The sequence below is a fragment of the Nannobrachium achirus genome (genome assembly GCF_963921795.1).
Source record: "Nannobrachium achirus genome assembly, chromosome: 9".
Taxonomy (NCBI): Eukaryota; Metazoa; Chordata; class Actinopteri; order Myctophiformes; family Myctophidae; genus Nannobrachium; species Nannobrachium achirus.
The window spans coordinates 68,377,734-68,521,912 of record NC_137818.1 but is presented as its reverse complement, the minus strand read 5'-3'; the positions used below and the strand labels follow the sequence as shown (position 1 = coordinate 68,521,912).

Genomic DNA, 144,179 nt, shown 5'->3' with positions numbered 1-144,179 from the left:
AGAGTTTGATGAACATGTCTCATAAAGGAGGTAAAATGAGTCAAGAGGCCGCACTGCATCCACACATCGAGCTACACAGAGCAGGTTGGTTCAAGCTACCTATTCCTAAACTATAGTATATCACCTTAGAATAGCCTCAAATTGCAACACTAAATTTTGTTTTAAATCTGATGGTGTTGCAATACCTCCCAGCTCCCATAGGGATTCAATGCATCAAAACGGTTTGTTGCTATCTGATTGTTTTAAACAATGTAAAACTCACCAATTGTGGCTCTATGGAAAGCTTGAATTATCCTCTTTCTATCTGCAAAAAAAAAAAAAGATCCACCGTAGACATGTCGCATTCAGTTTAGGGGATACATTTTTCTAAGTATTGGAGTTTGGAAGCGCTCGTGGGAAATCACTCAGTCAGCGACTCAGCGGTCCTGTCTCCTGTGTACCAGCTGGTTCTAAATGTCACAATACAGGAGGCAGCAGGACATGGCTTTATAGAAGACGAGCGCTAACGAAGTTCAACACTTAGAAAATAAATCATGTTGACAGAAAGTAACTCATAGAATCATAACATGTCTATGGTGAATGTTTCTGAAACAAACACTTTGCAGATGAGGATTATTCAAGCTTTCCATAGAGCCGCATTATTAGTGAGTTTGACGTCGTTTAATACAATCAGATAGCAAAAAATAAAATAAAAATGTTTTGATACATTGAATCCCTATGGGAGGTATTGCAACCCTAGATTCATCAGATAAAAAAAAAATCTAGTGTTGCAATTTGCGGCTAGCCTTAGAACGTCAGTGAAAATACATATTTCAAATATCCCAAATACCCAGCCATAGAGACACACGGGCGCCTACAAATTCACACCCCCTATTGTGACAGCGGCCCCACTTCGGGTAAGGAAGAACGGTGCACTGCAGCTGCCAATGCAATCCCAATGAGAGGCATAGTGAAATATCATAATTTCAGTGGTTGACTAATGAGGCCATAGCGATTTGTTTTGTGTTCTAATAAAGTGTCCCATGAGTTTAATTTTGCCTTTTTAAAGTGGCATATCTGTCATCTTGATACACTACCTACAATATACTTTAATATACTTCATCTGTGAGTCAAAAGTGCTAGCATTGGAAATCTTAAGTTTAGGTGGTCGCATGGTACACACGTCATGGACGCATCCCTTGAGGTTTTCAATACCCAGATACGCTTGTCTCTCATGTATAATTAGGCTGTTTATTTTTGGAAAATGATCGCATCTCAAAAAACTGGATCTTCAAAGTCAGCGCTCATAAACGCACAGCAGTAAAGACATGATGTCACTGAAAAGCGACAGGTTCTGTGTCTGCCGTTTCCCCTCTTCTCTGTTAACATTATGGGTAACCCATTCAAGTGGCAAATTAAACGTGACATACATCATGTATTTAGCAAACAAGAAGAGATGTTGTCAGGGTCAGGCCTAGGGCTGACCCCAAAAAATCGAATATTAGAAGCTTCGTTCGAAGGCACGGTATTCGAATTTGAAAAAGAAATTCGAATAATCGGCTGCGGACGTTTGTCCTTTGGGGGGGCCGCGTGCTTTAGCTTTGCGCCTCGCTCCACTCCAGCGTGATAGCGTCACGTCCTTCTCACACACGTGTTAACATTAATAACAAGCCAACAACGACAACAAGAGCAAGCATGAAGCCATCAGAATGGTCGCCGATGAAGAAAAGAAAAGAATAGATAGCGCGCTGTCACATCTATACACCGACATTCGCTTGGCACCGAAATGTGTGACACCAATGTCTGAGTAACATCACCCAATGCAACTATGCGATGCAGTCACACATTTCTGTTCCAATGTCGGTGTAACATCCATAAGTTCCACACGCACGCTGACTGCAAGCTTGTTCTTCAACAGGGAACAAATAGCGAAAATGGATTTTACAAAACGGACCCCGTCAGCGGCGATCCCGTTTTAAAGAGGAAAAAAAGAGCTTGAAACCAACTTGCTAGGGTTACGTCGTCGTGGTGTTGATGAAGACAAGTTTATATCGGATCTGCGAGCTCAAAAGTAGTCGCGCCCGCATAGTTGTCTGAGTTGTATGAGTGGAACGTTAAATCAGACACACTGCAGTGCAATTATTTACTATAAAATCTACTATTACATGTGCGTGTACAGTACACATTGGGACTTGGGAGTTAATCTGTTATATAGGGATCTTGAGTTGCGCTGCTGCTGTTGCAGCCGCGATGTGTTACATTACAGACATGATGTGATTATGTCAATCCTACTGTACTGCAAAAAACACTTTCTTTAATATAGAAAACATTTGTATCATAGCCTATTCTTCTTCCTCGTTGTATTGTTGTTTTTAATGTAATGAAAATAGGGAGCTTTATTATGAGAAAAAAAACTGGTGTGTTTTCCCTTTTAAAATTGGGTAAAATCGCGCTTTCAAACACATTTCCTTAACGGTTATCACCCGATAAACCTTTGCTCCCGACAACACAACAGGTCTTACATCTGCATCAGGTCATACAATAATCATAAGGCCATGGAATGATTCGACCATACACCGGATATCTATAATAAACCCATGGCATGCCATGTACTAAGCCACACAAACCTGAAATTGATACATTTTGTATTTAAGGCATACATAGTCTACAACAATAGTTCCCAAACACTGGGTCGGGACCCATTTGTGAGTCACAGAATTCATGATACATGATGATGTTTTCATGATTTAGTAGTTTTATGAATAACTAAAATAAAAATCTAAGTTCCATAAATTCGAAAACAAATATTTAAGAAGTAGTGAAAATAGCCGATCTATAAAATAAGCTCACAATGATGCACACAGTGACACATTGTGAGCTTGTAGATCTGCTATTTTTACCAGTTTGGGTCCTGGGCGAATGTCTAATTTCTCTTTTAGGTCTTGGGCTAAAATGTTTTTGAACCACTGGTCTTCCATGTACTGCTACAGAGAAGAGGGGGAAGCAATTAATCTGCAGCTGGGAGCTCTTCAAACTTCAAGAACCCATAATATAGCATTTTGCCTCACACAGCTCACCTGCAGCAGATGAGACTAATTTATTTCAGAATATCCCACAGTTCTGGGGCCAAACAAGCTTTGGCTGTTAGCATTTCTTTACAGTATTAGAATCATTAAACATGCACTGTTCAGCGTGTTAGTGCAGTCCATGCTTTTGAAGCTCAGTCCATGTTCAACTAACTATGATATAGGCTACTAACGAACCTCACACGCAGGCACTTATTTTCGGTAGATAAATGTTAGTTGCAACTTTGTTTTGTGTTGCCCGCGCCGGCTCCCATAACAACACTGCAGTGTTCATTTCCACAGACACAACCTGCCCCTGTTTTCCTTGTGAAGCTTGTGGAAAAGTGGAGATATTACTAGACATTTTTTTTCCTTACAGAAATTTCAAATAGATATGAAACTAGAGAACAATATCTTAATAATTACTGCGACTCCAAGTCGCAGCAATTAATTATTGAATGACACTCGAGTACTTGGTGTATTCTCTGAGTTTCACAGACAACTTTGGATGCATTTGCACAGTGACAACGACATCCACCAGCATGTCTTTCTTGGTTAACTGCATATTCCTTCAGGTTCTGTCGAATGGTAGCTTTAAGAGTTTTGGCCTCAACCACTAATATTTGGTTTTCATCCGGGGTTTTCTTCAGCATCTCCATCCTTGCCCAATCCATTTGGTCCATTCAGTGATTATAGAGTCCTGCAAAGCCAAAGCAGATCGAGTTGTTCAATTTGTGGATCTTCCTCCTGTTTCCTGCTATATCTTTGCCCTCATCTGTCCTCACGCGTGTATCTGAAACAATGATAACACTATCGCCCAAAGACACACACAGCGCCATAACTTGATTAAATGAATCTGCTATCCGGGGGATCTATGGCTGTGTATCAGAAATACCTGAAACGAATGCAATATCTCACAACCATTCAAGGGGCTACTAAGCTACTGGCTGAACTACACTTTGATTTTTGGTGCTAATGCTGCCTCTTCTGTCTGCGTGTAAAGATGCTTCCCCTGAACATAAGAAGGAGAGGAGCCCCGGTCTGGTCCAGGAGGAACCACAACATCCACGGATCAAACAGGAACAAGAAGAGGAAGCTGATGTATCGACATGGGCATTACTACAGAGTAAGACCAGATGCAACACTCTCTCAGGTAAAAGCACAAAATAATAATAACTTTATAAGTATTAATCTAGCAATCTGGTTATTGTATAATTGGTTGATTACTAATCATATTGTATATAATTATTATATACATGGGTCTTCAACAGGGGGTCCAGAGTTATTACACAGGGCTGCCAAATATTTGTGTGATGGGAACCTTTTTTACTGACATTAACCACTTGAACCCTAGCATCCTATTGTCGGCAGGTATAATAAAACAAATAAATAATAATAAATAAATAAAAGGCTGACCAAGTACAGATCCAAAGGTCAATTTGACTAAGTATGAGGGTTAAAAAGATTAAATATGATTCATGGATTAATGTTACTATCATGAATCCAACATAAATTATTAATAGAAAAGATAATGGGCGGGTTTCCCAAAGCGATCGTTGAGCCTTTGTAGCTAGGGGTGGGGCGGTATTAGGGTTGGCAACTCCGAGAGTTTCAAATACGGGACACCTCATTATATTTCTGAGGAAAGGTGCGGCGGCGCCGAAAAATCGGATATTTTCGGTTATAAAGTTGGCTAAAACGGGCATTTTCCTATATTAAATCATATTTTTCCTTTCACAATATAATTTCGGGTGTCTTTGGGCCATGTCCTATTACCTTAAAATCATGTAGTGTATTTTTTATTTTATTTTTTATTCCAAAACAGGTCTACCTGGTTCTCATGTGCCCACTCTTTGGTTACCCAACAATAGTTTAATCATATTGGCATACAGTAATAACCATTAGGTTTTAAAAACAAAATCAACGCATGCTTATGTTATTTCACATACCAGCCAGTCTGGGGTCGCTTTAGTAGTTGGCAGACAAGAAATACTGTAGTGCTCCCAGGAGGAATACCAATATATCCATGGCTTATTTTCTGCTTGCTTTTTCACTTTGTTGTTTAGGCTATCACCTATCATGGATTCATGTCTAATCTGTTTGTACACAATCTTCTGTCACGCGTTTTCTTTTTTAAAGACATTCAACTCGGTATCGCTCGCACTTTCGCGCAGGCAACTGTGGATTGTACCTACAGCCCATGGGAACGGATTGTGTAGGCAGCGGAGCGGCGGAGCCTGTGTCTTAGCAACACTGTGTTAATAAGCCAATGGGCTGCTTACAAACAGCGCAGCGCCTCACTCAGCAATGGGATGCAGCACTTGACTCAGAGGAGAGCAGAGTGGAAGCTCACTGACAGGCAGAATCGCTGTCATTTCTCAATTAAATCATCCCGTCATTCATATTTATCCCCCAACCTTCAAATACGGGACAAAGAGCGTCCCGTTTCAGTTCAATACGGGACACGTCTTTTAGTTTCCAAAAAAGGGACGATCCCGTATTTTACGGGACGGTTGGTAACCCTAGGCGGTATCGACATTTTATTACCGCGATTACCGTCTTCCCATTTACCGCCCGTATTGCGGTAATTACCGCACCCCCTTATCTATTAATTAAGGTTCGGCGATAAGCCAAAATATTGCAATCATCTTCCCAAAAGTCGCCTCTCCACAGCCTGACTGCCCGAGTTATACTTCTCCGTACAGCACAGCGGGTCTGGCTTTGAAAGGAGCAGATCTACAAGCTCACAACACATCGCATCCGTGACGCGTTCTGAGCTTTTATATCTATGCACTGTCGGGTTACCATAGTAACGTAGGCTAGCTACTTGGGCTTTTCAGACACAAACAGCTGTGTGTGAACAAACCAGAAGAGGACGGGTTGTCAGATCGTGTACAGTGATTCTGTAAACTCACTTCACGTCTCAACTCTCAAATTGCAGTGATTGACTGCTGCTATATACAGGTTTTAGTTACAAGACTTGACAGAAAAGGTTATAAAATCGCCGACGCGCCGCCGGACAGGGCACAACGCGCGACGCGGTGGAAAAAGTAAAATAGTTTCATTTTCGGTTTTAGTCCACGCTCCGCCAGTAATCCGTATGAATAAAAAATAAACTGCCACAACACAAGGTATGTATTAACATCCTTGTGTCGTGTGGATTACAGAGAAAGTTTACGCTGCTCTGTACTCCTCTACGAGGCTGCTGCCTGCCCAGGCTTTGCAGGTCTGTGTCTCCGAGTGACGTATGTGGCTTCCAAACATGTGGTACACGGCCCAGAACAGAGCGGCATGGAGCGCATGCGGTCCTAGCTTCTCCCCTGTTTTAAAACTCGCTTGTTTTCCAATAAAAAATAGACTTTTTTTGGTCTTTTTTTACCGCGGTAAGCACACTGACACTGCGGTAGACCTCGGTATACCGCGGTACGGCGGTTACCGTCCCCAACCCTATTTGTAGCTCACGCATGGTCGTAGAGACCCACCGTAGCAGTAAAACTATGAAGGCTCCTGTCAATCTAGAGCAGGGGTGGGCAACTTTGATGGAGAGGGCCACTATATTTTCACACTCACTCCAGAGGGCCGCAATGCATACACACTGAATTGGAATCCTGAATTCTTTTTTTGGCTATTTTTGAATTGGAATCCTGAAAAGTAACATTTTTATTTATTTTCCAATGCATTTATACTGTATGTTCTTATGTCAACTTTATGAACTTAAATACAAATGAAAAGACTAGCGCTAAGTCATAAGCTACACTATAGACTGAAGTAATTAAAGTGGGTCATGTCTGCATGTTTGGAATTGTAACAGCTGAAATCAATATTATCTCAGTATTCAGATATTAACCTGCGGGCCGCATTAAGTGAAGGTGAGTGCCGCATGTGGCCCCCGTGCCGCCAGTTGCCCATGTATGATCTAGACTCTAGATCAGGGGTCGGCAATTAGATTTGGCCTCGGGCCAATTTTCTTCGGGCCAATTAGATGGCGGGCCAGAACATTAAATGAAAAAATTAAAGGCTATTTTAATAAAGTCATAGTTAAACAATACTGGAACTCCAAGACTGCCTTACAAGACATAGGCATCTGTGATTAAAAAAGAAAAATATATAGACCTATATGTGGAAAAACAAGCTGTTTTCCCCTCTTTCTTTTTGCAAACAGGACTGATTAGTGGAGCCTATAATAATTTTAATGATTACATACTTTTATTTCAGCTGCAAGCCTACTTGTGCAGAAAGACAGACAGCTAGACAACGCAAAACATTCAGCCTTATCTGCTTCTAGGTGGCAAGAGAACACATCCAAAGGCATGAAGAAAGAGGAGTAAACAGTGAAAAGGGGCGTTTAAAGAGGAATATGGACAGCAAACTTTGTGTTTATCCTACCTACCTGGTCTCATCTACGCAAAGCCATTTGAGAAGCACCACGGCTTTGCCGTGACAGTTTTGGCTGCTTGCAAGGATTTTAGACACAGCACCAAAGATGAAGCATGGATATGGCACCAGTTAGTTTCCACCCAAGACAGAAGCAGTTTGACCACAGGTAGCCTACAACGGTACAAGCTCACAGCAGCAGCAGCACTCCACTGCTGCATGGTGTGACTCTGCGGACTGTGTGTGTGTGTGTGTGTGTGTGTGTGTGTGTGTGTGTGTGTGTGTGTGTGTGTGTGTGTGTGTGTGTGTGAGAGAGAGAGAGTGAGTGAGTGAGAGAGAGAGACGGTCCAGAGCAGCGACACGTTCGTTCGCTCGTAGTGCTACCAATCTAGTGGGACTGTCAGTATTGTTTAAATAAAAAGTAAAATAAAATGAATAAATCTCAAAATAATAGCCTGCAGGTGCAAACTGCTTTGGTGACTGCAAGGTGACAGGGTCGGGAGGTGGGGAAGTTAGAACAGGTCTGCTAGCCTGTCTGGCCCGGATGCCAGCTTGGTGGATTGTTGCTCGGGGGTTGAGTATGTAATATAATGTAACACATTATTACAAATTATTGAAAAATCCATTATTAGGTTATGCGCTATTTTTTTTATTACATTATGAGCTGCTACACACGCTCTATGTCCAGGAAGCATGAGTTTGTTGCTCTCTATTAAAAGATGAAAAATAGAACACTAAATGAAGAAAAGGAAAACGTATAGTTGAAATATGTCATGTTTGTTTTCCTAGGCTCCCTTCATCTCCCTGTCTATAACGAGGTTTCCCCTGAAGAGGAGAGGAGCCCCAGTCTGGACCAGGAGGAACCAGAGCCTCCACACATTAAAGAGGAGCTACTTCAGAGACCAGAAGAGGTTGATAGACCAATGCTGACATTGACAGTGAAACGTGAAGATGATGATGGTGAAAACAGAGACACAGAACCCGTAGCCAGCACCTCAACTGAACACATGAAAACACAAGCTGATGTAGAGGACTGTGGAACATCACAACCAATTAGTGATGACCAGCTCCTCTCTTCTGAATCTGACATCACTGAAGACAGTGATGAGTGGGAGCCCAGTGTAGAGCAGTCACCTTTAAAAACACTGAAGTCACACAAGACACAGCATGTGGAAGAACAGAGATTGTCTTTGAGCAACAACTTGTCCCAGGACCTGAAATCATCGAAAGTAACTCACTCCATGCCGAGTCACACAGGGAGAAAAAGTTTGAGTTGTACAGTTTGTTGCAAAATATTTTATTTTAAGGGACATCTGACAAAGCACATGCGAACGCATACAGGGGAAAAGCCCTTTATTTGTGAAATTTGTGGAAAAGGCTTTTGTGACAACGGTGATTTAAAAAGACACATCAGGACTCATACAGGGGAAAAGCCATTCTCTTGTACAGTTTGTGACAGAGGATTTTGTAACAGCGGTGATCTAAAGAAACACATGGGGACTCATGGAGGGGAAAAGGGGTTTATACAGTTTAAGAAACTGAGGACTCATACAAAGGAAAAGCCATTTACCTGTAAAGTTTGTGGGCACAGCTTTGCTCAACCAAATAGTCTAACAATACATATGAGAACTCATACAGGGGAACAGCCATTTGCTTGTAAAGTTTGTTGCAAAATCTTCAGTATCAGAAGTAGTCTACAAATACACATGAGGACGCATACAGGGGAAAAGCCATTTGCTTGTAAAATTTGTGGCAAAAACTTTAGTCACAGAAGTAGTCTAGAAATCCACTTGAGGACTCATACAGGGGAGAAGTCCTTTATTTGTACGGTTTGTAGGAAAGGCCATGGAAACCAAGCTAATCTAAGACGACACATGAAGACTCACACAGGAGAAAAGCCCTACACCTGTACAGTTTGTAGCAAAGGCTTTGGTGAGAAATGTAGTCTGGAACAGCACATGGGTGATCATACAGGAGAATGGCCCTTTAAATGTTCAGTCTGTAGCAAAGGCTTTGTTAACGAAAGTCGTCTAAAAAGACATATGCGGACTCATACGGGGGAAAAGCCATTTACTTGTCCAGTTTGCGGCAAGAACGTTGAAGGTCATCTAAAAAGACATATGATAACTCATACAGAAAAGCCATTTACTTGTTCAGTTTGTAGCAAAGTATTTCATCTAAAGAGAGAGCTGAAGAAGCACGTGTGCAGTTTGTAGTAAAGGCTTTGGTTAAGTGCATGTTCTGATAAATCATAGAGGGGGGAAACCCTTTAGTTGCAGTTGCTTAGATGCTTTGATCCAAATGCACAATTAACAAACTGATAGGTGACAATTCTCTGGGCATATAGACTCTTGTTAACAACAGTAGGGCCTACACTAAAGCAGTTGTTCTCAACCTTTTCAGGCCATGACCCCCAAAATAATCATATTTTAACCCTGACCCACATGTTGAGAACCACTGCACTAAAGACTCTTGCTGGAACTCATCAAGAGTTTGCAGCTCTTGGTTCCCTAACACCTCAACATCACTCAAAACTTCAGTCCTCCCACTAACTTCAGACCTCCCACTAACTTAAGGCCTCCCACTAACTTCAGACATTGTGAGCCTGCTGATCTGCTATTTTCAAATGTAAATATAAAGTCGTAAAACTGAGCCTAGTTGCTTCTGTTGGGCTAAATTCTTTGGCAAAATCTGGCAACAGACAATTCCCTGTCACTTCCTCACTTGGGAGGAAGTGACAAGATGTTTTTGAAGCAGCACACAGAGAAAAACTCTCTAGCGCCCTCTGGAAAAGGCAATGGCAGCCTCCATAGAGAGGGCCAGGAATAAGGTGAATAGGCCACACACTATTGTTCTAGGTCAGAGAATTTGTTTTCCTGGCTTAAGTGAACCTGCTTTTTGGTTAACGTTTTGACTGAAGTTATCTGGGTTGAAAGTTGTTAAAGACAGGGTGCTGTGATTCCCCCTGCCCATAAATGGTTAGCAGGTATTATGTTAATATTAGGAATACTTTCTTTATTATTTTTTTTAATTATTATTTTTTTAAAGTGTACAGAAAGTGTTAAAATTGTTTGTATGTGGCCACACCCATCTGTTCATTAAGATAAAACAGATTAAAAATACGTTTTTCACACTTTAGTAACCTCGCCTACCAGTCTTTCTGGGGAGAAAGCCTGGTGTTCGTTCACAATGGACCGTTTGGTTTCCGCCTAAAGCGCGGAAACCACTAGAAGAAGCGGCGTCGCTTTGGTTCCCCTCGTTTGTTTCCCCAATCCCTATTAAAATGCTCGAGTAGCCTAGTGTAGTCTTGCCAGTCGCTACGAGTTGGACTAAAAGCTGCACATACCAAACGAATTTTTCGAAAGCAAAACTATGCCGCATCAAGGTGTTTATTAGGTAGGCCCTAAAACTATGTCCTTGGGTGCAGGGGAATATTTTGGGTTAAAACTGAATCCGGTTGATAGTTCCGGCCAAAGTGTAGTCCGTCTAGGACTACAACATGACGTAAAGTGGTTTCCGTTCCCGACCGGATCAAACCCCGTAAAGTGAAGTGAACCCAGACTACACTTTAGTTTAGACCTTATCAGTGGTAATCACATGGGCATTCCTAACACTAGATGCCGATAAAAGTGAAGAAAACGTGTGTATGTGTGTGTGTGTGTGTGTGTCTGTGTGTGTGTGTGTGTGTGTGCATTTCTTTTTTTATTTAAATGTTTTTTTATCCCACGGTTTTTGCAACCCATTTTTCTCACCCGGTGACTACCTAACCTGTAGTCCTGGTTTCCGCTCTCCCCCTGCCATGCCAGGGATGTGTGTGCATTTTAATATCATAAGTACATCCCTAATTGATCCTATCAAACTAAAATGTGTGATGATGCGCGTCGATTATACTTTAATACTTGAGGACAGAATGATTGACAGGTGTCAATTAACTTCAACTACTTCAACTGAATGACAACCCTAACCGCAGTAAAACTATGCCTAAACCTAACCCTGTAGGACAGGGGTGGGCAACTTTGATGATGGAGAGGGCCACTATATTTCCAATTTCACTCTAGAGGGCCACATTCCATATTGCTACGTCCAACTTTGTCAATCTAGTTCACTTTGCTAGTCTGGGATGGCTCAGGGTAAAAGACAGGGTTAATCTAGCTCAAAACGCATCGCGCTGCGATGCGTTTTGAGCTTGTAGATCGGCTATTTATTAATTGGAATCCTGAATAATCTTTTGTTATTTTTGAATTGGAGTCCTGACACATTTAGTTATATACTCATGTTAACTTTATGAACTTAAATACAAATAAATACATTGGACAAAACAACAAAAAAAAGGAATTAAAGCAGGTCATGTTTGGAATTGTAACAGCTGAAATCAATAATATATCGGTATTCCAGTATCAACCTGCGGGCCCTCTTAAGTGAAGGTGGGGGCCGCATGTGGCCCCCGGGCCGCCAGTTGCCCATGTATGCTGTAGGACTAACGAGATGTCAGACTTATGGGCGCTTGGTCCACCTCGTGCCCCCAAAACTGTTTATGACCAGAAAATGCATATTTAACCACAACATATCACTACATGTTATTAGAGCCTTTAATGAACAATGTTCTATCACTACATGTTATTAGAGCCTTTAATGAACCACAACATATCACTACATGTTATTAGAGCCTTTAATGAACCACAACATATCACTACATGTTATTAGAGCCTTTAATGAACCACAACATATCACTACATGTTATTAGAGCCTTTAACACACGGGTGACTAACCGGTCCTTTAGGCCGATTTTGAGATTTCAAAGTGCAATAACTCTCCCTGTGAAGGTCTCAGAAATTTCCCCTTCCATGACTTTTCCTAAATACTCAAGATATATGTTCTCGTTTTTTTTCCCCTTCTGAAACGTTTCCTAATTATGAAATAAAATACAATTATACCACTCTGACGGTAATTATCGGCAGAATAGACCGCTCTCCCCCATTCTCCCCCTCCTAAGAGAATTCACACGTTTAGCGCTCCCGTTGTGCGCCTTTGTTCAAGGTAATGGATCATTTGCATTTCACTGTCAGCTTAGCAAAGACATTAAAACCACTACCTGGAAATGTTTTATTTCATAAATAGTATCAATATAATATTAATTATGAGAATCGCTATGGTGTATATAATGTAGGCCTATTATTATTTTAGCCGTGCAGGAGCAATCATTTGCGGGGAGATGATGCTCTTGCTGACCGGGAGAAGTGCGACGCTGCTGCCACTGCACAGCGTGTTTCTAAAAGCTAAGCATCATTTCAGCTAATAATACATATAAAGAACAACTGGGTGATCTATAAGTTATCGGCCAAAATGAATATCTTGTATAGATATGCTTACACGGCACACGCTGCGCACACGCTGCGCCTGTTCTGTCCGAGTGGAGACGGCTTTTAGACGGCACGCATGTCACGGTGACATGGGTGCGATCAAACAGTATAGGCACCCGACACTTGTGTCCTGCACGTTTAATTTCTAATGGATAATCATTTGCTTTTTATTGTTACATGCCTAAGCAAAAAACACTACGTGAACATTTTACAGAGTGAAGAGAATGTGAATTATCTCTCTCTCTCTCTCTCTTTCTCTCTATATAGGCCTATAGATCGCATCACGCTGCAACGCTTTGTGCCGCGTTGTGCAGAGTTGAACAGCGCGATGGATATAAATAAGTGTCAAAGACTCAAAGTGAACTTTTATATTACTCCAAAGGTGCAGAGATTGTTGACAAAATGTTACATAACGTCCATCATATTGAAGTGGTTTGTTTCTCAACTCAAGTGAAAACTAAGAGATGCACGCAGGCTGACACAGCACAAACCAGGCGCCGTCAGCGCAACAATAGAGTTGCGCATAAAAGCCGTGAATAAAATACATTTCTACCTTTAAAGTTTTCGGGGTCCGAGAAGAGTAGTCCTATGAACTTGTGTCTAATCCCTGAGTAGTGAGTAGGCTACAGTAAAGCAGAGAAAGACATAAGACAACAACTCCAGGTATGAGGAGTCCTTGTACAGGAGTGGGACAGGACGGGATTTATTTATTTATTTATTTTTAAGATGTGTTGAGTTTTTGTTGAGTTCTGAACGCTTCGGAAAGGTTCTGTTTGGCTAAGTTATTGTATTTTTCGTTTCCTCTTATTTAGCTTATTATTTTCGTTGCTTTATAAGTTGTGTTTAGACCATTCTTTATTTGTTATTTCCCTTGTTTATGTAATTTCTTTGTTAACTTTGTGTTGGGCCACGGCTTCGCTCGCCACGGCTTCGCTCTAGTGAGCCTACTGATCAACGTTCTCTTTATAATTAACTAACTTATATCAATTTCTAGTAATAATAATAATAAAGTCGGGACATATATGAAAGCTTTGCCAAACAAATGTTTAATTATATAAGCTCACAAACTGTGTGGCTTTGGTGAGCTTGTTGTCCCGTCGTATTTTGAGAGGTCAATTGAAATGCTAATTCACATTTGGAAGACAATAGAACCCCCGCCGGCAGCAGGGGGAGGAGGTGTTGCGCAGCTCGGCCAAAAGGGAGAAAATCTAACGGTCTAAATGAACGGTAAATGCAGGCGGAGGGGTAGTTTTTTCAGTTCAGTCACCCAAGTGTTAATGAACCACAACATATCACTACATGTTATTAGAGCCTTTAATGAACCACAACATATCACTACATGTTATTAGAGCCTTTAATGAACCACAACATATCACTACATGTTATTAGAGCCTTTAATGAACCACAACATATCACTACATGTTATTAGAGCCTTTAATGAACCACAACATATCACTACATGTTATTAGAGCCTTTAATGAACCACAACATATCACTACATGTTATTAGAGCCTTTAAAACTAACCACAACATATCACTACATGTTATTAGAGCCTTTAAAACTAACCACAACATATCACTACATGTTATTAGAGCCTTTAAAACTAACCACAACATATCACTACATGTTATTAGAGCCTTTAATGAACAATGTTCTACCAGACAGAAGGCAAGTGAGCTTTTTACATTTGGAAAATAACATTGAAGAAACGGTTAACTGTTGTGTATAGTGTACTGTCACATTAAAACGTAATTTTGTTTACCCGGGCAGCACTGGTTGGCAGGTATCAATACACTTTAGACAGACATGTTGTGCCAGCGTGGGTGATAAGATTTAGGCTATTGTTTGATTGCATCTTGTCTTGATTGTTTAAACATGACGTCATGGGTGCTCGCTGGGGTCTCCACACTGCAGGTGAGCTAGTAGAATATGTGGTAGCCAGTGCGAAACCATAACCAGATATTGACATAAATGTGTTCAGATGCTCAGATATCATGAGCCGCATGCCGTAGCCTGGGGCTAATAATAGGTGCAATAATACATGCCTAAACAGCACCAAGTGTTAACTCTTGTAAAGACAGGACGGGAACGGGGGGCAGGTAAGGGTCCCGGGGACTGGGGAACACTGTGAGACAGTAGGGGTCACAGCGGGAGGGCGCCGTAAAGAAAAGAACCCAGAGAACTGATAACATGGTCTTTGTTTTAACAGCAGTCACGGGCACTCACTACTCAAGATAAGAATCTAAACCCCCACCCCACCTGGTGATAACAGCAGCGATGGCTTTTGGGTGTGGTGCCTTGGTGTCTGCTACAGAGAGACAGTGAGACACAATTAGATATTACTACAAAACCAATCATTCACAGGGGAATTATTATTGGGACTGTATGTTTTGGTGGTATCAGCATCATTCACTAAACAAGGCCTGTTAGTGAATGATGTGATCACGGAAAGAATACAGTTCCAAGAAGGAGTTAAACAGTGGAACGGGGTTAAGGGATATGACCTTATATGGTAAACCAGTGACATGGCCAGTTGGGTGAACTGGAATGATATGTGTTTAAATGACAGAATCAGTTTTGCTTATCCGTTTGATTTGAATGTGGTTTTGAAATGCATTACTGTTTGGAAGATAAACGAAAATACTAATGTTGTAAAAATATGGCGAATAAAATATAGGCTTACAGAAAACAGAATTTAAGATAGTCTGCAGACACACTGGGTGACACAAATGGTGTCAGCAGAACGGCCCCGCCTCCCGTACAAGCGGACAGCACGGCGGTTGGCTGACGGGCATGGGATCACTCAAGTCCGCCTCCAGCGCGGGGCTTTGGAACGGCGGTACTTAAGATGATGTTATACAAAGAAAGGGTTACTACTTGCGACTGAAAATGTTGTGTAGTCATATTAAAGCTGCTGTCCTACTGTATGCATGGTGAGACCTTTATTCGACTAAACTGAATAAAAAGATGCTATCCACCTCAGCTCTTGTCTACCTGTACCCGTCTGTTTTCCCGACCTGCGTGAAGGCTAGAGACGACAAATACAACAGCAGTTACAAGTTAACACAGAAATGTATGTAGGGAGGAATGAATTGGAATTACGACTTGAAAAAAGTAATCACAAATAGATTTGCTCTTTTGTCAACAAGAGTGCACTAAAGACTCATTCAATGATACATTAGATTATGCTTGCACCTCTGTTCTCCAACACCACAATGTCCCTAAAACAATAATGTATGTATGTGGTATGTGTTGTTTTTAAGGCTGGGACTTTTAACTGATTAATTGCGATTAATTAATTACAGACAATTAACGTGATTAAAAAAAATTACACATTTTAATCGCACTGAGTCGAACCTTCAGTTTCGGGCAAACCGACCATAGCGATGCACCAACCAAGAAGACCTAACAAACGCAAAGGGAGAAGTAGCCGATCAGAGCGCTTTGCTTGGCCCAGTGGATGCAAAACTGTGATTTAAAAAACTCACTCGTTGATTCACTCGTACAACAAAATGTGTTTTACTTGAATAAAAATGCTTCTCAGTCAAATATCGATGTGCGATTAATATGCGATTAATTGTGATTAATTAATCATAGAGCCTGTAATTAATTAGGTTTTTTTGTCTTCATGTGGGGACTACGTATGAAATTTAGCATTCTTGGCTATGCCAGGCTAGTACTGTACCTGTCCAACTACTTCTCCAGATACCCACAGGCACAACAGCAGAGGTGTTGATCCGATAACCCCCCACATTTAGAACAAACATGGGCACATCATTTATTTCATGATATTGTGGCATGGCTTGACATCCATTCACTGCTGCCCATTTTACCTTTCTCCCTTCTGTCGTCCTCTGTAAATATAGCTATTTGTATTGATGTAGATGGCATGTACTGGTATGTATGTGTTAATACTGTATGCACAGCATACAGTATTATTTTGGGGGGTCCCGTCCCCAGATGATTAGCTTAATGTGCAACATTGTTTTCCTTACTCAACAGTAAACAGACCAACAAAGCTTAAATGTAGACAGAGGGTATCTGGGTCAGGGGGTTAAAGTATAATCCAATTTTCAGTCGGAATTGAATTTAAAAAAATCATTTTTCCTTCAATTGCCTGATTTTCTAGCTCCCTACAACAATCAAATATTGGTGTCATTATTTGATTTGGAACCGACAAAGGAAAAACATCTTGAAAAAGGTATTTCTTAATTTCTTACCCCATTACGAAAATCAAAAAATGGGACCATTTTTCCAAAATGCTTAAATTTTTGAGTGTGTGATTCATATTTTGGCATTATTTGATTTAGAACCAACAAACTAAAAATAGGCCCATTATTCAATTTTCAAGTCCAGGAAAGAAATCGTCATCATGAATGTCACGTGACCACGTGTCAAGTCACATGGTACACAACTTCAAAATAAAAGCTGTAGGCTAGTCTAACATCCAAGTATTAGGATCAACAGGCAGGCAGGCAGGGGTCCATGAGGGGTTTACAAGGGTGTCCATGGCTGGTTCCCAAAGTGTGGTTTGGGGACCCCCAGGGTTTCTATGGCTGGTTCACAACAGCCTGGTACAGCCATGGCCGGTTCCCAAAGTGTGGTTCGGGGACCTCTGGAGGTCCATGACGGATTTCCAAGGGGGTCCATGGCTGGTTCTCAAAGTGTGGTTCGGGGACCTCTGGGGGTCCCTGAGGGGTTTCCAAGGGGTCCATGGCTGGTTCCCAAAGTGTGGTTCGGGGACCTCTGGGGGTCCCTGAGGGGTTTCCAAGGAGGTCCATGGCTGGTTAGCAATAAGTGTAATAGTGTAATAGGTGAAATAGTGTAATAGTGCATTACGTGTAATATTGAAATAGCATAAATGTTATAGTGTAATAGCACAATAAGGGTAATAGTGTAATATTGTAATAAGTGTAATAATATAATAGTGTAATTGCGACCGCCAGGTCGCAGTTACTATCAAAACCTCCACCAGCTGTCAGTCTGTCAGTCAGTCTGTCAGTCAGACTTTCAGTCACACTTTTGCCCTTCTCATAGTGGTTTTGGCTGTCAAACCACTACCCCCATTTCTCCCTCTTCTAGCGCCACCATGAGTCCGCTTCTTGCAAAACACATTTTTGGACACTGCTCCTACAAATTTTGCCCTAAAATCACGCAAAATCACGCAAAGCGGTATGTCTACAATCATGTCATCAACATGGATCTGTCCGAGATAGCGCCACCATCAGGGCGATTTTTTCAAACACATTTTTGGACTCTGCTTCTAAGACATGAGTGTGTGCACATGGGCACGTGCACATGGATGCTTTTGCGTGTAGCCTATACCTTTCTGTTAGCTGGTTGAGTCATCACTGTGATGTCAGAACAGCTTAGCTATATCCATATGCATATATGGAGTCCGTGAGGTCAGATGTAGTGGAATGACCTGCTCCATATATGGAGATCTAAGTGATGATCCAGGCGTCAAAAATGGGCATTCGGAGATATGCACTTTATCTGTTCTGCTGCTGTTGACGACGCTCACCGTCATTGAAAGGGTTAATACCATGGCGCCGTTGACGGTGAGGACTGTCAATCTTACTGTATATACAGTAAAGATATTATTACTTAAGGCCCATTCCCACTGGGCCAGATAACAGATATCTGGAGATATTTCTCCAGATATGTTTCCATGCAAAGTGGATGGTAGATACAGATAAAAAAAAATCTACCACAGATATTTGCCACAGATACTTTTATCTGTGGCAAATATTTATTTTATCTGTATCTACCATCCACTTTGCATTGAAAAATATCTGGAGAAATATCTCCAGATATCTGTTATCTGGCCCAGTGGGAATGGGCCTTAACTGAACGTCGCTCCGGTCCCGCCCGCATCGGTAATGTCCGTGATTTGTTTACAACGCACGTCGGGCGTGCACGCGAAGTGAAGCTCCTCCATAGTAAATCCATTGAGAGGCCCATAAAGATACTTCAATAACTCATAAAAGACATTTGTATACAAAGAGGGGTCTCCACTCTGCACACTCTAGACTCGGGATGGGCGCAGCCATGTTTCCCTTCTGGACCCACACTGTCATGTGACTAGATGACGTAATCGTTGCCGTCAAGTGATAATCCAAAAAAACAAAAACAACCCCCTTCCAGCCCTTCAAAATAATAGCGGGGGCCTATGGAGGAAACGGCGTGGCACCGAGGCACCAAGCAAACCTTCAGATTAAGAGGCAGTAGTTGTGTTATTGAGGCAGGGATCTCAATATATGGGCATAAAAGGGACAGAATTAATTTGGAAGTGACTTTTGTTGCGTCAACCATACTGGTTAGACTGACACAATATGTCCATATATGGGCATTCTGGGAAAGGGATTCATTAGTGTGGTTGGCCTAACAGGGCATCATCTGGGAATCAGATGTAGAGGTCAGCTCCATATAGAGATCTACAGTAGGTAATGATCCAGTCGTTTCCATGTATGGATATCCAGGGTTTGATGAGGTCACTGTCGTAGTCTTCATATACTGTATGGATATCCAGGTGATTATAGTCAGCAGTCTTGATTTGCAAATTAATTCTGTCTTGGCCACATGGAGCGTCCATATATGGGCATTGCCAATTCAATGGGCTTAAAGGTCAAATGACATTCTGTTTTTACCAATCATAAAAGTCTTTGCCCTGGTCCTAAAAACATGTTTTAAAATGTTTAAACTTGAAAATCCACTCCATGGAGCCATGGTCTCTCTCTCTGTTTAGGTGTCATGAAAAACGGTCTGTCACCTGAAATACTCTATAATCACCAACAGGGGAGCCTCTCTCTCCCACTCATTCTAACAAATATTAGTATAGCTTGAGTACAATTTTGAATATTTGTACTTTACTTGAATATTTCCAATTTTCAATTCTTATACTTCTACTCCACTACATCTCAGAGGCAAATGCACTTTATCTCTCCACTACAATCATTTGGATTTTGATTATTAATACAAATCACTCACTTCAGCCCTTATAGGCCAGCAGTTCTCAAACTATGGTACCCAAAGTGGCCAATGGCCACACAGACGCACGCTCACACACACGACACACACACACACACACACACACACACACACACACACACACACACACACACACACACACACACACACACACACACACACACACACACACACACACACACACACACACACACACACACACACACACACAGAGGTCCGCCCCGGCTCCAACACTGACCGAGAGATGCATGCTCGCAGACGCGATGCATGTGTTTCGCTGCTTTGCTTTGGTACAAGACACACTGTGACACACACACACACACACACACACACACACACACACACACACACACACACACACACACACACACACACACACACACACACACACACACACACACACACACACACACACACACACACACACACACACACACACACACACACACACACACTGACACACAGAGGCTGAGCTGAGCCCTGACGAGGCACACACAAACAGCATCGAGAGTCGTGAGTGTTTTTTTCTTACCCCAGGACCGAGGTTACCGGATCTCTGTGGTTACATCTGTACCCCCGCGGAGTTCAATTTAGACCGTACGCGGTAACGTTTCAATAGCTCCCCTCCGCGCTGCAGAAAAACTTCACGGTCCTTCTGTAGTTATTATAGTAACATATTTTGGCTAAAAATGCCTCCGTTTAGAGAACCACCTATTGCTTGTGTTATCATAGCGTTTTACTGTCTGCTCTCCGAGTCGCCGTGCCCGTGTGTGTGGGGGGGGGGAGGACAGGGCAGCGTTTAGTTATAGTCGGCTGCTCCACAGAGCTCTGCCCCGGGAGCAGTGCGCTGTCCTCGGACTTGGTAATGAGGAGGGAGGCGCTGTCCACGGACCCAGCCAGGGCGGAAAATACATAGCGATACATAGCGATTTTCATTATTTCACAAAAGCATAAACTGACTACTTGATATGAAGGATATTGATGTAAATAAGATATCCGAATGGGTAAATATATTTTATAGGCCCGTATTTGTTATTAAAGGACAATTTATGTAGAGGTTCCTCATATAATCTTGGGCTGCGGTGAGAGGGTGGAGGAGAGAGAGAGAGAGAGACAGCAGGAGACTGTCCATGACGTAACAGCCCGAGGGCAGTGGATCCACGCGTCAGAGCCGATCAGAGCCTAATTATGCAGAAAATACAAGACCACAAAGAAACGACTGCATGTTGAAATCTCCGTTTTTCTTTTGGTGTAATTGAGGCCAGATAAGATAAAAAAAAACATAAAACATAGAAAAAGGATTTTTTCATGTCATATCCACTTTAATATTGATGACAGGGATCTCCATACATGATTGCCAGAACAGGCTGTCTTGGCCATTGAGTCAACAATGTGATGTCACAACAGGTCAGATATAGACATTGAGGCGTTACCCTCCCGACGGACGGACAGACAGGATCTGCCGGGTTTCATAGTAATAAATTGCTGCTTGTTATGCGTGTAAGCCAAGAACTGTTCCTTCTGCATTGTGACAATCATGTCAGCTGTAAATGTCACAGTGGTGCCAAGCTTCCGCTTTGACCGTCTTTGGTATGTCATGACCTTTATGTAACTACTTTTATATCCATCAAACACCACTACAGCTTTGCCAAATTTCTTCCGTACATACTGGTACTCTGTGTACTGGCGCCATATGTCTTCATAAGTTGATCCACCACGAGACCATGGGATGCATTGAAGAACTGCTCCCTCATTCAAGACATCCTGTACATTATCTACTGGAACATGAGGCCCGATAAGACCCTGCATGACATCGGCAAGGGCTGGCTTCTTTGCTTCTTGAAGCAGTATGGCAGAATCAAATAGAGCTGGGGGATAGCTATAGTACATAGCTCATATTTGAGGAGTAACTCAAGTTCATTGCATTTTTGTGCAACTAGGACCAGTCTCTGAAAGAGAAGGTATGGACCAACTTGAATTTGATCTCCATCAATTCTTACAGAAGACTTCAAGCTAAGAGTGACAGCTTGATCCTTCCGCTTGAAGGTGTACTCAGCAGGTGTTAGTCCATCCATAGACTCAAGTATCAAGGTGCCAACTGACTGAGCTGTATCAACGTTGACAGTGAAAAGAGCATGCTCCCCAGTAGAAATATTCTGCAAACTAGGGTCATTGCTGAATGGATTTAGCTCCCGTAGGTAACTGCTGTGTCTTAAGAACCGCTCATCCAAACAAGTTCAAACTTTATACAGCATGTCTCTGGGTCTCCAGTAACACACCTGCCAAATGTCGACTTCACACAATGTTCGGGTTTTCAATATATATATATATATATATATATATACACATATATATATATATATATACACATATATATATATATATATATACACATATATATATATATATATATATATATATATATATATATATATATATATATATATTCAGCTGAAACCAATAATATATCAGTATTCCAGTATTAACCTGCGGGCCGCATTAAGTGGAGGTGGGGGCCGCATGTGGCCCCCGGGCCGCCAGTTGCCCATGTATGCTCTAGAGCAGTGTTCCCCAATAGGTGACCCGCGGGGGGCTACTGTCTGGCCCCCACCAACCCCAGTAATAATGGTGGTTTAAGAGCAGCAACAACACTAGTATATCGTCGTTGTCGGGTGGAAAAAATTGTATCTCCAAATTTGTACGTTCTTTCGCAACTCATACAAGGCCGTTGCACAAAAGTAGTGAAAACAGCAGATCTACAAGCACAGCAGATCTACAAGCACACAATGCCTCGCACCGCAAGGTGTTGTGTGCTTGTAGATCGGCTGTTTTCACTAGTTTAAATCATTTTTAAAATGATAAATTCAAAACGAACGGTTTTGGACATACAAGATTTTCACCCGACAACGACGAAAAATGTCGCTGGAGTAGTGGGAACGCCATCGTTGCCCCCTGCAATGTTGTGGCCCTCGGCTTGGTACCCTAGACATAATTCGGCCCTTGGGGAAAACTAATTGGGGAACCCTGCTCTAGAGAGTGAACACATAGCATATGGACCAGTAAGGGTCCATTTGAACACTCAAGAGTTACAAGCCTGTTATGGTCATTCAGGGCTACTCTTTGTGTCTGGTAATATTGTCCACTCATTTTGGCAAAAGTGGAATGTCCGTCAAAAGCCAGCATGGCGATGACCCCTGACTTGGTTGCATGCTGAAAAAAAGCAGACCTACAGACGGACGTGTTGTGGGCTTGTACATCTGCTATTTTCAGAACACAACCAAAAATAAAACCACTTGTCTTAGTTCTTACCAGATCTCTTCTCCAATAGTCCCTCCCTAACATTTTTAGGCATCATAGCTTAGATTTTATTTAGTTTTCGTCAGTGAAAAAAGGTAGGCGACCAACAATTTTTGTCATAGTTTTAGTCGACCAGTAAGATGCCTAAGGGTGAAAAGCGACCTCGCCCTAAATATATGGATTCTGTTGTGTGGTTCTCCTAACAGGGCATCATCTGGGATACAATCCCTTTTATGCCCATACTGTATATGGAGATCCCTAACAGAATCCCTTTTATGCCCCCGTTAGATATGGGCTTAACATTGATGACATCAGGGATCTCCATGTATGGACATAAAAGGGATTCTGTTAGTGGTTCCCATGACATCACAACATACAATCCCTTTTATGCCCATGCATGGAGATCCCTGTCTGAACCAGCCACACCACTGTGATGTCCCCTGTTATGCCCATATGTGGAGATCCCTGCTCTGAGTATCTGACATCACTGTGATGTCACCTGTGATGTGTCAGGGGAACCACAGTGTCAGGTGTTACACGTATACGGACAAGATGTGCCTTTCTGACAGTAAACTGCAACCTACTGTATGGTCGCAATTAAATGAACACTGATGAACCAGTCGAGTACAATAGGAACGACATTGAGTGAATGAAGGCTCCAGCTTGAGTCCTCACTGCACTCTTGTTGAGAGAAGAGATTCAGAACAGAAATATTCTGTGGTTGACTTTCATAAATCACCTCGCCATGGTTTTCCAACGGAAAGTTTGTTATCAAGACTATACTGTACAACCCACTACAGCGATTCTTTACCTCTGTGATAATGGATTCAGTTGTTCTCAACCTGTGGGTCCCCAAATTATTTGAGGGGTCATCAAATGATTAACTTGATGTGCAACATTGTTTTCTCACTCAACAGTAAACAAACCAACCAAAAGTTTAAGTGTATAGAGGGTTTCTGCATATTTCTAAATTGACAATTTAAAGGAGTAGTTCACCCCCATATATATATATATATATATATATGTTACAGTCATTTTGGGTAACTCAGTGAGACTGTGGTAAGAGCGCTCGTTTTGTAGTTCACCACACACCAATCACCACCAGATGGCGACAACAGCCAGTCAGCCATTCACTAGTGCAGGCGCTGACGTCACTCGCTTGCGACTCTCTTTCGTTTATTTACTAGCCCAGCTCGGCTGTGTTTAGCCATTAGCTTACTATGCCTTACTCTAACCCTAACCTCAGTAAAACTATGCCTAACCCTAACCCTAACCCTAACCTCCGTGGGGTGCGCGCTATCATTCCTGCCGTCGCGACGTTGTTGTGGGTCAAAGCGACCGCTTGTTCCGCCCCGCGACGCACGACAAGCGCTCCGTTTCTCTATCTCACCGTTTCTCTATCTAACCGTGACATATATATATCTCAACTCTTAGTGCTCGTGGAGGGTCCCCAGTGAAAATATGATTATTTTTGGGATCACAGCCTGAAAAGGTTGAGAACCACTGCAGTACGAGACTCCAAGGATTGAACCAACTCACACTTGTGCTTTAAATCACAAACTTCTACGCTTTTATTTTGTAACAAAAAGATGTGGCAAAAAAAAAAAAAGAAGAAAACATGTATATCATGAAAGGAAATGAGAAAAGTCCCAATAGAAATAGTCCTTCCACTCAATGTCAAACAGAATGTTATTTAAACACACAGTACATGTAATGCAGCGTCACATACCAGCTCTACTCACTACAGCAGGGGTCTTCAACAGGGGTACCTTTTTTTTTCCTTTTTTTATTTTTTTACATTAACCATTTCAACCCTATTCACGATATTCCTGGCCCCGCCCCCGGCTTCCTGTTCATATCCTGAAAGAAAATAAAAAACATCATTTGGTTTCCTGTGTCCTTGCATTAAAGTGTCAGTAGAGGCGCTCTGGGCTCTTGGCTCTGAATGAACCGGTGTTGCCATGTCTGCTTATAATAAGCAATTGGTGTCGTTGTTTATTGGGCTTACTTTCTAATATTTTTTAAACCAGTGGTTCCCAAATCTTTTCATATCAAGGACCTCAGATTAACAGATTTGTCCACAGTCGCAGACCCCCATCTGAAAATATGTGGTGCCAGGGACCGCCACACAGATTTGTGTTGTTAAAATGTTTCAAAAATATTCAAATTATTTTTGTTTTTTCTTTCCTCTATATTTTTTAAATAGCAAATATACAAGCTCACAATGTGTCACAATGTGACACATTGTGAGCTTGCTGATCTGCTATTTTCAAATGTAAATGTAAAATAGTAAAACTGAACCTAGTTAATTCTATTGGGCTTATTATTCATAGACCTGGCCGCTTGTCTCTGGCAATATCTGGCAACAGACAATTCCCTGTCACTTCCTTGGGATCTCTTGTTCTTCGACTTGGGAGGAAGTGAAAAGATGTTTAAAAATGCTCCAGCGCCCTCTGTAAAAGGAAAATGGCAGCCTCCATAGAATGGCCAGGAATATCGTGAATAGCATCCTAGCCCCTTTCCTTCCTGAATTTACCTTTTTTTATATTTTGATGGTAAATACAGTCACTTGCTTGTCGGTTGGGTCTCTTGGTTACGCAATGCTACCACTGTCTGGTCTCGGACTAATACAGCGTCGCTCAGATGTTGTTGAGATTCTTTAAAGATACCCAGAACTGCACTAGGAGACCGCGGAAACGTGTGCAAAGCGGCGCAAGTCGGCGATGCCGTTAAGTATTTTTAATTTATCTGTGAAAATTTAGCAGCTTTTTCCAAACTGTCTCTCGCTTCCTTCTCGCTTCATCTGAGCGACGTTGTACTCGTCCGAGACCAGACAGTGGTAGCGTTGCGTATCAGAGAGACCCAACCGACAAGCAAGTGACTGTATTTACCTACAGGTACATCAAAATATTAAAAAAAAGGTAAATTCAGGAACGAAAGGATCCCTATTCCGAGGAACCAAAAGAAAATATCAGATCTCACAAAGCCTCGCAGCTGTGGATCGTCCATTTCCACAAAGAGGTTTGGTGTTGAAGGAACAAAAGGAGCAATACAAACGATGAAAACACAATTTATACAATATGTGGCTTCCATCTCTCTGGCTACTAAGGCGTCCTCGGCAGAAGAGCCCTGCACTAAAGGCTTGTTTTTATATGAAAATAAACGGTATAAACGAAACAAAACGCCACCTTCAAACGACTCAATTGAGAAAGAAGAGCTTGTCATCGGCGTGTTAGAGTAGTTCACCCCCAAAATGACTTTTTTTCTATTGATTACTCACGCCATGGAGACTCGAGTTCAATACAATTTTTTGTTGTTTGTCGCATTCCAAAGACAATTTGATTTCAATAAATTTACCCCCATTGATTCCGGATGGGGACCCAAGCGCATTTGGGTCCCCATTTGGAATCAATGGGGGTAAATGTACTAATATCACATTTTTGTCTTACGAATGTGACAAATACTAAAACATATTATTTCCATGGCAGGAGTAATCAATAGAAAAAAATGCTGGGGGTGAACTATTCCTTTAACACAGCATCACAATCATTTTAACCCCTCTGTGCACATTTGACACGACGGCTTTTCAAAAAACAGCAGATGTACAAGCTCTCACCGCGACTTGCTGTGAGCTTGCGCGGCAGCTTTTTTCTTTATGCATTATTTTTTTCTTTTTTACTCAAATCTTCTCTTCTGGGGGTCCCTGGGAACAAAACATCTACAGATGGGGGTCTGCAGGGGGAGGGGCTTCAGGAGCGCTTGGACCCCGAGGCTCCGTCTTCGTCGTCGGGCGGACAGGCGATGAAATCGGCCAACATGGACGCCATGGCGTCATCATCCAGCTGACAGAAACACACAAACACACACGTTAACCCTCAAAGCGCCCGAGTCGCATTAGATGTTAACCACTTTAACCCATTTAGGCCTAACTCTAACCCTAGAATGATTGAATGCTTTAACCAGTGAAAAATAGCAGATATACAAGCTCACAGCGCGGCACCGAGTGCCGCGCTGCGAGCTTGTAGATCTGCTATTTTTGAAAAAGTCGTGAAAATGTGTGCAAATCTTTGATTATATGTATTTTCAAAGCGAACGTTTGTAACTCAAATTTTGCCTCTGGGTGGTCCCTGGAATTAGATATTTTGAGATGGGGGTCCGTGGCCAAATACATATCATTTTGGGGGTCCTTCACATGAAAAGGTTTGAGAACCACTGACATAGTAGTCTCTCAAGAACAGACTAACTAAGCTCCAGTCAAGTGAAAAGGACCTTTTCTTTGACGATGGCAGGCCAGATTGCTGACATAGAAACATAGGGTTTTTCCAAAAATCTTAGAAGGATTCAAAAGACACTTATAGAATCGGGTCAAAATTCTAATTTTCACGATTTTTCAAAAATAGCAGATCTACAAGCTCGCAGCGTGGCACTCGGTGCCGCGCTGTGAGCTTGTATATCTGCTATTTTTCACTGGTTAAAGCAGTCAATCATTTCTAGGCCTAAATGGGTTAACCCTCAAAGCGCCCGAGTCGCATTAGATGTTAACCACTTTAACCATTATTTTATGCTTTAACTATTGAAAAATAGCAGATCTACAAGATCAAAGCGCGGCTGCGAGCTTGTAGAACTGCTTTTTTTTGTTTTTATCGTGAAAATGGGTGCAACTCTTTGAATATTTTTGACCCTACTTCTAAATCCTTCCTCTAAATCAGTGGTTCTCAAACCTTTTCATGTCAAGGATCCCCAAAATTACATTTATTTGGCTCATTTATTTGTTTCAGGGACCACCCAGAAGCAGATATTTGAGTTAGAAAAGTTTTCTTTGAAAAATATATGTTTAAGTTATACAAGTTTGCAAGCATTTTCATGATTTTTCAAAAATGGCAGATCTACAAGCTCGCAGCGCGGCACTCTGTGCCATGCTGCGAGCTTGTAGATCTGCTATTTTTCCAATAGTTAAAGCATTAAATAATTCTAGGCCTAAATGGGTTAAAGGAGTAGTTCACCCCCAACATTACTTTTTTTCTATTGATTAGTCACGCCATGGAGACTAGAGTTCAATAATATATATATATATATATATTTTTTTTTTCGCATTCCTTAGACAAAAATGTGATAACAATAAATTTACCCCCATCCGGAATCAATGGGGGTAAATTTACTGGAATCAAATTTTTGTCTTAGGAATGTGACAAAAACCAAAAAATATTATTGAACTCTACTCTCCATGGCATGAGTAATCAATAGAAAAAAAGTCATTTTGGGGGTGAACTACTCCTTTAAGACGGACAGAGAGAAAACTAGACTGCACTCTGTCGATGTGCCAACTTGCGTCTCGCGTACTCATGGCCATGTATGGCCTACTTGTGCACCAGCAGAGCGTGCCTTGTTATTTACTATACTGTATATCAGGTCACACTTGTTGCTTGTTACGTCACCAAGAATGCTGGTCCCTGATTGGCTACGGGCGCAAACACAGACAGATACGCGACAGATATGCCACCCAACGCAATACTTGCACGCTCTGCTGGCGCAAGTAATGAATAAATGTCATCAAAGGCGGTTCACATTAAAATCAATCAATGACAGTCTTAATCCATTAAGACCTAAGGCCGATTCTGAAAACACCTTCTAAAACCTAACCTAAGGTTTCCGAAAACCTTCAAATTAGTATTAAAAAAATGTGAAATAAATAATGTTGCCATATACTAATGAGACAAAGAGGTGGCCCCCGGGTTGAAAGGTATAACAAGGTATAGGTAGCACCAGGTTTAAAAATCACACCCAATGTGAAGTGAGCGGTGGTCGTGTTTGCATAACGTCTTCAGATTTGAGTCTAGGATGTACAGGCTATGCTACACACACACGTTTTGCTATGGCAAAACGCTGAGGAAAAAGGCTACAGACATACGACATCACTAGACAAACATGATGCTACGTACACATTATGGCAAAACGCTGATGAAAAAGGCTACAGACACACGCACAGCCACGTATAGGAGCGGTTTACCACTGCTCAAAAACGTGGTGAATCTCTGGTGTCAACTCCCGACTGTGGTTCTCAGCCTTTGCTGGGTAAGGGTCCACTTGAAAAAAATGCTCTTCTAAATGTGTTTTTAGGTTCTTACCCTCTTATTCTAAATGTAAGTTTTGCTATATTTTAGATTCTTACACTCTTCTTCTAATTGACCAAATTCACGTTACGCAACTTCCTGGTGCTGACGTTCACGGTTGAAGGGGAAACCCTACTAAAAGCCCATAGTGTTAACACATATGGTGCCAACCCCGAGTTTCCCGAGTTTGATTTCAAATAGACCGCTGTGCCAACCCCGAGTTTCCCGAGTTTGGGTTTAATTACTTAATTAGGTTAATTACACTCTCCCCCATCTTGTGACAAATTTTGGTGCTTCTGTGATTAAAAAAAAGTCAGAAATCACATATTCAACAAGTGATGTGAGCAAAAACAAATACAAATGCTTCCCATGAACCACAATATTGCTAAACTATGGCTCAAATGGCTCAAATATCTAACTTCATTACTCGCTCTAAACCAGAAATGCATTTCACTGCTTTGAACTGCTTTCCGTGCATTAGGCTAGTCAATTGCACCTTTATTACACACGATGGCGCTATTGTCAGATTAGTGGAAGCCCTGTTGTGTGAAACCAATGGATTGAATCCAGGGTGTTTCCCCCAGGTCAAAACAATAACTCTAGATCACGGGCTGCTATGCAGCCCTGGAATTAGTCGGTCGCGGTGACAAACAACATATTCTTCCTCATAATCATCGTCATCACAACTAACTCTAGTGCTATCACGGGCTGCTGTGAATGTCCTGGCATTAGTGGGTCACTGTGACAAACATTTTCTACTTCATCAGTCATCACAACAATGTCAAAAGACGGTGGCGCTACAGCAGCAGCTAGACAATCTACTTTTGCGTTCCTTCGACCCTGGAATACAAAACAAACAGCCACGATCAAAGGAAGAATCCATCGCCTGAACCTATATAATGGAGTCTAAAACATACCTGTTTGAGCGAGTTGTAGTCGGACATTTGTCACAGAGAGAGAGAGAGCGAGAGACCTCGGAGCAGAATGCAATATGTACGCGTCCATAGTGGAGCCATCGGACGGCGGCCTCTCCTCACTGTGGATCGCGTTCTTGTCTGGTTCCAACTTCAACTACGGAGGTAATCCGACTCAGCGCAACAGCGCAACACCGCGACCGCGGGTTGACCCACTGAGCCCTGGACGAGTGGACATGATGATCGAGCCCTATGAGAGAGCCCTATACAGCCAATACAGCATTCTGCCCCGAGGCCTGACACTGAGTCGGAGGTTTCTGTGAGCCAGAACCGGAGCCAGAACCACCAGAGGCGGACCCGGTCGCTTCTCCCCAGCTGGCTGCGGGGACGGCCCGCAGCCCACACACAGGCCCCGTCGTGAACGTGCCAAACCAGCAGCTCGTTAGGTAAATGTTTCTTTCTTTCTCCCCCCCCCCCCCCTTCTGTTTCTGAAGTTGTATTTGTATCGCGAACTGCCGGTATAGTAGTGATCCACGATTACATTTAGAATGTATCTATTCAATCATTCACAGATGTCGGAGAGTCCATTCAGCTCTCAGAATATATATATATATATATATATATATATATATAGCCTATATATAATCGTCAGATGAATCAATGTATGTTTTATAATCTAAGTTGCTCTGGGTAGGATAAATGTGTCTTCTAAACCCCTAAAACTTTTAGGCTAAAGGTGTAAATTGATTTGTGCTTTTTTCCCCCTCCCATCTGTTATTTATTTAGACTCAGAATCAGACGATACTGTTGGAGATAATGATGATGACCATCATGTGTCACGTGATGCCCCTGAAGGTAAGATTATTGTTTAGTAAAACGGTTATTGTGGTTTGTGTGTGTGTGAGAGAGAGAGAGGAGGGGGGAGGAAGAGAGAGAGAAAATGTTTTCTCTTGGGGTGTGTGTGTGTGTGTGTGTGTGTGTGTGTGTGTGTGTAAACTAACTTGTTTTGGATGTTTTAACATCTAAAACACACCATCCACACCCGTTGTAACTGCCATCGTTAATGTAGAGGATGAGAGCAATGCTTGGAAAGCTGTTCCTAACAATGTGTTTGGTGACCGTATTGAGGCTCGCTTTTAAACAAGCGTTGCTCAGCGGGAGGGTCTACGAGCTACCGGAGCAAGCCGACCCTGCCTTGCAACATCTGCCTGGCAGGCTGCCAGCAGAGACGGACTTTACGGAGTACCGACACCCCCTGTCTGACGAGCAATGGACGGACTTCCAGAACCGCGAGAGAGCCTTCAGAGTTGGACTCAACACCCGACGACTACCTGAGAGGCGCTTCGCATCTTCTAAAGACCCGGGGAAATGGATACGCCTAATAACATTACTGAACGGGATGTTCTTCAAGGACGGCATATTTACAGCGACAAGCCGAGGAGGAGACCCGCTCGGGCTCGCGCTGCTGAAATACGTGGTGCGGATCTTGAAAAAGTTTCCTCTCAGTCGCCCCCCACCCGAGGCTCTGAGTCAATCTACCGCTGCGGAATGGATCGAGGGGCAATTATGTTATGTACGTGACATAATTCAGCCCCAGCTCAGCTCCAGTACAACCAGGGAGCGCCACAAAAGAGTGAGTAGGAACAAACTTGCTTACTTGTGGCAGCACAGGCGATCGAAAGCGATACAGATCATTCTGAATGACAGCGAGTATCCCGACCCGCCCCCTTGCCCAAGTGACGTCACAATGGTTAAAAACCATTATGAAAATAAATGTCGCAGCCAAACATTGATCAGCGACCCACTCCCATTACCCCCGTGGGAAAATAGTCTACAAACAGAACGGCCCGCTATCTTTCCCAGCACCTCCCATTTTACACCTGATGAGGTAGAGTCTGTTTTGCGCAGCCTACCCAATGACAGGGCTAGTGGCATAGATGGGGTAACATATGAAAGCCTCAAGACTGCACAATCATGTGCAAAAATAACATCAATTTTTAATGTCTGCCTGGACAATAAGAGAGTGCCCGAATCCTGGAAAGGAGCCATGATTCATCGTATCCCAAAAAAAGACAATGTACCTGATGATCCATCAACATGGAGAGACATTTCCCTCCTCCCTACAATCTACAAAGTGTTCATGAAATGTATCCTGTCTCGTGTGCTTCCCTGGCTGATAGACAATGACATCTTGTCACCCAAGCAGAAAGCATATATAAATAGACAGGGGATGAATGAACATGTTTTCTGTCTAAAAACTGGGATCGATGATTTTAAACATGAATCTTGTAAATTCTACTCTGTATTCCTAGATTTCCGTGATGCTTTTGGTTCTCTGACCCATAATGTCATGATTAATGCCTTAGAAATGATACATCTACCTCAGGTATTTATTGACATTATTAGAGATGTGTATGAATCATCATTCATACAAGTCATCTGTGGGAAACAACTGACAGACCCAATACCTCTCCAAGTAGGCATTAAGACAGGCTGTCCCTGGAGTGCCATTAACTTTGTCCTTGCCATCAACGGGTGGATTAAGTGGTTGTGTGACTGTGCACCACCCAATGTACTATCCCCAAACCCTGTCCAGGGCTATGCGGACGACGTACAGCTAGCCTCTCGGGAGGAGAGTGTTGTTAAAAACATGCTTGCGAGAACAGACAGGTTTCTAGACTGGTCAGGTCTAGAGGCAAAAAACACCAAGTGTGCTGTTCTCTACCAGAGGCGTAGTGGTGGCAACCGCTGGTATAAGTCGAAGGCTGATAAAAGCCCTGAGTTCACCATCAACTCACAGCCCATCCGTGTATATGACCTACACGAGTCCTATAATTATCTAGGGCATAGATTTAATATTGCAGGGGACTGGAAAGAACAGGTTGAGTACATAACATCTGAATTTACAGCTAGGCTGAACCTGATCGATGCTTCACCACTACCACTGCTGATGAAGTTGGAGGCTATTAGGCAGGTTGCCCTGACTAGAGTACAACATCTTTTCTCCAACGTTCACATAGCATGTAAAACACTCAGTGACCTAAACGATAGTATAGTTCACTTTGTGAGGAAATGGTTCGGACTTAACACCCACAGCACCAGAGACATTATTTTCCAGTCCAAGCAGGACGGTGGGTTTGGCGTGCCGAACATGGAGTGGATTTATAACGCCACAAGGCTGGCTCACCTAACAAACATGTTGAACAGTGATGACAAAACTGTCAGGGAACTTGCTAGATCATCTCTGTTTCTAGACATGAAACGGCGTAAAGTGCCTTTGGCAGCAGAGGGCGATCCAGGCTTCCTGGGGTTCAGAAGAAAGCCCAACCTGAAAATGGACTCAAATGCTACTGGGTTTGGGGTATCGTCAGACTGGCCTGACCTCAATGACCTCTGTGTGAGAACTGGAATATCCCTGAGCTGGGCTAGACCTGACTCGGAAACAGTGGCAGTTTCTGAGGACATTATTACCAACTGTTTAGTCTCAGTAAGGGCTACCGTTATTGATACACAACATCACATATCACCAGTTACTGCACGGAAGCACCTCATCATGTTACAACAACAAGAACAACAACAACACTGGACTGGTTTAAAACTACAGGGAAAGCTAGCTTGCCTCCCTGATGCAGACCACACAGTATCACATACAATATACAAGAACAACGCAGTTGATGAGGATATAGTCATCTTTACAGCCAAAGCCAGATTACAGGTCCTTCCAACCAGACTCAATCTCTCCCTGTGGTACCCTAACACATTTCCTCCTGTCTGCACCATGAACACACTCCAGTTACAGAAACACTGTCACATATTCTTAATGGCTGTCATGTATATAAGGGAATGTACATTGCTAGGCACGACAGAATTGTTGACCTATTAGCTAAGGACATACGCTCATATGTTTCATCATCTGCCAACATGTATACACACTCACGTGTTTCAATTGCCATGTTCACGCACAATAATGAAAATGATGCCTTTTCAGATGTCACAGCTAACACACCAGATATTGTTGTTGTTGATGAGGACAGTAGAGAAGTGACCATTTTAGAAGTGGCATGTACATTTGACCACAGTCTGGAAGAGGCATTCCTTACAAAGGCACTTAAGTACCAACGTCTTAAGGATGCTATCTTACAACTTGGCTACAAGTGTAAACTACTGGTGTTTGCATTTGGAAGCCTTGGTAATGTCCATAAATCAGTAGTGAGGGGCCTGCAGATTGCAGGCATGCCCAAGCCAAGAGCGAAGGCATTGGCAAAATTCTGTTCAGTGTCTGCAATAATTGGCAGTCGCCATATATGGAGAAGGCGATGCTTCCTGTACCCATGACCTATACCCTAGCACTTGTTGTACAGCTTTTTCCAAGTTTGCTCATCCACTATTGTTTGCGTTCAAGAACTTCTTGTTAAATGTGAATGCAAATAAAGATGTTAAAATGTGTGTGTGTGTGTGGGATAGAGGAAATGTATTTTATTGTGTGAGAGAGAGAGAGGGATAGAGAACATGTATTGTGGTGTGTGTGTGTGTGTGTGTGTGTGTGTGTGTGTGTGTGTGTGTGTGTGTGTGTGTGTGTGTGCGCGCGTGCGTGTGAGACACATTGTATTGTAAATGGATTTTATTTTTCTATATTTATAGGTAGTGGTTCGTGCAGAGGAGCCTACTGACTTCCCTTTGGAGAACTGAAAACTTTCCTTGCCCGCTGTTTCTGACCGGCCTCATCTCAACTCACACGTGCACGCACGCAGCCTCTGAACTGTGAACACGCACGCAGCCTCTGAACTGTGAACATGCACACGCACACGAGCACGCATGCAGACTCTGAACTGTGAACGTGCACACATACAGGCGCACGCATGCACGTGCGCACACGCACAATGTGAGAAACAATGTGAACAAGCCAGAGAAACACTGAACTAGCAAGAATACACTTGATTGAAAACGGTAAAGAAACAAAATAAAAAACACTTATTTGTCTTATTCTTTTGTATTTCTTTGAAGGAAAAATACTGTAAATACAATATTGAAGTCATTGAAGTCAAAGCTAAAAAGATCAAGTGAGTTTTCAGCCTGATACAGTATCATTCACTAAAAGCTGTTTTTCTCAAAACAAGGTCTAAAAAGGGGTAATTTTTGGCCGCTTTTTTTTTTTTGTCTGGCCTATAAATACAGAAGCGAACATCGTAGAAACATGGTTCTTGGACCGGGTGAAACTAGAGAATCTCCTCTTTCATTCGGTGTGTTGTGTGATTTTGTCACGATAAAACTGAATGCTGAGGCTGTCTTCGAAGTTGGTCAAAAACATGGCAAGAGCACAGTACAGACAGAAATAAGCCATGGCAACAGATGTGTTAAGACAGAAATTGCAAATTTAATGCAATTTCCGAATAGTTAAGTATAAAATACGGCTAGCATGATCAAGAACACAAATAGTAAAAGGCACAAAGCGTTATAATTCACTTTACCGTTCGAAATAATGATTTGTTGGCTTTAAGTCCAGCAATTTCTGTGTTAGTTTACCCTTCAAAGCTGACGTCAGCACCAGGAAGTTGCTGAGAAATGTGCTGAGTGTGCGTGCATGGGCGGGCCGTGAATAGGGTCTATAGTGTGTTTTGATATATTCAGAGTTTCTTACCCTCTTCTTCTAAATGTGTTTTGATTAGGGATGGGACGATAATCGATATTATCGTTTATCGTGATAAAAAAACACTCAAGATAATTGTATCGTGGAGATTTATTTATCGCGATATCGTCCTCCGTCATGCACTGGGATCAATTCACCTTTTGTTTGCCAAGCTGCATATCCAGTACCACTTAAACCCTCTGTCATTGGTAAAAGGTATTTACAGTATAATATGCATACTTGATACAGTCTTTTTTTCACTCTCTACCAAATCTCTTTGCCCAAAATTATTTTTTTGGCAAATATCCCGCCCCAGGATAATGGATTTTGATTATCGTGATAATATCGTGAATCGCATTTCTTTTGTCAAAATGATCGTGATATGACATTTTCATATCGTCCCATCCCTGGTGTTGATATATTCAGAGTTTTATTTTTTTACCCTCTTCTTCTCGGTGCCTTGGCCTTCCTCCTCCTTCTCAGTGGCCTCCTCTCTCTTCCTCTTCATCCCTTTGTTGTCTTCAGCTCCTCCTCCCGTCTCCTCCTCCCTTGAAGCTCCTGCTGCCTTCTGTTGCTGCGCCTCCTGCTGTGGAACATCTCCTGATGACTCTTCAGACTCCTTCACCTCCTGGTCCAAAGGAAGAGTTCACCCTTAAAATGACTTTTTCCTATCAATTACTCACCCCATGGAGACCTGAATTCATAGATTATTATTATTATTATATTTTTTTATGCAAATTAGGTCAAACTCGTCAAACTCGTCATAGGCAGAGTGGACCCATTAATATAACTCGTCAAACTAGTCATAGGCAGTAAATGAGTTAACGAAGTGGTTGTTCTAAAACTTTAGCGATTTGACTCTATCAACGCTTTGAACGTTCCCGTTCGCCCCATTTTTACCGGCGTCGCGATGCCAATTGTACGTTCTTTGGCTCGTTCTTTTGTACCTTCGTTTGATGTCTGTAAACTGATGAGGGGTCGCGCGGGTGTGTACCGTTGAGACAGCTCCCGTAAAAGTACTCTCAAAAACCCACTGGACGTTAGCATCAATGGAGTAACAAAACACTTCCATGTGATTTGCTCTGTAGCGACTGAGCTGCCTTGACGAACAGGAGCCTACTGGGGCCATTTTCACATTAATTCTTGCATGAGGCTGCCCTCTACTGCTGGTAGAGCCACGGTACACCTCTTTAAGGAGAAAATAAAAAAAATAATAATGAAAAAAAATAATAATACATCTTTGTCTATAACATCGCAAAGGTAAGGTGCTTTTGCTGGCACAAAACCCAATAATAAATAACAACATCTGGCACTGAAAAAGTTAATAGTTAGGACAATTTTAAGATTTGTTTTATTAAAAAAGTTACATAGTATAGCTTTAAATCAAAAGAATCTAAACAATTATAATAAGGAAAATAATCCATGCCTTACCCCTTTATTCCTAAACGTCTTTGCCTTCTTTTACTATTTTGAAAAACATTTTAAAATACTTCAAATAGCCGATCTATATCGACCCATTGTGAGATTGTAGATCAGCTATTTGAAATAGCAAAAAAGAAGAAAAAAAAATATGGCAAAAGAGTTAAGGCATAAGGGGTAAGGCATGGACGGAAATATGGCCCCTAATGTACAATCCTAAACTTCTACCAACTGTGTGTTGGTCTCACTGGCGTAGCGACCCCCCGCCGGGCCTAATCCTAATCCTCCTCCTGAGTCACAGACTGATCAACAATATCCTACTTGCTTCTGTAGCCTACAACTCTTTTTCTTTTTTAATTGGGCGGCGGGCCCACCAAAGAAATCAGATATTAGTTTCAGAGCCATACTGTAGAAAACTACCGGTGTGGGTGTTCCTACACCCACAGCGCAGAGAGAAGCATGTCTACCGCTAAAAGTAAACAGGAAACAGCAGTCCTCAAGCAACTGATGTGATTGGGCAATCAGTCAAGAGGGGGCTCTTGACTGATTGTGTCTTCTCAATCCGGTAGGCATTTCAATATATATATATATATATTTTTTTAATATGTTTTTATTATTATGATTTTTTTTCCCCGGAGCGGTGGCAGGCCCCCTCCCCCCGGGCCATAATGCGACTGCATTGGCTGCTTCTAAACTCCTACTGACCTTGTGTTGGTCTGGTTCTAAACTCCTACTGACCTTGTGTTGGTCTGGTTCTAAACTCCTACTGACCTTGTGTTGGTCTGGTTCTTGGCTGGTTGAGGCAGAGCTCTCTGTCTGGGTGGGAGGGGCGGGGGGAGTGGGGGGCTCAGCCTGGGGTTGCTCCTCCTTCTCCTGGTCCTGTGTAGCGCCTCCTTCTCCGGCTCCCTCAGGGCTCACCTCCTCCAGTTCCGCCTCCACAGGTCCTCCTTGCTCCTGTTTTTGAGGTATCATAAAGATTGATCATTCAAAGTGTGTTGTGCCACGAACGGAGCTGAACAAAAGTGAGTTGTTTTTTCCCCCAAATTGGTGCAGAACAGTCTATTGCTCACTTAAATCTTGTCAGAATTAAAACATCGCCCTTGCCAGCCTGTTTAAACCCTGCTTCAAAGCTTGTGTTGGTCCTGTGGTGGAAAAAGTACTTCAATGTTTTACTTAAGATACTTATGTAGAAGTATCGATCTCTCGCTGTCACGCCCGAGTTTCCTGAGATATTTCTTTTATTTCATTTCATAAAAGATAATCCAGAATTGGTTGCCGATCTAAAGTGCCCAAAAGCTTGTGCTTCTGGTCTGGACAGGAAACGATTCTCCATCATTTTGCAGGCTACGCCCTTTTCCTGCCTGCGTTTCCTTCCACTGTAAACACTGCTAGCAAACACTGCTGCTAACTCTGGAACAGTATGATGGATTAGAGCGCCGTCTTTTGTTATTGCAAACACGTGCACGCAGACCACATTATGAGGTAAGAAAATCTTCAAAGTCTATTTGAGTTAAGAGCGTCTGCTAAATGTGTAAGTTGTAGGGCATTCACCAAATATGCGAATATTCGAACATCAAAGTCACTATTCAACGTTCACCGAAGTCGAATATTCGCTTATTTTTATTTTTTTATTGTTTTCTCTTTAAAAAAATATATAGTTTATAAAGCTTGACTAGATAGGAAGTCATAAGAATGAGTTGTCAATGCCCCTGGTGGATGAATTTGTTAATGCTCTATACCAGGGCTTCTCAAACCTGTTTAGGCCGTGACCCCCAAAATAAACCCAATAAGCACCCTGACAAGCACTTGGAATTGTACATGCTCACAGATCTACATGCTCACAACGCCTCGCGTTGCGATGCATGTAGATCGGCTATTTCACAATATTTGCCTCTTGCATACTTAATATGTGACAGTTTGGCCAGTCCTGTCGAATATTCAAATACTTTGAGGTAGAATAATTCGAATACTAAAAATCACTATTCGTGAATGCCCTGGTAAGTTGTAAATCGTACCTCTTGGACGTGAGCGGCTGGCTCCTCCTCAGAGGGGCCTTGCGTCTCCTCGTGTCCCCCTCCCCCTGCTGCACCTCCCTGCTCCTCTACGCCTCCATGCTGCTCCTTGCTCTCCTCCTCCGGGCCTCCGTGTGGCTCCAGCGGTGCCTCCTGGCTCTCGTCCAGAGTTCCTCCGGTCACACACAGGATCTGAGGCATGGTGGGGTCGTCCATCCTCTCACTGTCCTCCTCCTCCTCGTCCTCCTCTCTCCCTCCTCGACCGCACTCCTCCCTCTGCTGAGCCTCCTCCAGAACCCCGATGCTCTCCACCTTAAACATCACAGTAACAGTTATAGGGCGAAACCTGGAGGCACCAGGATCCCAACATTTGAGGAACCAGGGATCGGTTCCGGAACCAGGGATCGGTTCCGTCACTTTTTGGAAAAGTTTTGACAAACAATTACAATACCAGCGGTTCTCAAAATAGTTTAATTTCAAGGACCTCTACAACAAATGGACCCTAATTTGTACAATCAATAGTTACAGACCTACAGAGTTACAGGATCCATTTGGAAGCCCCTCAAGTAACCCAAAGGCTCCCAGGCCCTCACTTTGAGAACCACTACAATAATATGTATGTCGTATGCAACACTGTATCATAAAAAAAATGAAAATGAAACATGATTAGCTACCTTTGTCACCATGACTCCTACATCATGATAAATGTTTAGCTACCTCCGTCACTATGACTTCTACAACTAGGGATGGGACGATAAACAACATTATCGTTTATCGTGATAAAAACACTCACGATAATCGTATCATGGAGATGTGTGATATTGTGATATTGTCCTCCGTCATGCACAGGGATCAATTCACCTTTTACCACTTAAACCCTCTGTAAAAGGTACTATACGTACTTGATAGTCTTTTGTTTCACTCTCCATCAAATGTCTTTGCCAAAAAAAATGCCGATCTACAAGCTCACGACACTATTTTTTTGCAAATGTTCCGCCCCGAGATAATGGATTTTGATTATCGCGATATCAAAAAACGTTTTTTCTTTGGTCACAATAATTGTGATATGAAATGTTCGTATCGTCCCATCCCTACCTACAACATGATAGATGTTTATAGTAGGGGGAATTAACCTCAGAAAACGGCCAAATCGTTACGCGGCAGATAAAAGCACCAAATTTGGTACACATGTCCCTTGGGTCATCCTAAAACATCCTAGAAGGGGTGCCCAAAAAAATCATAAACAGGAAGTGAGTTATGGACAATATTCAAAATGGCCACCTAAACTGTTGACCATTGACTCATACGACACCAAAGGATTCTCCAAAAAGGATAGGATTTGGCACACATGTCCCTCGGGCCATCCTAAAACATCCTAGAAGGGGTGCCCAAAAAAAATCCATTGGAATAGACAAATCCGTTGCCAGGCAGTATCCTGCTGTATCCGCCAGTATTTACATAAGAAAACATTGGAAACAGCCAGCTGTGTGCGCTATGGTAACACGTGGGCACGTTCGCGCACATAGCAGACGATATGTGCACAGATCATATGCCAGGCGGGTAGAGGAATCAAACAGCTACCGAATAAAAATAAAAAAACGTGTGAAAAAATACCATTCTATGGCCGTGCAGCTCCTTCCTTTGTTTACAAGGAAAACCTATGGGCCGGGAGCTGTGATTGGCTCTCAGAAAGGATATGGAAACCTAGATCCGGTCTAAACAGGAAATACGACCGGATACAGTTAGGAGGCAGGCCTAGAGAGCCAGAATCGGCTATAATCAGCGACCATACTTTTAATCGTTTCATAATGATTAAAGCTAATTAAATTTCTGGGATCGACGGGGATCGCAGGAAATGAGTTAAGGGTAGGGTTCGATCAGGTTTTGAAGGTATGGTACAGTAGTAATATGATTGCAGAATGTAGTACACGTACTATACCACTAGAGTGTGCCCAACGATTAGGTCTTGCAGTCTGGACTAAGCCTGGACAGCATGTGGACCATAATGGCCGCCTATGGAGCTGCCATTATGGCTCCCGGTCCGCCGAACGGGAGCGATCCCGCACGCCCTGAACGTCGTGCGCACGCCGTGCACACTCGTTTTTGCTCCCGAGTGACCACTCTGTCAGCCTGCCATTTTTTTCCGAATGAAAATCCGTCTAAATATGGTAAAGTTTGATAAGAAAAACGTCAGCTTTCAATGCTATGGAAAGGCCTATGCTATGTTATGGCCGAACGACTTCCGGGTTACGTCATTGATGATGTCATTTCCATCGTAATATGTTTCTTTAGACTGAAATGAAGCTAGAAAGGTCAGTTTCTGCTCTAAAAATGTCAAAAAATACCAAAAAAAATCAGAAAATCATCAGCAAGGCGACGTTTGGCGATCTGGCTGGCTGGGCCTCCTCAAAATGGCGACGTTTGGCGATTTGGCTGAGAAACTGTTAAAACATATTTGGGCACCCTTTGTAGGATACGTTAAGATTTGTACCACATTACCTGGCATGATATTCTTTAGGTGTCTTTTACATCATCTGTCAACACTGTAGCTGGCCATTTTAAATTAGGCAATAACTAACATCCTGTTTCAGATTGGACACCCTGTAGACAATATGCCTTCCGGTAGGTTCCAAGATTTCTAGCGGAAGTCTACGTTTAACGGACGTTACGTCATGCGGTGCGGGTCTGTTTACATTCCCCAGCGAAAAAACTAAAATAGATTGTAGCTCTTAACTCGCTCTTAATAGGTGTAACATTGCTTGAATCAATGTTTTTGTTTGTATATTGTTTATTGCGAGCGCAGCCGACAGAGCAGGAGACATAGACCAGAGTTTTTCGTGCAGGGAATACGTTTGCAGGAACACCGCACTGTGAAAAAAAATACAGCTTCCGGGAAAATTCAGCCCCACCTCCTAGAACGGTTTCTGCCCTCTATTGTCACCAGGCTTTTCTCTTCGCAGATGAGTAAGCCTGGCTACGCGATGCTACTTCTAGGATGTCTTAGGATGACCCAAGGGACATACGTGCCAGAGTGTATGTCTCTATGAGATTCCCTATAGGCTTTTTGAGTCAATCGCCAACACTGTAGGCGGCCATTTTCAATTTTGTTAATAATTCACTTCCTGTTTAAGAGTTTTGGGTCACCCCTTCTAGGATGTTTTAGGATGACCCCAGGGACATGTGTGCCAAATTGTATGCCTTTTGGCGATTCTTTTGGTGTCTTTTGAGCCAACGGTCAACAGTTTAGATGGCCATTTTGAATCTTGTCCATAACTCACTTCCTGTTTAAGATTTTTTTGGGCACCCCTTTTAAGATGTTTTGAGATGTCCAAAGGGACATGTGTGCCAAATTTTATGTTTTTTGGAGATTATTTTGGTGTCTTTTGACTCAACAGTCAACAGTTTAGACGACCATTTTGAATTTTTTTCCATAACTCACTTCCTGTTTGAGATTTTTTTGGGCACCTCTTCTAGGATGTTTTTGGATGACCCTGTATCAAATGTCATGCTTTTATCCGCCGCGTAACGATTTTTCACATAATTCCCCCTACTATTAGCTACCTCCGTCACTCTGACTCCATCGTCGTCTCCGAACGGCGTTCTGGAGGGAGGGGGCGGGATCTCCTCGATGCCGCTGGCATGCCCCGCCTCCCCGCCGTCCGAGCCAAAGGCTCCTCCTCCTTCTACTCCCAGCACCTCCCCCACGTCCAGCCGAGGGCCGGGCCTTCTCCTCCTGGGCTCCAGGGAGGGGATCTCCCCCTCCTCCTCTTCCTCCTACAGGGAGGAACAACCCATTTAGTCCTGAGGCAGAGTTGGAAAATGCCATCTTAGGCCACATTTACTCGATAACGGTCTCTAGAGAAAATGCAACATTTTGTTGTGTTCTCACTTGCTACTGTGCGTCTACATGGGAACGCATCAGCATTGAAAATGATGGAATGTGCATGCCATGTCGCTAGGTGGTAGGGCATTAACAAAAAAGTCGACAAGTCGACTCCCACCAGAGAAAGTCGAAAGTCGAAGTTGAAAAAAAAAAAAGTTATATTGTGAATAGCAGATCTACATGCTCACAACGCCTCGCAAAGATCGGCTATCTTCACAATTTCTGCCTCTATATATTTGACAATTTGGCCAATGTTTAATTTGTCATTTTAGAGGTATTGAAAAGTCCTTAAATTGGCACTTTATAAATGTGAAGATCACATTAAGTTAATCATCTGGGGAATTGGGGGGTCATGTGTGTGATGTGATGACGTCATCAAACGATAAAGTCGACCTCAACTCAACTTTTGACTGAGTCGAGTCGACTTGCAAAACTAGGTGGCGGTCACGCACTGCCAGAGAGACAAGTGACGTAACGTCCGCTCTCTTACTTCCCATCACTGCCGTCTTGCTTGCTTTGTTTGAATTCTCCAGTGCGGCGTGGCATGAACGCGGCTCAACAGCTGAGCCGACGTCAGCAGTGTTGATTTCGTCGACTAAAACTGTGACGAAAAATGTTTGTCGACTGCTTTTTTTCACTGCTTTTTTTTTTATGACGAAAACTAAATAAAAACTAAACAAAAACTAAGCTGTGATGACTAAAACTAAGAAATATATTGACAATTTCGTCAACAAAATAAAAACTAGACTAAAACGTTAGGGAGGGACTAGTGGAGAAGAGAGTCATTTAATGTTTGGTTGCTCTCAGGTGTTGCGTGCTGAAAATAACAGATCTACAAACTCTTGTGAGCTTGTAGATTGGCTATTTTCAGCACACAACCAAGTGTAAAATCACTCATCAAGGCCTGCCAAAATACATTTCAGTTGACTAAATCAACTGTAGATTTAGTCGCCTAAAATCTTGATGATATTCAGTCAACTAAGTCTAAACTAAAACTAAAACCTTTCAGGTGACTAAATAAAGACTAAAACTAAATTACATTTTATTCAAAACACCATGACTAAAACTAAATCGAAATTTGTTGTCAAAAACAACACTGGACGTCAGCCATGACATCACACGTTTTGCTGGTTTCACCGATTTTTTTCCCGTTTAGATGGAGGCGCGAGGCAGAGCGTTCTCAAAGATTTCCACTTTGTTGCGTTTAAAAAAAAAAGAAAATGTATTACAAAAATGTTGAAAAAGGTTTTCTGATTTGAAATGACACTGTTTAAAAGACACACAGTGGGCTAACGGGCTACTGGCCCATGTGCGAAGGCTGGCCAAGAAGGAAGGGGCCATGTTATCCAGTCCTGAAGCTATTGGGCGAAGATATAATTGTTCAATTAATTGTTAAATCATTTAATTTAATCAAGATAAATGATATATTCTCAACATCCTCACCTCCTCACCCTCCTCCTCCTAATAATAGGGACTTTAAGCTCCGACGGCTACGGCAAACAGATACGGTAAGCAAAAATGGATCAGTGCTCGATAAACCTGCTCGCCGTCGCAGCCGTTCCTACAACGGCAGAGGCTACCTTTCCACGTAGTGGCTACAACGGCTGCGGCATAGACGCGTCGCCATGGGAACCAAGAGTTCAGTGAAAGGGGAGGGAACTCTGGGTACCCGTCGCCGATTTGGACCGCAACGGCGATTGAGTCATAGCAGCCGTACTTCCGCCTGGCGGAACCGTCCAGAAAACCGTCGGAGCTTACCCTCGTAGGGTCTTCGGGTCACTTTGACCCGGTTTTCAATTTTCAACATCAAGAAAAAGAATGTTGAAATATGTTTTTTTCCATGAAACTTCTTCTGCTTGGCTTATTTACTGTATTAAACATGTGATATGAAAATGGTACATGTCATGCATTTGCAACACCCCCCTGTATCAACATATAACACCCAGGGTCTTCGGGTCACTTTGACCCGGCCATTGAAAGTGTATGCTAAATGGCTAATATTTAGACCATTTCTTTCTGAAAAAACTTTGGACATATGGATTTTCGAGTACATAATTTGCTCACCATTACAAACTACATTGATAACAATTCAATCAATATTCTCTCCGCCAGGCCGGGATGGCCAAAGGTGAGGGATTATGTTTTCGTTGCTTCTGTCTGTGAACAGCTAATCTCAGTCACCGCTGGACCATGCAGTCAGCATGAAACTGTACCTACTGTACTGTACTCCCCCGGGAGGCCTAGGAAGATATTCAACCCCAAATCGTCCTGTTATAGCGCCACTATGAGGCAGAATTGAGCAAAATAAGTTTTGGGGGATATTTAGAATACCGATTTTCTCTGGTCATTTGATCAATGTCATGACCTACAGTATGTGTCACATTTTCTATTCAGATTGGCCACAATTCCAAAGATGCTTACGATTTTTGCGGGAGTGGTACATTTTGCTACCAAATGGGAATTTCATCCCTATGCCACTTTACAAATTCCAAGTTCCACAGCATTCCGACGTGATTTGTATCATTTATTTTATTTTATTTTGAGTAGCCAATTATGGTTTACCCTCTTTTTCTCCCCAATCCAGTCCTTATGCCAATTGATTCCTCCCCTATGTTGTCACTGCTGTTGTATCCTACCGAATCACCTGACAGTGAGGAGCCCCCACCGAGAGGACGTAGGGCCTTCGCCCTTTGTCCTACTCCTCCCTCCCAAAACCAGCTGCTGCCCAGCCTGGCTGTAGGAATGTTGTGACAATTATCACGCTCTCCGCCCAGCTTCCCTTCCCTCGAACAACAATTGTGTTTGCATAGATGCCCCACGATTGATTCAAATCCACAACCTCTGTGTTGGTGGCAGGGACACTGTGCCACCCGAGCACCGGTAGCACTTTGTGCAAATCATAATGGGACAAGAAATATTTGACATATAGTTCTTGATCAAAATGACAATAGGGATAATATGTACCAATTGGTGTGAGGTTTGGACAAAGTCTATATGGTAATACCAACAAGATATTTTGCAAAGATCAGTCTCATGGTGGTTCTATAAAAGGCAGATGGAAAAGATTTCTAGTGGAGTTCTTTCTAGGCCTCCTGGGCGTATGTGTGCCAAGTTTGATGCTGAAGTGGTGCCTCAGATTAGCTGTTCACACAACGGCCTAATGGTGGCGCTATAAGAGGCCAATGTGAAGAATTTGGGGAGGAGGTTCTTCCTAGGCCTCCTGGGAGTGTGTGTGTGTGTGTAGTTTCACACTAATTGGTCCAACTTGCCTGGAGTGAATACATAATCACTCACCTTTGGCCATCCCGGCCTGGCGGGGATAATAAAAAATATTGATTTAATTGTTAGTAAAGTAGTTAGTAACGACAATCAAAGTGTGTTTAATAAGATTTTTGGGGTGTTCTAACTACTTTAGAATGGTTTAATATGAGCCGGGTCAAAGTGACCCGAAGGCCCTGGGTGTGACTAAAACACGAGGATCCTACGAGGGTTAAAGTCCCTATTAAAAGGGTTTTCAAAGTGGGTGACAGGGCACCCTGGGGTGCCGTGACGGCAGTCCAGAGGTGCCGCGAGATCATTTGATAATATTTGGAATTTATTTGGTCACTTGAAAAAATATTTAGTATCATTTCGAACTTGAAGTACAAAGTTATTTTCAGTCAGTTCTAACCAAAATGGCTATTATCTCAACGTTTTCCTCGCAACATAATCACTAAAATATCGTCACTGTCGGGCAGAAACCTCGTATCTCCAGGTTTCAAATGTGTAGGCCTACGTCTTTTGGTAAAGCAAAGCCCTGCTTCATCATACAAGACTGTCACACAAAACTGGTGAAAACAGCCGATCTACAAGAACACAACTGTGCTTGTAGATCTGTTTTCACTAGTTTAGTATATTTTATAGATAAATGAACGGTTTTGGACATACAAGATTTCCACCCGACAATGACGATATGCTATAAATATAAGGTGCTGGGAGTGAAAATTATAATGTAGGGGTGCCTCGGATTAAAAAAAATATTCATGGGGTGCCCTGAGACAAACAAGTTTGGGAACCCCTGCCCTATTATATTGCATTAGATACATAGTTAGATATTATTAGATACCTCCTCTCCCTCCAGCTCCTCTCCCTCCTCATAGTCGTACTCCTCTCCATCGTAGTAGTCCTCCTCCTCCTCCTCTTCCTCGGGGAACTCACTGCCTTCCTCCTCCTCCTCTTCGTCATCTAGACCCTCCTCGTCCTCCTCTTCCTCCTCCTCTCCCAGCTCGTCCTACAAATGCAACGCACCGTTAACCGTCAGGCCAAGGACCCTTAAAGCAGGGACTCCCAATAGATACTGTTGAATTGTGTTGCAGATAGGGGTGTAACGATACATTTTAACTCATTCGCTGCTTTTCAAAATGGCTGCCAAGTACCAGGATGCCAAAATATTTAATTTTTAGGTCACGGATCATGCACGCCCATGCCTAGATCATGCACCATGTGTGCACGCTGTTCACAGCTTTCAAACCAAAAAATCCGCTTGGAAATCCGTTCAGGCATTCATGAGATAGAAGCCATTATGTTTTCTTCAAATGTAAACAAACATGGCTGCCATGTTTGAAAGATGTGGTTGGTATGGGGGTTAAACATACAATTTCGCAATTGCGATCATGACTTCTACATTTTTGGAGGTTCGAATATTTTAGAAAATGGCTGCCAACTCAGGAAACTCAGGCGGCCTCTAACAACGGTAATAACTCGGAAACTCGGGAGCAGGGTATCTGCACATTTCCCAAGTACAAATTCAATACTTTTTAAGGCTTTTTAATACCTCTAAAATGACAAATTCAATACCATTACCGCGGCAAAGGAATTGACAAATGTAAGGCCACATTCATAAATCAGAGACAAAGCAGTGTGTCAGTAAAAAGCTGGAAAGGCACAATATCTCAGATAGATTTAGGGGAAATGTTGTACCCATGTTTAACAAGTCCCACTATAAATCCTTTTCTATTGTTGGTAGTTGTTGGCTAATTTGGCAAAGATTTGTGTTAAAATGTACATTTTAGGCTATTAATAAACTAATTAATAAACTTAGGCATTAGAATTTCCAAATGTTTGTCAAGCTGACAGAAGGCGTACGTGTGTACTGTCCCTATAAAGCCTATAGTGTTGCCATGTCTGCTTATTACAAGCTACTTTGGGCTTGTTCTTTTTAAATCTGAAGTTGCTTTAAGATATTGGAGGTCCTTTACAAGAAAATGATTGAGAACCACTACTCTTGACAATATTCGACAATAAAGTTTGACTGAACTGCCTCAGTTGCCTAATTTGGACTTATTATTTTCATAGACCTGGTTGCTTGTTTCTCTCTCAGAAAGAGAACATGGCAACGCAGGGTAGATACATCGTTGTTTTGTTTGGAAGTTAGCATGAACGCTAGCTGGCTGCACCACCATGGGCTGCACAGTGCACACATGTTGCTGTCACTATTAAATGCATTATCTAGTGCAATTTTCTGTCCAACAAACTGTGCATGTTTTTGGAGGTGCTTTGATAATAAGTTGGTCGTGTTAGCTCCGTTAGCTCCTTTTGTTGGCACAGCTAACAGTTTGGTGGCTGTCCTGTCTGTGTTCTCCATTAGTAGGTCCAAACAGCACTGCGTTTTGTTTACAATCGAAACGGGTTGCGACGGTTCCACACATGCCATCCTGGCGACTGGCGAGTCTTTAGCTTACATAAATAACGACGACAATAACGCAACAACGAGCACTGAGTAGAGACGAGGGATTCTCTCTGTGTGAGACTGCTGTGTGCGCCGAGCGTGCGAACACACACACACACACACACACACACACACACACACACACACACACACACACACACACACACACACACACACACACACACACACACACACACACACACACACACACACACACACACACACACACACACACACACGCACACGCTCTGTGCTGTGTGTGCAGACAGCGTGTCTCAACCAGCGGCAGCGAGAGATGGATTACGTCGGACGGCAACCAGGAATAGTGAAACGCAACTACTAGTATGTTGGCGACACGTTTATTCATTCTGCCCCAGATAAAATTCAATACCCCCACTCACACTATTCCATACTTTTTAAGACATTTTAAGGCCTTGAATTAGCTAAACTAAATTCAATGCTTTTCAATGCTTTTCAAGATCCGCGGGTACCCTGCTCGGGAGGGGGCAGCAAATGAGTTAAAAGCGATTCGATAAATGTCACTATACATGGTTGACAATGCGATACATGGACGATATTGCGATTCGATAAATGTCACTATACATGGTTGACAATGCGATACATGGACGATATTGGTTCATTAATGGCGATACGATACGATTCAATGATTTAAAATCAATATAGTAACTATTTAGCAAAGAAATGCAATATTTGTGAAAAGTGTGGATAGTGCAGGTTTTTAAGGGAAACATATTATGGATATAAATAAGTAAGCACAGTGATTATTTGCCAAATGCATGGACATTGTATTTGAACATGTTATGGACAAACCTGCACCTTGACATGAACGCACAGAGATTACACACATTTGTCGATAGACCAGTGTAGCTATATGGAAAGGTATTGACACAATCGATGATTTGCACTGCCGATTCGATGCGATACAAGTCAAACGATACGATTGGATTTTAGCTGTTTTCATTTTGATATACTTTGATTTTTTAAATGATAAATTATATTTCGATGCAGTTACTATATGTGACTAGGTCTGGTACTTTGTTCCTTATGTCTGCATTGGTCATTTTTTCTTTTTTGTACAGATTATCCAAGTACAGAATCTAAGCTTTCATATGATGTATCATTTGTTGAAATTGGAGCATATTTGAAGAAGTTATGGACATTTTAAACTTGTTGCACCATAAAACCCAAAGTGGTTAAAAAGCCATTTGAATGCCAGGAACATTTTGACACCTCTAGGTAGCCAGAAGTGGGTGTGACAATGGGAGGGACAATAGGTACTTACCTACACCCCTAAATCACTCCCCCCAAGTCAAACCACACCCACAGTGGTATAGCTGTCAACTTCAAATGTACTTTTATTCCACTACAATTATTTAAAACTACTATTTAGTAGTAGACCTGTGGTAATATATTGTGCTATAGTGCTTGCAGCCATGTCAGAAATAGTGGCCAGTGGTCTTTTCTACCTCCTCCCCTCCTTATATGCTCATCCTGTCATTTTCTCCTTTTTGTAGTTTTTATTTTTCACTAAAATAGTGTATTACAAAAGAAAAAGTGTTTACAGTGTACTCTTTAACGTCGGCTACGAAGCTTGCGGAGCATCTGCTGTACACAGCAAATAGTCCAGTCATTATATGAAAAAACCTAAAACAAATTGCAATAGTACTTACTATACACTACACTGTAGTGTATAGTAAGTGAAGGTAGGTAGGTCGTTTTCAAAACTTTCCCCTGATGGGATTCCTTGGGACTTTTTTTCTCTCACTAAGGACATATTGAGGATACAAAATCAGTTGAGTTTGCTACTATTGCAATTTGTTTTAGATTTAGACTAATTTTGGCCTAAAATTACTGGACTATAAAGCAGACAGCTAAAGCAGAAGCAGTGAAGCACGGTCTTCTACAGTTTGGATCAATGGATTTACACGTTTTCTTTCTTGGGAGCATTAGCAACACAGAGCACTTTTGCAGCCCGTTTTGTAGTAAGAATGTGGGAAGCGGCGGGCGGGCTTGCAAAACACACTTTTTAGGGCACTCTAGCTCGAACACAGAACGGAGAAACGTGTCCGTTCATGGGCTGCAGCTTCTCATAATAAACAGCCAGCGCTAGCGCGAAGCTAACGCTATAGCGTATCTCGCAACTCAGCCACTTGTCTGTAGTAAAACATAAAGCCCCGCCGTTCTCGAACGCTTCTTGCCTTTTGTGAACATTATATCCAAAAAGTAAAGGTCCTATGCCGGTCTCTCATCTGTTTACTTCATAAGCGTGGAAGAAAATCGAAGCAGCTTGTTGAAATAAAGTTTATATCGCTCATTTTGTCAGCCGGTCCCTCCCCTGGTCACGTGGTATAGACACAACGAATAATAGTGGGGAAAATAATGCACCGGCTGACAAAATGAGCGATATAAACTCTTTATTTCAACACGCTGATTGGATTTTCTTCCACGCTTGAAAGGTAAACAGTTGAGAGAAGTGTATAGGACCTTTACGTTTTGGACAGAATGTTCACAAAAGGTAAGAAGCGTTCGTGAGCGGCGGGGTTTTATTTTTTACCACAGACGATAGGCTGAGATGTGAGATACGCTGTCCATTACGAGAAGATCTGTGGTTTTTCCCGCAGGACAGAGAATGCAGCTTTTCTTTTCTTTTTCTCCCTTCTTCTTGGTCGTAGGCTACTGTGTTAAGCAGAAGCCTACTATGATTTGTAATGTAAACGCTGAGTAAGTGAGTTCAGAGTCTCTCAGCAGTTTAATGCTAAAAGCCAGTGAAACAAATAATAAACATCGACCGATTCCCAAGCGGTGTGTGCGTGAGGAGGAGACGCTTGACGCTATGTCACCAATGAGCCCTTACGAGGCAGGAACGGCTGCGCACCCTCTCGTCTGCATGTAATAAACATAACATACGGTTCGTTACTCAACAAAACAAAAACGGCGTAAGGGTGATGGAAGCCTACTTTACTTAGTGGGAACACTCAGAAACCCCCACCTCACGTCTAAAATACACTTTAATACACTTTTTTTTACCAGAGAATAAACTTTTTCACCGGAGGTTTTAGTTACTCCACACCGCCCTCTACAGATCTTGTCAATAGAAATGTCCATTGACCACATTTTGCCTTCCCGTGAAATATTCTGTTATCTGGATAAAAAAGTGTATTTTAGACGCGATGTTGGGAACTCTGAGTGTTCCCACTAAGTAAAGTAGGCTTTCAACTCCCCAAATCTGCCTTTGTTTTGGTGAGTAGCGAAACTGTATCTTTTATTTTCACTACAGACGAGTGAGCGTGTCGCCTGTAATGCCAGCACAAGGACTCATGATGACATAGCGTTTTCAACATGCTGCTTCAATTTTCCACGTTTTCTTTGTGTGTCCGAGAGCAACTGAGATCACGATGTATACATAAAAAAAATACATCCTTCCAGAATACTGTCTTCAGCAAACCGTTAACATTAGCGAGATGAAGTTAGTTACTGTGTAGACTGTTTACAAGCAGATAGCACACTGTATGGGCGTGCTGAAATACGAGACAATGCATTCCTTAAACCAATCGTGCTCCCGTGAAATCGCTATGCAAATCTAAAGAGCTCAATTCTCCGCCTCCTAAAACAGCAGTAAAACTCTCCCAAAGAAGGCAACTTTGCTACACTAATGTTGCCATATACCGACCTTAACAAAGATATCTTATGGAATGAAAACCCTCTTCTATATTCAAACTGTTAATTATATACAAAAACGAAAAACAAAGAAAATTTTAAATCAATCTTATTTTCGCATTTTCTGACTTGTAAAATTGCCGACATTTGGCCGTTTCCACCACCAGTTGGTGAGGTCAAAGAGAGAAGTTGTATGTCTCAACATTCCTGCCACTCTCAACAATATGATGTTTTGTTGATTTTCTTTATTAGACAATACTTTTTCCGGAGCTTTTTTAATCTCACCCCTGACAAATACCCCATATTACGTAAAAGACTAAAACTAACACTAAAACTAATAAAAACTAAACTAAAACTAAGCATTTTCAAAAAATAAAAACGAAACGAAACTAGCAACCTCACTTTAAAAACGAATTAAAACTAAACTGTAATTGAAAACAAAACCTCAAAACTAATAAAAATAAAAACTAATGGAAAAATCCAAAACTATTATAACCTTGCCAGTCAGTCTCCAGGTTTTCTTCAGAGCATGTACTAGTGGGCGCTCGGGTGGCGCAGTGGTAAAGTCCTTGCCCACCGCCACGGAAAGGTTGTGGGTTCCAGTCCCGTGGTGCAACCGGCGTGACCTTCGGTCGCAATAACACTGATTCACTACGACACACGATGAGTCCACTAGGACAGTGATTCTTTATTTTCAAGGACCCCCGTAACTCGTAAGTTGTCCTTCAACCTTTTGACTGAAGTAATCTGGGTTGTAAGGCCAGATATCTTGGACAATATAATGTCCAATCACTAGGGATGGGACGATATGAACATTTCATATCACGATTGTTGTGATGGAAGAAATCGCGATGTACGATATTATAACGATAATCAAAATTCATTATCCTGGGGAGGAACATTGGCAAAGACTTGATAGAGAGTGAAAAAAAATGGATATGCAGCTTGGCAAATAAAAGGTGAATTGATCCCAGCGCATGACGGAGGACAATATCACGATAAATGAAATCTCCACGATACGATTATCGTGAGTGTTTTTTATCACGATAAACAATAATATTGCTTATCGTCCCATCCCTAGACATCACAATATATCGTCACTGTCGGGCAGAAACCTTGTATCTCCAAGTTTCAAATTTGTAATTTTTTTCGCAAAGCAAAGCCCTGCTTCTTCATACAAGGCTGTCTCACAGACACTTTTGGACATACAAGGTTTCCAACCGACAACGATGATATATAATATAAATGATAAGATGGAATCCATTTCCCAGTGGAACCAAACTTGCAATTTCACAGAATATCTTTTTTGTAGTCAGTATTATTATTATGTAAATCTCAATCTAAAATGTCTGGGCCGCCGTACGGACTCACCTCTTCCTCCTCCATGTCCTCCTCCTCGTCCTCCTCGTCAGAGCTGTTGATGTTGATGACTCCTGAGTCCTCATTGGAGGAGGCCGCAGGGGGCGGGCCATGAGGGGGCGGCGGCTGGTGGGGGTGGAGCTGGCGCCCGCCTGGGAGGGTTGCCGTGACAACCGTGACATTTTAGTTCATTGTCATACAAGTAGTCGCTCATTAATGATTCAATTGTGTTTGGGGCGATGAACAATAGAACCTATGAATAGGGCTGTCACGATTGTGACATTTTACATGATGATTAATTGTCACTCAAATAATTGCGATTAACAACGTTGACAATTGCATTCCTGTTTGGCTTTTAGGCTTTGAAGTTGCACATGGCAGATATGACACAACCTGAATGTACAACGAAATAACTTTTTACTTAAAAAAGAACATTGATAGTGGAAATAGCCGAGCTTGTAGATCTGCAATTTCCACTATTTCTTACTCTATTTTTTTATATGAACATTTTTCAACATGGAAACGATTATTACGATTATGAAAAAGAATCGCGATTATGTCAAATAATTGTGATTAGACGATTATGTAATAATTGTGACAGCCCTAATAATAACGCTAAAATATAAAATGAAAATGCAAGAACTGTTGATTTAGACGGCATTTGTAGAATGGGATGTTAAAAGGGGGGGAATCACACTTAGTGTGAAGTGAGCGGTGCCGTTTCTCCAAACATCTCGCTGGCCAATCACAACGCGTCCTGCCAAGCCAAAGGGACCCTGGGCAGACAACAAACTTTGAGCCGTTTGTGCCAAGATGTAGGCCATGTCTAGGCCAGATGTAGGCCATGTCTAGGCCAGATGTACGCCATGTTTAGGCCAGATGTAGGCCATGTTTAGGCCAGAAGTAGGCCATATCTAGGCCAGATGTAGGCCATATCTAGGCCAGATGTAGGCCACATCTAGGCCAGATGTAGGCTATGTCTAGGCCAGATGTAGACCATAACTAGGCCAGATGTAGGCCATAACTAGGCCAGATGTAGGCCATAACTAGGCCAGATGTAGGCCATAACTAGGCCAGATGTAGGCCATAACTTGACCAGATGTAGGCCAGATGTAGACCACATCTAGGCCAGATGTAGACCACATCTAGGCCAGATGTAGGGCAGATCTAGGCCAGATGTAGACCACGTCTAGGCCAGATGTAGACCACATCTAGGCCAGATGTAGGGCAGATGTAGGCCACATCTAGGCCAGATGTAGGCCACATCTAGGCCAGATGTAGACCACGTCTAGGCCAGATGTAGAGGCCAGATGTAGGCCATATCTAGGCCAGATGTAGGCCACATCTAGGCCACGTCTAGGCCAGATGTAGACCACATCTAGGCCAGATGTAGGCCACATCTAGGCCAGATGTAGGCCACATCTAGGCCAGATGTAGGCCACATCTAGGCCAGATGTAGACCATGTCTAGGCCAGATGTAGACCATGTCTAGGCCAGATGTAGGCCACGTCTAGGCCAGATGTAGGCCACGTCTAGGCCAGATGTAGGCCATATCTAGGTCAGATGTAGGCCACGCTCCACATTGTTTGGGGAACCGGACAAAGCCAAATACCACCGCTCAAAAACGTTAAGTTAAAATCTAGAGAGAAAAAGCTTTTCCCGACCGACAGCAAACGTGGCGTAACAACGGTGGGTGGGAGGGGCCTAACCTGGCGCCTGGCTCAGCTGGTTGTGCAGCTGCTGCGGGTGCATCTGGAGGGGCCCCAGGGCCGCCATGGGACCTCCGGGGGGCCCCTGGGGGCCTGCGGCTCCCCCGGGACCCCCAGAAGATGAGGATGTTGACGACTGCATCAGCATCTGCTGGAGCTGTGGCCCTGCAGACAGGTGAGGATAACCAGTATTATCGTCACTAAAAAAAACACTCACGTTAATCATATTATCATCAAATAAAAAACACTCACATTGATCGCGGAGAGTTAAATTCATCATGAAATTATCTTTGTCATGCACTGGGATCAATTCACATTTTATTTGCCTAGCTACATATCCGCCGGTACCATTTAAACACTCTATACAGTAGTTGGTCAGACGGGCCTGGAAATAACGTACCTGATAGTCGTTTTTCACCCTCTACCAAATCTCTTTACCAATAAATAGCCAATGTAAAAGCTCACAACGCGTTGCTTGTAGATCTGCTATTTTTTGGCAAGATTTTTACTTTTTTTTGGGTCACAATAATCGTGACATTCTCATATCGTTCCATCCCTACCGTAGACAGAGCCACGGCATTGGTTTCTACAGACCGTAAATGTGGGGCTGTCACAATTATTACATAATCGTCTAATCTCAATTATTTGAGGTAATCACTATTATTTTGCATAATCGTCATAATCTTTTCCATGTTGAGGAATGTTAACACTTATGTTGCTATCAATTAAATCTCTTTGAAGGTCCAAGTTGCCATGGTCTCCATTAGGGTTGGGTACCGAAATTCGGTACCGGGACAGAACCGATAAGGACATGACGGTTCCTGGGTACCCAAAAATAATATTTACTTTCGGTACCGCTTATCGGTTCCTAGACGCACCAGTAAAAAAAAGACTATTGCTATCCGTCCTACACGGGCTACACTACGAAGGGCGCACGCTCTTGCATTGCCACTCAGTCAACAACAACAGCGAAGCTAGCAAAATTAGCAGCCCATCCACCAGTACAGCTGAGCCCTGCACAGCCACAGAGAGACGTGAGATGGAGTCGAAACATTTATGACAGCGTGGCATTCATCTGAAAGACTGTACGGCAACAGCAACAGTGCTTGCTTGTCCCCCGCGTGTCTCTCTGGGTTATGGTGCGAGTTTGCGACTGCGGGCTCAGCTCTCTGTCGCTCGCTCGCTGAGCTGTATTATTTTGTCAAATCTAAGCTGGCAAATCTAACACTTCCGGTAGCCGATCTTTTCAGAATAAGATATGTTGTGCTAGCCGCAATAAGACTTCCAGGCGGTGGTCGTTTTCGTAATGCAATAATACTTCCATACGGTGGTCGACTTCTTAATCTCTTCAGAATAAGAGTATCGCTGAAGACATTGAAATATGATTTAATTTGTCATAATTCATTAAAACTGTAATTAAACATTCAAATTCAATTAAAAAATGATGTTTTAAATGACTCATTAAAACTGTAAATTAAACATTAAAATAAAATTAAAAAAAATGTTTTTGTGTAAAAACCAAACCATTTTGGAACCGAAATAGGAACCGTTTGGAACCGGAACCGATAAGCATAACCGAAACCGGAACCGGAATCGTAAAAATCCAAGCGATACCCAACCCTAGTCTCCATAGACTTCCATGTAATTCATAGTGCACGGATCATGCACGCCCATGCCTAATCATGCACCACGTGTGGGCATGCTGTTCACAGCTTTCAAACAAAAAATCCGCTTGGAAAACCGTTCAGGCATTCATGAGATAGCAGCCATTATGTTTTCTTCAAATGTAAACAAACATGGCTGCCATGTTTGAAAGATGGGGTTGGTATGCGTGAATCAAAACAGCACCCAGGTTTCGACAATGGAACAAGGGGGGAGCGCTTGTTTTCGGTGGAGATGACGGAGGCACGCCGGCATTATATTATAAACACAATCTGATCTAGCAATCATGACATAGACTATTTATTATAATCACTAATTCACTATGAAGTGTCTTTAATTATAATTAAAGTAAAAATAGTCAAATAACAAACAAGGACAGATTGTTCTGCCCACAACCTTATCAAACCAAAATGCCTAAACTATTGTAAATGTAGGCCTATTATAACTATGATAATGGTTCTTAATAGATTAGTCCCAATTATTGTGGGCTCGCCTGGAAGGCGAGCACACGTATGTTATCTTCATTATTTATTTATTTATCTATCAGTCAGTATCTCCTCAAAACTTTGGCGCGCTTCATCTCTTAAACGCTTACACCTTTCAACACCATTCAAATTTTTATGTGTTCAGCTTACTGAGGACACGTGTGCTTGTATTTTTCGTTTTGAAATGTTTTGTAGCATCAGGGTTTCCGCCACCGTTATATAGGCCGGGCGCCCCGCCCGGTCTGATATCGCCCCCGCCCGGCCAGACGTCCAGGGAAAATGATGCAAAATTCCTCCTAAAAGCGTACAGGCAGGCGACACGGCTCTGGAATGTGTTCAAGAATGTGCATGCATCCTGCCTCGCTGCGCTGTCTATCAGCGCACATTAACACCAGATAGATTTGTGTTACATAGTTGTTATTTTTTATTCTTTTGTGCTGTGCTGTATGGCTGCAGCGTGCAGAGCATACACCATACCCCTTTTTTGCAAAGAGACTTCACGTCGTCGTCATTAGACACACACACACACACACACTTGCAGAGAGAGGGAGAGCTATATTATTAGCCGACATGCTAACAGTGCCGCTATGTGTCCGATGGGACGCGATGCCAGATGAGAACCACAACAAAAAGTTTTCATCATCTTCACCTCCCAGCGAGTCAACAGTTTGCAAATGCGGATCCTACATGCTGCCTGCATTAACATTGGATATGTTTCTTTAGCCTACTTGAACGGGGCAATAGTGTTCCGTTTCTCTCTCTCTCTCGCTCGCTCTCTCTCTCTCTCCCCCCCAGTCCCTCCCGTACGAACGTTGTGCAGTGCAGGCTTGCTGGCGTGTGAGCTTGATGAAAACCGCTAATCTACAGGCTCACATTATGCAAAAAAAAGACGTGCATCCGGACGCGATGAGCGCTCAACTGCCTGCAACTAATTCAAAATCGCGCAATGCAACCCGTAAAGCGACATGCCTCATTGTGCGAACATGAAGTGACTGTTATGGAGAAACTAGTCTTTAGCTGTGAGTTTTCTCAATCCCCCAAAACAGGCACAGGAGTAGCGCTAGGTAGAGAGGCGCGTGTGTGTCTTTGTTTTCAAAGAGTCAGAACAAACTCCTGGGCTGGTGATCAACACTGCTTTTCCGACGTTTCCTCCCAACAGCGACACATATCCACATGTTACTGAGCTGCATGTGTGTCCAGCCTGCTTGCAAGTGTTTGTGTGTTAAGATAAACACATCTCCAACTCCGACCGTCTAACTTTGCTCAGCGTTGCCATGTTTTGTTTGTGAGAGAAACAAGCAATCAGGTCTATGCAAATAAAATGTATGTTTTTGTAGTGGAGTAAAGGTACAATATTTGGATCCGAAATTGTGGTGGAGTAGAAGGAATCAAAATACTGAAAACTGGAAATAGACAAGTAAAGTACAAATACCTTGAAAATAATTAAGACACTTCTCTTTACTTCTTTAGGCCAAAAATGATAAATGTTCTCTTATTATTTTGAGGGCAAAAATAAGAATTAATATTAAAAATTAAGTGAATTAATTACTGGAATTAATTAATTAATTATCAAAAAAAAAAACCCTGGTCAAGACTTTTTCCTGCAGGAAACCCTGAGTATAAATATAAAAAAATAAAAATGTTTAACTTTAAGCACCCAATGCATTTCCAATGGGTTTAGTGAGTGGGGACAGAGTGGAGAGAAGGATAATAGACCCATGTTTATGTTAAGGCGCTGTGGCTGCAGTGTTCACACTTCAGATATGCTATCTATATCATTGCGTTCACACAGGTCTGCTCTCTGATTTGATCCAAATGTCTAAGCTGTGTGATGTATAAAACTATAGTTATAGTTAAAACTATAAATAAATGTCCCTCTCCACTCTACTGATTACACAGCTGTGATCAAGAATCAAGTCCGGGCGATGGGATGTAAATCCCATAGCCATATATCCTAGAGCCCGCAGGGACAGTCAGCCATATTAGTGGTTGTTGTTGGTTGTCAGGGAGATATCAAAACCAATGCATTTCCAAGTCAGATCCACAAACACAATAAAAGCCATGCTCCACTCCTCAGTCTGGAGTGGCCACATAGAAGAACGCCTTGGTTATAGACATAGTGGAGGACAGATGTGATCTGGGATTGTTAGCCTACAGTATATGCACTCAATATACTCCACTACAGTTGGAGTCCATTTGACAGTTGCTGGTTCCCAAACACAGAATCAAAAATGTAGATCTAGAACACATAGAATATGTACAGTACAGTAAGGTTCAGTAGAGTACAGTAAAAGTACAGTAAGGTTCAGTAGAGTACAGTAAAGTACAGTAAGGTACAGAAAGGTACAGTACAGAAAGGTACAGTAGAGTACAGTACAGTAAGGTACAGTAAAGTACAATACAGTACAGCAAGGTACAGTAGAGTACAGTAAAGTAGAATAAAGTACAGTAAGGTACAGTGGAGTACAGTAAAGTACAGTAGAGTACAGTAAAGTACAGTATAGTAAGGTACAGTAGAGTACAGTACAGTACGGTACGGTACAGTAGAGTACAGTATAGTATAGTACAGTAAGGTACAGTACAGTACAGTAAGATACAGTAGAGTACAGTACAGTAAGGTACAGTAGAGTACAGTAAAGTACAGTAAGTTACAGTAGAATACAGTAAAGTACAGTACAGTAGAGTACAGTAAAGTACAGTAAGTTACAGTACAGTACAGTACAGTACAGTACAGTACTGTACAGTACAGTAAGGTGCAGTACAGTATAGTAAGGTACAGTACAATACTGTAAGGTACTGTACCTTACAGTACCTTAAAGTATCCTATTTGTTGGGTTGGAATCGAGCCCACACTGTTTCGAAGGAACAGTATTTCTAGTTAAGTATAATACTTGACCTTATAAATATAGAATGTTTATGGTTATATATGTTATGAAACATCGCATAGTCGAGCGTTGCGACGGTCGCATGAGCCGACTCAGCGCCGTTACCGACTTATGTGCCTTTATGGACAGAATAGTAAATCTTCAGCCCCACGTCACCTCCGCGCGGTCCAGGGGAACACAACGGCTTACTTAATATTTGACAGTTTGGCCAGTCCTGTCGAATATTCGACTATTCAAATACTTTGAGGTCGAATAATTCGAATACTAAAAATCACTATTCGTGAATGACCTACTTCACACCACCGCTTGCCGCTGCATTCCTACCTGCAGACTCCACGCCCAGGCCAGCAGGAGGCGCTCCAGCGCCCGCCAGCGGCGGGATGAGGGACACCAGGGAGGAGGTGGCCGCGGAGGAGGACGGGAAGGAGTTGACGCTGGCGGCCACCGCAGCCAGGAGGGCGGAGCCCGAGGGCAGCTCGTTGGCCAGGGAGACGCCCCCAACCCCGTCCAGGATGGCGGTCGGAGTCGCGGCCGAGGAGGAGGACTCTCCCCCTCCGCCGGGCAACGGTGTGCCGCTGGTGGTTGTGGCGCCCCCTGGGGTGGTGGGGTGGTACCAAGGTTATTATAGTAACTAAAACACGAAAACTAGAATGGAAAAACATCCTAGAATTATTGAATGCTTTAACCAGTGAAAAATAGCAGATATACAAGCTCACAGCGCGGCACCGCTGCGAGCTTGTAGATCTGCTATTTTTGAAGAAGTTGTGAAAACGTGTGCAAATCTTTGAATATGTATTTTCAAAGCAAACGTTTGTGACTCAAAGTTTGCTTCTGGTGGGGTCCCTGGAACTAGATATTTTGAGATGCGGGTCCATGGCCAAATACATATAATTTTGGGGGTCCTTCACATGAAAAGGTTTGAGAACCACTGACATAGTAGTCTCTCAAGAACAGACTAACTGAGCTCCAGTTAAGTGAAAAGGACCTTTTCTTTGACGATGGCTGGCCAGATTGCTGACATAGAATCTGGTCAAAATTCTAATTTTCACGATTTTTCAAAAATAGCAAAAAAATAGCAGATCTACAAGCTTGTGAGCTTGTATATCTGTTATTTTTCAATAGATAAAACATAAAATAATGATACTCAATACAGTGTACCCGTTCTAAATGGGTCAACTGAAATAAAAATGAAAACTGCGCTTTAAAAAAAAAGAAAAACTAACTGAAACGGTATTGTGTTTACAAACTAACTAAAATAAACTAAAATTATAGAGAAAATCTCCTTAGTTTTCGTCTTTAATCTTTTGTGAAAAAAACAAAAAAAAAACAGTTGGTGAGGTCAAAGAGAGAAGTTGTATGTCTCAACATTCCAGCCACTCTCAACAATATGATGTTTTGTTGATTTTCTTTATTAGACAATACTTTTTCCGGAGCTTTTTTAATCCCACCCCTGACAAATACCCCATATTACGTAAAAGACTAAAACTAACACTAAAACTAATAAAAAACTAAACTAAAACTAAGCATTTTCAAAAAATTAAAATGAAACGAAACTAGCAACCTCACTTTAAAAAACGAATTAAAACTAAACTGTAATTGAAAACAAAACCTCAAAACTAATAGTAAGGGGAACATAAGTAAATCTGCAAAGTAAATCGTTACCAAGACATTTCTTCACCAATGTGTTTCTAAAGATGTGGAATAATATGTATAATGGCACACACAACGGTGAAAAGTGATGATTCATCACTAAACCATCGTTGTGTGGGTCCGTTTTTAGGCCAAGGATTTTTTTTTGTGCAAACAAATGCTTGCAATGGATTCAGCATCCTGAAAAACCCCTAGTATGACCCCTCACATGCTACTTAAAGCAGATTTATTTTTTGTATTTTTTCCTGTATAGTAAATTAATGGGACACAAACACAAATCAGTTTTTTTTATGAGGTTTCCCCCGGGAGTTGAATTTCAACCTTTTAGTACATATTATTACACACCTTTAGAAACACATTGGTGAAGAAATTTCCTGGTAACGATTTACTTTGCAGATTGGTCAAATATCTTATGAATCCCCTTACTATAATAAAAACTAATGGAAAAATCTAAAACTATTCTAACCTTGGGTGGTGTTGGCTGCAGAGGAGGGGTCCTCCTGTTGGGGCTCGATGCTCAGCATCCCAGGGGGAACGATGACCACGCTGTCATCACTGTCGCTGTCGAGGGAGATCTCCACATCCTCCGGCTCCTCCTTGTCATAGCGGACAAACACCGGCCTGTGGGAGGTTATGAAGAGACTAATGTTAGAATATGGACTAGGGCATTCACGAATAGTGATTTTTAGTATTCGAATTATTCGACCTCAAAGTATTCGAATAGTCGAATATTCTACATGACTGGCCAAACTGCCAAATATTAAGTAAGCAAGAGGCGAACTTGCGTTGCGAGGCGTTGTGAGCATGTAGATCTGCTATTTGTCACAATATTTATCTGTCGAAACGAGTCACATTAAATGTAATACTACAATTCCAAGTGCTTGTCAGCGTGGGGGACCCCAGTTCAAATATGTTTATTTTGGGGGTCACAGCCTAAAAAGTTTTGAGAACCCCTGGTACAAATTCATCCACCAGGGGCATTGACAACTCATTCTTATGACTTCCTATCTAGCCAAGCCTTATGAACTATATATTTTTTAAAGAGAAAACTATGAAAAAAATAACAATAAGTGAATATTCGACTTTGGTGAACAACGTCGAATAGTGACTTTGAAATTTGAATATTTGGTGAATGCCCTAATATGGACATGAGGTTTGTGCCCGACAGTAGATCAGGGGTCTTCAACGTTTTCAGGCCAAGGACCCCTTGGTCGAGAGAGATGAAGCAGAGACCCCCACAACCAGTTCATAGATTCCATATTGTTTCTTTGTTTGACAACACAATCATCAGTGTATTTTGGATTCATGTCAATTTGTGTTTTCAGATATTTAACCACTTGAACCGTCAATACTTAACTTGACATTTCACTCTGTAGTTAGGCTGCTCTTTTTCCCCTCTACGCCAAACATCTTTGCCGAAAATAGCCGATCTACAAGCTCACAACGCCTCGCAGTGCGAGGCGTTGTGAGCCTGCAGATCTGCTATTTTTGGCTAAAGTTCTCAGAATATGGACGCTAGGGTTCAAGTGGTTAATGTAAAAAAAAAAAGGAGAAAAAAGTTTCTTTCACACAAAGATTAGAAGGACCCCCTGTAGTAACTCTGAGGACCCCCTAGGGGTCCCGGACCCCCTGTTGAAGATACCTGGTTTAACCCATTTAGTACGGGTACACATTATTGTGTATCATGCTATCATGCTATCATGCTTTAACTGTTGAAAAATAGCAGATATACAAGCTCACAGTGCGGCTGAGAGCTTGTAGATCTGCTATTTTAGAAAAATCGTGAAAATTAGAATTTTGACCCCATTCTATAAGTGCCTTTTGAATCCTTCTAAGATTTTTTGAAAAACCTATGTTTCTATGTCAGCAATCTGGCCAGCCATCGTCAAAGAAAAGGTCCTTTTCACTCAACTGGAGCCCAGTTAATCAGTTCTTAAGAGACTACTATGACAGTGGTTCTCAAACTTTTTCATGTGAAGGACCCCCAAACTGATGTATTTGGCCATGGACCCCCATCTCAAAATATTTAGTTCCAGGGACCCCCCAGAAGCAACATTTGAGTTACAAACGTTTGCTTTGAAAATACATATATTCAAAGATTTGCACACATTTTCACGACTTTCAAAAATAGCAGATCTACAAGCTCGCAGCGCGGCACTGTGAGCTTGTATATCTGCTATTTTTCACTGGTTAAAGCATTCAATATTTCTAGGCCTAAATGCGTTAATATGATGTAGTTCCGTACCTCTTCCCCTCGGGGGGTCCCAGGGGCCCGCTGGCCCCGGGGTCCTGGTGTTGAGAGGACAGCAGCAGCTCCTGGCCGGGTCCCCCCAGGCCGGGCGGACCGACCAGCGACAGGTGGTTCTCCAGGGAGCCCAGCAGCAGGCTGTGGGCCCGGGCGGGGGGGAAGGGGGTCCCCGGGGGGGGTCCCCCCAGCAGGGTGGGCAGGGTGAGGCCCCCCTGGGCGGAGACAGATGAGGGGGTGGGCTTCAGGGCCAGGGGGGGCATGGGGAGGGACAGGGAGGGGGTGCGGGGGTGGAGCAAGGCGTTGCAGACCACCAGAGCCTCCGTGCAGAACCACGACACCTAGTGGCGAACAAGACAGTGGTGGAAAATGTACTCAAATTTTCTACTTAACTTCTTCAGTGCCATATTTAAAGTGGGACCTCTTATATTGCCGGTTCGCCAACAAAGGGTTACACAATTAGTGTGCACGCTGGTGCACACATTCGTGCACAGATCATGCACTATGCATGTGCATGCTTTTCACAGCTTTCAAACAAAAAAATCCGCTTGGAAATCCGTTCAGGCATTCAGGAGAAGGCAGCCCTTATGTTTTCTTCAAATGTAAACAAACATGGCTGCCATGTTTGAAAGATGGGGTTGGTATGGGGGTTAAACATGCAATTTCGCAATCGCGATCATGGCTAGTACACTGTTGGAGGTCCAATTTTTTTTTTTTCAAAAGTTTTTTTTTCAAATTTTTTTTCTTTTATTATTTAAAAAAAAAGACGTCCAGAAGACGTCTGGCAGGGAGGTCCATAGTTAAAAAGACGTTTTTATTATAGAAAACGTCTTTTTTGGCAGGGTATGAGTTAAAGCTATACTGTGTAAGATTCTCAACTAGTGGTCAGTAGCCATATAGCAAACCGCGGTCGCGTTCGCGTCTTTCGCCCGTTTTTCGTACCTTCACACCCCCGCGTCTGCCTCCACAACGCCGAGAGCTATCTTTAGAGGGGTCCCTGGTTCCTGTGCGTTCAGGCATTCCGGAGAAACGGACTATTTCACCCTGCCTGGTAGGCGAGAATTACCTTTTGAGTAAAGAGACACACGGGCGACTACAAATATGGCGACCCCACTTCAAGATGCGCTGCATTGGCCGGTAGTGTACCATGTGTGCATGATCGGCGATGTGATTGGGCAACGTATACACAACGTATACAGATGATGCAGATTACGTAATCATGGCGCGAAATTCTCCCCCCCTCACGGCTCATAGAAAACATATAAAGAGAAGGCTTCAGAAGCTGAAAATAACGGAGTGGGTGTTCTAAAACTTTAGCGATTTAACAGTTAGGACAATTTTAAGATTTGTTTTATAAAAAAAGTTACATAGTAAAACTTTAAGTAAAAGTATCAATACTGCATTCTAGAAATACTCCGTTACAAGTATAAGTCCGGAATTCTAAATTTACATGAGTAAATGTACAAAAGTATTGGCATCAAAATGTACTTAAAGTGTTAAGAGTAAAAGTACAAAATGTTTGAAAATAGATGATCTATATCCAATCGGCCTGATGGTGGCGCTATATGGGACAGATCCATGTTGATGACATGAGTGTAGACATACTGTGTAGTGATTTTCGTGATTTTAGGGCAAAATCTGTAGGAGCAGTGTCCAAAAATGTGTTTTTAAAAATCGGCCTGAAGGTGGCGCTATATGGGACAGATTAATGTTGATGAGATGAGTGTAGACATACTGTGTAGCGATTTGCGTGATTTTAGGGCAAAAATTGTAGGAGCAGTGGCCAAAAATGTGTTTTAAAAATCGGCCTGAAGGTGGCGCAATATGGGACAGATCCAAGTTGATGAAATGAGTGTAGACTTACGGTGTACCGATTTGCGTGATTTTAGGGCAAAAATTGTAGGAGCAGTGTCCAAAAATGTGTTTTGCAAGAATCGGCCTCATGGTGGCGTTAGAAGAGGGCCATGTGAGAAATGAGGGGTGGGGTCTCCGTGCCGCCTTGGCGGACGAATAGGTACCGGCCCCGGCTCTCCCGGACGCTCCTAGCCCGAGTTACGGCATTTTATGTGAGCTGTAGTGGAGGGGGTCCTCCACTGGGGGAGTCACCACTTTTGCATCCGTTCTGGAGCACCAGGAGTCGGTGGTCCCCGGGAATTCCCCGTGAGCAGCCCCGTTGGGGTGGTCATTTGGTCATTTTTGCACATTTGGTAATTTTTTACACCTGGGGGTCCCCCAGGGACCTGGGGGTCCCTGGGGCTCCGGGGGTCCTTGGAGGTTGTAGTTTGGCAGGTAAGGAGTGTGTGTGCAAAATTTGGCATGGATCGGGGCAACGGTTGCGGAGATATGAGAGGGGCAAAAGTGTGACGTGTGACAGACTGACTGACGGAGGGACGGACTGACAGCCGGTGGAGGTTTGGATAGTATAGGAGTGCAAGTAACTGCGACATAATGTTAAGTACATTACTTAAGTAAATGTACTTAGTTACTTTACACCACTGCAACAAGACAACACGTTGCAGAGGCGCAGAAAAACGCGTCAAGGATGAAATTTAAGACTTTTACCAGTAAGACTCCCTAATCGGGAGATAAGCAACCGTCAGGTCTCATACACAAACTTTAGAAGGCAATTGTAGCAAATCAGGAGGGAATATGGGAAATGGGACAGATCCATGTTGATGACATGACTTTAGAGATACTGTGTACTGCTTTGCGTGATTTTACAGCAAAATCTGTAGGAGCAGTGTCCAAAAATGTGTTTTGCAAAAATCGTCCTGATGCTGGCGTTGAAGAGGGACATGTGAGAAATGAGGAGTGGAGGTTGTAGTTTGGCAGCCAAGGATGTGCGTGCAAAGTTTGGCATGGATAGGGGCAACGATGGCTAGGGCAAAAGTGTGACGTGACAGACTGACTGACAGCCGGTGGAGGTTTTGATAGTAACTGCGACTTATTAAATGGGGGTCCGTAGCCTAATGCATAACTGGGGGTCCTTGAAATTAAAATGGTTGGGAATCACTGCTAGAGCTGTAAATATCTTCTCTTATGGGGGTCCTTGCCATATCTTTTCAAATGGGGGACTGTCTTCCTCAGTGTGTGATATGACGATATCAAAATGTCATCACGATTATTGTGACAAAAGAAATAGCGTGTAAGAGCCATTTGAGCAATTTGCCTATTAATGATGTCACAAGTTGGAACATGGTCACACCCTAATTGCCTATTACCAATTGTCTATTTAACATGCTCTGTAATGAGGCACAGGTGTTGTTGATGTTAGAGGCACACAGTTCTTTGACTGTGTTTGTGACTGAGGCTGGTGATACATGTTTGTTTATTTCTTGTATTAGCTGAAGTATATGACTTATAGCAACAAAGAATAAATGACATTTATGTTGAACTTTATTGGAATGTTTGGACATCAGTTCTTGGGACACACCACACGTCTGAACTTGATCTTGAGCGTCAGCAACCAGTAGCACCCATAGTTATTGGGACTTTGGGCACTACATTAAGTCAAAGAACTGCCTCGTTTCAAGAGATGACTGTTTATTGGGAAGCAGTCAAACCAGGAGGCTGTTTTGGAAACGCACGCACAGGGCGTGTGTGAGCTTGGAGTGGACAGAGGATCGACGGCCAGGCGGGCAGGCGCAGACAGCAGCTGTGACTGGCGAGCTGTAACTGGAGGTGCCACCCGGAGCTACAGGGGTGCTTACCGGGAGACATTGGCATCAGGCAGCAGAGACCGGACCAGGCGGAGGACGGTGACCTGCTTTGTGTGGTTACGGTATTGTTTGTAGCCTACAGCAGCGCACTGGGCGCTGGCTGCAACACAAACTTGGCCATAGTAAAACATGTACACGTGTGCACACTGCACAGCCACAATCTGCACACTAAACTAAAATTTTATCCAGAACTGGTAACAAACACCTTAAAAGACTTTGCGCGCTAAGGCGTGTTGTTTGGGACAAGACTTTTGCACTTCACTTCTCGCACAGAACATAATTGATTTATGCAAACTCCTGCTGAGCATCAAAATGACAATGAGGTTGGACTTGAGTTTGGTGGGGCAATGGGAAAGCTGTGAAACTGATAAACTGAATTGGTTGTTGAAACAAAAAGAAGAGATTGTTGACATGGCAAGTGACTATGAATATGCAAATGAGGTCGATGGTAGATTTTGCACATTCATGGCTGTGTATAACGAAACCAAAAGCACTCGTGGTGATGTTGGGTTTTTTGCCTGTGTCAACTAAACACCAAATATGGTACAGAAAAATAATGTTGAGTTTTGATTGTTTTATTGCTGAAATGAACAGGTGGATTTATGGTCCAAGTTGCAATGTTTCTGATGTTTATGCAAACTATGCTAAATCCACAAGTGCTACTGCTGCTGCACTAAAAGAAGTGCACACAGAAGTGCACGCTTTGGGTGAGCAAGCTGAGGCTCAGAGGGCCCAGAGTGAGCAAGCTGAGGCTCTGAGGAGCAAACGAGAGATGCAGGAGGTACAAGATGCCCTCTGCATCTTTACTGAAGAACCAGCTGAGGAGCACAACCTGAACGGAGTGGTGAAGGAGCCACTCAGTATGGGGTCAGCTGTTGAAGAGGAGCCCAGGCTGAGCAGAGTGGTGGACGAGCCACTCATTATGGCAGAGCAGCATCATCCATCCTTTGCTGCAGCTCCACGGCACGAGACCACCAGCCCCGGCGTCGCTGCACGATCCGAGACCACCAGCCCCGGCGTTGCTGCACGGCCCGAGACCACCAGCCCCGGCGTTGCTGCACGACCCGAGACCACCGGCTCCAGCGTCGCTGAGTATGCGGTTAAGGCTTCCGAGGAGCAGAGCGGCATGTACCTGGCTGTGGTCAAGAAGGCTCTGGCTACTGGTGGCAACAAGGTAAAGATGGACCAGGCCCCCATCAAGAGCCTGGTACCAAAAGGCCCTGCGGTTCAGGCTAAAGGAGCAGTGAGGGAGAAGAAGCCTGCTGCTAAGAAAGCTGTGAAAACCAAGCCTGCTGCCATGCAGGTAACTGCTAAAAGCTCCAGAAGGAGAAGGAAACGAAAAAAGATGGCGGTGCCAAAGAAAGAGGAAGAAAGAAAGATGGGAGAGTTCTAGAAAAAAAAAGGATCAAAGTCTATTGGTGAAAAGAGCCACAGACAAACTGTATCATGGCCAACGCTGCGACGAGCACAGCAGCAAAGGGAGAGACTTGGTCAGTATGTCTGCCTGGTGGCTAAAATGATGCCCATCCACTAGTTGGAGACTTTGTCTTTCTTTTTGTGAAAGTACAAATGCAAAAATCTTTGAGTTTGGTTTGTGCACTTATAGATATTGCCAAAGTTGTTTATTGGCTTGTATTTGGATTTTGTTTATTATGGCTCTTTGTATTTTTTGTTTTTGAATTGCATGTCTCCCGCCATTTGCAATTGGGGGCGGGTGTAAGAGCCATTTGAGCAATTTGCCTATTAATGATGTCACAAGTTGGAACATGGTCACACCCTAATTGCCTATTACCAATTGTCTATTTAACATGCTCTGTAATGAGGCACAGGTGTTGTTGATGTTAGAGGCACACAGTTCTTTGACTGTGTTTGTGACTGAGGCTGGTGATACATGTTTGTTTATTTCTTGTATTAGCTGAAGTATAGGACTTATAGCAACAAAGAATAAATGACATTTATGTTGAACTTTATTGGAATGTTTGGACATCAGTTCTTGGGACACACCACACGTCTGAACTTGATCTTGAGCGTCAGCAACCAGTAGCACCCATAGTTATTGGGACTTTGGGCACTACATAGCGATTTTCAATATTATCACGATAAATCCATTAGCTTGGGGCGGAACATTTGCCAAAAAATAGCAGATCTACAAGCTCGCAACGCGTTGTGAGTATATTATATGTACCTTTTACCAATTATAGAGGGTTTAAATGGTACCGGATATGCAGCTCTGCAAATAAAAAGTGAATTGACCCCAGTGCATGACGGAGGACGATAAATTAAATCTCCACGATACGATTATCGTGAGTGTTTTTTATCACGATAATATTGCGTATCGTCCCATCCCTAGTACACGCTGAGGAAGACCCAAGGGTGGAAACTAGTGTGTGAGAGAGAGAGAGAGAGAAAGAGAAAGAATATAGCGCAACTGGACTTTACCCTGTCCCGTTCATCTATCCTCCTGTCGAGTCCTGTGCGTCTTTTACCAGGTCAGATTGACCTGGCCACTAACTAATTGTCTTCTTGCGATCATAAGTATTTAACTATACAGACTTTTTGTTTATTATCGTGAATGCACTTGTCCATGAAGCCTATTATGTTGATGGGCCGTCGGGCGCAAATATGGATTGTGACGTGATGATGATAATGATAGGCCTACATGTATAATTGGTGGAAAAAGTACTCACATTTTATACTTAAGTAAAAGTATCAATACTGCAATGTAGATGTACTCTGTTACAAGTAAAAGTCTGGAATTTAAAATGTACTTGAGTAAAAGTACGAAAGTATTGGCATCAAAATGTATTTAAAGTACCAAAAGTAAAAGTACAAAATGTTTGAAAATAGCAGATCTACAAGCTCACAACGCATCACATCGCGACGCGTTGTGAGCTTGTAGATCGGCTATTTTCAAACAATAGTTAAGGTATAGATTAGGGCTAAAGTGCATTAATGTATGTTTAATATAATATAATAATTTATATCTGCAAAGTAACTAGTAATTAAAGTAATTCATTGTAGTGGAGTCTGTGGAGTAAAAGTACAATATTTGGATCCGAGATTAAGTGGAGTAGAAGTAAAAGTAGGCCTACTGAAAACTGGAAATACTCAAGTAAAGTACAAATACCTCAAAACTGTACTTAAGTACAGTACTTAAGTAAATGTACTTAGTTACTTTACACCACATCCACAATAATTTAATTAAAAGAGCATTGCAGCTTTTTTTCACTTTGGTGGGGCTGTGCATTTCCATTAGGCTCCATTATTATTACTATTACCAGTAAGACTCCCTAATCGGGAGATAAGCGACCGTTGGTCGCTTATCTCCACAAATAGGCCAAAAGTTTGTTTTACCAATTATCAAGACATACGAGCAGTTGACAGTTTGCCATGGTTACTCATTGAAGTTGAATCTCCATATATGGAGACATAAGTTGCTCATACCATAGCAACCATGTTTTTTACAGGGCCTGGGATTGATGACATCAGAAATCTCCATATATGGGCATGAAAGGGATTTTGTTTCTGGAAATATGTCTGTGGGGTGCCACATTTGGAATAAAACACTTACATCACACATCTGGATATCCATACAGCCCATCTAGTTTGCCTGTGTCCATTTATGCCCATATATCTGATGACATTGGGACACTGATCTCCATATATGGGCATAAAACTTATGTTAATTAGTAAAGCCTGGGGATCTCCATATATGGGCATGAGGGGTACCCTAAAAGGGCATCATCTGGGAATAGCAAATATAGTTATCCTAGAAAGTGAAAATCTTACATCAAAGGCCATAACTACCTACCTACCACCATACTGCATTCCTCATTAAACTACCTACCAGTAAGATGCCTATAGGGAGAAAAGCAAAGGGCGAGGTTGCACCATTTCTTGGTCTTCTGGCCAGTGATGTATATCGGACCATTTAACCATATATGGAGACATCTGGTACCCAAAGATATTCACAGATATGGGCTTAATATTGATGACATAAGGGATCTCCATATATGGGCGTAAAAGGGATTTGGTTCCCCTGGCATCACAGGGATCTCCATATATGGGCATAAAATGGATTTGGTTACCCTGGCAACACGGGGATCTCCATATCTCCATATATGGGCATAAAAGGGATTTGGTTCCCCTGGCATCACAGGGATCTCCATATATGGGCATAAAAGGGATTTGGTTCCCCTGACATTACAGTGATGTCAGTGGCTGGTTCTACAGAGGGGATCTCCATTTATGGGCATAAAAGGGAATGTATGTATGATGATGTCAGATATCATAGACGTCATAGGACTTTCACATAACGAATAACTGAGTAAGCATGTAAACCCGTAAAATCTATATTTGGGCATGGCTGATTTATGACCTCATCATGATGACACGAGCAAACACAGCTGAATTGTATAAATGATCAGTGCAGAAACCAACAGAAGTATTTGACCAAGACTCTTCGATTTAAACATCAACAAAGGTGTGACGTTTGTTGATGGTCACAAAGGTGTGACGGACGGACGGACGGACGGACGGACGGACGGACGGACGGTGGAGGTTTTCATAGTAAACTGCTCCCTGACGGTCGCAATTATTAATGGACACAACACGATTTAAAAGTGGGCACATGTAAACACTTGATCCAATACCTTCAATCGGGTTTATTTAGATCAGATTGGAATGAAGCTGTCATGTATACGCAGCTAATGTGTCGCAATAGCTGTGTATACATGACAGCATCATTCCAATCTGATCTAAACCAGTAAGACTCCCTAATCGGGAGATAAGCGACCGTTGGTCGCTTATCTCCACAAATAGGCCAAAATTTTGTTTTACCAATTATTACACTCTATGTGAACATTTACATCAACAAATCCCAAGTACTATGCAGAACGACCCATTTCAAGTTTTTAATGTACAACAATATTTAGAAAATAGGTCTACAAGCTCACAATGCTACGCATTGTCCTCGTCCCTTATATTCCCATAGGTTATATGGAGATCTCAGTGTTTGTCAGTCCTTGTTCATTTATGCCCATATATGGACATCTCTATATCTACTGTAACAGTCCTTGTCCCTTTATGCCCGGAGATCTCTTAACTGTAAGTCCTTGTCCCTTTTATGCCCATATATGGATATTCCTGATGTCATCAGTATATGAACATATATGGGCTTTCTGATATGCCCATATATGGAGATCTCTTAACTGTAAGCCCTTGTCCCTTTTATGCCCATATATGGATATCCCTGATGTCATCCGTATATGCCCATATATGGGCTTTCTAATATGCCTATATATGGAGATCTATGTATCTCCATATATGGGTATAAAAGGATACTTCAGGTCTGACATCAGGTTTGTTTATATTGCGTTGCTAGGTTTGACATCACAAACTCCATGGGCCATCTGACCTAGAAATCTATATTTGGGCATAGATGACTCATCGTGACCTCATCATGATTTCAATCGCTATAAAAGGACTCTCAGTGACATGCACTCTCCACAGATAAAGCAGTCAACCAGCCTACCAGTCAACCCATTCTTTGATTACTTTGTACAACTAGATTAACTTTTCAATGGCATCCCCACTGGAATTGACCGAAATGTACGACAGACAATGCCGGTCTTATACCAGGAAAGAAGCATTTCTTCGACTCAGACCTTATCGCCAGGGTTGGCTTATAGCAGCTGTCGGTAGATAATGCCGGTCTTATATAAGGGTCATTTGTGTACGGTGTGATTTGCCATGGTTACTCATTGAAGTTGAATCTCCATATATGGAGATAACCTACGCATCACACTAAGTCTGACCTCACCAGCCCATATTTGGGCATGAGCAACTTATGTCTCCATATATGGAGATATGATGACATCACACAGTCCTCAGCCGATGATGTGGCGTGATGTCATACAATACACAAACGAGCCCAGATATGAGCAGGGCAAAGGTGTGACGTGTGACGTGTGACCGACCGACCGACCGACCGACCGACCGACCGACCGACCGACCGACCGACCGACCGACCGACCGACCGACCGACCGACCGACCGACCGACCGACCGACCGACCGACCGACCGACGGCCGGCCGGTGGAGGTTTTGATACTAAACTGCGACCTTACGGTCGCAACTAAACTGCGACCTTACGGTCGCAATCACCAGCCCATACTTGGGCATGGACGACTTATATCTCCATATACGGAGATGGCCATATATGGAGATACGATGACATCACAGAGTCCACAGCTGATGATGTGGCGTGATGTCGTAAGACTCCCTAATCGGGTATCACAACCTCCACCTCTCACGTCATACGGGTAGCCATAGTTACACCTGGAATGTTGAATCTCCATATATGGAGATAACCTACGCATCACACAAAGTCTGACCTCACCAGCCCATACTTGGGCATGGACGACTTATATCTCCATATACGGAGATGGCCATATATGGAGATACGATGACATCACAGAGTCCACAGCTGATGATGTGGCGTGATGTCATACAATACACAAACAAGCCCTATATAAAGGGGCAATTCTCACCAGGGAAGAGAGCATTGCCTGGAATGTTGAATCTCCATATATGGAGATAACCTACGCATCACACAAAGTCTGACCTCACCAGCCCATACTTGGGCATGGACGACTTATATCTCCATATACGGAGATGGCCATATATGGAGATACGATGACATCACAGAGTCCACAGCTGATTATGTGGCGTGATGTCATACAATAAACAAACAAGCCATATATACTGATGCGATACGATGACATCACAGAGTCCACAGCTGATGATGTGGCGTGATGTCATACAATAAACAAACAAGCCCTATATACTGATGCGGAGATATGAGCAGGGCAAATGTGTGACGTGTGACGTGTGACCGACCGACCGACGGACGGACGGCCGGTGGAGGTTTTCATAGTAAACTGCTCCCTGACGGTCGCAATAAGCGACCGTTGGTCGCTTATCTCCACAAATAGGCCAAAAAATTTGTTTTACCAATTATCAAGACATACGGGCAGTTGACAGTTTGCCATGGTTACTCATTGAAGTTGAATCTCCATATATGGAGATAACCTACGCATCACACTAAGTCTGACCTCACCAGCCCATATTTGGGCATGAGCAACTTATGTCTCCATATATGGAGATATGATGACATCACACAGTCCTCAGCCGATGATGTGGCGTGATGTCATACAATACACAAACGAGCCCTACAGTATAAAGGGGCAATTCTTGCCAGGAAAGAAGCATTTCTTCGACTCAGACCTTATCGCCAGGGTTGGCTTATAGCAGCTGTCGGTAGGACCATATATGGATTCTGTTAGTGTGGATCTCCTAACAGGGCATCATCTGGGATACAATCCCTTTTATGCCCATATATGGAGATCCCTAACAGAATCCCTTTCATGCCCATATATGGAGATCCCTAACAGAATCCCTTTTATGCCCATATATGGAGATCCCTAACAGCATCCCTTTTATGCCCATATATGGAGATCACTAACAGCTAACAGAATCCCTTTTATGCCCATATATGGAGATCCCTAACAGAATCCCTTTTATGCCCATATATGGAGATCCCTAACAGAATCCCTTTTATGCCCATATATGGAGATCCCTAACAGAATCCCTTTTATGCCCATATATGGAGATCCCTAACAGAATCCCTTTTATGCCCATATATGGAGATCCCCAACAGAATCCCTTTTATGCCCATATATGGAGATCCCTAACAGAATCCCTTGTATGCCCATATATGGAGATCCCTAACAGAATCCCTTTTATGCCCATATATGGAGATCCCTAACAGAATCCCTTTTATGCCCATATATTATGGAGAAATCCCTGCTCTGAGTATCTGACATCAGTGTGATGTCACCTGTTTATGCCCATATATGGAGATCCCTGCTCTGTGTATCTGGTTGCTATGGTAAACAGTTGGTTGCTAGGGTAAAAAAACATGGTTGCTATGGTAAACAGTTGGTTGCTAGGGTAAACAGTTGGTTGCTAGGGTAAAACCATGGTTGCTAAGGTGGTTGCTAACATACACTAACAAACCAGCAACAACAGACTGTTGCCACAGCAACGTACACAACGTACACAAAGGTTTGTGTACACATGTGGTGTGATGTCATACTGATGCGGAGATATGAGCAGGGTAAAGGTGTGACGTGTGACGTGTGACGTGTGACCGGCCGGTGGAGGTTTTCATAGTAAACTGCTCCCTGACGGTCGCAATAAACCCGATTGAAGGTATTGGATCAAGTGTTTACATGGGGTGAGATCAATCCGATCTGGTGTTTACATGTGCCCACTTTTAAATCGTGTTGTGACGCAAATTATTAAATAGATTTCCCTGTATAATGGAGCCTATGCTATGCAAATGCACAGCCCCACCAAAGTGAAAAAATAAGCTGCAATTAGGGGTGGCTCGGTATCAACATTTTGTTATCGCGGTTACCGTCCTCCCATTTACCGCCGGTATTGCGGTAATTACCGCACCCCCGTATCTATTAATTAAGGTTCGGCGATAAGACAAAATATTCCTATCATCTGCCCAAAATTCGTCTCTCCACGGTCCTATAAGCCCGACTGCTCGAGTTCCCCGTACAGCACAGTGGGTCTGGCTTTTGAAAGTAGCAGATCTACAAGCTCACAACGCGTCGCGTTCGCAACGCGTTCTGAGCTTGTAGATCTTTGCAGTGTCGGGTTACTATAGTAACGTAGGCTACAGAGGTGTCAATTGGGTATGGCAAGCTATGGCACCTGCCATACCTAGGCTACAGGGGGAAATAATAAAATGTACTTTCATCGTGCCTGTTGCTAAGGTATGGCAACATGACTGGTGTCTGTCATGTTGCCATACCATAGCTTTTTCTGAACTGACGCCACTGGTAGGCTACTGGGGCTTCACTGCACGCTGTTTGTGAACAAACCAGATGAGACGGGTATAGTGATTGTGTACGGTCTGTGATTATGCAAACTCACGTCTCAAATCGCATTGATTGAGTGGTGATATAAACATAGTAAACAGGTTTTAGTTACCAGACTTGACAGAAAAGGTTGTAGTCGAACAACGACGGGCACACGCGCTATACTGTAAAAGTACTCACTAGCGCTGGTTTCATTTTCGGTTTTAGTCCTCGCGTCGCGCTCCGTCCGTATGAATAAAAAAGAAACGGCCACGAGGTATGTATAAACATACTTGTGTGAGTTGTGTCGTGTGGATTATGGAGAAAGTTTAACGCTGCTGACCGGGGCTACTGCACTGCTCCAGTGTCTACTGTGTCTCACTCTCTGTCGGAGACTGTGACGGGCCAAGCTTACAATTGTTCCAAACATGTGGTGCACGGCCCAGAGCAGAGCGGCATGAAGCGCATGCGGTCCTCGCTTCTCCCCCGTTTTAAAACTCACTCGTTCTCAATAAAAATAGCCTATTTTTTGTCTTTTTTGACCGCGGTAAGGACCCTGACACCGCGGTAGGCCGCGGTATACCGCGATACGGCGGTACGGCGGTTACCGAACCCAGCCCTAGCTGCAATGCTCTTTTAATTAGATTACTGCATACATGTATACATATATATTATCATTATTATAATCATCACCACGTCAAAATCCATATTTGCTCCCGACGGCCCATAGAACATAATAGGCTTCATGGACAAGTGTATTCACGATAATAACAAAAAAGTCTCTAATACTTTTAAAATTGACTCTCTTAGCTAGGTATATATCCCCTTACCCCAGTCCCCTTTAAATGTTATTTATCTGATTAAGAATATGATATTTTGCTGGTGGTTTCTTAGGCTATTCTGGTCGTGGTCAAAGACACACAGGACTCGACAGGAAGTTAGATGAACGAGGACGTAGCGTCCAGTCGCGCTAGAATATCTTTCTCTTTCTCTCAGGAAGTTTAACGGGTGTGTGCTGTGTTCAGGCTGACCTAGGATCAGGTCTGTTAGCCGTGAGGCCGCGAGATGAATGGCTGTGTAACAGAGTGAGATGATAATGCTGGTCTAGGATCAGTTTAACAGCGGAGGGAAAAGATCTTGGTGCGTGCATAATGCATGCGTGATGCGTAGCCTGCTGCCAGGATTTGCGACGCGTTGTGTGAGCTTGTAGATCGGCTATTTTTGGATAAGAAAGCACCCGCGACCGCGTACAAGTTAAACCATGTCAAACAAACCGATAATTACTTATCTCTGTAGTAAGAAAATAGCAAAATGTATTCCTTTATCCCTTTTGTTTCGATCTTAATATTATAGATTCCTTGGCAGCCTTCTTCTGCCTGTCAATCAGTTAACAGCGCACGCTGCACGGCTGCACGGCTGCAGTGAGTTACATAAAAGATGGTTTTAATAATGATTAAATGGCCGGGTCTCTCAGAACCTCGGAAATAAAAGGATTTCGGGACAACATGTCACGGGTTTCGGTCTGTAAAAAAAGAAAGAACGTCGGAACGGGACGGAATCGGATGAGACCGTTACGGGGCCACTCAGGTTTGGTTTTGTAATTTGATTATTATTTCGGAACTGGTCGGAATCGGTCAAAATTTGACGGTCCTTTTCGTTTTGGACCCGTGAAGATCTCTAGCCTACGGTTCTCAATCGAGACAGGAGTCTTGGGACTCGCGTGAGCGCACGCAAACACATTGATTAAAAAATGCGTTTATAAACTAAATAGACTAATGTGGTGAAACATCACAAAAAGTGCCACAATAAATGGCCAGGAAGCCTGCGCTGAAAGAACATGTCACATTCTAATCGGGTTAGGTGTATACATGGAAGGATTTTCCTTTTGATCGGGTCGTAAAAAAGTCTAGACCACCCCTCTGCATCCGATCAGAATTTAAATCGTGTTGGTTTTGATCGGGTTTATTTAGGTGTATACATGCAGAATTAGATCGGGTTTATCTAAAATCTTGTTTTTAATACGATTAGAAGATGTAAACGGGGCTTATGTGACACATTGTGAGCTTTCTGATCTGCCATTTTCAAATGTAAATGTAAATGTAAAGTAGTAAAACTGAGCCTAGTTGCTTCTATTGGGCTTATTTTCATAGACCTGGCCGCTTGTTGCTTTGGAAAAATCTGGCAACACATGATTCCCTGTTCACTTCCTCACTTGGGAGAAAAGATGTTTTTGAAGAACATCTCTTGCGCCCTCTGGAAAAGGCAATAACGGCCTCCATAGAGGGCCAGGAACAAGGTGAATAGGGTTAGGGTACAGCAGGGTTCCCCATTAGGCAGCCCGCGGGGGGCTACTGTCTGGCCCCCACCAACCCCAGTAATAATGGTGGTATAAGAGCAGCAACAACACTAGTATATCGTCGTTGTCAGGAGGAAACCTTGTATATCCAAATTCGTACGTTTTTAAAGGGGAAGACCACCCATTTTCAATATTGAAATATGTCATTAATATACCTTAGAGGAGTTGTGAGGAAATAGAAAAAAGGTTCCCCCCCTTCTGTGTTTCCTAGAACTGGAGGATTGATTTTGGGGTTTGTATTGTAAAGTACAATGTGTGATGTCATCAAGTTGTACTTTACAATACAAACCCCAAAATCAATCCTCCAGTTCTAGGCAACACAGAAGAGGGGGAACTTTTTTTCTATTTCCACACAACTCCTCTAAGGTATATTAATGACACAGTTCAATATTGAAAATGGGTGGTCTTCCCCTTTAAGCGAAGTAAAGCCCTGCTTCATCATTCAAGGCCGTCTCAGTTTACAGTTTAGGCATTTAGCAGACGCTTTTAATCCAAAGCGACTTACAATAAGCAGATAAAAAACATCACAATAATAAACAAGATAATAAGTCAGTACATTAACAGCAATATAACAATGTAAATGGATATCTATCTAGAGAAAAACACAATATAATCAAAGTTCTAAAAAACCTAAAAAACAAAAACAAATGCTAACTAGCTTCATGTATGGTCATTGATTTTACTGTAGTGCTAAGGGTTTAGGTGGAGTCTGAAAAGGTGAGTCTTCAGTCCACGGCGAAAGCTAGCGAGTGAGTCCGTTGTTCTAAGTGCGACAGGGAGTTTATTCCACAATTTGGGAGCCAGGAGGGCAAACTGTCTCGGACGAGTGGAGTTTTTAGCGAGGGTTCTGTCAGCATCCCTGTGTTAGCTGATCTAAGTGAACGGGTGGGGGTGTAGGGGTTCACAAAAGTAGTGAAAACAGCCGATATACAAGCACACAACGGTGCTTGTAGATCTGCTGTTTTTTTTTTTTATCATTTTTAAAATGATAAATGCAAAACGAACGGTTTTGGACATAAAAGATTTTCACCCGACAACGACGATATCAACTGTCGCTGGAGTAGCGGAAACGCCACTGTCGCCCCCTGCAATGCTGTGGCCCTCTGCTTGGTACCCTAGACATGATTCGGCCCTTGGGGAAAACTAATTGGGGAACCCTGGGGTACAGGGTTAGGTGTAGGGTACCAGGAACAAGGTGAATAGGGTTAGGGTACAGGGTTAGGTGTAGGGTACCACCAGGAACAAGGTGAATAGGGTTAGGGTACAGGGTTAGGTGTAGGGTACCATCAGGAACAAGGTGAATAGGGTTAGGGTACAGGGTTAGGTGTAGGGTACCATCAGGAACAAGGTGAATAGGGTTAGGGTACAGGGTTAGGTGTAGGGTACCATCAGGAACAAGGTGAATAGGGTTAGGGTACAGGGTACCATCAGGAACAAGGTGAATAGGGTTAGGGTACAGGGTTAGGTGTAGGGTACCAGGAACAAGGTGAATAGGGTTAGGGTACAGGGTTAGGGTACAGGGTTAGGTGTAGGGTACCATCAGGAACAAGGTGAATAGGGTTAGGGTACAGGGTTAGGTGTAGGGTACCAGGAACAAGGTGAATAGGGTTATGGTATAGGGTTAGGGTACCTTCAGACTGCGGTCTCTGCGTCCCTGACTGAGGACAGACACGGCGCAGGTCAGAGGAGGAGGCCAGCGAGGAGACGGAACCAGAACCAGAGCCATCAGCAACCTGGACACACACACACATGCACACACACACACGCACACACACACAAAATGAGGACAGTCATATTTTAGTCATCGGAAATGTTTTAGTCGACTAAATATACAGTTTTAGTCCAGTGCTTCTCAACCTTCTCAGGCTGCGACCCTGAAAATAATCTTATTTTAACTGGGGACCCTCCCACCCTGATGAGCACTAAGAGTTGAGGCATTACATTTTGTATAACAAGGTTCTATTGTGAAAATAGCAGATCTACATGCATATCTACATGCTCACACGCGAGGCGTTGTGAGCAATGAGCATGTAGATCTGCTATTGTCACAATGGTCAATGTTTCACAATAGAAACATTGACCAATGTTTTAAAATGTGTAATTTTAGAGGTATTAAAAAGTCCATAAATTGTCACATTAGAAACGTGCAGATACCCTCTATACACTTAAATGTTATGCTGGTTTGTTTACTGTTGAGTGAGAAAACAATGCTGCACATTAAGTTAATCATCTGGGGACCCCCCCAAAATAAATTGGGACCCCTCTGGGGGTCCCGACCCACAGGTTGAGAACCACTTCTTTAGAGCGAGGTGGCATGTCGCCCTGAGGCGTCTTCCTAGTAGTAATTAGGGCATTCACCAAATATTCGAATATCAAAGTCACTATTTTATTGTTTTCTCTTTAAAAAATATATAGTTTATAAAGCTTGGCTAGATAGGAAGTCATACGAATGAGCTGTCAATGCCCCTGGTGGATGCATTTGTATCAGGGGTTCTCAAAACGTTTTTAGGCCGTGACCCTCAAAATAAACATATTTGAACTGGGGACCCCCACCCTGACAAGCACTTGGAATTGTAGGTATTACATTTAATGTGACTCGGTTCCGCAGATAAATATTGTGATCTACATGCTCACAAGGCCTCGCAACGCGAGGCGTTGTGAGCATGTAGAACGGCTATTTACACAATGTTTGCCTCTTGCTTACTTAAAGGGGAAGACCACCCATTTTCAATATTGAACTGTGTCATTAATATACCCTAGAGGAGATGTGTGGAAATAGAAAAAAGTCCCCCCCCTTATGTGTTGCCTACAACTGGAGGATTGATTTTGGGGTTTGTATTGTAAAGTACAATGTGTGATGTCATCAAGTACTTGTACTTTACAATACAAACCCCAAAATCAATCTTCCAGTTCTAGGCAACACAGAAGGGGGGGAACTTTTTTTCTATTTCCACACAACTCCTCTAAGGAATATTAATGACATATTTCAATATTGAAAATGGGTGGTCTTCCCCTTTAATATTTAACAGTTTGGCCAGTCGAATACTTTGAGGTTGAATAATTTGAATACTAAAAATCACTATTGGTGAATGCCCTGGTAGTAACATGAATAATACCTGTAGAGTTCTCTGCGCGGCAGGGCGCTGGCATACTGACCACTGACCCCCGGACAGTCCAGGGTCAAGCTGTGATTGGTCAGCTGCTGCTGGAGACGCACACAGAGAGGCACCACCACATCTTGGAGACGCTGAGGAGACAAGAGGACATTAACATAAGAGCAGGGGTCTTCAACAGGGGGTCCGGGACCCCTAGCAGGTCCTCAGAGTTACTACAGGGGGTCCTCCAAATCTTTGTGTGATATAGCCCCTCTCGGGACCCCAAAATCACCTCTTTTTGTATTTTGACGTCGGTGAATGGGGTCCCTTGCTCCTCCGTTCATTAATTTATCTGTGAAAATTTAGCAGCTTTTTCCAAACTGTCATTCGCTTCCTTATTACGTCACATGTCCCGCCTCCCCGCGGCGTCTTTTGGCTAGCTGGTAGTGTCAGATAGATCAGAGGCAGGAACGTAGGCAACCACACCGCGGGGATGCAGGATATGTGACGTAACAAGGAAGCGAGATACAGTTTGGAAAAAGCTGCTAAATTTTCACAGATAAATTAATGATACTTAACGGCATCGCCGATTTGTGGCGCTTCGCACACGTTTCCGCGCTCTCCTAGTGCAGTTCTGGGTATCTTTAAACAATCTCAACAACATCTGAGCGATGCTGTATTCGTCCGAGACCAAACAGTGGTAGCGTTGCGTATCAGAGAGACCCAACGGAGGAGCAAGTGACTGTATTTACCGACATCAAAATATAAAAAGAGGTAAATTCAGAAACGTAAGGGGCTATGTGTGATAGAACCTTTTTTTTCTCTTTTTTTATATTAACCACTTGAACCCTAGTGTCCATATTCTGAGAACATTAGCCAAAAATAGCAGATCTACAAGTTCACAACTCTGCAAGGCGTTGTGAGCTTGTAGATCGGCTATTTTCGGCAAAGAGGTTTGGTGTAGAGGATATAGAGCGAAAGGTCAAATGTATTAAGTATTGACGGTTCAAGTGGTTAACTTTCTCAAAACACAAATCGACAAATCCTAAATACACTGATGATTGTGCTCTCAAACAATGAAACCATATGGAATCTATGATAAGGTTGTGGGGGTCCCTGCTTCATCTCTCTCTCAACTAAGGGGTCCTTGGCCATGAAAACGTTGAAGACCCCTGGCATAGTGTCCCTGCCCTGTTATCCATCTGTAAAAAAGTGCCCAGACCATGACTATGGTGAAAGAAATGCAAATGCCATCTTTCCATGCCATACCTGAAGGCAGCAATCAAGAGAATTGCCTTGTCCAAACTCTCCCTCTCTGTCCTCTCTATGTAGATATCCATACCGTACACCACATATCCAGTATTTACTTGATTATGTACTTGACTTGTTTAGCAGACCTCCAAGCTCACAATGTGTTGCAGCGCGACGCGTTGTGAGCTTGGAGGTCGGCTATTTTCGTTATTTTCACCAAAAGGACATTCTCTGCATGTCCCTGTCCACAATAAGATGCTTGGGTTGAATTGGGTAAAGCAACTCAATTGCGCCCCTCAAGTGGCCTTTTTTTTTTAAATGTTTGCATTTACTGCTATTGCTTGTGTCTCTGTTCTCCCGCCATCTCTGCTCTGTGGCTGTGTCAAGACTAAAATGGATGATATTTCACTCTCAAACATGTTTGGGGTCATTTTAACGTCTACTCAGGCTTTTGAGTTTCACCGCAGACAGTTTTTTATGTTGCTTGATTCAGTAGATGATTTTCAGTCACACCCCATTTCCAGTACCCATTGTAACGTTAAACTCCAAAACACCCAGGTGACTGATATAGAGGGTATGTGCGTGTATCCAGTGGTGTGAGCCGTTACATCGGTTGGCTAGAGGGTATGTGCATGCATAGAGTGAATGGCGAATCGAGTGGCAAATGTCGTTTAACATTATTGAATGCTTTAACCAGTGAAAAATAGCAGATATACAAACTCACAGCGCGGCACCGAGTGCCGCACTGCGAGCTTGTAGATCTGCTATTTTTGAACAAAGTCGTGACAATGTGTGCAAATCTTTGACTATATGTATTTTCAAAGCGAACTTTTGTAACACAAATTTTGCTTCTGGGTGGTCCCTGGAACTAAATATTTTGAGATGGGGTCCGTGGTCAAATACATATAATGTTGGGGGTCCTTCGCCTGAAAAGGTTTGAGAACCACTGACATAGTAGTCTCTCAAGAACAGACCAACTGAGCTCCAGTTAAGTGAAAAGGACCTTTTCTTTGACGATGGCTAGCCAGATTGCTGACATAGAAACATAGGTTTTTCAAAAAGTCTTAGGATTCAAAAGACACTTATAGAATCGGGTCAAAATTCGAATTTTCACGATTTTTCAAAAATAGCAGATCTACAAGCTCGTATTGCTTGTATATCTGCTATTTTTCAATAGTTAAAGCATAAAATAATGATACACAATACTGTGTACCCGTTCTGAATGGGTTAATGCAATCAGATCAGACTTTACTGTCTTGATGTATGGGCTGTCAAGGCCAGAAAGTAGTTTTATTTTGCCACTCAGTAGGCGTGCCCGCATAACTTATTATGATGATGTCACACGCATACTCCTCTCTACTGTCCTTCCAATACATGAGGGGGCCGTGTTTTTTTTAATCATTCATTTGGAACATGAAATAAATAAAACACAGTACCTTGTGTACGTCATCTTTCAGCAGTGTTCCGCTGGTCAGTATGATGTGTCTCAGAGCTGAAGAGAAGAGAAAAGCACACCAGATTTACACCACTTAAAACCTATATAGAGAAACCTCCTTTTTGAATGTCTGTGGGAACAAGAGTGGGAACTACATTGGAGCCATCAGAACACAAGTTCTTTTTATCAACATTTATTGAAAATAGACAATCTATAAGCTCAAGCAGATGGCAATGTTCACTAGCCTAAGAGTCTCCGATTATTACTAGGGATGGGACGATAAGCGATATTGTCGTTCATCGTGATAAAAAAACACTCACGATAATCATATTGTGGAGATTTAATTTATTGTGATATCGTCCTCCGTCATGCACTGGGATCAATTCACCTTTTATTTACTGAGCTGCATATCCGGTACAACTTAAACCCTCTAGAATTGGTAAAAGGTACTTACAGTATAATATACGTTCTTGATAGTCTTTTTTTTTCACTCTATCAAATGTCTTTGCCAAAAAATAGCTGATCTACAAGCTCAGAACACGTCGCAGAGCTTGTAGATCTACTATTTTTTGGCAAATGTTCCACCCCAGGATAATGGGTTTTAATTATCACGATAATATCGTAAATCACAATAATCGTGATATGAAATTTTCATATCGTCCCATCCCTAATTATTACTGGGGTTCCCTGGAAGTCACCCGACACATCGATGACGTAACGGGAAGAAAAAATGCTTTTCCTTAAAAAAAAGAAGAAAAAAAAAGAACATAGCATGTGTGTATGATGCGAGGTTGACGCGCAAGCCTCCATCTTTCAAATGGATGAGTGTGGACAAGGATTATATTTTAGATTCCTCCTAGAATCTGAAAAATAATCCTTGTAAATAACCACTGGGCGGATCGCAGCGACCGCTTAACCCATTTATTGGCTCCACCAGCCGAAGGCATGGGGGAGAGTATGTTTTCGCCCCTGTCCGTCTGTCCGTGCGTGCGTCCGTGTGTCCACCAGTTTGTTACCAGCTAATCTCCGGCACCGTTGGCCCGGTCGCTGCCAAACTGAGCACACACACTCCCTGGATGCCAATTCAGAACCTCTGCCCCACATTTTCCAGATGGCCTGTTCTAACGCCACCAGGAGGCCAATTTGTGCCATGGGCCTGTTCTAGCACCACCAGGAGGCCAATTTGTGCAAAACTACCTTTTGGCCAGTACTCCTACAGATTTTGTCTAAAATCGGTAGACAGTATCTCTACAGTCATGTGATCGACATGGATCTGTCTGATTGTCCATATTCCATCCTGATTGGCCGAGATTGGCTTTCAAAGTTTGTAAGATTGGTCAGCTTTGAACAAATGCCTCAAATCACGAACACAGCGTGCAATTTTTTTGAAATTGTGCACGCACATTCCCAGGCCGAGGAAGAAATGCCACTTCAAACGTTTCAAATCAGCCTCATGGTGGCGCTATAACAGGCTGCCTGGCCTGGTGGAGTCCTGTGCTCGGAAGAGCACTGCTTCTAGTTGCGTATGGTTTTATGCTTTAACTATAAAAAAATAGCAGATCTACACGCTCACAGCGTGGCACGAGAGCCGCACTGCAAGCTTGTAGATCTGCTATTTTTGAAAAATCTTGAACATTTGATTTTTTTACCCAATTTTTTTAACACGATTCTACGCCAGTGGTTCTCAAACTCATGTCAAACCCTAATCCTAACCTCAGTAAAACTATGCCTAACTCTAACCCTAACCCTAAAACTAACAGTGACGCGGGTGATTATCTAACCTGCCGACGCTCGCGGGTGATTATCTAACCTGCCAACACTGTTCGACCCAACGGGAGTTCGACCTATGGGGCAGTCCCCAAAATGAGATATTCAAAGATTTGCACAAACTGTCATGACTTCTTCAAAAATAGCAGATCTACAAGCTCACAGCGCGGCACCGAGTGCCGCGCTGTGAGCTTGTATATCTGCTATTTTTCAATAGTTAAAGGTGATACACCATGCATTTAAAAAGTATTTATGTCATATTGTTTGTCCCAAAAAGGTTTTTCAAAAGGTTTGAGGCTAAATTACCACTCCTGAATAGAGAGCCTCTCTCATTTTTGAATGGCTCTCAGAGCATTTCAGCTGCAGTACCACCTTTGGCCTGAACTGCGCCACCCCCCAAAAAATATTTTTGAAAAACATTTTTTTTTTAATAAAAGATTTTTTTCATTTTTTTTTATTTTTTGATATATATTTTTTTTGTGATGACGTCACAATCGGCAGATGACGTCACAATCGGCAGCAAATCTGGACAACCTGTTTTGAGAACCCGTGGGATACTTTTAACCTTCGCCTTCTCAAAACCAGAAAAAGACACAACGGTCAGAAATGGGACTTTGTGAGGATAGAAGGTGCTAGTGGGACCCCAAAAAAAGGTTTTAAAATAGGAAAAGTGAAATTTCATGGTGTATCACCTTTAAAGCATTCAATAATTCTAGGCCTGGGTTAATGGGTTAATAATCAGCGAATTTTCAAAGAAAGAGTTCATATAAATCTCCTATGGGGAGGCCTCGGCACAGGTGTGTCTCCATGTGAGTGTTGGGGGCGTTGACCTTTGAGTGCAGCCAGGCAGGTGTCCTGGTTGGCCACCAGGTCTCCTTTCTTCTGCAGGGAGGAGGAGCTATCTATGAGGAGGAGGGGCTTCCTGGAACGAGGGCCGGGCTTGGACCTGGGCAGCTCTGCAGGGGCTGGTCTGAGCTGCGCGCGCACACGCACACGCACACACACACACACACACACACACACACGTCATTTTCTTTTTAAAAGTGTAAAGTTGTCAAATATGTACTTCATTTCTTTGTGACTCACCACTGGCATCACCCCTGGCACTGCCAGTGACATCACCAGGAATACTGGTCCCTCATTGGCTGTTTTTTTTTGAATAATATGTTTATTACATTTTTAAACATACATTAAGACAACAACAACACTATACAAGAAAAGGAAAAAGAGACAAACAAACTAGAACAACAAAACCAAAAGAATAATAATCATAACAAGCTCAGGCAATAACATGTAGAACTAGAAGAGAAAATTTCTAAGAAATTTTAAGTGTGCCTGCAGCTCGCTAAGTCTGTGCAACCTTGTGTAGCGGTTGGTGTTAGCATTAGCGTTATTTCATTTGACGCAACCCGCGTGTCTGTATGACAAACGGTTCACGAGATCAAGGGTCACTTCCTGTTTGGTGAGGGGCACTTCCTGTTTGGCGAAATAGGCCCCAATTAAGGTCATGGACGATTAATGAATTAAAGCTGCAAGCAGCGATGACCAGGCCCTCGCAGCTCTACCCACGTCTCAAGGCCAGCAGCCAATCAGAAACCAAACAGGAAGTCAGCCATTTCGACTAATTAGTGGCGTTTTGGAGCATTTTTGGCCGTTATCACGGGTCGCACTTTAACGACAGTTTTTTGAGAAAAAATTGTTTTGTGAGAAAAAAAATTTGAGAAAAAAACTTTTTTGAGAAAAAGAAATTTTGAAAAAAAAATTGTGAGAAAAAAAAATCTTGAGAAAAAAAGTGAGAAAAAAAAATGTTGAGAAAAAAATAATTTTGAGAAAACAATTTTGAGAAAAACATTTTTTGAGAAAAAAATAATTTTGAGAAAAAAAAAATTGAGAAAAAAATTTTTTGAGAAAAAAAATTTGAGAAAAAAATTGAGAAAAAAAAATTTTTGAGAAAAAAAAATTTTGAGAAAAAAATTGAGAAAAAAAAAATTTTGAGAAAAAAAAATTGAGAAAAAAAAATTGAGAAAAAAAAATTGAGAAAAAAAAATTTTGAGAAAAAAAAATGTTGAGAAAAAAATTTTTGAGAAAAAAAAATTTGAGAAAAAAAAATTTGAGAAAAAAATGTTTTGAGAAAAAAAAAATTTGAGAAAAAAAATTTGAGAAAAAAAAATTTGAGAAAAAAAAAATTTGAGAAAAAAAAAATTGAGAAAAAAAAATTGAGAAAAAAAGAAAAGGTATGACACCAGCCGCAAGTCTGTACGACAAACGGTTCATGAGTTATAGAGGCACTTCCTGTTTGGTGAAGGGCACTTCCTGTTAAAGAGGGGGCGAGGCTTAATCAATTACAGCTCATCCCTATTGGTCGGAAAAAGACCAAAGTTGTGTGAGCATTTTACATTTTAAATGACGTTGCTAGGCAAAAGTATGGCAGAGTTATGTGGCGCCAAAGTTTCTGGGTTTTTTTCGGAGTCCCCCATTCAAAGTCAATGGAGTTTTTGGGCGTTGTTTTTTGCGAATTACATCGCAATCGTAAAGCGGATCGGAAAGAAAAGTAATAGCACACCATTCCCGGCCGAGCCGCACATTTTGATGTATATATTGCGGGGGTGGCGTAAATCGTGCGGCAGTTATTACGTGCCGAAGTTTCCCCCATTCTAAGTCAATGGGGTTTTTTGGCGTCGTTTTTTGCGAATTACGTCGCAATGGTAACGCGGATCGGAAAGAAAAGTAATAGCACACCATTCCCGGCCGAGCCGCACGTTTTGATGTATATATTGCGGCGGTGGCGTAAATTGTGCGGCAGTTATTACGTGCAGAAATTCGTGGCGAAAGACTTAATTAATTAAGTATGGCGGATTACAATAAGTGTTTTGCTATTGCATAGCAGGCACACTTAATGAAAAGAAATTTATACATGATGAGCGAAGCAATCAGTCCCCAGCCCCCCCACGGCCCCCTCAGAATGGAGAGGGCAGGCACCTGACCCAGATCGGAACTAGATTCACTGAGCACAGTTCCCCTCATTGGCTGTTAATGATGATGTTGCCAGTAAGAATGGGACGATACGCGATATTAGCGTTTATTGTGATAAAAAACACTCACGATAATTGTATCGTGGAGATTGCATTTATCGTGATATCGTCCTCCGTCATGCACTGGGATCAATTCACCTTTTATTTGCTGAGCTGCATATCCGGTAACACTTAAACCCTCTATAATTGGTAAAAGGTACTTATAATATACATACTTGATACAGTCTTTTTTCACTCACAACGCGTTGTGAGCTTGTAGATCTGCTATTTTTTGGCACATGTTCCGCCCCCAGGATAATGTAATCCGAGTCAGGAGGAATCCACTGGGACATTAATTCTGTCCTAACATTTATAGTATATACAGTATTGTGATTCAAGTGAAGAATGACAATCCCATCTGATTGGACATAATATTGTCCAATCAGAACAATATAATTTTCTGTACCCAGAAAAGGATACGGAAAACTTCCACTGAACTCAACGGGCTTTCGGGATTTCAGAAAAGTGTAACGGAAACAGGTTTACTTTAGGTGCCATAGAAGTTCTCGGACATTGAGTCTGGTTTCCTATAGCATAACAAAGAGACTGCAAAACAGCCAAAAGGCATGCACACCTAAGGCCAGTATACTAAACCATAGTATACAAATAGAAGAATAAAAGTCTGCACACCAATTTATGCTCCCAAAGAGTAAGTTTACTTGGTAAAAGTAAACTTACTGGGAGCATACATTTGTGTGCATACTTTAAGTGCCATGTTTTTATTTTCTAGTGTCAGTGTGCCATGTCAACATACATTATAATGACAAATATTTTGATTGGCAGGACATTCATATAACAATCATTAGACCTAGAGCAATAACCCACCTATCTCCCCGACTCCCACTCCAGTCAAGAGTTTTGTGTGCACAATGTAATTTGCTATAAATTAGCTAACTTCATTTAATTGACCACGTTTAAAAAAAGATTTGTTTTTAAAATATAAATCCTCTCTCTCACACTTCTGCCAGTGTGACGGTGATCACCTTCCCCTGTGCCAATGTTGGCACCCGTGCCTAAGGTTGCCTACAAGTAACCACACTAAGGCCTAACAAAATAATATGTTGGTTTCCGGTTGGCGACCGACCCTATTAAATACGTGCGACCCAGATGATTTTATTGGCATTTGGAGTGAAAATAAAAAAATAAATAAAATTAAGTCAAAATCCGACCGAGTCGATCAAAAACGTCTTACAAAAAATATATTTGGTGCGACCACATTCGCGAAGTTTAATCAAAGTTTTCTTTCGTCTAAAATATCATGTGCGCAAATGTTGTTTTACTATTCATGCGTCATTGCCTTCATCGCGAGGAGACGGCAGCGCACAACATAAACAGCAGCACATGCATGTCCTCCTCCAGCCATCGTCTGCCCGTGCAAACCACCTCCTAAAATAATTCGATTGACTACTAAAACGTTTGCAGACATAATTAAGGAGGTGAAACAGTGCCGATGTCAGTTTTCATCTGCAGCCCAACGTAACGATTGGAAGTTATTGCTCTACTTAGCTTGGGTATCCGCTATAGATGCGGTGGACGGGCCGCTTTTGGGCGTTTCGTCCGGGATTTTTCGGGCACGGAGGGGGTCCGCGGGGGTCCCCGAGCGTGGGGGACCCTCCGGGGACCCCCTGGGAGCTGGCCCCGTCCCTCGCAGACCCCCTGGGGCCGAGCTGTGGCCTTTTACTAACATGCGGCTACATGCGAGCATCTCCGCCGTCTGCTGCTGTGAGACGGCACTCTCGCCTATCCAGGGAGTGCACAGAATTTTGGAGAGGCATGGGCTGACATTTCTAAAAGGGCCTTTTCAGACGGATAAAAATTAAGGGCTCAAGCCCCTTTTGCTGTATGTGCGCACGTGCCTGGCGACTGCGCATCTCATTACAGACTGATCATTTCAATCCCACCGTTTCTTTGCAAAAACACATTTCTTTTAGAAAACATTTGTATTCTTGTTTCTCCAAGTTTTATTGTTTTTAATGTGTAAATATGAACCATTTAATGATTCAGAAATTGGTAACTCAGGAAAACATAATATATTAAAAAGAAGCATAATCAATCATTGCCATAAGAAAAAAAAAAAAAAAAAAAAAACTACCTACCCATCCTTCCCATGAGGAAATAAAATAAAATTCCTTGCTACCAATCATGCCCACAAAAAAATAAAAATAAAAAATAAAATAAATTCCCTACCTACTCAGCCCTAAAATTACAGCCAACCGGAACCCAAAGTTTTATTTTGTTAGGCCTAACTAGACTAAGGCCCCGTGCAGACGACAACGGTCTCTAGAGAAAACAGACTGCCGTCTGAACAGCACCTTAAATGTTAGGGAGGACTAGTGGGCTAAAACAGTGGTTCTCAACCTGTGGGTCGGTCAAATTATTTTGGGGGCGTCCCCAGGTGATTAACTTAATGTGCAACATTGTTTTCTCACAGTAACAGTAAACAAAATTTGAGTGTATAAAGGGTATCCGCACATTTCTAAAGTGATAATTTAAGGACTTTTAATACTTCTAAAATGACAAATTAAACACTGGACACATTTTTAAATATTAGAGGCAGAAATTGTGAAAATAGCAGATCTACATGAGCATGTAGATCTGCTATTTTCTAAATAGAACCGTGTTATACAAAATGTAATGCCTCAACTCTTAGTGCTCGTCAGGGTGGGGGGTCCCCAGTTAAAATATGACTATTTTGGGGGTCGCGGCCTGAAGAGGTTGAGAACCACTGGACTAGTCGACTAAAAGACTAGTCATTGTGTAACCTCGCCCACCAGGCTTTCTGAGGGAAAGCCTGGTGATCGTTAACAACAGGTGGTTTGATCCGGTCTAGGCGGAAACCACAAGCCGAAGAAGCGGCGTCGCTTTGTATTGGTTCCCTTCGTTTGTTTCCCCAATCCCTATTAAAATGCTCGAGTAGCCTAGTGTAGTATTGCCAGTCGCTACGAGTTGGAATAAAAGATGCATATACCAAACACATTTTTCAAAAGCAAAACTACGCCGCATCAAGGAGTTTATTAGGTAGGCCCTAAAAGTATGTCCTTGAGCGCAGGGGAATAGTTTGGGTTAAAACGGAATCCGGTTTGATAGTTCCGGCAAATTGTAGTCCTTTGAGTACTATAACATGACGTAAAGTGGTTTCCTCTCCCGACCGGATCAAACCTCAAAAAGTGAAGTGATCCCAGACTAGTCATTGTGTGCTGGTTGAAGACCCCTGAAGTCTCACCTTGACGGCGTCAGCTCCGGGTGTGATGTCACCCAGCAGGTGACCCAGCAGCAGCTCCGAGTGGGTGGGGCTTCCCTGGAGAACGCCGGCAGAGGCTCCTCCCACTCGAACCCAGAGCAGTAAGGTTTGGTAGACCTGCACTCTCACCGAGCTGAAGGGAACAAAACCGTAAGGTTAGGTAGAGCTGAGGGAACGCACTCTCACTGTATAGATCTGATAAAAATTATAAATAATAATTGAAATAATAATCCATGTTGACGCGACCAAGTGCTCCACAGCTACAAGCTCACTAGATCAGGGGTCTTCAACGTTTTCAGGCCAAGGACCCCTTAACTGAGAGAGAGATGAAGCAGGGACCCCCACAACCTGTTCATAGATTCCATATGGTTTCATTGTTTGACAGCACAATCAGGGTATTTTGGATTCATGTCAATTTGTGTTTGCAGATATTTAACCACTTGAACCGTCAATACTTAATAAACTTGACCTTTCACTCTGTACTTAGGTCTGCTCTTTTTCCCCCTCTGCACCAAACCTCCTTGCCGAAAATAGCCGATCTACAAGCTCTGAATGCCTCGCAGCACGAGGCGTTGTGAGCTTGTAGATCTGAAATTTTTTGGCTAAAGTTCTCAGAATATAGACACCAGGTTTCAAGTGCGTACATACAGTATAACAAAGGAGAAAAAAGTTTCTATCACACAAAGATTTTGAGGACCCCCTAATAACAATACATTTTATTTGTAACGCACTTTATATTTTGAAACAAAATCTCAAAGTGCTACATTCAAATGGCAAATAAATGAAGCAAACCCAACAAAAAGATTAATAAAAAGGACTAAAATCTACCCCTGTAGTAACTCTGAGGACCCCCTAGGGGTCCCGGACCCCCTGTTGAAGACCCCTGCACTAGATAAGCCCCTTTTCCACTGGCCCAACTCCACACCACACCGCCCACTTGTGTGAGGTTTTCCACTACAAGGTCTGGGTAGATGGTGTGAAAGTGGTACTAAACGGGGTACTAAAAAGTATCCACTCTAGAGTAGGTCTGAGCTAGGCCACACAGGGCCAAACACATCATAATGACTGATCACTCACTGGGTTTTCATTTAGACCACCAGGATATATTGTACAGACATGCAAACAGCCCCAAGGTGAAAAAGGTGACAACTTTTTTGGTGTGAAATTGTTCGCATGCTGTGAGCTTGTAGATCAGCTATTTTCTATCTTACTTCTTAAATAGGCCAGTGTTTTCTAAGATAATTTCTTAGATCTTTTATTTTATTTATTCGTGAATTTAGAAGGAAAACAACATTTCTTTATTTTAAATCATTAAATGTTATTTTTTTGGGGGGAGAATGTTTTTTGAATGTTTTTAAATGATACAAAACTAAATTTAGAAAAACAAACATTAAGGGACCCATAAAAATGTTTTCGCAAACCACAAATGGGTCCCAACCCAGTGCTTGGGAAACAGTGTTGTAAAACCACAGACGATTGTTGTATTCTCCGCTTTGAGAACTGTCTGTGACTGCCTCATTTTTCTCTCACCCTCTCTCTGCATCATCTTAAAATAAATGCGAGAAATCTCTGTTCTGTCTAATAAGAGGCAGATGGAACGGCATGATAGCGTTGATTAGCTCGCGTGTGGAGTTCTCCACTAACGCTATGGACCAGAGCTAATTTAGCGTTAGCATGTAGCAAAACTATCGCAACACACCGTTGAGGAAAATCAACAAACGTGGGCTATAATCTTTGTCACGTCACCGCATTGATGCAGAATAGCGACCGCATTGCGATACAAGCGAATTAAAAAGTCCAATCCACAACTACACCACACTATCTATCAACGACGACAACCTAGCCAAGTTTATTTACTATGTGCTCCATTTGAGCTCCGCTCCGTCTGTGACTGACTGTATGCAGACTGGCTGAGCGCTCCGTCCAGCGCTGCCGGCTGCAGGCACTGGACACAGTCAAGCATGGGTGTTGACGTCACAGGCAAGAGAAAGCGAGCGCTTGATTTGTCCAAAAATAAAACGACCATATCCCCCAGCCACCTTCACCACTACTGCACTGACAAACTGGACGGAGCCAAGAGGAGAAAAAAGCGCTCCTCTTCTCACTGCCGCTCAACGCAGCCTAGATGACATGACACCCCCCCACCCCCCCAAATATTTTTACATCGAATCTGAACGAATCACACAAACGATCAATTTGGATTCAAAACGGCGATTTTCGCCGAAAAGCTACAAGTTTGCATGCCTGATTGTAATACATGATGATAATAGATTCTATTGTGTTATAACCACTATTATAATCTATTATAGTATTAATCTATACCCTATTATAATTATCATAGTAATACATTAATACTTTATAATGTATTATAATCACAGTTATAATCCATTATAGTGCATTATAACTAGGATAGTTGTAATACAAATTTATTATGTATTATAATCACAGTTAAAAGGGTCAATTTGTTTCTTACCGATAGGGGTACTTTTGTGTAATGGAAAATGTAGATATTTGTATGTGGTGTGGTGTGGTGTGGTGTAGTGTAGTGTGGTGTGGTGTGGTGTGGTGTGGTGTAGTGTGGTGTGGTGTAGTGTGGTGTAGTGTGGTGTAGTGTGGTGTAGTGTGGTGTGGTGTAGTGTGGTGTAGTGTGGTGTAGTGTGGTGTAGTGTGGTGTAGTGTGGTGTAGTGTAGTGTGGTGTAGTGTGGTGTAGTGTGGTGTAGTGTAGTGTGGTGTAGTGTGGTGTAGTGTGGTGTAGTGTGGTGTAGTGTGGTGTGGTGTAGTGTGGTGTGGTGTAGTGTGGTGTAGTGTAGTGTGGTGTAGTGTGGTGTAGTGTGGTGTGGTGTAGTGTGGTGTAGTGTGGTGTAGTGTGGTGTGGTGTAGTGTGGTGTGGTGTAGTGTGGTGTAGTGTGGTGTAGTGTGGTGTAGTGTAGTGTGGTGTAGTGTGGTGTGGTGTGGTGTGGTGTAGTGTGGTGTGGTGTAGTGTAGTGTGGTGTAGTGTAGTGTGGTGTGGTGTAGTGTGGTGTAGTGTAGTGTGGTGTAGTGTGGTGTGGTGTGGTGTAGTGTGGTGTAGTGTAGTGTGGTGTAGTGTGGTGTAGTGTGGTGTGGTGCTAAAACTGCAGTCGAAAAGGGGCTTATAGTAAGGAAAATGCTGCAGGACACGTGGCAGGATCAGGAAAGGTTTGTGTGTGTGTGTGCGTGTGTGTGTGTGTGTGTGTGTGTGTGTGTGTGTGTGTGTGTGTGTGTGTGTGTGTGTGTGTGTGTGTGTGTGTGTGTGTGTGTGTGTGTGCGTGCGTGCGTGACTGCGTGTTACCAGAAAGCTCTCTGTTGTCCCAGGGTGGTCTCAGGAACAGGGGTCCAGGCTGACAGGGTTTGAGAGAAGAGTTTCTGCAGGACTGTAGCGTAGGGGATCATGGCACCCTGGACACTACAACACACACACATATATACACCGTTACACAACAATACACAACTGTTGTTATACATAGGGCCGTCACGATTAGGACATTTTACATGACGATTAATTGTCACACAAATAATTGCGATCTACGATTTAATTGTGTTTTTGTCGTTGACAATTACATTTCTGTTTGGCTTTTAGGCTTTGAAGTTGCACATGGCAATCATGACACATAACTTAAATATGCAAAGAAATTACTGATATGTTTGACAACTTTATACTTAAAAAAGGAACATTGCTAGGGAAATAGCCGCGTTGCGAGCTTGTAGATCTGCTATTTCCACTACTTTTTGAAAGTGTTTGAAACTATATTAACATTTTTTCAACATGGAAACGATAATGCAAAATAATAGCGATTACCTCAAATAATTGCGATATGTGACAGCCCTAGTTATACATTCCCTTCCTTTGTGTCCAGAGTTTCATATTACGTCTGTTTTGTTCAGGCACCTTTTTTGGGCAGCCCAGTCTTCCATTTCCTGGGGTCCTATTGTGAACTGGGTGAACTGATGTCAGGAGGAATTCCACAGTGTTTCACGTTGACTTTATTCAATGAAGAGAAGAAACTACCACTCAAATACAGTCCTGTGTTAAACAGCATGTGTATTGTCTACTGGTGCTATAGATCCATGTTTACTGGCAGTGGTGCTTTGGGATTTTCTTTTCAGGGCGGACGGTCATTTATTGAAGTCACGCGCGCGCACGCGCCTCTAGAGGCAATTTAGAAAGAACGGATCTCGGCAGATCTAATTGTGTAAAAACGACATTGTCTAGTCTTAATTACATTTGCATTGTTACTTGATATTTTATTTTCTAGTTGTATTTAATTCAATTAGAAAATACAGCATTTTGAACGAATCAAACAGTACATACAGAGCCAAGTATGAGGACTGGACGCACACACATGCACATGCATGCATTCACCGCTGGAAACCTAGTAGGCTACTGTAGGTGTTAAAGTAATATCCATATGAATAGGGTACTTGGGGATGCGCTGCAGACCACTTTGTTATGCAAATATAGCCATTTCATTAGAAACTGTAGGCTGTATGGCCCGTCGTCACTCGAATCTATGGGGAGTTCTAGCACGCATGTGGGAAATATTGGCCACACGGCGTCCGGTCACGTCCGGACTCGAAAGTGCTACTGTTTACTGGTGTTTGCTGGGTGCTAGAGCTACGTTTACTGGTGCTATAGATCTACGTTTACTGGTGCTAGATCCCACGAGAGAGAGTAAAAATAGCCATTTTAGTATGAAAATCTTAGGAATATTGTGTGAGTTGTGACAATCGGGTCCAATATTTAGTTCAGTGACCGTGGAGTTAAAGAAGCTGTGTTCACCTTCACTCTCCCTTTGGAACGAATAGACTCCAACCTGTCTCCTGTCTCCTAAAAATGCCTCTGCGTACTTCACGCAGTTACGGGAAGTAAACCGGAGATGTCTTGCAACTTTTGTCTGGGGCAAAACTCACTAAATTGACATCGCTACACGCTACTCCTCACCCTGCGGAAAGCATTTATCATGGTCTGGGAAGAGCTTACACGCAATCTCTCTCTGTGTGTGTGTGTGTGTGTGTGTGTGTGTGTGTGTGTGTGTGTGTGTGTGTGTGTGTGTGTGTGTGCACTCACGCTGTGATAAGTGCACACAGCACGTCCAGGGTGTGCTTGTGAACTCCAGGCAGCACTAACAACTTGAACACTCCGTCTCCTGTTGAGTTCTGACACACAAAACACCACGTCTTAATTTATAGTTTTAGTCAGACTTTTGTCATCTGAGATGTTTTAGTTTTAATCTAGTTTAAGTTGAGTAAATGTTATAAATACATGTAAAAAAAGAAGAAAAAAAAAGGATTTGATTTAATCGACTAAAGCAGGGGCCTTCAACGTTTTCAGGCCAAGGACCCCTTAGTTGAGAGAGAGATGCAGCAGGGACCCCCACAACCTGTTCATAGATTCCATATAGTTTCATTGTTTGACAGCACAATCATCAGTGTATTTTGGATTCATGTCAATTTGTGTTTTGAAATATTTAACCACTTCAGCTGTCATTACCTAATAAACTTGACCTTTAACTATTTACTTAGCCTGCTCTTTTTCACCTCTACACCAAACCTCTTTGCCGAAAATAGCCGATCTGCTATTTTTGGCTAAAGTTCTCAGAATATGGACACTAGGGTTCAAGTTGTTAATATAAAAAGGATTGGACGTTTTGGAGGACCCCCTGTAGTAACTCTGAGGACCCCCTAGGGGTCCCGGTCCCCCTGTTGAACACCCCTGGACTAAAGTGTATGCGGGTGTACCCTGGGTACCAGCCTGCCACCCTAGGTTCAGTGGATTGGTTTTGACACTCGTGGCTTCTGATTGGTCTGTGGTGCGGGCGGGGCAAATACACCATATAAGGCTGGCTGATGACGTAGCTAACCTCACAGATATAAAGAGCTAGATGCCTTGTTCGCCTCTGCAGTTAATTGGAGCGATGTGCAAAAGTTCTAGACCGGACTTCCTGAAAAAACTAAGGGAACGCTGTCAGTCAAAGTGACTACTGGCCAATCACAGCGTGTCTTTTCAGTGACTTATCCAAGGACCACAATTCAATTCAACAGAGCCAGTTCCGATGTTGCGCTGCTCAGCTGTTCTTATAGGCTGCATACGTAAAGACCAGCCCCCACCTGCCTCTGATTGGCTTACCGACTTCCGTATGTGTGACGCACGCGGAAGCAATGAACACGGAAGCGACGAAGATTCCCTTAGTTGCTCAATGCATACGCCCCCTAGTCGAAGGAGGCGTCTACCTTTATATGTCTATGGCTAACCTAACCTCTACTTGGATTTTTTTTTTTTGGAACAACATCACGTCGCCTACGCAACAGGTGACGTTCGGAAATAAGAGTCAAATGGAGGCCTGCCAGACTGAGAAGTGAAGTGACAAAACCAATCCACTGAACGGAGCTACCCAGGTTAAAGGACAACTTTAGTTTTTTACAACAAGGGTTCATATTTTAGATTGTAATTAAATAATATAAAAGATGAGTGTTAAAATTATTTCATTTACTTCTTTCTATTGTTTTAGAGACTCTTATTTCAGTGGTTGAGGGCATGCGTACAAGTGGATAAATATGTCATTTTACACAGGATAAGCCCATTCCCAAGATGCAATGCAACCTTTCATGGTTGGATGTGACTTATGGGGGCTAGAAGTGTTACAGTAAATAGCAATAAAGAAACTGCTGGCTTATTGTGTCTAAAAATACATATTTAGCCACTTGTACGCCCCATGCGTACGCATGCCCCACATTTTAGCACGGTAAACATGATAAAACAATAGAACGAAGAAAATGAAAACATTTCAACACTCACTTTTTCTTTTCTCTAATTACAATCTAAAATATGATCCCTTGTTGTAAAAAAACAAAGTTGTCCTTTAATGATGGCAGGCCATTATGGTGTCATAATGCCCGATTCATACTTCGCTCAAATGTTGAAAATATATCGTCGTTGTCGGGTGAAAACCTTGTATGTCCAAAACCGTTTGTTTTGTATTTATCATTTTAAAAAAGTATTTAAACTAGTGAAAACAGCCGCTGCTGTTTTCACTACTTTTGTGCCTTGTATGAAGCAGGGCTTTACTTCGCGAAAGAACGTACACATTTGAAACTTGGGGATACGAGGTTTCCACCCGACAACGACGATATGATCTATGAGCTCACAACGTATGTGTGTGTGCGTGTACTCACCATGCTCTCAGTGTGTGTGTGTGTGTGTGTGTGTGTGTGTGTGTGTGTGTGTGTGTAGAGATGGGACGTTCTAAAAATTTCATGTCACGATTATTGTGACCAAAGAAATTCGGATTTACAATATTATGGCGATAATTGTGAGCTTGTAGCTTGTCTATTTTTAGCAAATAGATTTGGTAGAGTGAAAAAAAAAGACTGTATCAAGTACGTTATGTCCAGGTCCGTTTCACCAATTGTAGAGGTTTTAATTCGTTTTTTTTTTTTTTTTTTTGTATAACTATTGTTATATTAACGGTTATTGTCCCATCCCTATGTATGAACTCACTCTCACAGTGTGTGTGTGTGTATACACTCACTATGCTCCTAGCAGTCACAGCCAGAGCTCGACACACCAGATTGAGAACTTGTCTGACGGGTAAACGTAGCGCTGCCTTGGGGTCCAAACTGACACACACACACACACACACACACACACACACACACACACACACACACACACACACACACACACACACACACACACACACACACACACACACACACACACACACACACACACACACACACACACACACACACACACACACACACACACACACACACACAATAAAACACTGACCATTTGTGGCAAAGTAGAGACAAAATGCAGAGAAGAGAGCGAGAGAGAGAGGGGCAGCACAAATGTCTTTTTTCCACATCCATTGTAACTGTCACCGTTAATATAGTAGGTGCACAATTGATTTGTCCTCTTTGGCCAGGGCCACACATTTAAAGCACATGCTTTATGCTTTACCTGGGTGCAGGCAGGATCCAATTCATTCCCTAGAGGCAAACTTGTTCTAAGCTTTCCTTAAGGCTGTCCTTAAGCCACAGAGCAAGCTTGCCACGTCAAAACATTTGACTTCCAAGTTCCATAGGGAATTAATTGGATATTGCTTTAACCCTCGCCTCCCCCCAGGTAAAGCATAAAGCATGTGCCTTAAATGTGTGGCCCCAGCCTGTGAGGACATCATCATGTTGAAAGATGAAGACTGAAGAGTCTGTATTACATGCACCTTTGAGCTTAGCCTAGAGGAAGCCTTTATGACCATAGTCAATTTCAAATGTTCGCCCCAGTGGCTGTGGCAAAAAAAAAAAAAAAAAAAGAAAGACATCTGGGAACTCAGATTATAATTATGACCATGACTTAGGCAAAGTATTGCGCTGTCAGCTATGATTGGCAGCTGCCACATGGAGGAGACGCTGTCACTAGAGAGTACTGTTTACTTACAAATGTTCACTTTTAAAAAGATATATTCAAAGCTTTGCATAAAAAAAAAACACAATTTTTCAAAACATAGCAGATCTACAAGCTCGCAGCGAGTGCAGCACTGTGAGCTTGTAGATCTGCTTTTTCTTTTAATGTTTATAGTTAAAGTATAAAATAATGGTTAAAGTAGTTCCAGGCCTAAATCAGTGGTTCTCAACATGTGGGTCAGGACCCCCAGGGGGGTCCCCACATTATTTTTGGGGGGGTCCCAAGATGATTAACTTAATGTGCAACATTGTTTTCTCACTCGACAGTAAACAAACCAACATAAAGTGTAAGTATATAGAGGGTATCTGCACATTTCCAAATTGACAATTTAATGACTTTTTAATACCTCTAAAATGACAAATTAAACATCGGCCAAATTGTGAAATATTAGAAGCAGAAATTGTGAAAATAGCCGATCTACATGCTCATTGTGAGCATGTAGATCTGCTATTTTCACAATAGAACTGTGTTATACAAAATGTAATGCCTCAACTCTTATTGATCGTCACGGCGGGGGGGGGGGGGGGGGGGGGGGGGGGTCCCCAGTTAAAATATGATTATTTTGGGGGTCCCCAGTTAATTAAAATATGATTATTTTGGGGGTCCCCAGTTAAAATATGATTATTTTGGGGGTCCCCAGTTAATTAAAATATGATTATTTTGGGGGTCCCCAGTTAAAATATGACTATTTTGGGGGTCGCGGCCTAAAAAGGTTGAGAACCACTGGCCTAAAGGTGTTAAAATGTGTGAGTACCTCTGTGTGTGCTTGAGAGCGGAGCAGACAGCTCTGTAGCGGTGGTGCAGCTGGATGAACAGCAGAGGATCACAGTCATCCAGCGGAGGGAAGGGAAGCTCTACACCTGGACCTTCATACTGGACTGTTCCCTCTGTGCGCGCGCACACACACACACACACACACGCACGCACACGCGCACACACACACACACACACACACACACACACAATAAAACACTGACCATTTGTGGCAAAGTAGAGACAAAATGCAGAGAAGAGAGCGAGAGAGAGAGGGGCAGCACAAATGTCTTTTTTCCACATCCATTGTAACTGTCACCGTTAATATAGTAGGTGCACAATTGATTTGTCCTCTGTGGCCAGGGCCACACATTTAAAGCACATGCTTTACACACACACACACACACACACACACACACACACACACACACACACACACACACACACACACACACACACACACACACACACACACACACACACACACACACACACACACACACACACACACGTTTAAAAATATCTACAAGCTCAAGATGCAAAAATAACAGAACTACAAAGCTCACAACACATCACAATACGAGCTTGTAAATCTGCCATATACCGAGTATATCTACAGTCATAGAAAGGTTGACACCTCCTAACGGCTCTGCGGGCGTCTTGTTGAAAAAAAGGTCCAGGCGGAATTCAGAAGCACGCTTCCGCATGATAGCCTCACCCAGGGGCGTCACAAGGGGGTAGGAAAGTGGGACTGAGTTACTGGGGCCCAAGGTAGAGGGGCCCCTAGTAACTTTAGCTATTGAAAAATAGCAGATATACAAGCTCACAGCGTGGCACCGAGTGCCGCGCTGCGAGCTTGTAGATCTGCTATTTTTGAAAAGTCGTGAAAATGTGTGCAAATCTTTGAATATGTATTTTTTTTAAGCGAACATTTGTAACTCAAATTTTGCTTCCGGGGGGGGTCCCTGGAACAAAATATTTTGAGATGGGGGTCCGTGGCCAAATTCATATCATTTTGGGGGTCCTTCACATGAAAAAGTTTGAGCATCACTGACATGCGGAAACATAGGTTTCTTGGCACACATTTTCACGCAGATCTACAAGCTCGCAGCGTGGCACTCGGTGCCGCGCTGTGAGCTTGTATATCTGCTATTTTTCAATAGTTAACGTTCATGGGGGGCCCACAGTGAATCCTTGTACCCAGGGCCCAGAATTTGGTGTGACGCCCCTGGCCTACAGTACATAATAGATACTGTGAGGCTGATCTGCACCTATTGTACATAAAAATATATATATATATATACTGTGATGTAAATATGTTTTTATTATACTGACGTGTTGCACATAGAACACACTGTGAAGTTGTTTACAAAAAAGTTACAGTACAGTAGCTACTACGGGAAAAAAATGCCATTGGTGTATAAAATACACCAAACTTTATGCACATGTACTGCTGAGATGCTGTTCTCATTCTCTTTGCTCTTTTGTTTTTGTACTCTCTTTCTTTCCTAAGTCATTATTACTTATTGGGACAAACTCCACCCTGCCAGCGTGTGATTGGCTGAAGTCCCTTTGCAATTCTGTCCATAACATGCCTCCGTCATGGATAACCAGTAAGGCTCCCTAAATAGGGCAAAAATGTGTTTTGCCAAAATCTTCCTGATCCATGTTGATGACATGAGTGTAGACATACTGTGTAGTGATTTTCGTGATTTTAGGGCAAAATCTGTAGGAGCAGTGTCCAAAAATGTGTTTTGCAAGAATCGGCCTCATGGTGGCGCTAGAAGAGGGCCATGTGAGAAATGAGGGGTGGGGTCTCCGCGTTGCCTTGGCGGACGAATAGGTACCGGCCCCGGCTCTCCCGGACGCTCCTAGCCCGAGTTACGGCATTTTATGTGAGCTGCAGTGGAGGGGGTCCTCCACTGGGGGATCCACTGGGGATCCACCACTTTGGCATCCGTTCTGGAGCACCAGGAGTCGGTGGTCCCCGGGAATTCCCCGTGAGCAGCCATGTTGGAGTGGTGATTTGGTCATTTTTGCACATTTGGTCTTTTTTTACATCTGGGGGTCCCTGGAGCTCCGGGGGTCCTTGGAGGTTGTAGTTTGGCAGGCAAGGAGCGTGTGTGCAAAATTTGGCATGGATCGGGGGCAACGGTTGCGGAGATATGAGCAGGGCAATAGTGTGACGTGTGAGGTGTGACAGACAGACGGACAGACTGACTGACGGACTGACGGACTGACACTTTGTGCAGGGTTTGATAGTAAATGCGACCTACGGTCGCAATAATTATACTTTATCGCCATAAAAAAAAGTTGTCCGCGGTGGTGGAAAAAAAGTGGTACAAGTGGGATGCGAACCCGGGGTGCATGGATGGGAAGTGCAGGGCTGGGAGTGGCCATTCTGTGTTAGTAGGGGAGGAAAAGCCTCGCGTAGAGGAGGAGCCTCGCACTGTTGTCACTCAAAGCGAGACCAGCCAATCACAGCGAGTCTTTTCCTGGACTTGTCAATATGCGGCTGGCATTCGCATTCATGCCGCTTCTGCGTGTGTGACAGAAACAGAGGTTCTCTAGGCCAAACAGAGGCAGGTGGGGTGGGTCTTTTCAACCGCAGCTCTCAGATCAGCTGAGCTGTGCATGATCAGAGACGCTTGCTTTGGCAATGTAAACATTCCAATAAAGCTCATCTGAACTGAATCGATAAGTCCTGGAAAAGACACAATGTGATTGGCCAGTAGTCACTTTGAGTGGCAGCGTGCATTCCGCACTTCCGCCTGCACATTGTTTTACAGGTCACTCCAGTGAACTGCAGCCTACACAAAGATATTTAATTAATGAAGATAGTCACTCCAGTGAACTGCAGCCTACACAAAGATATTTAATTAATGAAGATAGTCACTCCAGTGAACTGCAGCCTACACAAAGATATTTAATTAATGAAGATAGTCACTCCAGTGAACTGCAGCCTACACAAAGATATTTAATTAATGAAGATAGCTCATCCTCATTTAATCCACTAGAGTGTGACATGGTACACAAATCCTACAAATAGACTCCTAAGTGGGCGCCGGCTCTAATGGCAAATCTCGCGCACGTCCCGTTTACTGGTGCTATAGATCCCGCGAGAGTGTGTTGCTGGGACAGCTAAAGAGCAATAATAAAGTTGATTTTCTCAGTTGTTGTGTCGCTGAAAAGAGCCACTTTAGTATGACAATTTTGTTAATATTATGTGGCTTGTGATGATCTGGTCCAATATTTAGTTCAGTGACCATAGCTTCTGAACTATTATTTTACTCTGTGTTCACGTTAGCTCTCCCATTGTAAATGAATAGACTCCAAACACGCTTCCGCCTCCTAAAAAGGTATCTACCTACGTCACACAGAAACGGGAAGTACAGGTCTTTTGCACCCTCTTGCTATCGCCCTCTTACAGTACCTGATTCTGAGCCTTGGTAGAGCTGAGCCAGGATGCCATTGGCCGAAGCCAACAGACAGTGGATCTGATTGGTCCAGCCCTCTGCGCGCCCGCCTCCTCTGCCCTCTGCCCCGCCCAGAGAGGGGAGGCGGCCATAGCACTCACACGCCACCTACAGGAAGAGTTGTGTGTTGATTATTACATGACTATTGGTATTGGGTAGTTTTAAAAAATGTTCATGGTTCGTGAGTTAATATCCCATTGTTCCCACACATTTTTAAAGTGGTGGAAAAAGTACTCACATATTTTACTTAAGTAAAAGTACCAATAATGCAATGTAGAAATACTGTTACAAGTAAAAGTCCGGAATTCAAAATGCACTTGAGTAAAAAGCATCAAAATGTAGTTTAAGTACCAAAAGTACAAAATGTTTGAAAATAGCATATCTACAAGCTTGCAGATCAGCTATTTCCAAACAGCCTAAAGTAGGTATAAAATAGGGCTAAAGTGGTTTATTTATGTTTTATAATACCATCATTTATAACTGCAAAGTAACTATTAACTAACGTTTTCAAATAAATGTAGTGGAGTAAAAGTACAACATTTGGACCCAAGAAGTAGTGGAGTAGAAGTAAAAGTATTGGAAATCGGAAACACTCAAGTAAAGTACAAATACCTCAACATTTTACTTAAGTACATTACTTAAGTAAATGTGCTTAGTTACTTTACACTAGGGCTGACCTTCGATTGCATTTTTCATAATCGAAGCTTGTTCGAATATATTTTTGTTGAACTTCGAAGCTTCGGTGACGGCGACCGGGGGGGGGGGGGGGGGGGGGGATGGCGGGAGCAAAAGTTTAGCGGTTACATAAGTGATAACGGTTAAGGAAATGTGTTAAAAAAATGCGCGATTTACCCAATTTTAAAAGGGAAAACACACCAGTTTTTTCCTCATAATAAAGCTCCCTATTTTCATTAAATACAACAATACAACGAGGAAGAAGAAGAAGAATAGGCTATGATACGAATGTTTTCTACATTAAAGAAAAGTGTTTTTTGCAGTACAGTAGGATTGACATAATCACATCACGTCTGTAATGTGACACATCGCGGCTGCAACAGCAAACACTGCAGCGCGACTCAAGAGCCCTATATAACAAACAGATTAACTCCCAAGTCCCAAGGTGTAGGTAAGCTACTGTAAATGTAATAGTAGATTTTATAGTAAATAATTGCACTGCAGTGTGTCTGATTTAACGTTCCACACTCATCAACCGAAAGCTGACGGTCAGGCTCAGACAACATAGTGAGCTTGTAGATCCGATATAAACTTGTCATCATCAACACCACGACAACGTAACCCTAGCAAGTTGGTTTTAAGCTCTTTTTTCCTCTTTAAAACGGGATCGATGCTGACGGGGTCCGTTTTGTAAAATCCAATTTTCGCTGTTTGTTTCCTTGCGTTGAGTCTAGCTCCTTTCGGAACCCCTCACTCCACTGCTACGCAGCTCCGAGATGGGGTTCCTACTGGTCGCATGCCGGAATCCTGCGGCTGGATCGCCGATCCGCCGTTAGGGAACACTTCTTACCTTTGGTGAACACTCTATCCAAAAAATGACCGGTCTCTATTCATCTATAATCGTTTTACTTCTTTAAGGTGGAAGAAACTCGAAGCACTGGGGTGAAATAAAGTTTTTATATTGCTCAAATGATCAGCCGGTTCTGTGTTTTTAGACATTCCGGAAGTTGTGGCCGCATAGGAAAACATTACTGCCTCCCCTGGTCACGTGGTATATACACAAGTTACACAACGGGGAAAACACAGAACCGGCAGCAGCACGAGATCACGTGACCGGGAAGTCCTGTCTCCCCCATTCACTTCAGTGTAACGCAGCAGATATACAAGCTCACTGTGAGCTTGTAGATCTGCTATTTTTGAAAAATCGTGAAAATTAGAATTAGTGTTGGAAATTACGTTTTTTGGAAGAATCGTTCGGTTTGTGATACAAGCACCAAATTTTGCACAACGTTTCCTCTGGACCTACTTTTCCCAAAAAGCACGTTAGCCACTCAACTTCTTTTTGAAAGGGTTGGGGTCCCATTGACTTTCTATACAGTAAAATAATACAAAAACTCTATACAGTAAAATAATACAAAAACTGTGAGGGGTCAAACTAGGGTTTTTTTCATGATCCTGAATCCAATGTAATCATTTGTTTTGCACAAAAAAACATTCCTTGGGCTAAAAACAGCCCCCACACTACTGTGAAAAGTGATGACTCATCACTAAACCATAGTTTCGTTTTGATGTTTTCGCCGTTGATACATAAAGCGTGTGTCGTCGCGGGACCCATAAAATAATTCTGGGACCCATTTGAATGACCACCTGTGGGTCCCGGGACCCATTACATTGAACACCTAGCAACATCACTGAAGACACAGTCTTCCATAGGGAATGAATTGGATGCTCACAGATCACAATGTAATGACAGCTGCAGAGTTCACGTTACAAACCTCCTGGATTCTGTGGTCGGTGCTGTTCATCTTGGAGAGGAAGAACGCTCCAAGTTTATCCTGACAACAAAACACAAACCAGTTAATAGAACATCCATAACAAAAACCACGCACACCATGTTAGGAAACATAACTTCGGTCCATTATAGCCCCTCGTTAATAATACCACTTGGTATTTGTTTTTAGGGCAGTCACGATTAATACATAATCGTCTATTCGCGATTATTTTTCATATTCGCGATTATTTTTCATATTCGCGATTCGCGTCAATTATCCAATTTAATTAAAAAAGTAGTGTGTTTTGACAAGAAACCCATTCTTAAACCTCACGTCAACACTTGCATTCTTGAATGCGCCTACTCCTCCCCCGCTTGCGTCCCCGCTCTTCCTCGTCAGTCAACAGACAACAGCAGCAGGCATGCACAGTGCAGTCACACAGGCAGGCTGGCTGGCTAAACATGCTTAAAAAGTTTGTTTCAACTGACCCGATCAATTACTTTTTCCAGACAGTAGGAACAGACACATGTACCAATACGTATCCCGGGACTATATTCCGTTTGATACATACAGAAAAAGGCTTTCACTTTCGTTTTAATACAGAGGATTGGAGTCAATGCTTAGCTTTTAGCACTGCTACTGTTGTGGAGGGCCAGGGGATGATGATATGATGATCACACGCAGATGGCGACTAGATGTTGGATCATGATAAACATGATCGGCTATTGTCGCTATTTTCAGTTGTTGGCTATTTTTGCAGTTGTCGGCTATTTTCACAACGCCTCGCGACGCGTTGTGAGCTTTGTAGATCGGCAATTTTTTCATCGCGACGCGTTGTGAGCTTGTACATGAGCTATTTTCAAATAACCACGGTATAAATAGGGCTAAAGTTTGCAAGTAAATGTACTTAATAGTTACTTTACACCACTGAACTGATGTTCAAAAAGCAATTCAATTGCTCTTCTAAGGTGTACAGTATGAGTATTATCAAAGCTCATCATAGTGGCATAAAAAAGAGGCATAAGAGGCAAAGAGAAGCTTGACTGCTGCTGTATGCACTCATTTTACATTTTACACTTTTACAACTGTTACTGTACACCAAGGAGAATGGTTTACTTGTCCCCTCCCTGTGATGTTTTCTACTGTTACTGTACACCAAGGAGAATGGTTTACTTGTCCCCTCCCTGTGATGTTTTACAACTGTTACTGTACACCAAGGAGAATGGTTTACTTGTCCCCTCCCTGTGATGTTTTCTACTGTTACTGTACACCAAGGAGAATGGTTTACTTGTCCCCTCCCTGTGATGTTTTCTACTGTTACTGTACACCAAGGAGAATGGTTTACTTGTCCCCTCCCTGTGATGTTTTCTACTGTTACTGTACACCAAGGAGAATGGTTTACTTGTCCCCTCCCTGTGATGTTTTCTACTGTTACTGTACACCAAGGAGAATGGTTTACTTGTCCCCTCCCTGTGATGTTTTCTACTGTTACTGTACACCAAGGAGAATGGTTTACTTGTCCCCTTCCTGTGATGTTTTCTACTGTTACTGTACACCAAGGAGAATGGTTTACTTGTCCCCTCCCTGTGATGTTTTCTACTGTTTTCAAAGCCTAAGAGAAAAAGCTTGAATGCTGCTGTATGCACTAAGTTTGTTAAGAAAGTAATTTTCTTTCCTGACCTGTTAACTTTGTTTAATGACTGAAGTCAAAGAGTCAAAAAGTTCTAAAGTTCTAAAACCCTGCACTGTTGCAGGGTTTGTTTACAAATAAAATGAACAGAGACGTTATGTCTTTGTCAATTTCTTGATGTCCAAAAAGCAATTAAATTGCACTTCATTAATGTTAACAGTATGTGTATTATAAAAGCTTTTCCTAACATAGTGGCATAAAAAAAATAGACAATATAATTGTCAATCGTCAATTATTTGTATGACAATTAATCGTCTCCAGAAATTCCTAATCGTGACAGCCCTATTTGTTGTCTCCACCAGCCGAAGGCTGAGGGAGAGTATGTTTTCCCCTCCGTCCGTCCGTCCGTGCGTCCGTGTGTGCGTCCGTGCGTCCTCGCAGTTTGTGAACAGTTAATCTCAGTCACCGTTGGCCCGATCGCTGCCAAACTGAGCACACACACTCCCTGGATGCCAATCTAGAACCTCTGCCCCACATTTTTCAAATCAGCCTCATGGTGGCGCTATAACAGGCCGATTTGTGTGGCCTGGTTGTTACCAGCTAATCTCCGGCGCCGTTGGCCCGATCGCTGCCAAACTGAGCACACACACTCCCTGGATGCTAATTCAGAACCTCTGCCCCACATTTTTTAAATCAGCCTCATGGTGGCGCTATAACAGGCCGATTTGTGTGGCCTGGTGGAGACCTGTGCTCGGAAGAGCACTGCTTCTAGTTTTATATCATTTTTAATCGCTGATTAGCCACCTTTACAACAAGGTACAGCGTGCATGCACAGGGCATTCGTGAAATTAGCGCGTGTGCGTGTCCACTCTCAAGAGCAGGCCAATCACAGAACAGACCATAGTGATGACAAGTCAAGGCTCAAACTAATTCTAGCAAAAAGAAAAAAAGAAAAAAAAACATGTGTGTGTACAGGAGGGGGCAGCATTTATCCAACCATAATAGTGTCGTTGTCGGGCAAAAACCTCGTATGTCCATGCATTTTTCATTTTAAAAATGATTTAAACTAGTGAAAACAGCCGATCTACAATCTTGCTTGTAGATCGGCCGTTTTCACTACTTTTGTGGACGGCCGTGTACATACGATGAAGCAGAGCTTTGCTTTGCGAAAGAACATACAAATTTGAAACTTGGAGACGACGATATGCAAGACAAAACCCAGAGAATAAACATTGAGGTTCCGTGTGGGGTCTTTAACTCACCCTGAGTGAGCCACAGGCCTTAGGGAAGTAGGTCATACATGCTGTCATCCCCTCCATGGCTGCCAGCTCACACTGCAACACAACACAATAATACACTGATTAGGAATGAAACACTATTATTTAAAAAGGTATCCCTGGCTAATAAGCCTTACATTAAATACACTACCAGTAAGACGCCCTACGGGCAAGAAGCGACCATCAGGGCACGCGTTATTGCCGTATTTCACTATTACACGATTACACTTATTGGCCCATTACACTATGACACTCATTCCACTATTACACTAATTGCCCTATTACACAATTACACTTATTACACTATTAAACGTATTGCCCTATTACACTATTCAATTTTTTGTCCTTTTACACTATTACACTTATTACACTATTACACTTATTACCATATTACACTATTACACTACTAGTAAGACGCCCCGTTATCACGCCCAGGGACGTGTTAACTGTTACCATGGTAACCGATAGCCGCCGTAGTGATAACATATTTTCCTTATGATGCCTCGCGAAAGCCGGTGCTGCCCAACTTCCACTTCCTAATTCACATACGTACATTCTGTCTGGCTGCAGTAAAATGGCTTTTTCTCTGTTTGTTTTCTCACATCGCTTGTTTGGTCAAAAACGGTTGCGATGTGAACACTGAACTCAATTCAAAGGAGATTTATTGGCATGAGGAGACAAACGTTATCATTACCAAAGCCAAGTGCCTCTGGGAAAGAGGGAGTCCCACCTCTGACTGGCCTACCGAACCATAGAAAGGTAGACGCCTCCTTCGGCTCTGAGGCGTGAGATCGCGGGACTCGGCGACCGGTGGTTTCCGGTCGTTTCCCACTTCCACGTGCATCACAGAAACCGGAAGTTGTTGGCCAATCAGAGGCAGTTGGGGGCGGGTGTTTACGTATGCAGCCTGTAAAAACAGCTGAGCCACGCAGCCGCGCAACATCAGGAAATGGATGGATTGAAAAGTCACGGAAAAGACACGTTTTGATTGGCCAGTAGTCACATGACTGTCAGTGTGGTCTCCTGCAATCGCGGACGTCCGCACTCCAGTTGTTGCTCGTCAATCCAATGACCTGCAGTGGCCAATGAGGCATCTAGCTTTTTATATCTGTGTACCGAACTTAGGTTTCTGTGACGCAAAAGGAAGAATTCGGTAAAAACTTGCCCATCCTTTTTCACCAACGCCCCAGAGCCAGAGGAGGCGTCTACCTTTCTAATGTCTATGGCTGAGACCAGGTGTGTCGCCCTGGGTACAATGATTCACTTCAATTATTTTGTGCTTTAACTATTGAAAAATAGCAGATATACAAGCTCACAGCGCGGCACCGAGCGCCGCGCTGCGAGCTTGTAGATCTGCCATTTTTGAAAAGAAAAAAAAAATAATAATTGTGAACATTTGTGCAAGCCTTTGAATATTTAAATCCTTCTAAGGTTTTTTGACACACACACACACACCCACACACACACACACACACTCAGTGGTGCTCAAACCTTTTCACATGAAGGACCTCCAAAATGATATGTATTTGGCCACGGATCAAAATATTTAGTTCCTCAGAAGCAAAGGTTTAGTTATAAATGTTCGCTTAAAAATTCATATATTCAAAGATTTGCACATATTTTCACGACTTTTCAAAAATAGCAGATCTACAAGCTTGCGCTGTGAGCTTGTATATCTGCTATTGTTCAATAGCTTAAAGGTGATACACCATGCATTTAAAAAGTATTTATGTCATATTGTTTATGTCCCAAAAACGTTTTTCAAAAGGTTTGAGGCTAAATTACCACTCCTGAATAGAGAGCCTCTCATTTTTGAATGGCTCTCAGAGCATTTTCAGCTGCAGTACCACCTTTGGCCTGAACCTGAAATGTTTAACCTCCACCTTCCCAAAACCAGAGAAAGACACAACGGTCTGAAATGGGACTTTGTGAGGATAGAAGGTGCTAGTGGGACCCCAACAAAAAGGTTTTAAAATAGGAAAAGTGAATTTTCATGGTGTATCACCTTTAACTCATTGAGTGCCAGCGCCCTCTAGGGGCCATAGAATGCCAGCGCATCTCTCATAGGCGAGCGCTTTAGCTTCCAGGACCTCACCTTCCAGGACCTCACGTGCTCACGTTCATGCACGTCATGGAAATGTCCCGGTTGATAATGCTAACAGAATGGCTATTCCCATTTTGTCATCTAAAAGATCATTTTTGGGCGATTTCGCCGTAAATAAACCTCGCGCCGCTTCCCTAAAGACACAATCCAGAGATATAAGCCTTCAAAGATTGGTCTTTCATTGGATTAGGCGGAGATTGGCGATTTCGTTCGCAAATAACGTCCGGCCGGGACGTTGTTAGCTTTCGGCTAGTAGCTAGAAAAATCAGGCCAGGCTTCAGAAGGCATCTTATCATTTTATTCCATTTCATTAAATATCCCGGACTAGTTCGGGATAGGCACCCTGGAATACGTCGCGCCGTCTACAATGAACATTGGGTGAACATTGGGGGGGGGTCTAAACTTTATTTTAAACCATTTTCAATGGAATAAATCGTCGGAGCATCTAGCGTAGCTCGTTGGCTAGCGCTGGGCGAGCCGGGACCACCCACGTTGCTCCAAGCAGCTCGGGGTAAGTAAAATAGCAAATAAAAAATTGTTTTTGATCCCGAATATCCCGAACTAGTTCGGGATAGGCACTCAATGAGTTAAGTATAAAATAATGAACGACCCTCCACCTTGGGCCCTAGTAACTCGGTCCCACTTCCCCCCCCCCTCTTGTGACGGCACTGGCTGAGACAGTGAGACGGCGTTACCTCGGTCTTGAGGCCCAGCAGGGAGGTGAGGATCCCCAGGATGGAGTTGAGGCCGACCTCTCTGGAGAGCTCTGCTATCTGGGCAGCGTACTGGAGCAGGTCCTGGAGGGCAGACACGGCCAGCTGCATGGTCTGGACGGGAGCCTGGGACTGAGGGGCAAACCGCAAGGGGCGTCACAAGGGGTAGGAAAGTGGGACTGAGTTACCGGGGCCCAAGGTGGAGGGGCCCTAGTAACTTTATCTATTGAAAAATAGCAGATATACAAGCTCACAGCGCGGCACCGAGTGCCGCGCTGTGAGCTTGTAGATCTGCTATTTTTGAAAAGTCGTGAAAATGTGCGCAAATCTTTGAATCGATGTATTTTTTAAGTGAACATTTGTAACTCAAATTTTGCTTCTGGGGGGGGGGTCCCTGGAACTAAATATTTTGAGATGGGGGGGGTCCTTCACATGAAAAAGTTTGAGCATCACTGACATGGAAACATAGGTTTCTTGACACACATTTTCACGATTTTTTTAAAATAGCAGATCTACAAGCTCGCAGCGCGGCACTCGGTGCCGCGCTGTGAGCTTGTATATCTGCTATTTTTCAATAGTTAACATTCATGGGGGGCCCGCAGTGAATCCTTGTACCCAGGGCCCAGAATTTGGTGTGACGCCCCTGCAAACCGCAATCATCATATCACGATTATGACCAAAGAAATCATGATTTACGACAGTATCGCGATAATCAAAATATCACCCAAACATCCATTATCCTGGGGGCGGAACATTTGCCAAAAAATAGCCGATCTCACAGCGTGTCGCGTTGATAGAGTGTGAAAAAAAGACTATCTCAAGTTTGTATATTAGAGTACCTTTTACCAATAATAGAGGGTTTAAGTGGTACCGGATATGCAGCGGCAGAGCGGCGGGAGTAGTTATTACTACTATTATAAAACGATTTGTCCATACAGAGCCTGGGGGAATAGCTTAGCGTCCCTCCTGCTAGTTGCACTGACGCTGGATGGTCCGGTCCCACAGACATTCCTGACAGAAACCTGTGTCCTGAACTATAGTTCCTCTATGCCTCTAAGGTCCTGGCAATGACAATGCTAATGCAGAAGAGAATAAATAAATACTAGAAAAGAAAATTTCTAAGAAATTTTAAGTGTGCCTGCAGCTCGCTAAGTCTGTGCAACCTTGTGTAGCGGTTGGTGTTAGCATTAGCGTTATTAACATTAGCATTTTTTTGCATAAACTTTAACATTATAGTTCTTCATATGACACCACCCACATGTCTGTACGACAAACGGTTCACGAGAAAACAGGTCACTTCCTGTTTGGTGAGGGGCACTTCCTGTTTGGCGAAATAGGCCCCAATTAAGTTTAAGGACTCTTAATCTTGTCATTTGACGCAACCCGCGTGTCTGTATGACAAACGGTTCACGAGATCAAGGGTCACTTCCTGTTTGGTGAGGGGCACTTCCTGTTTGGCGAAATAGGCCCCAATTAAGGTCATGGACGATTAATGAATTAAAGCTGCAAGCAGCGATGACCGGGCCCTCGCAGCTCTACCCACGTCACAAGGCCAGCAGCCAATCAGAAACCAAACAGGAAGTCAGCCATTTCGACTAATTAGTGGCGTTTTGGCGCATTTTTGGCCGTTATCACGGGTCGCACTTTAACGACAGTTTTGTGAGAAAAAAAAAGTTTTTTGAGAAAAAGAAATTTTTGAGGAAAAAACATTTTGAGAAAAAAAAATTTGAGAAAAAAAAATTTGAGAAAAAGAAATTTTTGAGAAAAAAAAATTTGAGAAAAAAAAATTTGAGAAAAAAAAATTTGAGAAAAAAAAATTGAGAAAAAAAAAATTGAGAAAAAAAATTTTTGAGAAAAAAAAATTGAGAAAAAAAATTTGAGAAAAAAAAATTTGAGAAAAAAAAATTTGAGAAAAAAAAATTTGAGAAAAAAAAAAATTGAGAAAAAAAAAAATGTATGACACCAGCCGCGAGTCTGTACGACAAACGGTTCATGAGATGTAGAAGCACTTCCTGTTTGGCAAAGGGCACTTCCTGTTATAGAGGGGGCGGGGCTTAATCAATTACAGCTCATCCCTATTGGCTGGAAAAAGACCAAAGTTGTGTGTGCATTTTAAAGTTTAAATCACGTTGCTAGGCAAAAGTATGGCAGAGTTATTTGGCGCCAAAGTTTCTGGGTTTTTTTCGGAGTCCCCCATTCAAAGTCAATGGATTTTTTGGGCGTCGTTTTTTGCGAATTACGTCGCAATGGTAACGCGGATCGGAAAGAAAAGTAATAGCACACCATTCCCGGCCGAGCCGCACGTTTTGATGTATATATTGCGGCGGTGGCGTAAATTGTGCGGCAGTTATTACGGCTCCAAATTTGTGGCGTGATTATCATTAAGTATGGCGGATTACAATAAGTGTTTGCCATTGCGTTGCATGGCAGGCACACTTAATTACACCCATACTAGGTAGTAGGTAGGCCATCCTCTAAAATGTGGTTACTATGGGCATGGTTTGGATGACAATATAGTAGTCTTTGCAACAGAAAGTAATTATTAAAAACAATAAAAATTAAAAAAAAAGAATAGATTCATTTAATATTATATTTTTATTATCAAAAATGATTATTCGAATATTCGATTATTATAACCACTAAATACAATTAATTGTAGCTATATCATGAAGGGTTTTACTTGATTATTAGAACTATATAATTTTTAGCTCGATAACTGGTCATTTTAGGGTGTTTTTGGAGCTGTGTGAAGCACAGGCTCCCTATACGTGGCCGACCGTGTGGGTCTGTGTGTGTGTCTGTGTGTGTGTCTGTCTGTGTGTCTGTATGTAGCCTGAACTTCCTAAACTTCGGCACGCCACTAGTCCCACAGTTTTGCCACCACACACTCGCGCCATATGTCAAATCGACCGGCTTACTCGGGAATCGTGGGCTATTACTTTTCTAAGAGAAAGGTTCTATAGTTTAATTGATATTAATTTATTAGTGAATTAATTTTCCCCATTGACTTATAATGGGAATCGCAAAAACTCACATTCAATTATTTGTCTCTCGCAAACCATAGGGGCTAGAGTTTCAAGACTTGGAGAGGAGGTTCATAATGATTTCAAGGATTAAATAAAAAATAATTGTGTCATTTGGCCGCATGGTGGCGCCATAACACCCCACTTTACGTTTTGGCCTGTAACTCTTGAACCGTAGGTCGGAAAATTAAAAATATTTTTTCCCTGGATTCCTTGGGTCATGACGCATCTCCCAATATAGGCCACGCCCATTTGCGCCATGATAGATTTTCCGCCATCTTGAATTTTCTCCAAAACACACTTTTTGCTCCTTTTCCTACATATTTTCTTCAAATGTCACAAAAATCGGTACACATGATACACACACACACACACACACACACACACACACACACACACACACACACACACACACACACACACACACACACACACACACACACACACACACACACACACACACACACACACACACACACACACACACAGGTGTGATTTTTAATGTCTGCGGAATCAAGAATTGTTCTCCGCAGAATTCCGCAGAATCAGGATTGTTCTCCGCGGAATCAAGACTTTTACTCTGCGGATTCCTGGGGGGACTAATAAGGCCATCGCACACATAGAACCTTAGATAACAAATGACACTAGTCATCCCCCTGTATCGCTAGTCCCACCTCATGCCATCTGGGAGAAGATACAGAACCCTGAAGTGGGAAAAGGTTTGTTTAACCCATTCAGAACGGGTACACAGTATTATGTATCATTATTTTATGCTTTAACTATTGAAAAATAGAAGATATACAAGCTCACAGCGCGGCACTCGAGCTTGTAGATATGCTATTTTTGAAAAATCGTGAAAATTAGAGTTTTGACCCGATTCTATAAGTGTCTTTTGAATCCTTCTAAGATGTTTCTACGTCAGCAATCTGGCTTAGCCATCGTCAAAGAAAAGGTCCTTTTCACTTAACTGGAGCTCAGTTAGTCTGTTCTTGAGAGACTACTATGTCAGTGGTTCTCAAACCTTTTCATGTGAAGGACCCCCAAAATGATATGTATTTGGCCACGGAACCCCATCTCAAAATATTTAGTTCCAGTGACCCCCCAGAAGCCCCTAAAGCAACATTTTTGTTACAAACGTTCGCTTTGAAAATACATATATTCAAATATTTGCACACATTTTCAAGACTTTTTCAAAAATAGCAGATCTACAAGCTCGCAGCGCGGCACTCGGTGCCGCGCTGTGAGCTTGTATATCTGCTATTTTTCACTGGTTAAAGCATTCAATAATTCTAGGCCTAAATGGGTTGAATATAATGTGTGGATGGATAAGTGTTCATCTTCACACACACACACACAGTAGGGATGGGATGACATGAAAAATTCATAGCACGATCATTGTGACAAAAGAAATCGCGATTGGCAAAGCCATTTGATAGAGAGTGAAAAAAAAAACACTGTATCATGTACGTATAGTATAAGTACCTTTTACCAATTATAGAGGGCTTAAGTGGTACTGGATATGCAGCTCGGCAAATAAAAGGTGAATGGATCCCAGTGCATGATGGATGACGATATCACGGTAAATTAAATCTCCACGATACGATTACCATGAGTGTTTGTTATCACGATAAATGATAATATGGCTTATCATCCCATCCCTAACCAACACACGCACCTGTATGATCTGCTGCAGTGATCTCAGCCAGGAGAGACAGTGCTGTTGGAACACTTCACTGGAGCTGTCTTTGATGAGCACTGACAGTAGACACACCCCCTCGAACCTGCAACACAACACAACACAACACAACACAACAACACACACACACACACACACACACACACACACACACACACACACACACACACACACACACACACACACACACACACACACACACACACACACACACACACACACACACACACACACACACACAAAACACTGTTACCACAGGACACACCTAGTTTATGTGACGATTAATTGCCATGCAAATAACTGTGATTAACGATTTAATTGTGCTAATTGTGACAACATTTATTTTTGGCTCGTAGTCTTTGAAGTTGCACATGGCAGATATGACACATAACCTAAATATACAAAGAAATGAATGACATATTTGACAATTTTAAACTGTAAAAAGAACATTGATAGTGGAAATAGGAAATCTTACAAGCTCACAACGTTGTCGCATCGCAACACACTACTTTTTTAAATGTTTGAACATACGAAAATGATCATTTTTCAACATGGAAACTATTATGACAAAATAATTACGATTGTGTCATATAATTGCGATCAGACAATTGTGTCATAATTGTGACAGGCCTGGACACACCCCCTTCAACCTGCAACACAACACACTAACGCAATAAACTGTCACTACATGTAGGGCTGTCACAGTTATTACATAATGTCTAATCGCAATTATTTGACATAATCACAATTATTTTGGGATAATCGTCATAATCGTTTAGGCCTACATGTTGAAATATGTTTATATATGTTCAAACATTACAATAGTGGAAATAGCAGATCTACAAGCTCACAACGCATCGCATCGTGACGCGTTGTGAGCTTGTAGATCGGCTATTTCCACTATCAATGTTCTTTTTAAAGTGTAAAGTTGTCAAATATGTCAGTAATGTCTTTGTATGTATTTGCAACTTCAAAGCCTTCAAGCCAAACAGAAATGTAATTGTCAACAACAAAAACACAATTAAATCGTTAATCGCAATTATCTGAGTGACAATTAATCGTCATTTAAAATGTCATAATCGTGACAGCCCTAACTACATGTGCTTTAGCATAGAACAGGGAGGGAGGGAGTGTGGGTTTATGTCCTTCAGTGGGGGTTTAGGGGTGATTTTGGTGTAACACAACATTGGAGAGGACCACGGCACGGTGGACATGTGGACTTACTTGGTCTTGCTGGAGGACAGCTTGGCGTTGCTGAAACCCACCAGACCTCCCACCGCACTGGAGCTCTGTAGGACAGGACAGGAGAACATCTACATCAGGGTTCCCCAATAGGCGGCCCGCGGGCCATTTGCGGCCCGCGGGGGGCTACTGTCTGGCCCCCACCAACCCCAGTAATAATGGTGGTATAAGAGCAGCAACAACACTAGTATATCGTCGTTGTTGAGTGGAAACCTTGTACGTCCAAGACCGTTCATTTTGTATTCATCATCTAAAAAATTTACTAAACTAGTGAAAACAGCCGATCTACAAGCACACAACGCCTTGTAGATCTGCTGTTTTCACTAGTTTTGTGTGACGATCTTGTATGATGAAGCAGGGCTTTGCTTTACCAAAAAACGTACACATTTGAAACTTGGAGATACGAGGTTTCTGCCCGAGAGTGACGATATCTGAACTGTCGCTGGAGTAGCGGAATTCGCCACCATCGCCCCCTGCAATGTTGTGGCCCTCGGCTTGGTAGCCTAGACATGATTCGGACCTTGGGTAAAACTATTTGGGGAACCCTGATCTACATTAATACACCGAGGACTTGATAGAACATCTATTAGCCAGGGACCCACTCACCCAGAATGATAGAACATCTATTAGCCAGGGACCCACTCACCCAGAATGATAGAACATCTATTAGCCAGGGACCCACTCACCCAGAATGATAGAACATCTATTAGCCAGGGACCCACTCACCCAGAATGATAGAACATCTATTAGCCAGGGACCCACTCACCCAGAATGTGAGACGACCTGTGATGTCTTGATAGAACATCCATTAGCCAGGGACCCACTCACCCAGAATGTGAGACGACCTGTGATGTCTTGCCGTACTTTTTTTTTCTCCAGTTGTATCTATTAGTTTGGTCATTAAGGTCCACAGAATGAGAGGTATGCTCTGCGTAACATATATAGAAGTTACCATAGACGTTACAACACAGTTTGGTTGACTCAAATACCAATTCAGGGTCTTGTGTTTGCAGACACATTTCGTCCATGCCTTACCCCTTATCCTTACATTTCTTTGACTCTTTTTTTTTATTTTACCATTTAAAAATACATATATTTAAAACATTTCAACTAGCCGATCTACAAGCTCACAATGTGTTACTGTTTACTGGCTGGTAAAACCATTTTAAAATGTTTTTCAAATTAGTAAAAAAAAAAAAGGCAAAGAAGTTAAAGGCCCAGTTCACCTCTGGGATAACCAGATCTTATTTTATTGTTGTTTGGGACAAAAACGTATTTGTTGTGTTCCATCTGTGTATCCCAGTTGAACTGGGCCTCTAAGGGATAGGGGGTAAGGCATGGATGAAAACAGCCTCCAACAGTATAAACGCACACAGGGCCCCCCTCCAGTATTCGTTTCCCAGCATTAATTTAACTCTGGGAGAGTAACCAAATGGACCCATGACTAAGGATGCGAGATTGTAGATCTGCTATTTTCGACATGCGAAGTATAGCTTCTATTAGGTACGGGGGTCCTTGGTTCCAGGTGGTACCCAGCTAAATCTGATAGTTAGGATCTTACCAAACATCTTATTCGGTGTAATGCTTTCCAGAAGTCGCGAGTGACGCGATGTTGTAGTCAAACCGGACCTTTCTGACGAAAGTTTGGTTTCGGAGAGAGTACGGAGAGGCCTTTACAGGTCTGTAACTCTGAGTGTACAAATAGAACTAAATTAACACGTAAGGGTCGATTCAGAGTCTAATAAGGAGCCTAACTTATTTCGGTTCGGCACTGTCCAGACCCAAATATGGGTCGTCGTCCCCAGTTGGGGGGGGGGGGGGGGGGGGATCACCTGACTAAACTTGGTTCCTCGGTGCTGCCAAAATGTCGTGACCTCCCGACATAATTTCGGTACTCAGCGGTGTCTTCTCATTAATTCAGCCCGGTTCATATGTTCGGCTGTGAAGCCAAGGAAACAGCGGTCATTTGGGAGGGAGACACGCCGACTTCCAAATGCTTTTGTGGCCGTCTATTGAGCGGCGCATATCAAATACATTGACAGACTCTCGCTCTGGCTGGAGAGTGGAGGCGCGCGCGACACACACATACGGACAGACACACAGCTTCGCTGCGTCTCGCTAGTCGCTGACCGTTTTTTAGAGAAAAGAAGAGCTTAAAGTAAACACAACTTTGCGTTCCGTGTTGATAGCCTATATCAGTGGTTCTCAAACTTTTTTGGTTGCAGTACCCCTTTATACTGGTTTCTGAAGCAAACTAGGCCTAACCCCTTCCCCTGACTGCTGCATGTTGCTTATAAAAAGCTCATCAAAAGTCCAGTTCCAATGCCAATATGTTCAAAATAAAATGACATAATGGCGAATAAACATTGCTTTCTATTCAATAACAGTTTTACTAGTCAATGTATTGATGTCATTTGGTTTTACAATTTACAGATGAGCAGGTTCACACAAAGTCGGTCAATGTTTTGTCATTAGCCATAACAGTAAAATACATATTCCCATTTTCTCCTGTACCCCCCACGTACCCCCATTTGAAAAAAACTGGCCTACATTACCTCTATGGTTTATAGTCGAGTTGTGACTGTGATGATGCATGCAGAAAGAGAGGCGGCACGTCTGTGAGAGCTTGTAGATGTTTTCGACAGAGCTCGAGCGTGTGTGAGTCAGTGAGTGAGAGAAAGAGAGAAAGACCCCGTCTTCCATCTCATCATCTGACGCTGCTGTGGAGCTACTGCTCACTGGATTTTAGTTTTCATGCTATGGACCTCCAATATTTACAAGCGACTTCGGCACTAGCCGTTAAGAAAGTATAAATGGACTCCCCCCGAACCTAAATAATTTCGGGTCGGGGAGCCCTCCCGAACCGAAATAAGTTAGGCTCCTTATTAGACTCTGAATCGACCCTAATGGTTCCATGAGTATACCCTCAAAGTTAAGGAGGTTCTATGAGGAGACAATAGTTTTGAGAGCACTGTATTGTAGCAGCATATGCACAACATTATGTTAGAGCTGCATAGAATATAGTTAGACAATACGTTGCTTTAATATTTTATCATATAGTCACTGATGAGTGTGCTGTCAAACAATGATATGGAATCTACAAAAAGGTTGTGGGCAATGTGGGGGTCCCTGCTTCATGACTTTCTCTCACTGAGCTAAGGGGTCCTTGGCCTGAAAACGTTTAAGACCCCTGGTCTATACATTAATGTTAGCCCTACTTTGGGATATGCCAACATCATAAACACACCACGTTAGCCCTGCTTTAATATGAGGTGGTATTAAAGCATTGCATATCACCATCATATGCTAGCTCTGCATTGGAGTATGCCAACATCATAACACAACCTAGTTGGTTAGAGACCCATGTTAGCCCTGTGGTATAACACACACACACTCACAACACACGCACGCACACGCACGCACACACACGAGACAATAGTTAGTTAGCCTCCAAGCTAGCCTGTGTGTGTGTGTGTGTGTGTGTGTGTGTGTGTGTGTGTGTGTGTGTGTGTGTGTGTGTGTGTGTGTGTGTGTGTGTGTACCTGTGTGCTAACAGCTCCATGCTGTCTATAGTTGTCCAGCAGATCGGGGATCAGGTGTTGTGTTCTGGTGTTGTTCTGTTTGAGCAGAGACAGCAGAGCTTCAGTCAGCCTCATCCTGCCCACAGCACCGCTGTTAGAACCTGGAGGATGAGGATGGTGGAGCCACGATGCCGCCGTAGCTGCTGCTGCTGCTGCGGCCGCCATCTTGATGCTGGCTTCTGCTTTCAGTGCCTATGTGAAATTGGCGAATATAAACTGGGGAATATAAGGAAGGCTCTTCAGAATAAGAGTACCCCTGAGGCCAGTGGTGGAAAAAGTATTATACTTTGTATATAAAATGTTGTACTTAGTAAAAGTATCAATACTGCCCTGTAGATGTACCCCGTTACAAGCAAACGTCCAGAATCCATAATGTACTTGAGAGAAGTATGAAAGTATTTGCAAACATTGTACTTAAAGTACCAAAAGTAAAAGTACTAAATGTTTGAAAATAGCAGATCTACAACAACAATGTTTCTGAGTTTAAGAAAAAAGTTTTAATAACACAAACAAATATATAAATGGATAAATGTTGTTCACTGGAGTGCATAGCCTTTACAAATTGGACTCTGGACCTTCTTATTATAACTCTATGCTCTGGACATGAGACAGCACTTTATTTTGAAGGCGACCGAATGTCTTAAATTCAACACATCCTATACCGGAAGTTCTTATATTCGCCAATTTCACGCTGCTCATTTCAGTCTGCCTCTCTGTATGTATGTATGCTGTGTTGCCAGATCTCTGTGACTGTGAGAGAAACAAGTAAAAACGAGACCCACATTTTAAGCCAGTGGTTCTCAACCTGTGGGTCGTGAGTAGGGTTACCAACCGTCCCGTAAAATACGGGATCGTCCCTTTTTTGGAAACTAAAAGACGTGTCCCGTATTGAACTGAAACGGGACGCTCTTTGTCCCGTATTTTAAGGTTGGGGGATAAATATGAATGAGGGGATGATTTAATTGAGAAATGACAGCGATTCTGCCTGTCAGAGAGCTTCCACTTCCACTCTGCTCTCCTCTGAGACGATAAGTGCTGCATCCCATTGCTGTGAGAGGCGCTGCGCTGTTTGTAAGCAGCTGATTGGCTTATTAACATACGGCTCTGAGTGTTGCTAAGACACAGTCTCCGCCCCCTACACACTCCCTTCCCAAGCATGGGCTGTAGGTTCACTCCACAAGTTGCCTGCGAGAGACGAAATGAGTGCGTGCGAGCGACCATACGACAGTGCTCGGCTCAGAACATTGTTTAATGTCTTAAAAAAACGTGTGACAGAAGATTGTGTACAAACATATTAGACATGAATCCATAATAGGTGATAGGCTAAACAAAAAGGTGAAAAAGCAGGCAAGCAACAGAAAATAAGCCATGGATATTGGTATTCCTGGGAACACTACAGTAATCTTGTCTGCCAACTAAAGCGACCCCAGACAGGCTGGTATGTGAAATAACATAAGCATGCGTTGATTTTGTTTTTAAAACCTAATGGTTATTGCTGTATGCCAATATGATTAAACTAGTGTTGGGTACCAGAGAGTGGGCACATAAGGACCAGGTAGACTTAGGCGATATGTTTTGGAAAATTGAGAGACACCCGAATTAATATTGTGAAAGGAAACATATGATTTAATAGAGGAAAATACCCATTTTAGCCAACTTTATAACCGAAAATATCCGATTTTTCGGCCCAAAGACACCCGAATTAATATTGTGAAAGGAAAAATATGATTTAATATCGGAAAATGCCCGTTTTAGCCAACTTTATAACAGAAAATATGCGATTTTTCGGCGCCGCCTTTGGCGGCGCATGTTTCCTTAGAAAGTGTCCCGTATTTGAAACTCTGGGAGTTGGCAACCCTAGTCGTGAGTCTCGTGAGTGACCCCCAGGGTGACCCACAGATTAGCTTATCTGTAGCCTCGGAAATAGCTTATCTAATTACCATTGTTTTCTAACTCAACAGTAAACAAACAACATAAAGTTTAAGGGTAGGCTATAGAGGGTATCTGCACATTTCTAAAGTGACAATTTAAGGACTTTTAAACATTTAACATACTGGTAGTCCAAATTGTCAAATATTAGAATTTGTGAAATTTCAACGTGTTGTGAGCTGTAAATGTAGATCTACTATTTTCATAATAGAACCGTGTTATACAAAATGTAATGCCTCAACTCTTAGTGCTCGTCAGGGTGGGAGGTCCCCAGTTAAAATATGATTATTTTGGGGGTCACTGCCTGAAAAGGTTGAGAACCACTGGTTTAAGAAACTATGGGGAACGTGCATATGACGTTTTGTAGGCCGATTTGGAGTTATCGGCCTACAAAACCAGCGCCATTGCTGAGGGGGACCAGTCAAAAAAAAAAAAAAAAAAAAGCAACAGTACTGAGAGATCAGATGTTGAAACATTTTCCAGTGACTAAATATAAAATAGCCTACAATTAAAAAAAGTGTCCCCATTATGCAAGTAAACAACATTCGATTGTGGTTTAATGAATAGGCTTAGGCGAGATTATATTTTAATCGGCAATGCAACACCATTGACAACAGGTCCCGTCTTACTCACAAAGTGAAGCTCACTCGACAATTCTCTCTCTCTCTTTCTCTATCTCTTTCTAGCCTACAACCATTACAAACAAACGGAAAATGACTTACCTCTGTAGATAGAAAAGAGCCTAAAAGCATTCCTTTCTCCCTGGCTTTTGTTTCAATGTTAATATTATAGATTCCTAGGCAACCAACCAGCAGCATTGGACAATAATAAGTCTACATTACATGATAAAGTTTACACCGCTCTGACTTCTGACAGTGCCTGTCAATCAGTTCACTAGCGCACAGCTGCAGACAATATGTTAGATTGAGTAGACCTCACCACATGAAAGGCAGAGGCACGCATGACTTTTAATAGCCTAATAATAAGCTAAATGCTCGCGGGTCTCTCTGAACCTCGGAAATAAACGGATTTCAGGACAATGTCACAGGTCTCGAAAAAAAGAAAAAAGAATCAGAACGCGACGGAACTAGACAAGACCATTACGGGGGGTTTGGTTTTCTAATTTGGCATAACAAATATATTTCTATTGAATGGCTTGACCATCTCTCTCTCTCTCTCTCTCTCTCTCTCTCTCTCTCTCTCTCTCTCTCTCTCTCTCTTCTGTTGGATAATTAGAGAAAGCGCACCTCTCTCTCAATACAAAGTGTTCCTTGCTTGACCACAATGTTCTCTCTCTCAGATGATCTACGTAAAGTGGCAGAGTTGACTGAAGTGTCTAGGCTAATACATATTACACGGGAGGTTGAGGCCAGTAAATCTGTCATAAAAATATACCTATTGAATATATTATAGGATATAGCCTACAATGAGATTGAGCAAACAGTTTTGTTTAAAGAGAAAATATATCTGACATGGCTGAACAAGGAACGCTGTCTGTCAGACCCATGATGTTTACCAGGATAAGAAATAACACTAGAAAAGTTGTTATTTTGAGAGAGAAATGTCCCGCACACTTTGATGTGGTTTATTTTGATGATAACTGTTGTAGCCTACTACAATCTATCTCAACATACAGTAATAGGATCGTCATGGAGATTGTGTAAATGTTGTAGTGCACTTATTAATATTATAAGTGACGTCCCTCGAGGATGGCGACGGGAAATACGTCATCTGGAGCGAAACTCCTCCCTAACTCCGCCTTACGCACGAATTCCATAGGGCACTATAGTGGCCATTATGAGCACTTTAATTAAAAGTAGGGTAAGTGATTAGGCTACTCATTGCTATACAGAGTGATTGTTTAGTGCAGGAGTCATGTCTCTCCTGCTCATTATTAAACAGAAAATGTATTTTCAGTTCGGGAATACCAATTTTATCCAATCAGGATAGCGAACTGAAGGGCCGTCCATACTATACCAACCATCAAAACTTTTGTCGGAAAGTTTCGACTTTCCAACGAGCAGCTTTCCGAACTCTAAAGGCCTTTCATAGGCCTACTCTCTCCTAAACCCAACTTTTCGTCAGAAAGGTCTGGTTCAACTACAAAATGACGTCACTCGGAACTACTGAAGAATTAGGCCTAGGAATTAGGCTTGAGTTCAGAAAGCTTCACATCAGAAAGTCGGAACTCTCCGACAAAAAGTTTGGTTTCGCAGAGTAGGCCTATGGACAGATCGTAACCCTGAATTAAGGCCAGTCCATACTCGAAAGGTCCGGTTCAACTACAAAATGACGTCACTCCGAACTTCTGAAAAACATTACCCCGAAATAGAGTTCGGAAAGCTGCACATTGGAAAGTCGGAACTTTCCAACGAAAAGTTTGGTGGTCAGAGAGAGTATGGCCAGGCCTTCTTTTCAGAAGTTGCGAGTGACGTCATTGTGTATAGTTAAACTTGAACCAGCCTTTCTGACGAAAGGTTTGGTGGTTGGAGACAGTATGAGCTTCACTCAGGATACAGATTAAACAAATGAAATTTGGATGTGATGCCACAAAGAAATTAGCAGACACAATTGGCATGTCATTTTGTCACCTGAAAATGAATTTTCTGTTTGTTGAGGGGCTGGAGAGACAGTTACTATCAGAATAGTACTTTGACCTTTTAACAAAAACCTTTTTTGTTTTAACTCCAACAATATCACTTAATACCTTTAAACCTATACTACTGTATAGGCTTACATTGAAAATTGCAGATCTACAAGCTCACAATGTGTCGCTATTTTCACACACACACACACACACACACACACACACACACACACACACACACACACACACACACACACACACACACACACGTATGGATATCCAAGGTGGGACTGCCCATTAGTTCGAAGGTTCATTAGTCCAAATCATTAGTCCGAATTTAGTTAGGGTTACTGAAGTTAAAGTTAGGCATAGTATTCTTAACAGATTCGGACTAATGTGTGTGTGTGTGTGTGTGTGTGTGTGTGTGTGTGTGTGTGTGTGTGTGTGTGTGTGTGTGTGTGTGTGTGTGTTCTGTGTTAAAGGCACGCATCTTACTGGTTTGTATGTCAGGCTAAAGATCTACAAGCTCAAAACTTGAGCTTGTAGATCGGCTATTTTTGCTTCTTTTGAATTGGAATCCTGAAATATTTTTTGTTATCTTTTAATTGGAATCCTGAAATGTAACATTTTGAATTAATTTCAAACACATTTAGTTATATACTCATGTTCATTGAGTGCCAATCCCGAACTAGTTCGGCTTTATTAGCGTATCGTAGAGTGCCGATCCCGAACAAGGTCGGCTTTTAAAAAAAAAAAAAAAAAAAAAAATTGAAAAAACATTTTTTGATTTTTTTTTTTATTTTTTTTTGGACCCCATCAAATCTGGTGAACATGATTTCAATCGCGATTTTGCATGTTCCACCCCCATACAACCCCATCTAACATACAGGGCAGCCATTTTTGTTTACATTACATGTAAAACATAATGGCGATTATCTCAAGAATGCCTGAACGGATTTCCAATCGGATTTTTTTGTTTGAAAGCTGTGAACAAACTGCACAAATCCACTCCAATGCAATCCAGGATTGCATTGGATTTTTTAGAGCTCATTCTTCTCTGTTTTTTTCCCATGCATGAGGTGTGCAAGGTTTAATCATGGCTAAGTTGACGAAAATAAGGCTTCTAAAATGCTTGGTAGCCAATAGCTAACTTCAAGCTAACTTCATCCTCTTCCTGTACATGCACAAAGGAAAGTGTTCAGGCAAGTAGGGCTTGGGCTTGGGCTCCAGGGCTTGGGCATGCATTACCAGCATATCTCTATTATTCTCTGGTCACTGGGCGCCCTCTAGTGGTGATAGGCTGGCACTCAATGAGTTAACTTTATGAACTTAAATAAATAAATACATTGGACATAAAAAAATAAAATAGAAAACACATTTTAATACTAGTCATTAAGCTACTAATATAGACTGAAGGAATTAAAGCAGGTCATGGTTGGAATTGTAACAGCTGAAATCAATAATATAGGCCTATCGGTATTCCAGTATCAACCTGTGGGCGGCATTAAAGTGATCCCTGACTAATACGACAAATATGCCTTAATACATTATAATTGTCCTCTATAACTACAATGTAAAATTAAAAACACCTTAATTATTTTATTTCTTCTGAAAATAGCTAATCTTTCACTCAACAGGGGAAATGCCCGTCGCAAGTTGATGATGTCATAAATGTCATGTGTGATCTATCCCTATGGAATGTATGGCATGCATGTGCAAATAAAAACAAACGTAATACTTCATATGGTTAATATGAGCATCAACTCAATATTTCAAATGTGTTTTTTGCACATGCATTCCATAAATTCCATAGGGATAGATCACACATGACATTTATGACATCATCAACTTGCGACATGCATTTCCCCTATTGAGTGAAAGATTAGCTATTTCTTGAAGAAATAAAATATTGAAGGTGTTTTTAATTTTACATTGTAGTTATAGAGGACAATTATAATGTATTAAGGCATATTTGTCGTATTAGTCAGGGATCACTTTAAGTGAAGGTGGGTGCATGAGGCCCCCGGGCCACCAGTTGCCCATGTATGTGATAGAGGTTATGAAGGGGCGTAGATCAGGTGCAATGGTCTGGAAGACTGGGGAAGGCATGGGGTCAAGGGGACAGGTGGTCCCAAGGGGACAGGAGAGAGAGAGAGAGAGAGGAGGACAGATGTGATATGTTGGGGATGCAATTGGGTGTGTTAGATGCTGTTTTATGGGGAGATGGGGGAAAGAACTACTGATGCCATCAACCTTCTTTTCAAAGTTGGTGACAAAAGCGGGGGGGGGGGGGGGGGGGGGGGGGGGGGTTTGCACCAATTCCTTTCTGCTGCCCTGAGAGGTTCGCTCAGTTCTGAGGGTTTCAGATAGCCAGGGAGCCGGTGGATTTGCGTGTGCTGGCCATCAAACACAGAGGAGATGGAGGAGAGAAAGGATGATGTAGCAGTGTCAAGTGAGAGAGAGGGGAAGGCATCTGGGGTTGGAAGGGAGGAGAGAATGGAGGAGAGAGTGGAGGGGTTTAGGGTTTTCAGGTTGCGTCTTGTGGTGACAATCAGAGGGTGAGTATGTTTAGATCGAAGCGTAAAGAGGGAGAGGGTTATGAAGTAGTGATGGGATTATGTTATAGGGGTAACAGAGAGGTTAGAGGGAGAGCAGGCTCCAATACATTACCTTTTGTGTGTGGAAGGGGATAGGGATCAGGGCTGGATTAACCATTGGGCCGGTGCCCTTGGCTCTCTTTGGCCCTTGGGAGAACTGGGCCACGTGGTCATTGACAATTTACTAAAATTACATGTACTAGCCCTTACCCGTTCAAAGATATGAGCTCCGAAATGATGTGCAGTGTGTGGGTTATGGGATGTGCACTGTGCACACAGTATATGAGGGATGGAAAGTAACTTTAACTGGTGCTTGCATGATGATATGTAGGAGCATCAATGTAAGAAATACCCGTTTCGTTTAATGGCTACAGAGATACTGTGTCCCCCCCCCCAGCCCGCCCACACACACACACACACACACACACACACACACACACACACACACACACACACACACACACAAACACACACACACACACACACACACACAAACATGTTGCCTCATGCTAGATGCAGAATAGATATGCCTCATGCTAGATGCAGAATAGATAGTAGATACACCATAAAAATGCTAATATACAGCATATGATTTGTGAAAGTGACAAACGGGCTTCACAGTTATGTCAGGTGTGTTCATATGCTAATGGTGATGCGATTTCAGATCAATTGCTCCAGCCACTGAGGAGAAACGCTGTTTCAGACAGACAGACACTCACTCAGACATTTCGAAAATTATATGTTTGATATGTTAATTACAAATCAAATGTGTGGGCCCCTCCTGTTGTCTACAGCAGGGGTTCCCAAACTTTTTTGTCTCAGGGCATCCCATGAATATTTTTTTAATCCGAGGCACCCTTACATTATAATTTTCACTCCCAGCACCTTTATAGCATAATCGTCGTTGTCGGGTGGAAACCTTGTATGTCCAAAAACGTTCGTTTTCTATTTATCATCTATAAAATGTAATAAACTAGTGAAAACAGCAGATCTACAAGCACACAACGCCTCGCGATGCGAGGCGTTGTGTGCTTGTAGATCGGCTGTTTTCACTAGTTTTGTGCAACAGAGGTTTCTGCCTGACAGTGACGATATTTTAGTGATTATATTGCGAGGAAAACGTTGAGATAATAGCCATTTTGGTTAGAACTGACTGAAAATAACTTTGTACTTCTTCAAGTTTAAAATGATACTAAATATTTCTTCAAGTGTCCAAATAAATTCCAAATATTATCAAATGATCTCGCGGCACCCCTGGACTGCCGTCGCGGCACCCCAGGGTGCCCCGTCACCCACTTTGAAAACCCCTGGTCTACAGGTGCTTCCTTGTTCCCAAGGGTCCATGGGGAGCGATAGAGCACAATGATGGTGAGAGGTACCGGTTGTGTTATTGAAATAGCATGCCATTCAAACATGGAGAGAGAGAGAGAGAGAGAGAAAGAGAGAGAGAGAGAGAGAGAGAGAGAGAGAGAGAGAGAGAGAGAGAGAGAGAGAGAGAGAGAGGTGAGAGAGGTTTAAGGTATGGATATTCATTCCATTTGGGAGATGAGTTAGAATGCCTGTGACAGTGTGACACCCCCAGTACGATCTGTGGGACGCGGGGTGTGTGTAAATGTATGTGCTGTAGAGAGGGCAGCATGGGTAGACATATTATTTGGCACTATCCAGGTTTCTGTCAGCGCAAAACTGAAGGGAATTTTAGGCCAGGCCTAAAATGAATTCAGGCATTAGAGGCATATTTCTCTTTGCTGCTGAGTGGCAGTTCAATAGACCTTATTCACACCGCGGACATTGTCAAGTCACCCACTAGTTCAGCTCCAAAGGACACAAGGACGCAACTCAAGATTTTCCAAACTCAATCAACTTTTTATTTTCCAACTTGTTTCTGATCTGTTGGCTTCTTTGTTGATTGGGCTGGTTCAATAATCAGGTTGAAAACCTTCGAATACAGAAAGAAAGATTGATTAACAACATTGTTATTTACAACAAATTATAGCATTTCTTCTAATCACTGTTTTTAAACAACGATTTCAAAATTCAACTTAAATGTCTTCAAATAAGTAAGCTTTTAAAACGGTTAAGTATTTAAACGGTAAGTATTTAAGATAATTAACCTTTTAAACAGCAAGTATTTAAGCTTTTAAGGTAAGTAATTTATTTAAAGGTTTTAAAGGTAAGTAAAGTAATTAAAGGTAAGTATTTAAGGTAAGTAATTAAGTATTTAAATATTTTACTTTTTAGACATTAAATCAATTAAATGGTTTCAGGCAAATGTTTTCAAACAGTAAGGTTTCTTCTAACACACTCTAACAAACTGTTTTACAAACTATTTACTAAGTCACTTAAATGTTTTGACTAAATAATAACAGTTTGCTAAATCACTCAAATGTTTAAACATTCATGATTTAAAGTCAACATTTTAAATACATGTTTTAAATTAAATCAGCCATTTAAGCCCTTTAACCATTTAAACTGTAAATATGGCAACCCCATGAAATTCTACATTCTAGTAGTTTAAAATAACTAAACTTTGCCAAACTTAGACTTCTAACTTCACATTAACTTAATCAAATAATCAATGTCTCCTCAAACAAACAACTTCAATACCATGTGTTTGCTGCAGTGATTACTAAACCCTTTAAATGGATTACAGCTGATCCAAGAGCTTGTAGATCTGCCCATTTTAACTTTGTATTATTCTTTAACATTTTATACTTTTATTCTTTAAAGCACCAATGAAGTGCATGTTCAAACAAATGCAGTGCATGTTCAAATAGTCTACTCAATGCGGCAATATTCTCTAAATTAAGCAGCCAGCCAAACATGAACTCATTTAAGCAGCATTTCAAACATCATGAGTAAATAAACATTTTAACCAACCATTGGCGTCTTTGGGCTGAATTCAGTTGAGTGGAACTTGGATTTTGGTTCTGTGAAGCTCCTCCCTCCCTGGAGCTTCTGCTCCCTGGAGCTTCTGCCTGAATGCTCGTGCACCTCCACTTCTTTTCAGGTGCTCCCAATCATAGACATAGACAGGTAGACGCCTCCTTCAACTCTGATGCATGTGCAACGAGGGACTAAGGGAATCACGTGTGCATTGCTTCCACGTGCGTCACACATAGGGAAGTTGCTAGGCCAATCAGAGGTAGGTTGGGCGGGTCTTTACGTACGCAGCCTGTAAGAACAGCTGAGCCGCGCAACATCGGAACTGGCTCTGTTGAATTGAATTGTAGTCCTAGGATAAGTCCCGGAAAAGTCGCGCTGTGATTGGCCAGTAGTCACTTTGACTGACAGCGTTCCCTTAGTTTTTCCAGGATGTCCGGACTACAACTGTTGCACGTCGCTCCAATGAACTGCAGAGGCGAACGAGGCATCTAGCTCTTTATATCTGTGCTCCCAATCAGGTGGGCGGCCATTTTGCTGCTGTATTCTGGGAAGTGTAGTTTTCTTCGATCTGCTGAGTTTTGACTTCACAGACATCTTTGATCACATGACTTCCTGGGATAGCAGCCTGCATTACAAACCATTGTGAACAATGGAGCGATGGTCCCAAAATATGTTCAACCAATGTCTTTTTACCAAATTAACAATTGGGCAGATGACAACATCAACATCCCCAAAATGATTAAATAAAAGGGCTACAGTACAGTAACAGGATTGATTACTATTATTCAAGTTAAGTTTGGTTGCAACCTTACTGTGTACAAAGACTTGCTATCTGTGCAGTGCTTGCTCCAGTCTCCACCATCATATTAACTATTTGTTGTTAGATTGTTCCTGATTAATATGCAAAAATCACGATACAGTAATATTAACTATATGATGGCAGAGCAAGCACTAGTCTGCACAGATACTGTAGAAAGAATTCTGTGACGGATACAAAAATATCTGTCACAGATATTTTTTTATCTGTATCTTACCATCCACTTGAATGGAGAAAGAGATATTTTTATCTGGAGAACTTTTTTTTTTATCTGGCCCGGTGGGAATGCGCCACTGCAACCTAACTACCATGAATATTGTGGATATACCCTTCTATTTAATCCTTTTGGGGATGTTGATGTTGTCATCTGCCCATTTGTCAATTTGGTAAAAAGAAATGTGTTGAATAGAACTCATATTTTGGGACCATCGCTCCATTGTTCACAATGGTTTGTAATGCAGGCTGCTATCCCAGGAAGTCATGTGATCCAAGATGGCTGCGGTGTGAATATGGTCTATCCACGAGTTTCCAACGCCCCATAGTGCATTGCGCAGACGCTGTACCGAGCTTCCGGCGCCGCAGCCGAGTGTGATTTACAAGCTCACAACAGGCTGCATCTGCGACGCGACGTGAGCTTGTATGTCTGCTGTTAAACCAGAAGTGTGGTGCAAACAGGTCCAAATAATCTCCAGTAAACTCCCGCGGAAACAGGTGGATAGACCACCTTTGATTGCAATGTGGCGACTAGGTGAGTGAGGTGGGTAGATGAGGTTATTGGTGTTGGAGTGATGTCTAGTGCGACGAGAGGAGGACAGGGTAGGTAGCACTTCTTTAAATAAATATAATAAAGAAAAAGAAGTAAAGGAACGCAGAAATATTTAAAGTGTTAAAACAAAAAGAAAATGTTCAGTTCCCCTTAGCCTTTGTTCAGCAATCCAGTCAGTGTGGTCAGTCAGGGCACAGGGCGCGCCAAGCACAGGTATAAAAAGTTAGATACCTCATCCGCCGCTGCAGTTCATTAGCGGGACTGGTAAAACAGGACTGGCAGAGGTGTGGAAGTGTGGAAGGCACTCTGCCACTCAATAGTAACTACTGACCAACCACAGTCCACAGCGTGTCTTTTCCGGGACTTACATTCAATTAAAAGGAGCTTTATTGGCATGAGGAGACAAACGTTTACATTGCCAAAGCAAGTGCCTCTGGGAAAGAGGGAGTCCCGCATCTGATTGGCCTACTGAACGTCCCCTTCTGTGACACACAAGAGCTGCGTCTCAAGTCCTTAAATCAATCCTATTTCCTATTTCCTTGCTTGTATGTTAGTCCCTCCCATTGAGGAAATAGGGAAGAGGAGACGTCCCATTGGCCATTTCTGATGACAACATCACAGGTGAAAGGCCAACTCCCAGTGGGCGGGACTAACAGACAAGGAAATAGGAAACAAGTGAAGGAAATAGGAATAAATTAAGGACTTGAGACAGGAGGCGTCTACATTTCTATGTCTATGGCTCCAAGTGGCCTTTCACACCACAGCCTCATGGTGGTGCTATAACAGGCCGATTTGTGTTTTTACCTATAACTCCATCGATAAGTGTAAAACTTTGTATACTGTGCACTTCCCAGAAGCCAAGGAAAAACCTTTGCCCTGCATTTCTCACATCTGCCTTTTATAGCGCCAACAGGAGGCCGACTTATTTGATATTACTCCTTCAGATTTTATCCAAAAATCACACAAATCAGTACACAGTATCTCTATAGCGATGTGACCACGATATGTCATATTCTATCCTAATCGGATTCCAAAGTTTGCAGGATTGCTCAAATCATGAACGCTGCCTGCGATGTGCGTGAAATTTGGGTGCACGTTCCCACTAGGTCAAGGAACAAATGCCATCCTTTTCAAATTGGCTTGTTATGGCGCCACCAGCAGATTATCTTTTGCAAAACACATTTTTTTGCATGCAGCGTCCGATTGCCGTGAAAGGCCCAAGCATTGGCCTATTATACCGTCACCAGGAGGCCACAATAACCTACCTGACCTGGCGGAGACCTGTGCTCGGAAGAGCACTGCTTCTAGTTTTTGTTTGATTTATTTCCCTACTTTTCCTGCTTTTTTCTCCTTGCTGCTTTCTTTTGCTTTTTTCTTGCTTGGCCACTTTATCGCTGCATGCAGCTATATTTAGGGTCCGAGCACTGCAGAGTAGTACGAAGCCCAATGGTAATCATAGCGATTTTTCTTCTGCGAGATGAATCGCGTTTTTGAGGCACCAAACGTACTCGAGAAGTTGCGCACCTACACACATCACAAGTGGCGAAAAATTACGTATTTTAAAATTCACAAAAAGGGGTGTGGCCTAATGGCTCAATAGCACCCGCTACAAACTTTTAACGGCACAGCCCCACTATACGGTTCCACCTACATGTACGAAAACTTGTGGGTGGTGTAATTTCACTTCATTCAGAGTCCTTGTCCTTAATTGGTTTAACTTGGCCCCTCCCCCTCATCTGATTAGTCGATATTAGATTGTTCCTATTATTTGCTATATCGTTTCAGCATTTGTCTCTCAGACTTTTGGGTGGTGGCATTGGACTTGGTTTAGAGTCCTTGTCCTTAGTTGGTTTAACTTGGCCCCACCCCCTCTTCTGATTGGTCGATATTTGATTGTTCCTATTATTTAATATATCTTTTCAACGGTTTGTCGCTAAGACTTATGGGTGGTGTCATTGGACTTGGTTTAGTCCTTGTCTTTCATTGGTGTAACTTAGCCCCGCCCCCTCTTCTGATTGGCCGATAGTTGATAGTTCCTATTGTTTGCTATATCTTATCAACGTTTTGTCACTCTGACTTGTGGGTGGTGTCATTGGACTGGTTGAAAGTCCTTGTCCTTCATCGGTGTAACTTAGCCCTGCCCCCTCTTCTGATTGGTCGATATTTGATAGTTCCTATTTGCTATATATTTTCAATGGTTTGTAATATTGTTATAGGTGTAACAAGTGTAATAGCACAGTAAGTGTAACAAGTGCAATAGGTGTAATAGTGCAAGTGTAATAGTGTAACAGTGCAATAAGTGTAATAGTGTAATAGTGTAATAGTGTTATAGTGTAATAGCGCAATAAGTGTAACAGTGCAATAAGTGTAATAGTGCAATGAATGTAATAATGTAATAGTTTAATAGCACAATAAGTGTAATAATTTAATTAGTGTAATACTACACTTAATTACACTTATTAAACTGTCTGAGACTTTTTAATTAGACCAGTTCACGATAAAAATAAAGATGGAAGCTTGAGCTGTCTTTCTGTGAATTTATTCAAACCAGTATAATAGTGTGTACACACGTTTGCTATCCCGGCAGAGGCATGAAGGTCTCTCGGAGTAGCAACGAAGCACGAAGGGCAGAACACAAGCATATATAGAAAAAATGAGTTTCCAAACCCTGGGACGGGAGGGGCTAATCATATCTATCACTCACAGACAGGGGAGTGTGCGGTTGCTACGCTACTGAGATGGCCTTGGGCACCCGCAGAAGCCCTCTGTGAAAAGAAAAGTGACACTTTCCTAGGATAAAGACTGCAGGGGATGGTCAAATGAATTGAACTATTTAGCCAGTGTGTCAATGGAGTGCTAATGAAGACAAACGACCCAGTAATCAGCTAAACACAGAAATCAATGCACCTATACATGAACCAGTGCCAAAAAAGAACTGAACTAAGGACGAACCAATGCATATGATATGAAACACACTGGCTGTTTGTTACTACGCATAGAACACGGGTCAAAAGGTCACACTCAGGGGCCCCTCCATAATACAAAGCAGTGGGGAATTGCCCCATATGAAGATGTAAAATAAAATACAGCATATGATCAGTCATGTGATAAGAATACAAATAGTATACAGTATCGTGAGGTTAGAAAAAGTATCGTGAGGTTAGAAAAATCCATATCAATTCCTCCCTTTTGTTAATTAAAAAACATTTAATAAAACAATCTAAAAAGGTATTTTTCTAATAGTAATAAAACAATCTACAGAGGTAGTCTTCTAATAGTTGTAAAATCTATAAATCTCTAATCAGGAGGTAGACGAACGTTAGCAGCACGTAAATATTGGAGTAAAAACTTAGAAATGAAAATCAATTCAAAACACATCGTACAAATTAAATGTAGGACCCATCAATGTTATCCTGTTCCATAAAGGATTTTCAGATAACACATCATACTCTACACTCAACCAAAAGATACATTGCAAGCTGTTTTTGTCAAATGAAAGCATTTGTGAACACATAAGCAAAGCAAAAGAAAATGACAAAGACATTATTTACAACATGGACGTGTAGTCCTCGAAGGGGTTGTATGCCAGCTCGACTTGTTGGACTAATTGATACTGAACCAGCTGGCCATAAATCAATCTCCCAACACATTTTCGAATTAAAGGTACAACACAACACACACAAATCATCAGAATCACTACGACTAAACCCAGGGGAACAAATAGCCTCATCAACCAGGAAGACCAAGAACTGCTGGTTAGATAAGACCAAATGTCCCATGACTCGGGGGCCGGCACCTCCTCCTCTTTCATGTCACGTAGGAGGGAATTCATGTGGTCAATTACAGTAGACATATTACCGGAAACCTCAGGTATGAATGAACAGCAGGAATCCGATATTACGTGGCAGAGACCAGATTGTGAAGCATATATAAGATCAAGACCCATACGATTTTGCAGAATCATCATGCGAGCCGCCTTTTCAAAGGGCATCATCGTTTCAAAACCATTAACAGTGTAGGCAGTGAGATTCTCCAGTTTAACATGCAAGGTGTCCAGGTGATGTGCGTTATTGACTGTACCCCACCATGGAAGGATGGCACCCACAAACTTCTCTCCCACCCCCACAAAAAGCTTCTGTTCACGCTTTGAGCGACTTAGTGTGTTGTCTGGCCTGTAATGAGCATAATAATGCGTGGTGTGATACAATTTGCTGAAAATCTGAACATGAGGTGTCAAGAAAACAGGGGAACACACACCATGCCAGTTAGGGGGCAAAACCTGGTAATAATTGGTACCACACAACCAAGCCATATCGGTGGTAGCGCCGTAGCCGTCATCACTTGGCCACGCGACAAGACCTTGGAAATCAGAACTGAGGAGACTAGCATTAGCTAGACCAGAGTGGTCAGGGATCAAACATGGGGACTTAGTGCTGTGGTAAAAATGGCCTTCCTGTGTTATAGACAAAGAACACGTGACATCAAACACTTGCTCACAGCCTCTAAGGACCCCTACTTCCCGAGAAACATTATCCCCAGGGCGTTTGAAACAAATAGGGAAAGTCTCAGTAAGAAGGCGCTCGTCAATTTGACCTACAGGGTTGTACACACGCCAATTCTTAGATTCCCTATAGAGAGAGGTGGCGTTGAGACTGCGGATGGAGAGGGGGGTCTGGGCCTGCGAAAGAGAGTCATTAGGGGCCACACATGTAGCCACGAGATGCTGTGGGACTCCCTTAGTCAGTGCAATAAATCTACAACCCATTTCTAAAGGGGTCATGTGGAGAGGTTTGACAGGCACCGAGTGGGCATGAGAGGTGGGAAACAAGGTACAAGCATAACATGATTGATTGGATTGCAAGTCAGAGCTTTTTACCATCATGCGTACAGAATTATACCACAAATTGTCAGTCAGTGTGTCTCTCCCAGAGTCGTCGTAGTGTTTGTGGTCAGTGGAGTAGGCCAGGGGGCGTAGTTGGGCCAAGGTCTCAGTCAGTGAAATCTTACGGTGGTTCTGGGCGGTCTCTAAGGTTGAGTTAATCAATCCAGGTAGGGGGGTAGGAACCACCTCTAAATAAACGGGCCCACAGGGATCCGTTCCGTCCACCCAAATACAAAACACAAACCAACCTTGGTCAGTGGGACGGGCATTCTGTATAGTAAACAAAATCTGAGGAGTGTGTCGGTTAACTTTAGCAATCGTCAGTCTTGTTCTCAGTTGTGTGAAGTCAGTGTCCATTAAGTATCCCCAGTTACCTGCTGTCGTCCAAATAGCTTGGCTCCAGCTCCTACAAGTCACGTCTGAGTCCCCACCTGGTACATAACACAGATAAACAGGATACCAATACCATGCAGAAGGCTTGGGGGCACATGACACATAGTTGCAGACATTAATCATGACAGTGGAGGTAACACCATTTCGTACAGTGATGTTATCAAATTTGGACAGTCCAGGCCGCCACACGGCCCTGTGAGACTCAGGCAGTGACCTGCCGACCCTGGAATGACGATGGACAGTAGAGAGTGGTCGTGGATTAACGTTGGTGTCAGGTTGTTCTCCCTTAGGTGGGAAAACGCAGGTGTAGTTTGTTTGCTCAGTGGGGACACAAACAAACTCAGTGTTGTTGACAGTTGGAACCAACAGAGGAGGAGACGACATCAGTAGCATATACAGGCCGTTAATCAGAATGACAAAAAGGCCTGTTATACACAAACCAATGGACGCCATCCACCAACGTCGTCTGGCGCGCTCCGCTCTCCTTTGGGCCAGTATAGCCAATGGGACAATGTAAAAATCATTGCGTGTGGGCAAAATAAAACGCACACGTCGATTTGGTGGTGATGCTATCAGATTGTTCATTTCAGAGAGGGGAATGTCCTCACGCTGGGGGGAGTCTGTGCTCGACATTGTTCCAGTCAATTAGTCTCTGTGCATGTAAACGGGAACGAGGCAGTCCTCAGGGTCCAAGGGAACCCACTGGGGAGGGAGGTGGGGTCGTCCAGCAGCAGACTCCCTTAAGCCCCTGGGTTCTCTTGGCCTGGGATCTCTTGGGACACGAGAGATCACACCGCGCCTCGGTGTGATGGGAGGGGGAGGAGGTGTGGGGATATACACAAACACTGGTGAATCGGGAGAGTGAGGAGTAGTTGGGGGGACAGAGGGTGGGGGAGGTGAAGGTGGGGGGGAGTATGGGGGAGGTTGGTGTGGATGAGCCCGGGCAAAAGGGCGTTGACGAGGAGGGGGAGGGGGAGAAGGGGGAGGGGGAGAAGGGGGAGGGGGAGATTGGGAGCGTGTGTGTGTACGTGTGCGTGTGTTGCTAACAGTAGTAATGACTGTGCCTGCAGTGCGTGTGGTTGTGCGTATATTTATGTGCTCACGGGTGACGATGGTTGTGAGAGGCATCAAAACTGCAACTTGTTGGCAACAAGTAGCCTAACTCTCTGCGGCAGTGGCGTTTCGGCTGGTTGATCTCGTCTGCACTCTCTCAGGTGGGGAAGAACTGTGGCCTCCGTCGTCGTCAGCTGCAACTCCTGTAGAATCACCTCCTTGTTGTTGGTCTCGTGGAAGACGTGGGTCGAATTTTTTCACGTGACGGACGTGAATCCACGTCTCCTTCTCTTTGATCTTTACAGCCAATGACGTGGTCAGCAACACACGGTACGGTCCTCGGTACCGCTCAGCTTTCCAGGACGACCTAGTGTGGTCTTTGTAGAATATGAGGTCACCTGGTTTGATGTTGTGACACCTCACGTCTGCACCCAGCGGTGTGGGCAGTGCGTCTTTGACTCTGCGTGAAATAAAGGCAAGATTTTTGGTCATGGCAGAACAATACCTTATGAGTTCGGCGGTGGCCATCGGGAAAACCTCTGCGCCCGTCGTTCCAGACCCTGGTATACTCCAACCTGTTCTTGGGGGCCTTCCAAACAGTATTTCATAGGGAGAAAGGCCTATTGAGGTTCGCGGCCTCATTCTCAAGTACATTAAGGCCACAGGTAATATTTTCACCCATGAGATGTTAGTTTCTGCACTAATTTTGGTCAGTTTCTGCTTCAAAATATCGTTAGTCTTCTCCACCGCGCCTGCCGATCGAGGTGAATACGAGCAGAACTTGTGGATGTCGATTTTGAAGATCTTACCTATCTGATCAATTGCGTGATTTGCAAAATGACGTCCTGAATCGCTCGAAATTCTCAAAGGTACGCCAAAATTACAGAAAATGTGGGTCAAAAGGGCTTTGACTACGGTCTCTGTATCGGCCTTCGCACTGGGAAAGGCCTCGCACCACTTCGAATACATATCCACGATGACTAACAGGAATTTCTTACCATCGCTGGGCGTGAGCGTGACAAAGTCCATCTGGATGTGGTCCCATGGTTGCAGCGGCTTTGGGTGGGCACCTTGCTGTGTCACCCGTACAGCACCTGCTGAATTATGTCTCTTACAGATAAGGCATCTGCTACAGTACCTCTCAGCAACAGGTGTGAAGCCCTTTGTGTACCACGATGTGGTCACCGCCATCTTCATGGACACCTTTGAAACGTGGTCCAAGCCATGAGTTAGCTCTGCCATGTAAGGAAAGAAATGAGAGGGCAAACACGGCTTACCTTCAGCCCCAGACTCAGGATCGATGGGACCGACCCAAATGTTTGTAGAAAGGTCAAGTCTGCAGCCAGCCTTCATCCATTTCTTCTTGTCCTCCGCTGTAGCAAAGGACTGCATGAAAGAGAGCTCCTTCAATGGCTCCTCCATGACCTCGAGGTCACAGGCGCCGTCAGCGTGAGGCAGAGCCTCACTGAACAATTGGAGCTGTGTGATGACAGGAAATGAAGAGGCACCACGTGCAGCGAAATCGGCTCTATTGTTACCTTTTGTGATAAGTGAGTCATCCCTCTTATGGGCTGAGCAGTGCATGACAGAGACAGATTTAGGCAACATAATTTCTCTTAACAATGTTGCGACAAGCTTACCGTTCTGTATTGGGAGTCCAGCAGACGTTTTGAAACCTCTCAGGCGCCACAGGCTTCCGAAGGAATGCACCACACCCCATCCATAGTTTGAATCTGTATAGATGTTAACAGTCTTACCTTTTGCAACTCGGCACGCAGAGACCAGAGCGTACAATTCTGCAGCTTGTGCGCTCAGATGGGGAGGTAGTCGGCCTGAGACGAGCGTCTCATGATCGTTGCACACTGCAAAAGACACTAAGTTAACACCTGTTTGTTTATCACGTGAAGCCGAGCCATCGGTGTACAATGTCATATCAGCGTTGTCAATTGGCGTGTCCTTGAGATCAGGTCTCGGTGTACACGCTGCAGCCACAACTGCGAGGCAGTCATGTGGCTCCAAGTTTTCGTCATGGGGGTCGCCGTGGGCCTCGAGAGGAATCAATGTGGCCGGGTTGAGATTAAGACACCTTTTTACCTGGATGTGTGGCATTTCGACAAGGTTAGAATAGTACTTCTGGTATCGTGCAGCTGTCATATGAGAGGTCTTTTGTTCCAAAAGGAGATGTGACACTGCGTGGGGCACCATCAAGGTCAAAGGTTGATACAACACAAAATCCTTGGAAGCCATGACGGCCGCATCACACGCAGCTATGGCTTGCAAGCAATAGGGGAGGCCTTGTGCAACCGGATCTAATTTGCTGGAAAAATAAGCCACAGGCCTTAGTTTACGACCAAAAGACTGCATTAATACTGACCTCATGTGACCCTCCTTTGCGTCAACGAACATGACGAATGGCTTCTCTGGAGAAGGCAAACCCAAAGCTGGAGCATTGCCCAAGGCACATTTCAATGCAGTGAAAGCGGTCTCCGCTTCGGGTGTCCATGTGACCCTGGAGCTCATGGACTTGAGTGACCTGTCATGAGCAATTTTATGCAGAGGGG

The 144,179-nt window shown here is 42.7% G+C and overlaps 1 protein-coding gene across 1 annotated transcript; it reads right to left on the bottom strand.

Annotated features, from left to right (window-relative positions):
- Positions 1-24,613: 24,613 nt before the first annotated feature.
- On the bottom strand, positions 24,614-123,878 carry pelp1 (proline, glutamate and leucine rich protein 1). Its single transcript, XM_080734010.1, has 27 exons — positions 123,670-123,878; positions 120,110-120,174; positions 118,865-118,970; positions 114,149-114,298; positions 111,335-111,406; positions 108,446-108,505; positions 105,953-106,103; positions 102,521-102,653; positions 100,826-100,913; positions 98,365-98,453; positions 96,589-96,702; positions 93,260-93,410; positions 87,796-87,940; positions 85,200-85,255; positions 82,534-82,664; positions 81,048-81,150; positions 64,411-64,751; positions 62,632-62,786; positions 60,840-61,109; positions 55,484-55,648; positions 53,787-53,926; positions 47,136-47,300; positions 42,709-42,921; positions 39,151-39,459; positions 37,907-38,089; positions 36,159-36,344; positions 24,614-26,908 (listed from the first exon to the last, which is right to left on the bottom strand). Exons 1-27 carry the CDS (start codon positions 123,871-123,873, stop codon positions 26,816-26,818), a joined length of 4,038 nt encoding a protein of 1,345 aa, XP_080590136.1. The 5' UTR covers positions 123,874-123,878; the 3' UTR covers positions 24,614-26,815.
- Between the last annotated feature and the right edge of the window lie 20,301 nt (positions 123,879-144,179).

Excerpts from the sequence above, each read along its gene's own strand:
- pelp1 (XM_080734010.1), bottom strand. The coding sequence starts at position 123,873 with ATGGCGGCCGCAGCAGCAGCAGCAGCTACGGCGGCATCGTGGCTCCAC. Across the intron at positions 42,922-47,135 it reads AGGAGCTGGAGGGAGAGGAG|GAGGAAGAGGAGGAGGGGGA; the intron begins GTATCTAATAAT and ends TCCTCCCTGTAG. Across the intron at positions 26,909-36,158 it reads AAGGCACCGAGAAGAAGAGG|CTGGATGATGACGCCATGGC; the intron begins GTAAAAAAATAA and ends TGTTTCTGTCAG.